At 40.2% G+C, this 144,179-nt stretch overlaps 7 protein-coding genes and 1 long non-coding RNA gene across 11 annotated transcripts in view; 4 read left to right on the top strand and 4 right to left on the bottom strand.

Annotated features, from left to right (window-relative positions):
* The first annotated feature begins 1,452 nt into the window (after nucleotides 1–1,452).
* On the top strand, nucleotides 1,453–43,378 carry LOC116049084 (potassium voltage-gated channel subfamily H member 7). The gene is made up of 15 exons (XM_031298484.2): nucleotides 1,453–1,937; nucleotides 2,334–2,564; nucleotides 18,509–18,664; nucleotides 22,975–23,406; nucleotides 24,937–25,148; nucleotides 26,589–27,014; nucleotides 30,278–30,677; nucleotides 31,154–31,354; nucleotides 32,785–33,039; nucleotides 35,378–35,583; nucleotides 35,785–35,872; nucleotides 36,033–36,194; nucleotides 37,577–37,730; nucleotides 39,918–40,098; nucleotides 40,760–43,378. Exons 1-15 carry the CDS (start codon nucleotides 1,862–1,864, stop codon nucleotides 41,063–41,065), a joined length of 3,486 nt encoding a protein of 1,161 aa, XP_031154344.2. The 5' UTR covers nucleotides 1,453–1,861; the 3' UTR covers nucleotides 41,066–43,378.
* A 633-nt stretch (nucleotides 43,379–44,011) lies between these two features.
* Nucleotides 44,012–55,353, top strand: ifih1 (interferon induced with helicase C domain 1). 2 transcript variants are annotated; one of them, XM_031298497.2, is made up of 16 exons: nucleotides 44,012–44,546; nucleotides 44,867–45,038; nucleotides 45,176–45,292; nucleotides 45,879–45,944; nucleotides 47,835–48,046; nucleotides 48,681–48,891; nucleotides 50,049–50,266; nucleotides 51,644–51,745; nucleotides 51,846–51,969; nucleotides 52,075–52,290; nucleotides 52,958–53,214; nucleotides 53,319–53,468; nucleotides 53,621–53,782; nucleotides 53,870–54,060; nucleotides 54,181–54,274; nucleotides 54,429–55,353. In XM_031298497.2, the coding sequence occupies exons 1-16, from the start codon at nucleotides 44,112–44,114 to the stop codon at nucleotides 54,624–54,626; spliced, it is 2,925 nt and encodes a 974-aa protein (XP_031154357.1). In that variant the 5' UTR covers nucleotides 44,012–44,111; the 3' UTR covers nucleotides 54,627–55,353. The 2 variants fall into 2 exon arrangements, with proteins under 2 accessions (XP_031154357.1, XP_031154365.1); XM_031298505.2 differs by having other exon boundaries at nucleotides 47,838–48,046.
* Nucleotides 55,354–55,458: 105 nt separating this feature from the next.
* Nucleotides 55,459–64,149, top strand: LOC116049114 (fibroblast activation protein, alpha). Its single transcript, XM_031298511.2, has 26 exons — nucleotides 55,459–55,789; nucleotides 56,004–56,085; nucleotides 56,908–56,997; nucleotides 57,114–57,208; nucleotides 57,318–57,392; nucleotides 57,535–57,587; nucleotides 57,710–57,782; nucleotides 58,013–58,133; nucleotides 58,221–58,375; nucleotides 58,490–58,587; nucleotides 58,704–58,833; nucleotides 58,940–58,978; nucleotides 59,065–59,163; nucleotides 59,258–59,328; nucleotides 59,429–59,482; nucleotides 59,646–59,770; nucleotides 59,950–60,000; nucleotides 60,183–60,281; nucleotides 61,001–61,070; nucleotides 61,170–61,364; nucleotides 61,584–61,638; nucleotides 61,727–61,826; nucleotides 63,001–63,059; nucleotides 63,173–63,245; nucleotides 63,408–63,481; nucleotides 63,698–64,149. The coding sequence occupies exons 1-26, from the start codon at nucleotides 55,787–55,789 to the stop codon at nucleotides 63,797–63,799; spliced, it is 2,241 nt and encodes a 746-aa protein (XP_031154371.1). The 5' UTR covers nucleotides 55,459–55,786; the 3' UTR covers nucleotides 63,800–64,149.
* Nucleotides 64,150–64,615: 466 nt separating this feature from the next.
* gcgb (glucagon b) lies at nucleotides 64,616–66,868 on the top strand. Its single transcript, XM_031322615.2, has 4 exons — nucleotides 64,616–64,842; nucleotides 64,957–65,062; nucleotides 65,990–66,145; nucleotides 66,373–66,868. The coding sequence occupies exons 2-4, from the start codon at nucleotides 64,968–64,970 to the stop codon at nucleotides 66,491–66,493; spliced, it is 372 nt and encodes a 123-aa protein (XP_031178475.1). The 5' UTR covers nucleotides 64,616–64,842; nucleotides 64,957–64,967; the 3' UTR covers nucleotides 66,494–66,868.
* Nucleotides 66,869–69,402: 2,534 nt separating this feature from the next.
* Nucleotides 69,403–110,924, bottom strand: slc4a10b (solute carrier family 4 member 10b). 2 transcript variants are annotated; one of them, XM_031298520.2, is made up of 26 exons: nucleotides 110,626–110,688; nucleotides 109,595–109,636; nucleotides 100,720–100,801; nucleotides 99,014–99,166; nucleotides 98,731–98,869; nucleotides 98,116–98,276; nucleotides 97,705–97,890; nucleotides 96,413–96,501; nucleotides 94,022–94,179; nucleotides 93,673–93,760; nucleotides 92,241–92,387; nucleotides 92,035–92,138; nucleotides 90,939–91,113; nucleotides 90,646–90,779; nucleotides 90,062–90,307; nucleotides 89,838–89,943; nucleotides 89,259–89,420; nucleotides 88,897–89,010; nucleotides 88,618–88,779; nucleotides 88,199–88,450; nucleotides 87,928–87,996; nucleotides 85,395–85,568; nucleotides 85,174–85,293; nucleotides 84,986–85,050; nucleotides 84,743–84,862; nucleotides 69,403–69,770 (listed from the first exon to the last, which is right to left on the bottom strand). In XM_031298520.2, the coding sequence occupies exons 1-25, from the start codon at nucleotides 110,671–110,673 to the stop codon at nucleotides 84,787–84,789; spliced, it is 3,252 nt and encodes a 1,083-aa protein (XP_031154380.1). In that variant the 5' UTR covers nucleotides 110,674–110,688; the 3' UTR covers nucleotides 69,403–69,770; nucleotides 84,743–84,786. The 2 variants fall into 2 exon arrangements, with proteins under 2 accessions (XP_031154380.1, XP_031154385.1); XM_031298525.2 differs by lacking the exon at nucleotides 109,595–109,636 and having other exon boundaries at nucleotides 110,626–110,924.
* A 2,246-nt stretch (nucleotides 110,925–113,170) lies between these two features.
* tbr1b (T-box brain transcription factor 1b) lies at nucleotides 113,171–117,708 on the bottom strand. Its single transcript, XM_031298539.2, has 6 exons — nucleotides 116,917–117,708; nucleotides 116,498–116,652; nucleotides 116,192–116,313; nucleotides 115,729–115,887; nucleotides 115,381–115,442; nucleotides 113,171–114,653 (listed from the first exon to the last, which is right to left on the bottom strand). Exons 1-6 carry the CDS (start codon nucleotides 117,606–117,608, stop codon nucleotides 113,810–113,812), a joined length of 2,034 nt encoding a protein of 677 aa, XP_031154399.1. The 5' UTR covers nucleotides 117,609–117,708; the 3' UTR covers nucleotides 113,171–113,809.
* Nucleotides 117,709–131,900: 14,192 nt separating this feature from the next.
* Nucleotides 131,901–137,298, bottom strand: tank (TRAF family member-associated NFKB activator). Of its 2 annotated transcripts, none has more exons than XM_031298555.2 (8): nucleotides 137,102–137,298; nucleotides 136,070–136,211; nucleotides 135,677–135,785; nucleotides 135,447–135,517; nucleotides 134,625–134,677; nucleotides 134,401–134,519; nucleotides 133,468–133,862; nucleotides 131,901–132,796 (listed from the first exon to the last, which is right to left on the bottom strand). In XM_031298555.2, exons 2-8 carry the CDS (start codon nucleotides 136,166–136,168, stop codon nucleotides 132,626–132,628), a joined length of 1,017 nt encoding a protein of 338 aa, XP_031154415.1. In that variant the 5' UTR covers nucleotides 136,169–136,211; nucleotides 137,102–137,298; the 3' UTR covers nucleotides 131,901–132,625. The 2 variants fall into 2 exon arrangements, with proteins under 2 accessions (XP_031154415.1, XP_031154423.1); XM_031298563.2 differs by having other exon boundaries at nucleotides 136,851–137,102.
* Nucleotides 137,299–140,845: 3,547 nt separating this feature from the next.
* Nucleotides 140,846–144,179, bottom strand: part of LOC118495559 — a 9,134-nt gene continuing 5,800 nt past the window's right edge. Inside the window, exon 3 of the long non-coding RNA XR_004898012.1 lies at nucleotides 140,846–142,163. This is a non-coding gene — a long non-coding RNA (uncharacterized LOC118495559). The remainder of the gene's footprint in view (nucleotides 142,164–144,179) is intronic.

Genomic DNA, 144,179 nt, shown 5'->3' on the forward strand with positions numbered 1-144,179 from the left:
TTGCTGACTCCATGGCTGTACTACAGCTGTAGCACACTGGGTTTGCGTTTTTACAGACCATCTGGCAACCCAGCCCGGCTGTCAGAATGGGCAGTTGATACCAACACACAGGCCAAAACACAAACAGACATTCCGTCACGGAACGGAAATTTCAAAGGAGAAAATACTGGCATTAACATTGGTGTCAGAAAACACAGTATTTCAGCTTAGCATGTTACCTTAAAGGAACACGCTGACTTATTGGGACTTTAGCTTATTCACCGTAACCCCCAGAGTTACATAAGTCCATACATACCCTTCTCATCTCCGTGCGTGTTGTAACTCTGTCCGACGGTTCCACCGGTAGCTTAGCCTAGCACAGATCCTGGAGGTAATCGGTTCCAACTAGCCTACTGCTCCGAATAAGTGACAACATAACGCCAACATGTTCCTATTTACATGTTGTGATTTGTATAGTCACAGCGTGTACAAATAACAAGGTCACATGAGACACAGCCATCTTCTAACTGTATATAAACTGGGAACTATATTCTCAGAAAGGCGAAGCATTGCTGATCTGCTCGGGGCTTCTCAGGTGCTGCAAAGCATATCACTCCGCCCAAGTAGCAGAAGTAGCACTGCTTTGCTTTTCTGAGAATATAGTTTATTTGTACACGCTGTGACTATACAAATCCCAACATGTAAATAGGAACATGTTGGCGTTATTTTGTCACTTATTCGGAGCAGTAGGCTAGTTGGAACCGATTACCTTCAGGATCTGTGCTAGGCTAAGCTATCGGTGGAACTGTCGGACAGAGTTATAATTCGCACGGAGATGAGAAGGGTATGTATGGACTTATCTAACTCTGGGGGTTATGGTGAATAAGCTAAAGTCCCAATAAGTCAGCGTATTCCTTTAATATCTGATGACATATTGTGGTCATTTTTGGATTTAATACAGTAAATATATTACATATTGCACCTTTAAAGCAGTGACAAACAAAAGTAACTACAATAGATGTCACTGTGCATGGCAAATAGTCTAGCACATAACCACAGAAAACTTTTACTCACTTGTGGTTTTTGTAATTAGATACTTTGATTAGTGAGCTGGGCAAGAAAGCAAATAAGTGTAATCCACAAATTTTGCACTATTCCTTTAATAATTATTATTAACGCATTGTTTACTAATTTAGGCTCAAGACATTTACCAGTGTACTTAGACACATACTCCAAGAAAAATAGAACTAACGCCCAAGTTACAGAATACTACTCTTCAGTAATGTAGTATGGTAGGCTACTATGTAAACTATTGTGTGAACATAACTGTAGATTAAAAGTACATATGCATTTATGATTTTGTCTTTGTTTTAAAGCGTGTGTAGAAATATAAAATTGTAAGAAATTCAATAGAGTACAGGTTAAGCAGTGCTTCCACAGTATGCTGTGAAACCACATATTGCTCAGTCTCGGTGCACGAGGCTGGGATTTATCCTTACCCGAGGTGGAGAGGAAACTAAGTCCCATGGGAGCAACGTCACTCCCCTCGGCATATCCACCACTGTCCGCTACATGCGCCCAACACAGAGGACGTCAAGATCGCTTCCATCCTCAACGCGAAATGCTTTGCGGACTGAATCTAACTCGAGCATTCCTCCCCGATTCCGTGCGTTTCGGCGAGGAGGCATTCGCATGCTCAGGCATACAAGCGGGCTAAACAAGTCCTCGGCGAAGTAGGAAGGTCATTTTAAGTGGAGTGAGGGCTCGCGTCGAGTATGGTCTGTGGTAAAGGGAACATCAGAAAGAGCCAACATCTGTAACTTCGGGATTAACTTGTAAAGGCGCGTTTTACTGGAGACTGTGGGGTATTCAGTGTTTAAACATGCCTGTAAGAAGAGGTCACGTTGCGCCACAAAACACATTCCTTGGAATGATTATTCGGAAATTCGAGGGACAGAGTGAGTATCTTCTTGATTTACAATTCCTGCTACCTGTTAGAGAATACTGCAAGGTAAATGTTTTGACAAATTAACATTTAGGCAAAAATGATGAATGCATTTAAGTTTATCTTGTGATACAAGTGTTCCTTCCCATCAAATACATTTTCATGGGAATTTTTTTTTTATGGCAATACTCTTATTCATAAGAAGACAAACAAAAGACCTTGGCTGATTTTTATATGAGGTTTGCTGAACAAAATAATTAGTAGGTTGCTTATTTTTCTATGCAGTGAACTTAATCAACTTGATTGCTGATTGATTTTATTTATGAGCTGACACCATGATGTGCACTGAGGTTAGATGTAGTCTACCACAACAGGTATTACACAATGCATACTTTTTCTGTCCATGCAGACCGGAAATTTTTGATAGCCAACGCAAGGGTGGAGAACTGTGCAATCATATACTGCAATGACGGCTTCTGTGAGATGACAGGCTTCTCAAGACCGGACATCATGCAGAAGCCATGCACCTGCGACTTCCTCCACGGCAACTTGACCGATAAAGAGGCCATCAGCCAGGTGGCACAGGCTGTGTTTGGGTCAGAGGAGCGCAAGGTGGAGATCACCTACTACCGCAAGGATGGTGAGTCAGTGACCTGGCACGATAGTGTGGCTGTCGCAGCATGCCCGTAAGCTGAGAGGGGTCTGTTGTTACGTGTTGCTCCTGAGAAAGCACCCACTGCAGCTCCTCACTATGTCCACTCTGTGATGTGGCCTGTCAGCCTGTTACCAACCTGTCAGAGTCAGTTACAAGATGTGTTTCAGATTCATACATTACCCCTGATAGAGAAGAACATTCAGGGCTGTCAGCTCTAAATAACTTGTGAAAATGTATGCCTGATGTATTCTGGTGAATATATATATATATATATATATAAATAAATTTGATCCTCCTCATACATTGGCAGGGTTTTTCACAGCATCATGTGCTTGGATGACACAAAACAAGTCTGACTGCCGAAATGATGGTGTGCCCGTCTTCTTCTGAGTTGTGGATTGAACACAGAAATAGGATGAAGCAGTAGGTGCAATGTCAGGTGATAACATGATCCACAGTTTTTGTGCTTTGATGGACCGAGTGAAAGATGGTGGTGGAGAGACAGAGCTCGCCTGTTCTCCTGTAATGTTCATGATGTTTTCTGACTTTACCAAAAATAACATCTGCTTTCCACTTTTCAAATAAAATACAATCACTGTGTATTTGAATGTCCATGATGCAGTAAGCCATGATGTTGTGGTTTGCAGCAAAGGTGTACAGAAGCTTAAGTAGACAGAGGATCAATCCACTAATCTGTAAAATTGCTGATAGGCTACAGCACTGCCAGCTTTGCGTAAAACATGCTTCCCTCTTAATGCTAGACTGGTGTTTGTCATTCATTTTTTTGACCAACACTAGTCCGGGTATGAATGGTGCACTGCAGAGACAACAATCCAGAGTCAGAGAGAATTAATACGATGTAATCGCTCAGTGGCATAAATCCCAGGATTGACCACCTCCTTCCATGCTCTCACATGAGCTTTTTATGGTCAGCATGACATAGCTTTACAGACTCAATACGAAAGTACTCCTCCTATAGAGCAGCACAACAAGAACATGTTTTTTTCTTGTTATTTTGTACCAATGTTTGCACCAACAGAAGCCAACATTTCTGTGTGTGAGCGTGATATTGTTAACTCACATTACTCTGTGTACGTCCAAGAAATGTACAAACAGCAGAGGAGTCTAAGCTGGAAAATAAAAGATGTAATATTTTATTTAATCATAAGGAGCCAGGGCTTTAATTTTTAATTGTGAGTTTGATGAGATTCTAGGCCATGGGTACATGTTTAATCTACCATCATCCGCAGCCATCGGCCTGTAGCCTACTATTATTATTTTTTGCTAATCAGGAAGAAACCAAGAGCCAGCTGCTACACTGCTAAAATAGATTTCAGAAACCTACAAGACTATTACACAAAACACTTCAAGGTCTGTTTGTGAAAGCATGAACAGTTTGGTTTTGACAAGTCGGATTTTAAAGAAACTTCATTTAGTCTCCCATCTTACATACAAATGCTGTACTCCATCGAAACATCATGCATGTAAAGTGTGGCGGATGAGAGCTACAGAAACATTCTGACATAATCTTTGCTCTCTGTCTCTTCATAATCCTCCCCGGTGTGCATCATGGCTTCAAGACACAACTCTTAATACTCCTCAGAGGAATTTACACTGTAAATTCTTGTATGCTCATGAATAAAGATGTCAGGGATGACAGTGCAGTGACTGGGTATGAGCAGCTTACAGGGTAAATGCATTACACTCAAATGCAGGGGCACAATCCACCCGCTCCCACTGCTATAGGGGAATGAAAGATGCATGGCATCCTTGAGAGGGATGGCTTTACAAATTGAAGCTGAAGGGTGGAAAGTGGATTTATTCCATGTCTCCTCTCCTAACTGTATTTCTAGTTATCAGTCCTCATGCAAATCACTTAATCCTTTGTATTAAACCCCCTCTATTTTCCATGCACCTACTGTACGCCACAAATCACACAGGCGTGTTAAAAAAAGAACATAAAATTAACCAGCTCAGATATATTAACCAGTATTCCCTCTTTCTATTTCTCCCTGTTTTTTCACACATAAGATGCAGGATGAACAGGTTACATTATGATCTACGGACATGATAGTGTTTTGAGGAATAGCAATGTTACTTGGTGTAGTTTGTTTTTTTCTTCTCCCATCAATAACTACAGTAGGAAGAAAAAACATTAAGGTCAGGATTTGATGAAGCCGTGTGTTTGGCTTTTTTCACTGAAAAGGCAAAAAGTTAAGCTCCTCCTGCGTATACTTAGAAATCAAAAGTAGTGGAACAATGGGGACCTTGGGAGCACTGCAAAGGCCTTAAAGGTACAATATGTAACTTTTCTGCATTAAAATGTCAAAAAACGACCATACCTATGTTATATATTTTTTTGAGTTATGTAGTTACACTATCCCAAATGTTTCCATCAAATGGCAAACCCAGAGAAATCTGTTATTTTATTTTCAGACACGTCAACGTTTCATTTAGTCGCCCGTTAGTGGCGTCATATAACCTTTCACCATCTAGTTACTCATTACTTCTGGCAAAACACGGGCACCCAGATGCTACGTTCTAGAGTAATTGTAAATCATACAATGTCACAGAAAAAAATACTGGTAACACTGCTTTTTCTGCCAAAATGCATAATTTTGTGATTAATTACATGCCACTTTGCAACACCGTAATACAGCAGAAACCTTATTTATTGATACATATCAATATTAATCCAGCCTAATGTTACTACAGTGTATGTGCTGGTTGACAAGTAGCTAACATTCATGCTAGCTAATGCTTGGTGGATAACATCATAGGGTTACAACATCGTTCATCATGCTCATAAAGTTATTAGTAGTATGATTGTTTTGACCATGGATAAAAGCAGCACTGCGCTAACCCACGAATAAGTTCCCTAGTAATGTTAACGTTAGCTGTATAGCTAGATAGACGACTAATTTAGCCAGCTAGCACACTCCGGTCTGCCTGCCTCACTCCCCCAGCACAAAGAGACATCATTCGGGATGATAGCTGACAACACAGCCGGGATATGTAGCAATAGCTAGTTACCATTAGCCCCAGCCGGTGCCGGGTGCCTTCGACGCTAACGGCAGTTTTATGAAGCGTCGGGAAACAGAGAATATCAGACCCAGGCATCACCTTAACCACTCAGCCACCTCGTCTGCTAGCCCAGGCATCCTAGTCACAACATCGGCCATCCATAATGTTAGCTAGCTAGCTACGTCTCCGAAAACGCTAACGGTGTTTGTTCCAAAAATCTCCTCCCTGCCGAATTTCTCCCCCCTTCGCGTTTAGCTGTCTTTACAGTTAGCTAGCTAAATTAACCCAACAACAGGTGGGTTAAGCACCAAAACGAATAGTTAAGATAACAGAAAAGTGAAGGGGGAGATCGGGCAGCTGGGAGATGTTCTGCTGCTGCACAACAGGCATCGAACATCATCGCGGAGATTCCCCCTGCAATCCCCTCCCACACCCGTCTCTCAGCCTCGTTGAGTAGCTAGCTAGCTTTACAACAAACCCCGTCCGCCCGGTAAAATTCAAAAGGTGACATTGGCATGTGAAATATACTGTGATAGTGTGGTAAAACCTGCTAACGTTAGCCGCTAATGTTAGCTTCCTGGCTCACTAGCTAACTGGTCAGCCAGCTACCAATACAGATTGAATCAAGAAAAACGTAATTATGTTGGGGAAACTGCAGCTATTTTATTAGCATGACATGAATAAACGTTACTAAACGTAACGAAAAAACTTGACTGGGTAAACTCGTCCGTGAACAGATGCATTCTAATCGATAGTTACGTTATTGTAACTCCAGATTCTATGAGTATAGGCGTAGCCCTCTAACCGTGGATTTCCACAGGATGCGGAACGTCTGCGGACCGGCTCCACTGCGGAACGGTTGCGTGCTCCGCCGTCCGTCAATACCCACCAGGTCCGGATTTGTTGTGTAACGGCTGTGGCCAGCCGACCATGAGATCTCGCGAATTCATGTATGTTCGCGCGATATAACAGGATGAAGTTTCTATAAACAGAACCACAAAACCAACAACAGTTTGTTTCCATCCAGAGGAGTAGAGGGGAAACAACTCTGTGCTGTGTTTTCAAGGTGTAGTGCAGGGAAATATGACCTGCCGTGAGCACAGTGTATTTTATTTTGAAAAGTAATCGGATGTTTTATTTTGTTTCTGTGCTCGACTTCCTGTCCCGCACAATCTGAATTGTGCTGAATTGCTGCGGAGCTCTCCGTCGTCCATCAAAAATAGAAGCTCTGCGTATCTGCTCCGGAGGGCTGCGGACTGACGGAACTGGGACGGAGTAGGGACGCAGACGTTCTGCAGTCAGTGGAAATACACACATTGACTTTAATGGAAACCTAATGACTCCATCGACGTTCCGGAGACGTTCCGGAGACGTTCCGCAGACGTTCCGCAGACGTTCCACATCCAGTGAAAATTGGTTGGAAAACAGGTGGCCCGAATCTTAGAGGGCTACGCCTATACTCATAGAATCTGGAGTTACAATAACGTAACTATCGTTCTATTTCGTATAGGCTTCGCCCTCTAAGCCACGCTATTGGGTTAGGGCGAAGCTGATGTAGTCAATGCCACCTGCGACCCAGAGCCCACAAGTGGAACATAGACTAAACTTTTTTTCCCTTCTCTGTCTCTCTCTCTCTCTCATGCACTGACAGGAGACTGTATCAGATAAGTCGTTATCTTGATAACGGAGCCTGCCATGGTAATGACTTGGCCTAGCTGGCTGTAAAGCCCAAGCCGTGAGTGCAGGCATGCATGATTGGTGAGGGTAGTACATGATTGACAATTCTGGGACGCCCGTGTTCCTCCCAGCCACCCAGAGTGTGGGGGGGGAGGGCCCCAGGCAGTACACATGCAGCGGCACATATCATGATTGTAGGCGTGCATGGCAGAGAATGTATCTGGATCGGTAATAACAAGGACACCGCGTTACACCCAGCACTCAATGCAGGTGGGGTGAGGAAGCAGGAAAACACACAGGCGCATAATCCGTACATCGACATGTCTCCCTGCTACCACCGTGCTGAAGTGTTTTAGAACTTTCAGCACCGTGGTCAGCTCCAGGCAGTTTATGTGTGGGAGAGGGGGGGGGTGGCCATTCTCCTCCCACCACCTGTGATTCGCACATTCCTCCCCAGCCAGTAAGCGACGCGTCTGTGTACACCGTCACATATGACGTCACCTTGCCCAGGGGAACCCCGGTAGACAGGGTGCGGGGGTTCCCCCAATATGACAGGTCTGACTGCAGAGAAGGAGGGATGGTCAGCATTCGCCACTTGTGGCGTATGGGGTCGACGCGCTGGCAGAGGAACCACCTCTGGATTTTTCTCATGTGGAGAAGACCCAGAGGGGCCACTATGTAGCCCGCGAACATCATGCCCAGAAGGCGCATTACGGACAGCGCTGACACCTTCGCGCGTGGCGTGCGACAGGAGAGAGATCAGCGCATCTTGCCTTGGCGCTGACAGCCTGGCTCTCATGACAATCGAGTTTATGTCCACACCCAGATAAACTATCGATTGTGTGGGAACCAGTGAGCTTTTCTGCCAGTTTATGGCGAAGCCCAGCGTCTGCAGGTGCCGCAGAACTGCCACAGTGTGCAGCGCCGCCTTTTCCCGAGATGGAGCCAGAATAAGCAAATCGTCCAGATAAAACAGGACTCTGGCGCCTCATTTTTTCCGCAACGGCTGAAGTGCCGTCTCCATGCACTTGGAAAATGTGCAGGGGGGCCAGTGAGTACCCGAACAGAAGCCGGTTGTACTGGAATGGGCCCCTTGGAAAAAGAAGCGCAGGTATCTCCTGTGTTTGGGAATGATTTGGATGTGAAAGTATGCGTCTTTCAGATCCACAGATGTAAACCATTCTTGGTGGCGCACGCATTCTAACACATGTCTGATAGTCAGCATGTGGATTGGGCGCTCCGTGATGCACAGGTTGAACTGGGACAGGTTGAGGATGGGGCGTAACCCACCTGACTTTTTTTGGAGTGAGAAGTAGCGGGATTAAAATCCCTCATTCTCTTCCCCCGGAGGAATGCGGGAAATTGCCCCTTTAAAAGTAGCTCCCCTAGCTCTGTTATCATGGCATCTGATTCTGCCTGGGATGACACAGTTGTCTCCAATATGCCCGTGAAGCGATGCGGGGGGGAGGTGAACTGAAGTGTGTAGCCCGGTGTTACCAGCTTTGACATCCATGAGTCCATGTGTGTCAGCCTGACCCATGCTGCGCTGTGCTCTGAGAGAGGGCGCGTGCATGTCTGTGTGTTGTTTGCAGACATAGTCAGCAAGGAGCGCAGAGCCCATTCCGCCGCTGGGCGAGACGTGAGATTGTGACGCCCAGCCCATGGAGGGCTCTGTCGAAAGGGCCGATCACTGCCGTGAGAGGCGGGAGCGGTCACCGGGTCATTGTCTTCCTCGTCCCGCTGGCATGGCCGGGGGGAGAGAGATGACTGAGCGGCACCATTCATAGTGAATGAGCGTTCGCTCCCACTGTCTGCATAGTGAGAGAGCGGTGGAGCTCCGCGTGCAGCGATGGGCTGGTGTGCGCTTGTGTGGGGAACGACTGTCATGTTGTCAGCGCACTGTTCAGTGGGAACAGGGGCTGCTTGGCTGAGGGGAAACTGCTCAAAAGGGCCGTTGTGTTTCCAGCTCTCAACCATTTGGGGACAGACGTTCCCCGCGCCCCGACGCCGCTGTTTTTTGGGTGGCTCGGGGGGTGGGTTAGACCTCATGGGCCTCCGGCTCCGTGAAGCCTGCCGGTCATGTGGAGCCGGCAGTCGCTGCGGAGGGGGGGGGCGGGCAGAGGAGCGGAGCTCAAAGCCTGGGAAAACGCAGCCGCAGCAGAGGCTGTGGCACGCTTCCGTTCATGGCGGTTGTCATGGCGACGGCGCTGCTGTGGAGGAGCCGCCTTCTAAGAGCCGAGCATTCGAAATCTTTCCGCTTGGTGCAAATGGGACGTGGCTGTCTGTAGGCGAGGCCCAAATAGTCCATCAGGAGCTATGGGACCGTACAGAAGCTCGCGTCTGATGTCAGTGGGTAGCTGTGTCATGTGGGGCCAGATGTTTCGCTGGGCCACAGTCTGCCACGCCATGACTCTGGACAACGCCACCATGGACACCGTGGTCAGGGTGATGATCGCGGTCATAGCTTTGCCAATCTCCGTGGCTAGCTCCGGAGGAAGAGCTCCCGGAGTAATGGCCATGGCGGAGACGGCGGAGGCTAGCAAAGCTATATTGTTCCGTGCCGCAAGACCCTGGGCCGCACACTGGTGTGACCGGTCAGTGACCTGAGCACATACCTGATCCTGGGGCAAAGGAGGCGTAGGCTTCCGGTGGCCGAAAAAAGTGGCCTTCGGAAGCAGGATGGACGCCAGGCTCTGCTCCAGGGGGGGGACTGAAGGGAAGCCCGCTTCTGTGTCACCTTGAACACGGGTAAACGGGGCGTAGCGAAAGACGGGAGCCTTCAGTTTCCCGGGCTAGGAGAGCGCCTCTTCCACAAACGGCCGAAGCTCCGTGAAGCGCGGCCAGAGTGGGGCCCGTGAGGAGGGCGGCTACTGAGCGTAAACATCCCCGCTCAAGAGGCCACGAGCGGGGGCTGGAAGCTCAGCCGGGAGCGCTATGCCTCCCCGTCTCGAGGTCCAGTTCTCCCAGGGGGGAGGAGGGACAGCCGGTGACGGAGGCGTTATCCGAGGGAATCGAGCCATCGGGCTTGTGCTCATCGGCAAAGCCTTCCTCCTGTTGATGGATTGCCGTCTGTCTGCCCAGCTGCCATCCCCTTCCCCGCTAGCCTGACACTCCAGAAAAGCTTCCAGTAAAACCCACCGGTTAAGCTCTTTAGATGGCAGGCGGATGCAGAACTGGCAGGAGGCATTGGGGGTGAGAGCCTGACACTCCAGAAAAGCTTCCGCCCGCCGGTTAAGCTCTTTAGATGGCAGGCGGATGCAGAACTGGAGGAGGCGTAAGCGGCGCCAAGGCAGGTCTCACAGCGGGGATGGAGGTCCGGCGGCAGGATGTAGCCGGTCCGGCAGGTGGGGCAGAGCTTGTCTTCATACTGCTAGCTTGAAGAAAAAGTGGGAGCAGAGCAATGGGTCCGCTCTGTTTATATACTGTATTTGCGGACGTAGTTGAGGCCCGAGCGGTACGCAAGGGCGGGAAAGAAAATCTTCACGACTGCGCATGCGCGAATGGATAAACCCAATAGCGTGGCTTAGAGGGCGAAGCCTATACGAAATAGAACAACGAGTGTTTAGCAATGAAAACTCCCATAATTCCACGCAACTTCCCTATGTCATCAAACGTCTGTGTTTACAATCCATTGTTTTGTTTTGGTGAGAGACCCCTAGCGGCAGAAAGTTACATATTGTACGTTTAAGCATGAGGGCATTTTTATTTTCCCCTCTGTTTGAACAACCAAGACTGGTTTTGAGAGAAGATAACACAGGCACAGTCTTCCTGCAGAGATGATACATAATCAATGAGATAAATGCTTTCCCTTGATGGCTTTGTAGAGATATCCTATTCCATGGGGTGTACTAATACTTTGTACCTGAATGAGTTTTGACAAAAGGAAGCTGACACCGTGCAGAGACAAGTTAAATGGACATAACATAACAGTGGCCACTTAGCTAATCACGTTGAATGATATGGGACATGTGGTATGCGTGGGTGCAGGGTTTCATAGGTCACTCTCCACCGAGGGGACTGAAGTACCCCTGCCGAGGTGTGCTGGAGGACACTTGCGTGACCACGCTCCGAAAGAGCACATCCATTTTTCATCGCACTAAGCCCTCTTTAGTGTCTCGCAGTATGAGGTGAAACACATACAGAGCTTTCCTCATCAGGTTTCATTTGTTAGATTGGAATCAGCTTGTCCAGGTAGATGTAACAAATTAAACAGCCCAATGGGGCTTTGTGCAGTGGAAAGTGTGGATAACATGCTTAGTTCATTTCAAAGAGAAGACATAGATATCAGCTTCATTATAGAGACATTTGCATATTAATTTAATGGACGGTTTTCTGCCATTGCTGCGCTTAATAACATTGTAATTGGTAGTGCGGAGGAGCAGATCTAGAGCTTTGAACACCATACCAGTACCAGGTCTAACTTTGCATTGTACAGGAATGTTCATCCACAGGCTATTTTTGTCTCATGGGATGCTTGTACTGGAGGTGGTAATCTAATATTCCTCTCCATACCATCTGTGTTTTTCTCTCTTAATCAGTCACTGTAATCTAGCTGTATTTTTTTTACCATCCATTGATTTTAACCATTGATGAGCAAAATATCATGAATTGATAAATGTAAACACAAATGAAATGTAGTTTAAGCCGGAGCTGCTAGTTATTCCTTATGGCTCTGGAGACACTGATTGAAGATGAAATTAGGCCGGGCTGTGAAGCTTACAGCACTCTCACTGAGGCGAGATGTTGCCACAAGGCCCGAGGACTCTAAACAAAGGGTTAGCTTGCATGGGTTCTCCCTAGATGCCCTAGTCCCGATTGGCTATGCCCCAGTAACATTGCGTATTGGCTTAAGCAGAATAGCCCTAAACAAGAAACATGTCAGATTTCATTTTACAAGACTTTCTACCAGGCAGTAGTCTGGGGCTGTACTGTTTAAAAGCTCCAGTTGTGGATATTACATCTGTAGAAAGATACAAAAACAAAAATCAGCGCTCAACAATATTACTCGTGTTTCTCCCTAAAGCAGATTAATATGAAGCCTCAATACATTGATCGAATAGCAGGGCCCAAATAAGAAATAGCTTTTCTTTTTGAAAAAAAAAAAATATATAGTGCTACTTGTACTACTACATAAATATAACAAATACTACTGTATATATGTATGTATCTGTAAGACATCTTACAGTTTAACCACAACTCTGTTTGACCTGTGAGTCATTATTGTAAGAGTTTCTAAAGGATCACTTGCTTAAGCAGCAATGTTTTAATAATTGATGATGGAAATAGAATCTACAGTAATGAAATTTCCATCATGAAAAGGGAGCTAGTCTTAATACACTGTCCATTCATTCAAACAGGTGTGAATAACATTTCTTGGCTCGCAGGGAAACACTCTACGCAAAGGTCAGGTAATTAATGGACACTCACTGGTAAAAACTTCTCTACTGTCAATGATGTTAACCATGTATAGCAGCTATGGCCATGTTAAGATGGTATTATGTTGTGCTGAGTTGAGTGTTGCAGAAGAATGGGAAGGTCGGATAGCCCAAAACCCAAATGGTCAGCTGTTTTCAGTAGCTCATGTACTGTACACTACAGCTTATTTGTATTTATATTTACCAGTGTCAGAAGTTCAGTTGTAAATGTATAGGAGAGAGGAATGCTATGGTACAGTGGAGAGAGAGTTAAAAGCTCTGCAGCTTAAGACAACACATGGACAAAACACAAGAAACACATCACACGTCTCTTAATGACACCTATGTTTTGTTTACTTATTTCCTAAAAGAGCCCCAATATAATCAATAATCAATATGCATTGTCAAAGTGAAGAAGTTTTTTTGAAGAAAATATACAGTGATGATGAAACAGTAAGTGTATTCCCTGTTGATAGTTTATATCTCCAGTACATTTTGTTGTTATACAGTATGAACAGCTTATTTTACAATTGGAATGTCAGAATGCATTATCTACTATTATTCAACTGCATTTTCAACTGTTATTCAGTATTGTTTTTGTTTTTTCAGGAAACTTATTTTCCTGAGGCTTTCCCATATGTGCGACAAATAGAGATGCACCGATTATAACTTTCTAGGCCGATTCCGATTTCCGATTTTTCATTGAGTTTGACTGCCGATACCGATTTTGGCCGATTCCGATTTCATATTTTCTAACCACCTTACAGCACACACAAATACTTATTTTCTATCTTTTCTTTAATAGAACATTTTACATTTTGCATAGAACATAAAACATTTTTTGAACAGATAATCTATCGCTATAAAATAGAACTATATAAATTACTCCTGGTGTGGGATATTCACTGCATTTCGCTGTCTTTGTACTCTGCACAATGACAATAAAGTTGAATCTAATCTAAAAAACAAACCTCGGAACAATACAGCAAATAGACGGTACTCTAGAGTTCTGTTACCTGAAACAGATGATTTAACGTCACAACTCATTTTACACACAGTTTAGCAACAAAACTAAACGCTGAGGGAAGATTACTACGTTTTTAATGTTGGTTTGGAGCGGTATGCACCCCCACTAAGCTGGAAAGCGTTTTAAAACAGTAACGTTAATACAGCGTGTTGGAGGAATACACAGTCTCCTGCAGCGGGGCATCAGAGACAGGGACCGTCACCGCAGCGTTTGCCAAAGTTAGCTTCTTGTCTCATCTGGGGTCTGATAAACAGTAAATTCATCAAAGTCAATGTACCCAACGCTATTTTCCGATAAACTGTAGCTGTGAGTGCAGTTTTCTGGTTCCAGTTGTTCAGCCTCAGAGGGGAGAGAGAGAGAGAAAGCGGCTGACCGTTTGCCTGAGATCAGTATAGCAAACGGCTCTGCAGAGCCGTGTATAATTACGACTTTATGATATTTCATAAACAGCTGATGGAGCGCCGGTGCATGTGCACGTGCGATGCTGATGTTGCGCGATGTTTATCATGCGGTGCCCGAGTGCATTTGACCGGCATAAAATTGGCATATGTCAGACTGACCTGCCGGTCTCCGGTCATGGCCGGTCACGTGAAAATCGGCCAATTCCGGTCACCGGTCGGTCAATCGGTGCATCTCTAGCGACAAAGTGTTGTGCACATTAATATCCCAACAACTTGTAAATAGGTCAAATTACAAATCCAATATTATGTCCCAATGAATCTGAAAAAAGACCATAGCTTCTCATAAAGCTGTCTGACAGTTTGTTTATCATGCCGCTTCAGCTGAAAAATTATGTCTGCCAAGGCAATTAGTCAGTCAACAACAGGGTGTAGCATCACAGATCTAGAAAATTGGATTTTCCTATCTCTTTTAATCCACATATAGTATTCTATGGCTTGACTTGAAATGCAAAGTTTGGTTTATGGGTGGTTAGGTAATGACATTTGTTTTATGCTCTCTTTATAAACCTTAATATACATGTCAATAACACTATTTTGAACCCACACAAAAGTCATCATGGAATGCTGCGGATCTCAGTATTACTATTGGATAAACAGATTTAGTTAAATGAGCACAATCAAAAATAGGGAGAAAATTAAATCAAAGCTTTGGGTTCACATCATTTTCCCCACCATCATACCATCAGTAGGCTATTGGCCTTCGTTGGAAAAATCAAAAGATGAATAACACAGTTGTACCCAATCAATGACTGAGGCCGTCTTTCTTCAGGTCATGAGTGTCTCTGATGACGTAGCTTTCTGCCACTTATTTTAGCTGGAAGAAAGAAAAGCGCGTGTTTTATTCACATAAAGTTCCTCTTGTTTACCAGTATAATAGAACTGTCATCAAATACATGTACTTACTTTTACATAACCATAAATAATATAGTCATAAGAACATATTATCAGATCAAATTTAGAGCTGCCCAGTCTCTGCTGATTTAATATAGACATTCTAAAGAAGCTTTCCTTTGATCCATTTTTGGTAGAGGTGACATTCAGCAGGAGACCAGATGAGAGGGGACCCCCATGGCTTAGCCTTTAAGCATGACCATTGTTTTCCCATCTGGTAAGGTAAACTCCAGCCCAGAAATATTTCTGCTGAATTTACCATCTTGGCTGTGCACATAGCATAGTTCTATATAATGTGCACTAGCTCTCTGTTGTTAACTAACTAATAAATATTCACTATATTACTTTTCTTCTGTTTCAGATAATGCAGTGCATCACTCTACTGTTAGGTTGCTATAAGACCCACACAATCACGATGCTTACATTGTCTAAAATATTCTGTAAAGAAAAATGTATGTAAGCATGCAGCCTGTTAACAAAACACACTTTAATTGATAAGCTCACAGCTGCATTCAGTGAGCCTAAGCAGTTCATATTCAATGCACGGGTTATTGCTCTAATAAGAAAAGTTTAGTAAACCCCTGACAGAGAGCGAAATTAAGATCAAGTGTTCTCGCATGCCTGAGCAATGGAGCGAAGGGGACATCTGCATCTGTTTCCCCACATAATGAGGAGAAATGTTGAAATCTCATTCTCATTTTTCATTTCTACATGTAAACAACTCACCTCTGCCTTGCTCTATACTGAAGCTTATGCAATATATGATGCCTCAGAAGTGTCATGTCTTGTTGTCTTACCTAGAATCCACAAGGCTAAACACTTCATGATTTTTTATAACATGGCATTTGAAAATTTACAATACCATATACTATGACATATATATTTTTTTTTTTCCTTATCTTGAGTGGCTCAGTAGAAAGGTCTCAATGTACTTTGACATACCTTTCTGAATATATTAACAACAACAAGTTGTTGGGGAAAATGTGCACATTTTGGTTGAAAAACCAGATTATGTGGTTAGAATAGAATCATCTTTATTGTCATTGTACATGTACAACAAATTTTGTAGTCTATTATCAGTTTCTTGGTTTTGGTGGTGTTAAGGACCAGGTTGTTGTCCGTGCACCACATAGACAGCCACTCTACCTCGTCCCGATAAGCGGACTCATCTCTCCTAAAGATGCGCCCCTCTACGGTGATGTCATCCGCAAATGTAATGATGCTGTTACTGGAGTGGGCAGGGGTGCAGTCATGTACAGGGTGTAAATTAGGGGGCTCAGCACACAGCACCTGTGTAGAAATCTGACATCAGAAAATATGGTGAATATGTCATGCTGTTAGTGATAGAACTGTGCTCCAAAGTAATCTCAATTCCAACCAGGGACCTTTGTTGCATGTCATTCCCTCCTCTCTTCCCCTCATTTCCTTTCACCTCTCAAGTGTCCAATTTTGAATAAAGGAAAAATGCCCCAAAAATAAAAAAGTTTAATTCCTGCAAGGTTTATCAGATAATTCAAGCTCAATACTGAATAACTCACTCACTCTGAAAAATGAGTATAATGTTCAATCAAACAGATCAAAGTCGAAACCAAAAATGCTCCCTATCGAAAGGACAATGTAGAATTAGATGAAGGATTTCTGGGAAATGCAGGAAAGTGTTTTTTATGAAAAGGGGATTTTCTGGGGATAGACTCTCAGCTCTCTAAGCACTGCTCATCTACTTCACAACATAATCAGGCACCCATGACACCAGACAAGATGAGTGTGGAGTGCACATCGCTGGTCTTATTATCCATATGTATATTCCCATGATACTGTTGAAACATTGATTTTTACCTGTATTCTCAAATGCTGTCCATTTTTGACATTTTCCATTGTCTTAAATCCACATTATCATATTGTCAGTGGTGACAGTGTAGCATCACTTTTGGGAATTTGGATGCAGAAATCCTTCCAACAGAACTCTGGCATGTTAAGGCAGAGTGAGCTTGTTATATTTAGTCAGACAGCCAGTCTACTGCTAATGAATGCTGTGGGCAGGGTGTCTGTGAGCCCTGCAGAGATTACAGTGAACACTTGTAGTATGTGTCCTCTGACTGGGAATCGTAGCAACACAACAAGCCAGACAGAAAGACAGAAGGACCGACATAGAGAGGCAAAGGGACAGTATTAGACATTTTGATTGTGTAGGCCAGATGAAAAATACCACTTAATATAGTTTCTAAAAAAATGAAACTCTTTAAATATATGTAATGTGTTTTTTTTACTTATGTGTCATTTCAAGATAGCTTTCTGCCATACCAGAGATGGTCACTGTGATATTGAACGTCACCCTGGCTGTATAGGAGCTATTGTGTTGCTGTTCAGGGTCCAGTGAGTAGAAAGTTTCATTGCTGGGCAGTGGTGCCCTTAGGCATCAAAAGCTTCCACCAACACAGCTATAACCAGTTCAGCAGAGAAATTGGGATATTCTGGGCTCAAGACCAAGTTTAGATCATGGATTGTTTTTTGCTCCACTGCCTCACACGATGCTCAGTTCTAGTGATTGTTCCAATGAGCACACTGCAATCCTCTAAATTGGCTGTAATCTGTGCTGCCTCTTTGATCTATTCTACTAAACCCTGTTGTCTGCACCATACTGTGGCTCTTGCATCATATGTGTCCAACTCCTGCTAAGCTTAGTCATTGTCATATATGTATTCTATATTAAAGCTTTAGTGTGTACCTTTTTTATAATAATGAACATCTGTTACATTCAAGCCATTGCGACATGAGTTACTACAAAGCTAATTACGACCATCAGCTCCACACAACTCTCTCTGTATTTCTCAGTATGGCTATGTTCAGAAGATTGTGTCGTCCGGCGCGCAGAAACTCAAGTGAAGATAATTACCTCTTCTGAATAGTCCATCATGGTTTTTTAATCCTCCGTGTCCTCCTTGGCTACTAGCAACTGCGTGGGGGAGGGGTGGGGGCAGTGCGTGATCACGGAAGGCTTGTATCATGTGGACGCGCCGACAGTTTTGTTATCATTACTTACAATGCCTTATGGGGGCGACAGAAACTACGTACTATAGCTTCAAAAACTTGGATATAGGGCATGCAGCACACATGAACACACACATGCACATACACTTTGTTTACCCCTGGGCTGACATATTTCCGTACTCTACTATTTAATTTGCTCTGACATGCAGGCATTGACCTTTAAATCAGATCAACTTCTCCTCGGTTTTCCCAACATTCATGTGAAACCAGCCTCTACAATGACTTGCATGATTGTGATAGTAGATCAATTTCCCTTAAGCATATTTTTTTCTATAGTTTTAGGTCGAATAAAGACATCTTGGAACATACTAACCCTTTTAGAGATGCCAGGCAGAAGAATAATGTATGATTTAGCTTTTTGGCACTGACATTTTGTTTCTCTTTCAGGGTCTGACTTTCAGTGTAACATTCACGTAATCCCTGTGAAAAATGAGGAGGGTTTGGTGATGATGTTTATCTTAAATTTTGATTACGTCGTGGATGAGGAAAGTGACAACTCCACAGAGAAGATAAGCCCAACGTCCCCTACAAAGTCAGATCACAGTGAGTATTTGACATACCATTCCCTCCTTGCTATGATATAAACATACCTGAAAAAGCATTGCTACGGAGTTGTTGTTGTTGTGGTATTTTTATTAATTGAAATTCCTTTTTTAGCCACACCAGTATTTTCTAAGTAACAATGTCTTTCATGACTAAAGCTAAAAAATTCTGCATGGCATTGCATCTGTCATGCATTATCCACGTCTTTTTTTTCTCCAGATTTAACCTGTGCACATTTTGTAAGATGGCACCATTCCTAAAAAAACATTTCCTCACTTCTTTAAAAAAGTGGTGCTGCATAAGTTGATGGCTGTAATTGAAATAATTCATAAAAATAGCCCTTTACATCTGTTAGACACTAATTAAGCACTAGAGATTTTATGCAGTTCCCTGAGATGCTCAGTGTAACCTCCAAACATGTTGCCAGCTTCTATTACAGTATTCGAAAAAAAAACGTATGCATTATTTAGTTTTGTAGTACAATGCAGTTTACATGTACAATGCTGAAATGCACTGTGTGCATGCAGGGAGTGAGCGCTCTGCTTACTTAACCTTATCTTGTTGAAAAAATTGTAATCCTTAATTGTTTTATCTTTGTTATGTCTCATGGGAGTGCAGCATATACTGCACCCTCATTTTTTATTTGGATGTGTGTCAGTAGGTGTAAATGTCATTGAGTCCAGCTCGTCTATGATTGGAGGCACTCAGCATCTCTTCTCTGACTGGAGCGTAGCTATCCACTTCACTCAGCATGAATTCCTCCAGGGCACTGGCATTCGGCTTGTGCTCTACTGTGTGTATGCGTGTATGTAAGTGTGTGTGCGTGCATGCATGTGTGTGTATGCCTATGTGTGAGTGAGTGCCTGTGCCCGTTGCTAACATTGCTAATCAGAGTTGATTGCTTGTGACCGCTCTACAGCAAGGTCACCTGTGGGTAGATGGGGCAGATAAACATACAATGTGATTTTTGATTAGAAAGAGTCTTGACTACATGCACACATCACACCTAAAGTATGACCTTATTATGTTAATCCTATTGTCTTTGAGAAGCCTTTAGATAACACCAGGGCATAAAAGTGTAATTTTATGCTACACTGGGTTTGACTTAAATGGGGTTTTAAATACTGATGCTAATAATTTTGTAATGAAGCTGCATGGTATCAGACTACAGTATATCATGTGCACACATTGTCTTTTTTATTTCCACACCACATATTCAGGATTTCTTCAGATGTGTATGAAAAATATAACAGCATTCAGACCATATGGCGAAGAAAGTCCTTTCATGTTGTCAGGCCTTTTTAGCACAATGGCAGGACCTATTCATGGTAATACTGTTTTTTTTTACCTGCAATGATCAGGAAGAACATCCCCATCAGCCTATCAAAGGTGATTTTTGGACATTGGGGAGCTAATTATGATCTGCTGTTGACAGAAGGCAATAAGCCTGCAGGTGTCAACTAGCCCAATATTGAGCCTAGAAGAGAGTAATCCCTCTTTCCCTGAGCTGCCATCTAGAACACACCATTCAGCAACTTCAACATGTCTTCAAGGCCCAAAGCCAGAGACAATACTTACAAATTACTCAGCAGAAAGATTCACTATTAGGTGCACAGAGACGTATTTCTTTTGTTCAATCAACAACATTAGAATTTATGAACTTTCAAAATAGTGGCTGAGCCAGTTTCTTTCAATATAAGGCCAGTCCTCCAGGGCACTGGCATTCGGCTTGTGCTCTACTGTGTGTATGCGTGTATGTAAGTGTGTGTGCGTGAATGCATGTGTGTGTATGCCTATGTGTGTCTTGAATAATGCCCACAGCTCATGTGCATAGCTGAGGGCTGGAACATAAATCACCTGATAAATCATGATCTTCGCCTTCAGGCTCAGTTCAGGTTTTCACCACAAAAGACCATCACTGCTAATGTCGCATCGATCGTCCTGTTAATCTTACGCTCCATAAGATAAGATAAGATAGACTTTATTATTCCCACACTGGGGACATTCCTTAGGCTCCATTTTTCCCTCACTTGTGAACAAGACATCAAGCTACTTCAACTCCTTCATTTGAAGCTTTAAACTCGCTCAAAGGGCACCATTCCCTGTTTTCCAGAAAAGTGTAATGGACTTGGAGATGCTTATTCACATCCTTCACACTCAGCTGCAAACTGTCCCAGTTACAAAAAATAAACATACATTTAGGGAAGGACAGGTTGACATATCTCTTTCAGTATTAGGAGAAATCAGCCCCCCCTTGTGAGACATTCTCAGTCATCCAGGTAATAGGGTATTTAGAAGTACTAAATCACAGGCAAGTTGCAGTCTTATTTTTTAAAACATTTTGTCACTGAACCAAGAGATTAAATTAGTCTACTCACTAGTGGGAAGTCCCAATTAGGTAAACCTCTTTGGATGATTCACATTTAAGAGTCACATAAGATCGCACAGCAGTAATGTGTGAGTCATCATAGTCCCATGAATTTATGTGTGAATTAGTTTGAAACCACCTCAGAGGAGATGTCATGACAGCACTGTAAGCTGCTAATAAGCTTTTTCAGGAAAGCTTTAAAAGGCGTTTGTCATATAGCAGCAAGATGTAGTAAAAACTGCAGAGCAACACGCAAAGAAGAGAAGCAGAGCAGTCATTTTATACATAGTAGATGGAGTGTCCAGTTAACACAGCATCCTTATGTTTTTCAACGTTTTATATATATGACACCAATGTGAATATTTTTTTGCAGGTAACTGTTGACAGATTTCACTCAAAAACACAAATATGTCAACCTCATGGTGACGCTAGAGCAAAAGTCAGGGGACCCTCAAAGTCAGTAGGCTTCATTCTTTGGGGAACATCAACACATGCACAAAATTTAAAGACAATCCTTTCAGAAGTATATGGTACGGAGATATCTTACTGTACTATCTGACACACCAACAGACCGCCATTGCCATCCCTAGAGCCACGCCCCTAGTGTGCCTAAAAATAAACCTTTGCTCTTAGTCGTTCTCCAATAATACTGTGTATGTGCTGGTGATGATGTCATTATAGAAGGGCTCGGTTGTGATCATTGGTACTACAGTGATTTACATTGCATAACAAGGAAGATTTACTTAAGCCACTTACAACAACAAACTGCATCATATGGGATTGATATGAGCTAGACTTTATTGTACTTTATAGTAAAATGTGTTAACACTCAAGTGCATTAATGACAGTCTCCCTGCAGAGAAGAGACAGGAAGGTTGTGCATATCTCCTGCAAGCTCAGGATGTGATTAAGTTCCTCTCCAGGAATCTTGTTGAGTCTCATATCTCTATTGTAAGCTGCTATAGTTGTAACATCAGCACATTTGGCCAGGGAATGGAAACAGATTGCAATGACATTGTGTAAGGAGGCTGCTGAGGGATGGGTGCCTCACGTGTGAGGCAGGGTTCACTTTCACCCTCTCTGTTGTTAATGAGCCAAAACTTTCCCAAGAGGTTATTAAGATTTGCTACTGTGTCCCTTCTGAAAATTCTGTAGCTTTCACATATGAGGCATACTAAATAAATTGTGCAATCTGCGCCTTCCCATGCTCATTGGGCACTGAAAGGAGATGTGTTGCAAAATGGCAAAACCAAATGTCTTGATTTGTCTAAAATTTCATAGTTTAGTGCACTGATCTTCTAACACTGCAAATGTTTAACACTAAAATATAGAACTTTCTGCTAAACATTGTTTTGTTAATTAAAAGATGTGAAGCTTCAGTTATAGAAAGTCATTCAGAAATTACAGAAATTCTATCCCCTGTTTGTCTGGGGACATATACAGTATGGACATCTTATAAAAGATTGATTTGAAAAAAGTACATGGAGGCCTGCACACTTAAGAAAACAGGCCAAAATTTGTTCATTTCATTATTTATAGGCAAAAATGTTTTGGCACCTGCTATTCTCGACGTTGGGCCTTCATGTACTTTTTTCGTATTACTGTTGTCGATGATAGGGGAAGCTGACAAACCAAAAGACCTTTAAATTATATATATGTAATAATAGATTATCATATAGTCAGGGAAAGGAGTGTGGTTCTCTGGTTCCACTGTCATGAGCTTTGCAAATGCTGAAAATGGGTCTGTGATTTACTATAGTCTATGATAGATACTATAGTATTTTATTAGTTCTGACTTGCATGTCTTTTTATTTCAGTTTCCATTTTTCCTAATATGTTTTCGGCAGAATAAACCTCTTATCCAGTCATCACTTTCATTGTTCATTATGTGTTGAAGTGCTGAACACTAAAAACTTTCTAATATTTCTTTTTCACTTTTTAGGGAGCAGTAGATTCTTTCGCTTCCGCCAGGCCGCTTTGAGCCTAATGAATACCAAGCAATCTCTTCCGCAAGAGGACCCAGATGCTGTGATGGTGGACCCGCCCAAAGAGAATGAGGTGGCCCTGCAGAACTTACCGTCACCCACCAAGAGCATTTGCAGTCCCATTGAGACCAATGACACGCATGGCCTTATAGGCTCCAACCACCACTCTCCTCAGGCTAATGTCGGCTCTGAACCACTTGACCATTCATCCCCTAAACTCCTCTGGGAGAACCTATACCAGACAGAGCCCCACCAGTCCTCCTCTGCTCTGTCAAACACCTTCCCCAGAGGCAGCGTCAACAGCATGAGGCGAGCCTCATCTGTCCATGAAATTGAGGCCTACAGCTCCAATTCCAAAAGCATATTCAGATATGGTCAAACCAGTGAAGGTATGTACTACAGTATGTAAGTAAAGCTTACAGCTCCAATCTGTTTATTAGTGTACAGCGCACCGATTACAGAATTGGTTTTCAAAAGTGATATTTAAGAGACACAAGAGATTTTTTTTGTTTAATTAACTTTACCTATATCATCTTTTCTTAAATGTATATACTATAGGTTTATTAAAATGTGTCTTTTTTATTTGTTCTGTCAACAAAATGCTTTAGAAAATGTCTGAGGTAATCATGTATTTCTGCCCATGATGTCATTGCTCAGTGCTGTATTGGTTCAAGCAAGGCAATCAGCATAAATGCTCTTCACAGATCCACTTTTGCGTTGAGTGGACTGACTGCACTTAATTATGTGAAATGATTCAGCGGTCTATAAAATAATATAATGTTATCATATAAACCTCACATCCGCTCTCATCATGTGCCAATCAAAGCAGTGGTTTAAGATTAGTATGCATTAGTGTATGCTTGTCTTACTTGACATTGTAGTAGCTCTGCTGACTAGCTATTGTTCCAAGCTGCGCAAGCCATAAGGCATACAGTATCTGTGGGAAAAAGCCTAAACAATTGCATAGCTGGCCATGTACCAACATTGTGTTATATTACAGAAACACTCTGTATTCAACAGCTCTCTGTTGCCACATATGAAATTACCTGTGAAATGATTTTTAGAGAGGCGCTTTCTCGAGTCCACCATAACTGTTAACACATGTGCATTGATGTATGTGTAACCTGTGATGAAAGCAGAAGCACAGTTTGTTAACTTTGCTTTTCAGAATATGTTAAACTTAAAAGCTTTTATTTCTTAATGAAACACCAGTTCCTCTAAATATGTAACTGGCTTTAATTCACAGCCAAGGATAGTTCTTGGTACCAACCTTATTCTTACATTTCTTGCATTTCCCTTTTGCAGAGAAGGTAGCTAAACATTCCCTGTAGCCCCTCCACTATCCACTGATGCCAGAATAGATTAGTCTAGACGCTCCTCAACTTGATCCATCATTGTTTTTACGAAACAAACAACTCCGGGCAAAACAATGGCGTTATAGAGGGACGGGAAAACCGGAAAAGCTACACACCGGAAATGATGTATTAACTGACCAATCACAGTCCTTGCGGTCTGCGTCGCCTTGACGTGTAGTTAAATTTTTCGAGAGGTGCGCGTCAGGCTACGGCGTAGGGTCCAGCGTAGGTTTGTGTCTTCACGTACCTACGTGCGTAGCAACGGCATAGATTTGACGCAGAAGTATAAAAAGGCCTAAAGGTACTGTGTAAATATGGTAGGCTGCTACTGTACATCTGGAAAACCAAAAACTGATATCCTTATTTCACTAAAGTATTACTTGTAATTGCTTAAGCTCTGTTCACTAAATCAAGTGAGCATACTTACTTTAATTTTCAAAGCCATCAGTGCGTAACAACTTGGGTTGTTACTGAAACATTTCAACTCTTATCAATGTACAAATTTGAAATATATGTTTGCCAAGGTTATTAATGTGACTGTTGTGATTTGTTCTAAACCACCAGGTCCTTTTAATCACGTGAAGTCCAGCCTGCTTTGCTCTACCTCTGATTCTAACATCAACAAGTATAGCACCATCAGCAGGATCCCTCTGATTGCACTCACCTTCTCTGAGGGGACTGATAAGAAGACTCATTCTCCGCCAACATCCGAGACGACCATCATAGCACCAAAAGTCAAAGACAGAACTCACAATGTCACAGAAAAAGTCACACAGGTGAGTCAGGAAGCTCCACTTTCTTTGACATTGCATTATCTTCTCAACCATAGGCAACATTTTCAGCCACCATCATAAGACCTGAGACCTGGGGTTTAATTCTCAATAATCATTGATTCTGTATTTTAAAGAACACAACTGGTGGTGTTTGTGGGTGGGAAACTGGCAAAGTGTTTATGTATGTGTAACTGCACTGACTGTAGTCATTGGTTGGGGGACCTCCAAGGTGGGTTGTGGGATAGCGTGGTATGGTACACAGCACATGTTACAGCCTGCCAGTGAGATTTCTTGCTGGCAGGTGAAAATAAAAAGTAGCTGGTGATCCCATGGTTCACCGAGGTAACAAATGACCTATCAATACCCCATACCAAAATACATAGGCCTATACAGTACTTTTTGCATGACTTAACTTTGTTCATTCTGACCTATTATTTTGTATTAGTAGCAATGGAAACAGTGTGTAGGTCACACTACAACAGAAAAGCAATACTGCTTATACTTCCTTAGCAACGGCCAAGCACAAGACAGGCCCAGAAACCTTATATTGAAACATCTTTCAACAGCTTACTCATTCATAAATGAAGACAAACCATCAGCAGGATTAAACGCTCTTCCTGCCTGCTGACTTTAGTTTGGAGTTTGGAGACACCGCTAAGATCTGAACATTGCATCTACATCCTTACTGCTAGCATGGGGAATTCTATAATTCATGTGTAGAAGATAGGGGAGTGTGTGCTGTAATGAATAGAGAGACCCGCCACCCTCATCCTCACTATTTTCTGCCATAAAAGGGCATTGTCTGTCACTGCTTATTAAGCCAAAAACACGGGAGGGTTTGGGCACACTGCATAATTTATCATCGAGTCAGAGTTCATTCTCATGAGGAAATTAAAACAAATGTTTGTTTACCAAAATAGATGTATAAAAATAGCTATCAGCACAAATTTATGTACAGGTTTTTTCCACTTTATCGACTTTACAGTAAAGTAGTTACAGTTTTTACCAAGAGTACTCATGTGGAACAAGTCAGTGGCAGTCACATTATTCATGGTGCCAGGACATAGGCAATCTACCTGTCATACTAGAGTGGCTGCCTTTACCTAATACTGTTTGACTGCAGAGCACTTACGTTTGCGTGTCACAGTTGCTGTCAAATCAGTCCTTGGAAGTCTGTGAGTTGGCTCAATTACCTGCTGAGCTTCAGCAATAATTATCATAAGAATGAAATACCTGAAGGTGTCTTTGATCAAATTGTCAGATGGATAATCAACGAAGAGAAACACTATCAACATCAATTTAGACAGGTGACAGAAAATTAGGTTTTCAGGGATCCTATTCAACTAAGATGTTGATCCACGTTGAAATTAAGTGACATTTTCTGACTTAAAATCAAAGTGGAGGTGTAATCAGGTGGTTTGCCTTACTTTCTTACTCCTCCAGGTCCTGTCACTCGGAGCTGATGTGCTACCAGAGTACAAACTCCAGACAGCGCGCATTGACAAGTTCACCATTCTCCACTACAGCCCATTCAAAGCTGTGTGGGACTGGCTGATCCTGCTGCTGGTCATCTACACTGCAATCCTCACTCCCTACTCTGCTGCTTTTCTTCTCAATGACACAGAGGAGCAGAAGAGGCGTGAATGCGGATACTCCTGCAGCCCTCTTAATGTAGTGGATTTAATGGTGGACATCATGTTCATCATTGACATCCTCATAAACTTCAGGACCACTTACGTAAACCTGAACGAGGAGGTGGTCAGCGATCCAGCTAAGATTGCAATCCATTACTTTAAAGGCTGGTTCCTTATAGACATGGTGGCGGCAATCCCCTTTGACCTTCTTATCTTTGGCTCAGGCTCAGATGAGGTATGTTCTCTCTAATGCATATATTTTTTTACCTGTTTTTTTTTTTGTTGCTTCCAGAGAGCTTTGCTGCACATCAACCATGCAATGGCCATGCTTGCACTGTTATCCATTTACTAAGTCCAGACTTGTGCCCCTGGGCCCCTACTTAAAGCCTGAATCTTTCTGTCTCGGCTCTAAAAAGGATTACTTTAAATTGCATGTTTTTTCATACTTTTTTTTTCTCTCTTTTTTCCTCTTTTTTTGAATGGTCCTGATTCTAGAATCCATTTACACGGATTAATGGCTTACCAAATGGCAATCAATGATGCATTTATGTGAGGAGCAGGCCAACGGGGCTGTGTGCACAGCTTACATGCAGATGTGAGATGGCCATTGGTAGGCTGGCTGCCAGGCCTGCTGGCTTGTTATTTGGTAGGATATGTACCCTCAGGTTCTGGATCCACTTCATTGCTTTATCGTGCTTTGTAGGCACTCCATTACACCAGAAAAGCTCCTGATTATACACCATAATCATCTGTTCCGGCACTGCTGCTGAGTCAGTTCAGTGAATGACAACAAACCAAAAAGAAAATTGACGTTTGTAAATCACAAAACAGTCCTGGCAAATTTGTACAATAAGTTGCAAGTAAAACATGTAATATTTTGACCATAAATAATATATTATTTTATAATATATATTAATTATATAATATATTATATAGCAAACCATGACTTTTACACTAATAACTTGATTTTCATTTTAAAAAACAACTGAAGGGTAAAACGTTCAGGTCTGTAAATACTGTCATATACTGTGATAACATGCCGACACATTGTTTAAATGTATAGCTTACCAGCTTGGTGTTTCTAATATTCAGACACGCGAAGTCCTGCTTAGCTGCATTCTCATTCAGAAAATAAAAGCAACTGTAACAGTGGCAGATGGTTTTCACAAGGCTCATTTGATTTTGCAGCTTAACGAGAAGGTTTTAACCTACAAGAGCTTAAGTAAACCTTATGATCGGAGCAGAGAAAATATTTGAAATAGTCTTGTTGCTTTCAAAACAACTTAGTCTTGCCAGAAGATTGAACATACTGTGCGAGGCATAATCCAAAATTGGCACCATGCAGTGTTTTGTTAATAATAATAACTAGTAGAAACAGAAAAACAACAGATTTATTTCAAGCTGTTTCACTGTGAATACGGTGAAAAATAAGTTGAGTGCTTTGTCCCAACTTGAACCGCCTAAATGTTGTTCCCGTTAGAGAGGAACATGGAGAGAGAGAGAGAGAGAGAGAGAGAGAGAGAGAGAGAGAGAGAGGGAGAGAGAGAGAGAGAGAGAGAGAGAGAGAGAGAGAGAGAGAGAGAGAGAGAGAGAGAGAAGGAAGGGGGGTTGTAGTGCTGTGCAGCTGTGTTATGTAATTGCTTGTTCAGGTACTTAATTGAACTTTCATTCGATTGTAGAGTATACATGTAGTGTGCCTGTTGGTTTAACCCATAAGGGATTTTAAAGGCCAAATTGAATATTTTGTTTGTAATATTTCATGTTTAGGCTTTTTAATTAGTTTTTGTCTGGTGTTGTTAAATTGATAGAGTGATATTTTTGTTAACCCAGCAGTGAAACAGGCCTATATTATGATCAGTTAACTCTGCAATTATGTGTTCATGTACCGCCAATTTATGGCAGTGAGGGCCTTTAAATTTAAATTTAGGCCTAACATACCAACACACTGATGGGCATCTTAGAGTTTCCAATATGCAAATCCTACACAGGAAGGCTTTAGTCAAACAGTGGACTCAAACCTAAGACCTTTGTGTTTTAAAACAACCACCAGAGAAAACAGAGTAAATGTCCTTAGATGTCAAACATGTAACATTAGCAAAGAATACTGGTCAATTCTCGATTTTACATAATGTAGTATTTTTCAAACCCATTCAGCTCATAAAAGTTGTGCCGAAGTCAAAGCAATAGGAAGTTGTTAAGGTAGTCAGTTTACTTAAAATAGCCACCAGAGATGGCTACTACTTGCTGAGCTATAGCAACTTTACAGTACATTAGGTAAATTAGATCCATACATAACTGTACTGGGCATAACATCATTGTTTTGGGGTCAGACAGTAATGCTGCCAATCTGGCCATTCAAACCACTTGGGAAAGTTTGTGGTTATAGTTGAATGATAAAAATGTCAATGGGATTATACATACAAGATTGGATCCACACCTCTAATGTCAAATCTAAATGCTTAACTTAAGACAGGGGAGGTTGTCCCAAAACATGGCTTACACACAACAGGCAATAATTTAGGCCCTCAAAAAACATGATGAATCTCTTTTCAAAAGCAGAAAGCTTGCAGTATAGTCAGATATCCCATATGTTATACTGAAAAAGAGGTTGCAAATCATCAAATTCCTGCTTATTGCACAATTGTAACCAACAGATCAATAAAGCAGAACAAAAGTGGTTGCTGGCACATTTTTGAAAGATAATTTAAAGACAGCTGAATATGATATTTTGAAGGCCTACACAACTCTCCCACTTGACTTTAAATACAATATTACACTATATTAAATGCCAATGCTTAATAATGTCTAGATGCAAACATAGTGGAACTGTTGTTTAAACAACTTTAACTTCATAATAAATAAACAGAATGAGGAAAATGTTAGATAGATTTTGTTCTTCATTTGTCTTAAGAAAATAAAGATTTAATGCGATATCAACTGAGTGGTTAGGAAGGAGAGTGTTCAGACATTAACTTCATTTAAAGGTCATTCAGTAATTGTCAGGTAAATAAATCACCTTGCCAATGGGAATGATGGTTAGTGTTGCTAAAATCTTTCTTGGTGACACGAAAGCAGCAACAAACTCCCAGGAAGCCACTGAATGAGTGTTACTGCCTGTTCGGTGTTGAATAAATGAGGATTTATTTGTGGGCTGCAGGTGTCTTCACGTCTGTGTTCATTTGCCTTTGACCAAAGAGCTGTAGGGAGTTGCCACAATGGAGTCTTTGTCTTTTTTCACTGTTGTGGAAACTTGTTACCACAGTTTGTGAATTAACTCTGGATTTGTCACCGCTTTAGATTTTAAAGAGAACACGTCAGAGTACACAGCTGTGGAAGATGTGCAACAAATAAGATTGTTTCTTGATGAGAGAATTGCATGATAAATGAAATGTCCTATACTGAAATAAGATACATGCTATTGTATTATAATACTGCAAAAGTATTCTACTACTCAAACTACTATTACTAATGAAATACCCTACTGTACATTTTGTTTAGACCACCACTCTGATTGGCCTGTTGAAGACAGCTAGGCTCCTGCGATTGGTGCGTGTAGCCAGGAAGCTGGACCGCTACTCTGAGTATGGTGCTGCAGTCCTCATGCTGCTCATGTGCATCTTTGCCCTCATTGCCCACTGGCTAGCCTGTATATGGTATGCCATTGGCAATGTGGAGAAACCCTACTTGGAGCACAAGATTGGCTGGCTAGACAATCTGGGCGTGTCCATAGGAAAGAGATACAACTACAGCGACCCAAGCTCTGGTCCCTCTATCAAGGACAAGTATGTGACAGCACTTTACTTCACCTTCAGCAGTCTGACCAGCGTGGGCTTTGGAAATGTTTCCCCAAACACCAACTCAGAGAAGATCTTTTCCATCTGTGTCATGTTGATCGGCTGTGAGTATGTTTTGTTTTGTTTTATTTTTATTTTAGCAAAATTTAATTCTGCATTTATCTAGTGCAGCACCTGAAGTGGATTAAGACATACACTTATTTTGATCAGATCCTAGACTATCTATTGCATGTCTGTCTGTCTGTCTGTCCTGGGAGAGGGATCCCTCCTCTCTTGCTCATCCTGAGGTTTCTTCCAATTTTTCAGGGGGAGTTTAGGGGAGTTTTTCTTTACCAGAATCCAGAGAGGGTGTTTTATGCTGTACAGATTGTGAAGCCCCCTGAGGCAAATTAGGGATTTGTGAAATTGAGCTATATAAATAAAAATTGACTTGATTTGACTTGTTGATTGTCTGTGTTCATGTCAGCAATTGTTCACCTTCAATCAAGTTAACAGTGTGTCTCTCTGTGGGCAAATGCAATAAACATGCAAAACAGTCTGTAGAATGCAACTCACCTCTTCATCATTGTTTGTATTTCAGCCCTCATGTATGCCAGTATTTTTGGAAACGTCTCTGCCATCATCCAGAGGTTGTACTCGAGTACGGCCCGATATCATGCTCAAATGTTACGGGTCAAGGAGTTCATACGCTTTCACCAGATTCCCAACCCGTTGAGGCAGAGGCTGGAAGAGTACTTCCAACACTCCTGGGCCTACACCAACGGCATTGATATGAACACGGTAAATAAAAAAGGATCACCACATCTACCTGATATCATACCCATAGCATAAATTAACTGTTATAAATGAATGTCATTGCATGATCGTAGAAATGCTGTGTATGCAAGATTCTAAAAAGAGCTTTCTTTCTCTTGTCTGCTTTTCATCTGGATTAACATCTCTACATTGATAAGAGCAGGAGGTACATGTTTTTATTTCTTGTCATTTTGATAGCACTGTTTAAAATAGCAACCCCATTATTCTGATAGTGTCAATATTAGACATTTCCATCACTTATGCATGATTTGTGTGAATTCATCTAAGTATTACAGCATAGTTTCATATCTCAAAGCAAATACATCTTATTTTAGAGCAAAATATGTGAGTGTAATGTGTAGTAGCATGTGCTGAAAATGGCATCTTGTCTCGTTTCAATTCCATTCGAAATTTTTATTTGCAATACTTTAATCAGTAACATCCTTTTGCAGTCAACAAACCTACTCCTCACCAGAAATGTGTTAATGTTCTGCTTATTTATTACTTTTATGTTCAAGTAGATACGGTATATTTTAATCGTCCTAAATTTGATATTGTGTGCAAGCTTTTTATTCCCAGGTAATTGTATGGATTTTGATAGAAACTCCCTCTCAATTTCCTATCAATTCAAGAAATAAAGGTTTAGGTATTTAAGCCAATAACTCAAGATTAAGTGCGTACTTACTAATTAAAGCTTTACATTCACATACATTAGCTCCTCATCCATCATATATGTTATACACCCTTTAAAGGTGTAGGATAAAGCATAAACGTTGTGATTATTAAATATGGTTACTGGTCAGGGAAGTCTGTTTTTTACTTTAACAAGCAAATAAAAATGCATGCAGCCAGTTCTTTTCTTTAAAGTGGATGCATACATCAAAAGTCTGGATTTAATCCATGGCTCCTACAAATGAGTGGATTTCGGGTAAATAATTGGTGGCCTCTTTGTTAATCACACAATACACGTTCTCCCCACTCCAATATTATATAAAAAGAAAGAGACAAAGCCAAAACTGAGAAGGCATTGTGTGTTTAGCTCAGGGGGCGGTTACATAAATCCAGGTGGCAGTTATTTTTACATTTGCTATAAAAAAAATCCCACAAAATCAGGAAAAGTTACAGCTTGATATAATTTATATGAATGTGTCTTGATTAAAATACACCATAGTATCATATTACATTTGACTTTTTTTCTTCAGATACGCTAAAGATGTGATGTATCTGAATACAATGATAAGTCTATGACTGTCCTCATCTCTGTGCTATTGTCAAGCTTAAGTACAACTTCTCTGAGTATATTCATTTTAACACATTTGCTGCTCACAGCTTTCCACCGGCTCGCAGAAACGATCTCTTTGAGTATATCAAACTCAATATTCTGTGAATTTTTCTCACGGATTTTCTCTGCATCACAGGTGTTAAAAGGTTTTCCTGAGTGCCTGCAGGCAGATATATGCCTTCATCTCAACAAGAGTCTTCTTCAAAACTGCAAAGCATTCCAAGGAGCCTCCAAAGGCTGCCTGAGGGCCTTGGCCATGCACTTCAAAACCACTCATGCCCCACCTGGAGACACTCTGGTCCACAGTGGTGATGTGCTTACCGCTCTCTACTTTCTGTCCCGCGGCTCTATTGAGGTCCTTAAAGATGACATTGTGGTAGCCATCCTTGGTAAATACAATCCCTTGTTGATTAGGTGAAGTATGATAATGAGCAACACTGGGTAGTGTCTACTAAATTAATACGAGATTGTTATGTATGTCTGGGATTTATTTATCTCCTTTGAGCCTAGATAGATTGTTTTTTGTTTGACCTTTTGCCAGTGCCCATCATCAGTATCATGAAAGTAGTGGCAGTCTCTGTTGTTCTCAAAATCCACATCCACGTCCACATATCACCGAGAGGTGTGAATAACTGTAAAAGTCACCTCCCTGTTGTATTGAAGATCTGCCAGCTGACAGTGTGTTGAATGTCAGCATCAAACCTGTTGAGACAAATACAAAAAAACTATTCTGCAGCTTTTGAAAAAGGAAATGGTGGTCCTATTATTCTGACCTCAGTTTGCCTACGTAAATCTAATGTCAGTGCTATCAGTATGCTAAGATTTAGCTTTTTGTTTACAGTCAAAGAGCTCTACTTACAAAAATATCACGCTAATACCCATGTGTGAATATATTCATATGGTTGTATTGAACAGATTGGGGATATAAAATGTCTGTGTTCACATTTTGCATTAAATAATGCAAAGTATGCTTTTCAGGATTTCAGAAAATTGCTAGAAAATGCACTGTGAAGGGTATTAATTATGTAGTTTGTTCTGATTGATTGAAATATTTGAATTATTGATTGAGCTAACCTCCTACTCTGCCCAGGATGCTTTTTTCAAATATGTGGAGATGCTGCTGTCATAAGCTCAGGAAAGGATAGACAGTGCAGTTTCCCACTGGACATACACTATTTTAACGGAGTAATATTTATGAGGAGGCTCAGCCTGACTTGTGTGCACATCGAAGAATTAACTGTTATAATTGTGAGTCCTTTAAACGTGGATAATTGTAAGAGAAGACAAGAATGGCAAGGTGTGCCTGCTGTCCCCTATTTCTGTCCTCCAGGCAATAAGGCTGTTCATGTGACAGGTTTGAGTCTCTGTGGCATTTCTATTAAGTGGCTCCATGAAAGGTTGTTTGGCAATTTCAAAGAACATGGGGAAATAGCTGCCACTTTTTTTGACAGCACAGGGAAATGATTTGAAGTTGCAAAATAGGGATTATATAAAAGGGTAGTAAAAGACTAAACTGACTAAAACAATTGCCAGCTATAAATGTGAAATAATATTTTGCCTCAGTTATATAGCCTAGTGATACTGAATACTCATTACTCTTATTAGAATAATGATTATTTATCTTCTCTCTCTAACAAGCAGGTGCTACAGGCCACGTCTAGATTAAATGTGGCATTATTCATGAGATGAATGCTCTCCAAAGCTGCACCCGACAGAATAGGGTTTAAGTTTAGCAAAAACTGCTGAATCACACAAAAACCCATTATTAACAAACATACTGTACTGTTGTATTTGATACAAACATAATGCTCCATCAGCACCATTTTGCTCTAATTTGTTTGTGAAAACCAAACTGCCCCAGCCTCTAACAAGGTAGCGGTCAGCTGATAGCGCTAAAGAATTTTTCCTCTTGTAATGATACCGAGACTGACAAGGTTACTTTCTTTGTTGCACAGGTGAGGAAATAGTGTCTTACATTGCAATCCAGGCTAATGATGAACTAAATCCTTGTACTGAGAGCTGCATGTTGGGGAGAGATTCAGCACTCTGTGCAAGGCTATCCTCTGTGGTAGAAAGGTGTCCGGTGCATGCTGTGAAAGGCACACTGGCAGCCAACATATCATATCTTTCTTCTGAACCCCTGCTTACAGTGTTGGCATTTAGTGAACCCCGGGACCAACAAAGGGATTTTTCATCAAGGCCTTTAAACTAGACCTGCAGTACTTTGCTAAGTGGACCCTTACTTCAGCATAGAAAACTTTGATGGTAGCCGTCATGACTTCCTAGAAATATGCTTAAGAATAGGCTTCATTATGCGATAGCCATTATCAACACAAATTTTTCGCTTTGAAGTACACGTGTGTCAATCACAATTAAACCCTCCGTTTTCCCTCCACATCAAAGCTGCTTTGAGTTATCAGTTAATCCTTAGCATAAATACTGGATCAAAGATAGGAAGACAACTGATGCACAGACCTTGGGAGACCATCTACACAGAGAGGAAAGGCTGTTTGATTTTTATTATCCACAAAAACAAACATGTCTGTGCCCTTTTAGTGAGAGCCTGAGGAATAGCGAGACAAGTCCCTGTAGAAAACAAGACACAAATTATTTTCTATAATGCAAATGGCTCCTTGCAGAATTCAATGCAGGTAACACTGATATGTTTTCCCCCATACCAGTGAGCCTTTCGAGAAGATTAATTGTCTCTGTGTGTGTTGATACCAGGAATAAATGACATATTTGGAGAAATGATCCATCTATTTGCCAAGCCTGGGAAGTCCAACGCTGATGTGCGAGCTCTGAGTTACTGTGACCTGAGCACCATTCAGAGGGAAGATCTGCTTGAGGTGATAGACATGTACCCAGAGTTTGCCGACTACTTCTTCAACAACCTGGAGCTTACCTTCAACCTCAGAGATGAGTCTCCAAAGGTAGATGATATTGCACTGGTGTTATGGGAGCTACATGTTCAGTTGATGCTATTCACATTGTCATGACTATGGACATTCACAGTTATACTTAAAGTTATATTTATATTGCAAGATTTAATTAATCTTTTAACAACTCAAAATGTATCATTTTTTACCACTAATTGTATTAATTAATAGATATTAATGCTCCCATTGTTGCAGCCATCAGGCTCCCAAGGCGGGGATTCAGGCGGCGAGGCCAGTAAGAGCATTAAAAGAAGGATCTCTTTTACACCAGATGTATCTAAAGGTAAGTGGAAATTAATCTGCACAGGTCCAGTACAGCCTCTTGTAGTTGCAAATGTGTTCTCTGTTATTGATTACTAAGTGGAGCTCCCTGGGAGCAGCTATTCCATAAGGAATACAGTACATTGTTATTCCACTGACTCCTGTTGATTGCCCTTCTACAGGGGGAAACAAGGAAGTTGTTAAACCCTTGGGGAGGGGGAGGGAGTCTAACTCGTGCCTGAAGATAAGTTCAGAATTCCTGGGTCCTTCTCCACCCAATGCCCCAATCCTGGACTCCAATCTTATTGTCAGAGACAACAAAAAGAGAAGACCATCTTTTGAAGGTAATATGTTTTTGTTTTACTGAAAAGTATTATGTGAACATAATCTTGAGAACGTATTAAGAAGTGTTGCTAGGGGTTCCTGGGTGGTGCAGGGCAAACACATAATTGACGACGATGGGCGGGCAGTGCAGGATTATGTCCTTGTTGTTGCAATAGCAACTCCTATTTGATGGTTGGAGCAAATGTGTGGAGGTGGATGATATCTTTCCAGGCTTCCAAAGCTGGGTTGACTAATAGATCCATGAGTTTAAAGGCTTATAGTACACAAAAAGACTGCACAGCGATTTCTAACACTATTAGACAGGATTATCCAAATTAGGGGAAAAAATTAGGAACAATGCAATGGTTAAATTGAATCACAGCAAAAGCTTAATCTAATCATCATCCAATTATTGTACACAATAAAAGCCAAACATTACAAGCTTCACACAGGCAGTTTTATTGCATGGTTATTGCAATGCATGACATCATATTTTACTGCTGTTCATGTTTTGTACATATCAGCAACAGCCAATCCAATGCCCTATTTTTATACAATAGACAGGACCGGACTATGACACAGGCATACTATACATGTAAGAAAGATGTGATTTAACTCTTGCAATTTCTGAGGTCTTTGTTGTGGTAACTTCAGGTGTCCCAATAGTCACATCTGTAAAAGGGGGCCAAGCTTTAAAGACATACATTTGCAATAATGAATAGTATATCTTATTAAACCAGTGTGCTTGAAAAAATAGTCTTTTCTCGGAGGAGTCTGGCTCAGAGATCTAAAATACGCTAACTGACTATAAACTGATATAGAAATCACAGAATTCTGTATGAGCAAAGCACATCCCACTGACAAGACTGGCAAGCCAAGTAGTTAGAGACAGACATTTGTTGATATGAAGAAAACAAAGAACTGAGTGACAGTCTGAAGCTATTAATCTCTACTGCTGGAAGGATACACAGTATAAGGTCACATAAGGGCAAAGTGCCATCCATGGTAAAGGCACACACAACATCCAACAAGGGTCACCATATCTATACAGCTCATCATGATAATGCAAAGCCAACTGCACAGACTGCTGCACCAGATAGGGTAATCACAGTATTCTGTGTTTAAAATCACAAAAGAGGCTCAACACATATCAGTGGACAGCAAGCTGGCTACTACCAGGTGCCCAGCAGAGATAACAACAGGGTTAGTTTGCTACTGGAAAACATTGCATCAATTCTCCCAGTACAAGGGCTCAATAGATTTCAACAAGGAACCTACACACAGGTCTCCTGTAGAGATTAATTACATTCTATTTTAGTTTTTTAGTTTTTTTATTTAGTGATGACGTTGTCCTGACCCACATGTGATGATGTAAAGCATGTGTGTTGGTTTGGCTCTCCAGATCTGTGCTGTGATAAATGGGCCTGTAAGAAGCCTACGGACTACCTGGATGAGTCAGCACAGTTGCAGGACCTGAGAGACGATAATTCTGCCAGCGAGATCACGTATGGAGAGTTGGAACACCGCTTAGGTCAGCTTCAAGAGCACTTAAACAGGTACACATTTTCAGAGTCAGCATATAGATGGTTGATACTCATTTAACAATCATAAACTATGAATTACACCAGAATTTGAACATTACCAGTTTAAAAACTAGTGTATAATATACAGAAAGTGTTTGTTTCTTCTTTATACTGTTCTAAGTCTCAATGGTTTCTTTGTGTCAACAGCACAGAAAGTGTTTTACTTTTTTTCTTGATCATAACTTTATTATTTGAGTCTGATACCTCATTCACTCTCTCAGTCACCCTGGATACTGCATACATGTGATTTTAAGTGTAGCATTTACAGTATTTTTGCATTATTGTGTATGTCTTATTAACGCCATTAACTGAAACAGAAAGAGCCAGGAGGCACCGTTGACTCTATAACACTCGGAGTAATGCCCCTTTACTGTAGCCTGTTGTGCTTTGACACAGTTCAGTTTGCTATTGGTTTGAATGTTGGAAAGTTGTATACACTGTCTGAGTCTCTATGTTGTTTGTTGCTCAAACATTGATGTTTATTTCAAATTGTTGGGGAGGTCTAACACTGTCTTACCTCCCGCACACTGTCTTACTTGCAAATGATATAAAGTTTTAATAATAGGCAACAGTCCAGTACCGAAACGTTGCCTATTATTGAAGGTGCGTAGGAGGTGGACAAGTAGGTCAAGAGTTTTTCTTTGCAACTCTTGACCTACTTGTCCACGTCCTACTCACCTGTCTCGCGTTGTAGATGTGCAGTATTTTTCTGTACTGAGGTCTCAAAGATACCAAAAGAAAAGTAGGTGAGGGTGTGGCATTTGTTAATAGTTTTGGTCATATTCTGAAGAAATAACACAATTAAATTTGTGATTATTCTTATTACTTATCCTAACATTAGATTTTCAGTTAGTGCCTAATGATTATGGAGTGCTTTATTTTTTAAAGTTGTCACCTCCCACACTGGTAAAAGTAAGCCACACTTCCTCTGCAATCACTGGCAACGTTTAGTTCAATTGCCAATGTTCATGAGTAGGTGGAGGAAGGCAAGTAGCTGGCAGGAACTGTTGTCGGACTCCGAGTGGGCGGCTGGATCTATTGGAAGCCGGATGTACCGCTGCAGAACCAGATCATATTAAATGTTGAGAATGGATTAGTACAACATTTTGCAGAGTATGTAGTAGCTACACAGAATGTAAAACTGATGATTGGGAACAAAGTATGTCTGAAATATCTTGCAACTCTCTAGCTAAACTAACTGTAATTTAAACGTTAGATATGCAAGTAAGCTCTCCAGAGCTAATACCATACGTTGCATTTTAGTCTCATTATTTTCTGAAGTGGAGAACCACATTGGCCAATAGTTTAACCACACACCTGCAGCCAGCAGGCCATCTGAAATAGACACACAAATGAACAGCAGGTGGTATTTTTAGCTTAGATTATCACAGAGATCGAGAGACTACATCAGGGTGCTGGGAATACCGGGCTGGCTGATTTTATTTAGCACAAATGAGACATTTTATCCACTGCACTCTACCTGACCATGTTTTTTTCCCTAATGCTAGCTGGCTGCATGATGAGCAGAAATTCTCTCTCATTTTGTGTTTTTGTGGCTTTGACTAGTCTGAAAGGATATGACAGGGAAATAAATGCTGGTGTATTCTTCTTTGTTCTATTCAACAAATTCATATAAATAGCCAAGAAAAAATCAGTTTGCTGCACCTGTAATGAATGTCTGCTTTTACTTAATTCCTCATCAGTCATGACCTAGTAAACAATGCTGCCTTGTACAGTAGAGCAGCACAGTAAACCAGGGACATAACACAATGTATATGTATATTAGAAGGAATACAGGTAATTAAAAGGTTATTCAGCATTACCCACTTTAGCCTGAGGCCCTAAAAATAATGCTTGGATGAAATCTGCTCATAATTAGATTCACCGAAATGAGTGTGATACAGTCATTTCCACAGTAAATGCTGAATTCACACCTCCCACAGAAAGCTCATCACTCCTAGTATGAGCAGCGTATTTAGTCTACTACCTTGGCAGAATGTATATCCACTGAGGAGCACAAGCTCCATCTAGTGCTCAGTGAAGTACAACTGGCTGTGTTTTCAGGCATTACATGATCAGACTTGTCAGAATTATGCATTAATCTTGTCTTGTCTGTGATTATCTGTCTTTTTTACTCTGTTTTTTTCTGTTCTTTTTGAGGCTGGAGTCTCAGCTGATGACAGATATTCAGACCATCCTGCAGCTGCTGCAAAGACAACCGACACTGGGACCTCCAGCCTATAGCACTGTGACTGCCAGTCCAGACTATCACAGACCTGCTGTGAAGGTCCAGCCAGTTGCTCTGACTGCAAGAGATTTTTTCAGCCATACAGGAACTCAAGTAAGGAGGTTTTAGGAGGTAGAGACAGTTTTCATCCCACACAATAAGTTATTTTTGCACATATGTTCATGAAACATTGCTTTTTTTCTGGCAAAGCACAGAAAAAAAGCTGGCATTTACAATCACTAGTCACATTCTCACCAAGTCATCAGTGGTGTTTAAGGAGGCAATGAGGCCATTTCTATAAACTGACATGTTTTATATTGCTTTACTCCTACCTGTTTTGATTGATTGGTTTGTCTACCACAGTGTTTGCCAGAAAGTCTGGACAATCTCAGGAACCAATCTGAGCCACTGTCTGACACCATCTGAATTGTCTGGATGACATTAGCCTCGCCCATATGAGAGTCTAAAAAGGCTAAAAAAAGTAATAAGGTTTACTATATGTGGAGATGTTTTGCCTTAACTTCACTTTTCTATACAGTAAAACTTTTTTTTAATATCACAATAATTGCTTTTTTCTGGAATTTATGACTTCACATTTGAAAATTCACCTCCACTTCTAAACCTTTTTAACTAACAATAGGTTACCAAGTTGAAACTAAATATTGAATGAAAACCACGTTGCATAATAAAATCGCATTCCGTTTTAGAGTAAATACAGGTCCGTTAACTCCTAAGCCGGCAACTAAGTTGCATATTCTGCCACTCTTCTTCTTAGGGCCCCAGCGTCCAACTGGAGAAGGCCATTCAGGAATCCAAAGACTCTCTGTCGAGCTTGGCCAACTTGAATGCGCCCATTGAGGGCAGCCTTACATCATTACTTGTACAAAGACATACAGAGCCACAACAGCAACGACAGCAGCAACAACAGCAACCGATCCCAGGGCATCAACAGTCTGCACTGATCCTTCTTCCAACTGAAACCTCTTCCACCTCCTCATCCTCCCAAGCCCCTTCTGACTCCAACCTGAACATCCCTGGACTCCATACACCTGTCTCAGACCAAGAGTTTCCAAGGCCATAAACCTTCCAGCAGCACAGTGTTCATATATCTGGGTTGTACTTTAAGTAGCATCATTTGAGCAGCATGCTGGCACAGACATCTGTGTTGTCCATTTGCTATGGCTTGATAATAGCAGTAAGATGTGTTTTTTTTCATTGTGCATGTGGATAAAAAACTGTTCGCTGCAGTTAACAGTATGTCAAATTGTTTTCTGCAGTTATCAGTGTAATAACAATGGTTACATATTGTGACATTCATTTTATCAACACAGTAGCCCTCTGATGGACCCTTTAAGCATCATCCCACACACACTCAAAATGTACATGTAGATGTCCAACCAATCAGGATGAACCTAGTCAACCACACAGAAAGTGGCCCTATACAGCACTTCCCCATATACTAAGTCTACAGCTTCCTAACTAAGTTCAACTTAATGGGCAGGGATGCTGGTTAAAGGGCGCCATCTGGTTGTGATAGAACTAAAACTACAACACTTAATCAACTTTCTGTTTCACCCAGGCTTTGTACTCTAATGGGCTCTAATGGATTATGTACCACTCCTTGTGCCACAACATTTCATGTCCCAAAACACAATTGGTCATGCTGGGCTGAGTGGGCCACAAGGCTAGAGTCAGCCATAATGAACACCTCACCTAGTGTTTGCAAATGGGTTTCAAGCACCAGTGCACCAGTCCAACTACATTCACAACTTTATTCGTGGACCCCAGGAAACAGATCTGACAACCTTGACCATCAGAGAGATGTGTCCCTCCCTCCATCATTACTTGCTAAGCAAGAGGAGCTGACTGACCTACCTCACACTAGACAGGTCGCAATGTCTAGCAACACCCATCACCCAGGCCGTAGCCACTATAGCTCACCTGTGCAGCAGATGGCGGACGGCCCAAAAAAACTGCAAGTGCATACACAGCATGACTCAAGCCAACTGCTCCACAACATCCTGAGGTAAGGTACCTTTAGGTGCTGAGCATGCTTGGAAAGATCCAGGGAGAGACCAGAAGCACAGACTTATGGCAAAGACCAAAGACTCAAAAACTCAAAAACCACTCAAAGTCGTTCCTGGTCCGTGGAAGACTAGGACCAGGACTAAAGATCGTATGTGCTGGCTGGAGGAGACCCATCTCTGTCACCAGGTTGTCCAGGCAGTTTACAACCTGAGACTTAGAAGCAAGAATGAAAGCCAAAGCTAGAGCCCTGCATGACTTTGTGTCCTCATTGCCATCATGCATGTACTGTATTAGTACCCAAAGCATGAGGATGTAACATTTTCACTACAGGAATATAATGACACAGACATTCTTCCTCCATTTGCTGAAACATTTGCATGGCAACTGACTCTTAGGCACTGACAAGGCCATAGGTTGAAACACATATGGTGAAGTTCCACTGCTGGGATAAACCTGGTAAGTCCTGTTAGAGCCTGTTAAGAGTCTAAACCTTGTGCAAATACAGACTCTGCCACTCAGAGAGCCTGCATATGAACAGACTATACAAACTATTTTCTGCAGCTATTAGTGTAATACAACATTATTACAAAGGTGTGAGAACAGTTTTCTTATCCTTAGTAGTAGTCTTATCCTTCTTTGAAGTGTGACTCAGGGTTTATGGAAAATTGCACTGCAATATACAGTACAGTATCAAGTATACTGTAGTTTTCTTTTTTAAACGATGTGCATTATTACTGCAGTCGCTGACGTGCACCTACTGTACGACGTTAAGCCAACAGAACACACCATACATGCTTGTCTGGGCAGATATCATAACATGCAGATTTACAAATACTCTGTCTGTAAATAATGCTGTTATCCCAGAGCTATAGGCCTCTGACAAACAAGTATGGTGTAGATATTTCTACATGGCAGTGCATGTGTTTTATATTTATATATTTACTGTTTTGCACTGTTTATGAGCCCAAAGTAGCACATTTCAACATAAAATGATGTCAGCATATTTGTCTCTTTTTAGGATGTATTTAGAGGGTGTGTTGGGAGAGAGGGGGACACATTGAACGTGCATAAGCAGGCCTCAGAGAGGGTCTTGTGCCTATACAACCAATCTAAATGCTAAGTCAGCATCATCTTCATGTATAACTAACCATGACATTGACAAAGCATATCGTTTCCCTGAACTGTTTTTATTGGCAATGTACAATAAAGTTAAAATGCTATTAGATAATTGTTAGAAAGTAAATACATTACATGCAAGATGTAAAAAAAAAGAAGTAAATTATATGAGAAACTATTTAGCACAACAGTAAGTACATATGTTTGTTTTGAAGATGTGGGAGTAATAAATGAAAACACTTTTAGTTTTGTCATATAATGATACTGTCATTACTCAACACATCATTTTTCACGAGTTTCTTAGTTTGTATTAATTATGCATTAATCTGCAAAGTTAGTGTAAGTGTAAGAGTAAAAAAATGTCCCTTTCTGTGGAATATTTCTACTCCTGTAAAGTTGCACAAAATAAGAATATGGTGGGAATTACATCAGGTCACAAAGTCAATGGTACATTGGTAAAGCTGTCCCACTTTTGTAGGTGCAAAATGAGCGTGAGGGAGAAGTCAAACGGTTTTAATCCGTCACAATTAAACAACTATGTGAGTGGACAATGGGTTTGTGCAGAATTGTATAATACTATATTGATAAATGTAAGTAGGCTATACATAACACGCACCTATTAACAGTTGAGTCCTAATAGGTCACTGTTAGAATATTAGAAACATTTGTCTTTGGTGTTTAACAACAGAAATAGTTGTTTTCTGTTGACTGAGGCATGCACAGTTGATGTGTGTACAGTAGGTCTTGGTGTACGTGCAAAGACCAACCTATAATGGTCTAATACTGACACCCAGTGGCCAGTTTAATTCTTGAGAGTGTGGGAGAAATGAAACTGAAAGAGTTTAATTTCCTCGCTACAGCAAGTATATCTCGCTGCAGTGAGTCATCGTATTTTTTTTAGCTGCCAGTAGTTTTTAACTACGCCGGAGCCAGCCTGTAGCCTATACTGCGATCAGCCTTATCGAACGGTTAGTGGAGTCGTAATGGCTTCCGATGACGACGATGTCAATGAGCGTCTCATTGAAGTCTACTGGCAGAGGTTGCGAGAGCTTATTGTTGTGGATCGGGTTCTGGATCATTTAGAGTTCATCGAATACGACCAAAAGGAGCAGATCAGACAAAAAGCGAGGACCGACGGTGACATAGCGGCTACGAATCTCCTTATTTCCGCAGTCATAAAGAAGCCACACACCCTTGGCTGGTTCACGGCATTTGTTGACGCTTTGAAACATTCAGGTTGTTATGCTGCTGCGGAATACATGCAGGTCAATCCCCCCAGACCTGAAGTGGAGGCAGAGAATGATACCTGTGTCAAGCTTATTCAGTTGCTCTCTCCCAGTCTTGTGGAAATGCAGACTAAAGAGGTGTGCCTCCACTGTTTCTCTAAAGGCCTACTCACCCAGGAGGACTCGGACGTTGTAAGAACACTTTTTAGTGATCCACTGCTGATCATTTCTTCATTCATTTTGATTTGATTAGCACTTAGCAATAAACAGCTCACAATAACATTCACAGTAAATGTATAGTAGACCTACTGTCAACACATGTAGCCTAGTTTGAATACAATTTCAGTGTTTGTAGTTTTTTTTTTTTTCTCAGTTCACCTTAAATACCCAGTAGATGTCTTTGCAGTGATTGACCACAAGATGGCAGACACATGCACTTATCTGTTTTGCAGAGCACTGCACTTCATTCTGATTGCATTTGGTGTACTCCAGTTATTATGCTCATTTTGTAGATTGAAACTATAACAACAAACGAAGGACCCTGGAGTGGAGCCCGTAAACTTCTGAGATGTATCGTGAGAGGTCCACCAGGATGGTTTTCTACATTTCTCGATATTCTGCGTAAAACTGGCCACAAGGACCTGTATGAGCTAACAGGAGGGCCATCAGACTTTGACAACAAAGGTAACTAGCACACCCATCACAGGGATTGTCATTATAGTCATTAGATCTTGTGGATTAGAAAAACAAATATTTGGTAGAGATTATTAATTATTTAATTTACATTATACATTAAGTGTGATTTATTTATTTCTCATTAGGCTCAGATGAGAAACCTTCACTGATGGATGAATCTACAGCAAGTGCAGCAGCAGCAGCTGAAAGCTGTGATAGCTCACAGTTAATGGACATCAGCATATCCGAGGAGCCTGAAGCAGGTCTTACAGAACACCTCTGCTCATTGATCAATTGAACAAATATATCTTTACATGTGATAACAGCTGACAGTAGTCTTGATTATCTACATATTGAACAAGTCAAGGAACTGGATTTGTACATTCATACAGTCCAGTAGGCAGTGTATGGTTCAGTTCACCCAAATCACAAAACCTATGTTTATGTGCAAAGGTTTTATAGGGACACATTTATCAAAATGGTTTCTTAAGTAGAGGACACACTCAAAAGAGTCACATATGTCACTCCCAAACTGTCCATAAGGATTACCATGAGTAACCGGGACATTGCTTGTTGAAAAGGTTTTTCAAATGTAATTTATTTATGCTTTAAGGATCACACAGACCATTCAATTCAGCTCTCTTTTAGTGGAGAGGCAGCAGGAATGTCTATCTGCAACTATCTGCTTAGATACCACCAGAGATGAGAGGTGAAATTTGCCCTTTTGTCATTTGGGTGAAGTGACCCTATAGCAGCTGGTAGGCTACTCCCAACACAGTAAACAAGGCTAACATTTATGTCCTGCCTTTCTTGACTGTGATTTTTATACCTTGGTGGATATCTTTTCAGACCTATACGAAGCAGTGAGCACAGAACCCAGACAACTACCACACAGCTTGGAGCCCCCACAACCAGGTGTGACTGACCCACCCCTATAAATACTCTTAATGTTGTTCAGGTATTCAAAGTATTGTAGTAATCCAAAAAGCCTGTTCTGGGTCCTAGTAGAGCACACGCGAAAGCCAAACTCATAGCGAGAAAAAACGTAGGCTGGATGTGTAGATTTACTATCAACTCAGAATGAGTGTTTGGAACGAGTTGCAAATGGAACCTTTCTGCCTGCTCGTCACACAAAGAATATGTTCCATGTGTTGTACTATGATGAACCGCATAGAGGTCAAAGAGGACAGAGCATAGCCAGAGCTTCAAATGAAAACCACATGCTGACTCTATGTCAGCGCATTGTAAAGTAATGTAAAGGAAAGGTTTAATTCAAGTCACTGTGGAGTGGGGCCTTCTTCTACACCTCTAGGCCTAATGAGGCAGTGGAAATAATTATATGATATAAATAAATGAAGGAAGTGTCTTTTATGTTCTTAATATGAGGCTAGAGTACATGTTGTCTCATTAATGTGAGTAATGTCATAAACCTGACTGGTTGGCCAGAGTGCACCGTTAAAACAGAAAGGATTACATGTAAGATTGATCCACCAGACTGTAAAAAACGAGTTATATGTGCATAATTATTTGTGGCTCTTTTCAAATTAATTTCACTGCACTAAATCAAACTGAAAAACAAGCCTGTGGATTTTCTGTTCTTATTGGAACAGTACTAAACATAGCTGATTGTTGACTTTCCAGTTGTAATAAGTTTAGCGTCTGGGAACTGCTGGTAAAAATGCAGGGGGCCTCACAGGCCACTGTTTACTTCTTATTGTTGTTAAAATTCTTTCGCCATTGGCACAGACGTGTATTTACTTCTATGTAGTTGCTCGAACAGCACTTTAACCTCTGGCATACCAAGTCTGAGAGAGAAAATTAAAAGCTGTCTGCACTGAGAAAAGAAAAGAAACCTTCTGGGGGTTTGAACTCATAACTAGGGTGAAACGTGGAACCTTGAGTTGGAGGTAGCAGAGAGCGGGATACATACACATTGATGTTGGTGCCTCAGTCATATTTTATCCCCAGCCTAGACAGAGCAAATGAGTCGTGGCCTGCCAGCAACTTAAAGTCTGACTTACTAAGTGAATCATAGTAAGTCTACTGTCCTTGCAAACAGGAAAATAAGACACAATGCTGCCACAATATACATCAAGACCAGGGAAAACATTAGTGAAATGACGTGATGAAATTATACACTTCAAGCAGCTTGAGAAAATTAAATAATTGATAAATGCACGCAGATGTTAGCTTGTGCCTGTTTGATTATTTTTGGAAAATTTGAGCCAGTTAAATTGGCTCGTATCCCTCTTTAAATGTGACTTCAAGTTGTGGACGTGTAATGATGTTGTAAAAGGCCAGATTACATATATTTATTTGTACTTGAATAATATCTGCTGGCCTGCTTTTGACACAGTTCTTTAAATCTTTGAACTTGTTTGGACTAAGCAATTACAGTACAATAGTGCCTCTTACCAACATGATTTGTAGTGTACAGCGTTCATATCTTTACCACCTAAGACATGGTTTCATAGGTGCTCCACTCAGTGCTTGTGTATGTGTTATAAAGTGTTCAGTGTGGACTCTGCAGTGTTATTTGTGGTTTAAAATCAGTAACAATGAAAGTCTGAGTGCTTAGTGTTTATGTTTTAAATGTAGAGCATATTCCATGAATTTAGTTCATATGCATACAGTTTGTTTTGCATTTTTAACAGCAGCTGTAAGAAAACATTCCAACACAGGACCAAAACCACAAACAATGACAAGCACAGTCGTTTCCTGCTGGTAATGCCTGTAATTGTGGGTTGCTGACATAGACAAGAAAGTTTTGTCTGTCTGAACCTCTGCTCTGCATTACTTATCCAGAAGCAGCGGCCGGAGGCCCAGAAAAAGCTGATATTGTTCTTCGAGATTATCAGAAGGATGTCGCTAGACCTGCCTTGGAGGGGGAAAACATCATCATATGCCTCCCGACAGGAAGTGGTAAAACCAGAGTTGCAGTTTATATTACCAAAAAACATCTGGACCGCAGGAGGGCAGAGGGTTGTTCAGGGAAAGTGGTTGTCCTGGTGAACAAGGTACAATAACCCAAGTCTGGCATACCTGATGAATGGCTTTGCACTGTATGTTGACCTACTTATGTCCTTTTCAAATCCAAAGAAAACATTCTGTCTTTCAGTCCATTTGCACATATGTGGATCAGCTCACGACAAACTACAGGCTATGAGGTTTAGATATTCCCCTGCTCTTTAGTACTATTTGGCATGCATGTCATCTGCTCTGCACTGGAAAAGACCACTACTTAATCCATTTTGGATTAAAGGTTTTCCAGCTATAAAACAATTTAGTTGAGTTGTAAAACAGCTTGAGAAATAGTGATTGTATGTGACTGAAACTGATCATAGTGGTTCATTCTTCAACACTAGAAAGAACAGAATTATAACTTGCCTAGCAGTGTCCCTGCAAAAAAAAGGGAGCGTCTCACCCTGATCTTTAAACAATGAACTAAAATCTTCTAAATCATGACAAAGTCCTAGCAGCATTTATTGTGATCATAAACAAACACACCCTCACATCATCAGGAGCTTTGTAGGAATATAAACAATGCAGCTATTTCTTTATTTCTCTTATTGAGAGTTATTTCTATTTGTGAAATGTTTTGACTTTGTTGCATCGACAGCTTAAACCTGAATGTGCTCTGGTGTCCTGCAGGTTCCTCTTGTTGAGCAGCATTATTCTGCCGAGTTCTTGCCGTTTTTGAAGCCTTCATATAAAGTGGAGAGAGTCAGCGGAGACTGCCAGCTCAAAATCTCTTTCACAGAGATCGTGAAGAACAACGACGTCATAATTTGCACAGCCCAGATCCTTGAGAATTTCTTGGAGAGGTCTAACAACGGGGAGGACGAAGGGGTGAAATTAAGCGGTATGATTTTACAATATGATTTTACAAAAGTAAATAACTTTTAGTAATTTCCTTTGGTTTTAGTAAACTTGATCACCACTTAAAAACAAACCAGTGTTCAAAATTGAAATAAGGTAGTGTGACCTTATTTCAATATAATTTTCAATATTTTTTTTATTAAAAAAAAAAAAAAAATATATATATATATATATATATATATATATATATATATATATATATATATCCATCCATCCATCCATCCATCCATCCATCCATCCAAAAACCTTCCTAAAAAGCTAAAAAGCTTCCTAAAACCTTTAGTTAAAATCTGTCTAGGCTTAAACCACAGACATTGACAGATTTTGGAATAGAAAGCCACCCGGAGGACTCATAACAACTCCCCTGATGATACCTGACAGGATGTTGTCAAAGTCTTCCGGCTCTGCTGTTCACTCTTGTTGGCACTCACCAGTCCAAGGTGGAATAGCCACATCAGTGGAACATATGCTGTTTGTTGAAACGCCTGAGAGCGTGTCCTTTTTCTTTTTCCTTTTTTTCCTATCTTCTGCCTTCCAGGCCACACGTCTGTTCAAGCCATCAGTGTGTGGCTGATCAAATTCACATGAGAGCTTCTATCACCCACAGTACATCAAGCTGCCACTTTTCCATACTATTTTTCCTCCAGGGACACATTTGTATCACTCTGGTTAAACTTGTATGTGTGAATGATTATTATAATTCACCTCACTCACTCGCACTTTTGTAAAATACAAAAATAAGAAATGAGTTGAAGCTATTTTTGAAGTTTTCCAGCACATGTTATTGTGTGGCTGAAACTGCCGCGTCAGGTTCTTAGAAAAGTGCTGGTTTGTGTGGGAGAATCTCTCTTACAGAAAGATGTTATAATCTGCGAGTGACAGTCACCTCTATTTATTCAAGAAACGCAAATAAATGACATATATAAATAGCATTGCTTAGCTGAGAAAATTGTAGTCCCTGGACGGTAATGTAACAGTGAGAGATGCAGAAATGTAAATGTTATTGTTTCAACAAAGCAAGCAAGAATCTTGCTCAACAATATTCTTACCAGATCTCTGAATCTTACAATCGCTGAAAAATACTGTACTGTACAATACATTCATTTAAATGTTTGGTTGTCATGTCTTCTCTTCATGTAGATCTGACACTGATTGTAATAGATGAGTGTCACCACACTCAGAAGGGAGAAGTCTACAACCACATAATGATGCGCTACCTGATGCAGAAGCACAAGAACAGAAGGCTGAAGAAGGAGCAGAAGAAGCCTGTGCCACTCCCTCAGATCCTGGGCCTGACTGCCTCACCGGGGGTCGGGGCAGCCACGATAATGAAAAAAGCTGAGGACCACATACTGCGCGTAACTACTTTTCTTAGCTTTCTGTTCACACCTACAGTATGTAGACAAAAGCACAGAGCACATATTGGCCTATGTGTACAAAATATAAGCTACATCTTACAATGTAATGCAATCAACTATAATATAATAGCATATAATATGTTATATAATAATAACAGCAGAGACTGTAAGGCTGTTTTCACCTGGTTTTAAAATCGTCCTGAGAGATCCGATCACAATTGAACAGCTCTGAGTATTGCACCTGGCAGTAGAATGTGTCTCCAAATGTGTCTTGATTGACCACTTGTGATCAGATCTCGCTTTCCTGGTCTATATGCAAAGATGTCTGTTTGCATATAGGCTGGTTGTGTTTGTATACATTTCAGTTGTTACTCTCAAATAAATCATACATTAGAAGCGTGTGATGACTGCCTACAGTCTGTCTGTGCCGAAAGGACCTAACTTTTTTCTGCGTGACGTTTTTTTGCTGCTTCACAATAAAAGCTTTTAAATAACTAGGACTTTTGATAGGAAAGGAAACGTGTTGTCCACCCTTTGACAGCCGCTCCAGCTTCTAAATAGCAACAGCAGACGTTGCAGCGTAGGAGCAGGAATGTATGGCATGGGTCAATTTTTTTAAACTAAAAATAAGGTTATTGTATACCGGCAGTCCCTGGCGACCTTCATGCCACCCACAGCGGGGCACAGATCTCCAGAGAGCCAGGAATATAAGAGCAGGCAGCACTGGAACAAAAACACAGACAGTATGATAATAACATCCAAAACACATTTCTGTGACATGAGAAATACTTTGGATGAGTACGTAGTTCTGATCACATTTGAGTAGGCAGTTCTTTATGTGGCCAATGTGGACACATTTGCGTACACACTGCTATAAGTATGTGGTCATGTGGTCTGAGTGATCAGATCTCAATGCGTCCTCAGTGCTTCCTGGGTGCATTCACACCTGTACTTAGAGCTGTCCACTTGTGATCGGATTTTAAAACCAGGTGTAAACGTGATTTATAGCCTATAAAATCACTGAAGAGATTTTTTTGGATTGGAGTACATTTTACAGCTGTGGCTCTAATAGTGTCCACACCTAGTATATACACTTCACAAACTTCATTGTTTGTTTTCATCTAAATCCTGCTCCGGTCTGCCTTAGTCATCGAGAATCCTGTTCATCCAGTCAAGCGGTTTCAAATGTTCCATATTCCCTCGGTACATACACCAGCCATAAAGTTTCCTACAGCCACAAAAGTCAACAATTTAAAACAGCCCTTTGGCTTCAACTCTGTGTCTGGCATGCAGAGTAGAAATAGTGTGTATTACTGCGATGGAGATGTCTGATTTTGATTAATTCAAACAATGTAAATCTGTTCGTCTCCTTCATAGATTTGTGCAAACTTGGACGCTTCCAAAATCATGACAAGGAGCCTTGGGGAACACAAAAGGGAACCAAGAAAAGTCGTTCAAACTGTTGAAGACAGAAAAGAGGTACATTTGTTCATCAGGAAATGACATGGTGGTAGCTTTTTGGTACAGTTTCTCTCTAAAGAACAACATTGGAAGTGTTATATCTTTGTATCCTTTTCAGGATCCCTTTGGCGATGTAATCAAGAACATCATGAATGCCATTCATACCCACGCAGAGCTGAGCCCCACCTCTGACCTTGGCTCTCAGAATTATGAACAGTGGGTTGTTCAAAAAGAGCGAATAGGTGAGAAGATTTTAAGATTCAGGGATACTGACCCTTTGTCCATCTTTTGATAACAAACTACCTAGCTTCTTCTTGGATCTGAAAAATTGTCTCTATCCATTTTAGCTGCAACAGAGGAAAATCAGAAAGTGCGGGTTTGTGCAGAGCACCTTAGACAGTACAGCGAGGGCCTGAATCTCAGCAACACCATTCGCATGCGTGATGCCTTCAGTTTCCTGAACAAATACTACGACGAGGAGATTAAGAAAAAAGCCACACCAGATGATGAGCAGGACATACAAATCACAGATACTGAGAGATTCCTCTTCAATTTGTTTAAAGGTATGTGGTGGTTGGCAAAAGCCCAAGTGACTTGTTGTTATCAATACTGTTATGTGTCGTAGCATTTTAACCCAATAGTTAGACATTTCAGGAAAGAAGCTTATTTGCTTTGTTGCTGAGAGTTAGATGAAAAGCTCTATACCAAATTCATATCTGTGAATATAGGGCCTGTGCTAGTTAGCTTATCTTAGCATAAAGACTAGAAACATAGGGAAACAGCTAGCCTGGTTCTGTCCAAAGGTAACAGAATCTACTATGCAGCACCAATTTCACTAACACGTTATATCTTGATTGTCTAATCCGTACAAAAACCGAAGTGCAAAACTAGCACGTTGTGGTTTCATGGGTAACTTCCTGGTCTTGGCTGGTTGCCTGGTAACCCGACAGCTATAACAAGATTTATAGTTTTTCGGTTTTTGTACAGATTAAACAAACAAGATATAACTTGCTAATTAATGAGCTTTAGATGTGCTGGCAGATTTAGTTAGCTTATCCCCCTTTCTTCCAGTCTTAATCTACTGTAACTGGCTACTGGCTGTAGATATAAGATGAAAGTTCTATCAATCTTCTCATAAAACTCTCAACAAGGAACAAGGAAGTATATGAACCCAATTCCTTAAACCTCTAAAATGATACAAAGACTTTCTTTGAATTTTATTTCTTGCAGAGAAAAAGGAAGAGCTGCAAAAGCTTGCAGATAATCCACAGTATGAAAATGACAGCCTGACGAAACTAAGAAGTAAAGTTCTGCATGAGTTCAGCAGCAGGGAGGCGGCCAGGGGGATAATTTTCACCAAAACACGGCGCAGCGCCATTGCTCTAAGTCAGTGGATACAGGAAAACCCCAAGTTTGCTGACATTGGAGTCAAAGCCTCACATATGATCGGAGGAGGAGACCAGAGTGTTGTTAAGCCAATGACCGCGGTGAGTGCACATTACACAAACTGCAGCACATTTGCTTCTAGCATTCGACACACTTCAAATCCAATTCACACTTACCCTCCTCTATATAAATGTGTGTTGATTAGGCCGAGCAAAGGGACGTGTTGACCAAATTCCGCGATGGTGATGTCAACTTGCTGATTGCTACCACCGTGGCAGAGGAAGGTTTGGACATAGCAGCGTGCAATTTTGTTATTCGATACGGCCTCGTGACCAATGAGATTGCTATGATTCAGGTCAGTGATGTCAGTCATCAAATGAGGAATTACATGTAATGCCTGTTAATGATTATCACTTCTATGTCCAGTAATAAAGACACCATTATACAATGTTACAATGAAATGTTAAAGTGGTTGCTTAATACTGACTCTATCATTACCTTTTGCAGGCACAAGGTAGAGGAAGAGCTGAGGACAGCAGTTACACTCTGGTCGAGGTGAAGAACTCTGGGGTGGCTGAGAAGGAATGTGTTAATGAGTACCGCATTAACATGATGAACAAAGCCATTGACAAAATCAGAGCTTTAGATCAAGCAGACTACGACAAACGGGTACGTTCGCTTCAAACTTAAAAAAGAAAACTGAAACCCACATTCCTGTGTAAGACTGTTCTCTGTGATGTTTTTTCCTTTCATTAGATCTTCGAGTTTCAAATTCAGGCTATAATGGAGGAGAAGGTGAGAATGATAAAGAAGAAGCAGAAACACATGCAGTACGAGAAGTGTGAAGTGAAGTTTAGCTGCCGAAGCTGCAGCAGACACGTTTGCACTGGCGAGGACATCCAGATCATCGAAAACATGCACAGAGTTAATGTTACACCAGAGTTCAGGTACAAGTCGACTTTTACATTGTTCAGTGATGTATGCCACAACTTATTATGATGAATTATATGCATGCTTATCATATTTGTTCAAAATCAAATCAAATACTGAATTGTTTTCTTTTGCAGTCAACTTTTTATTCAGAGAGAAAACACGACTCTTCAAGAGCGACTTCTAGATTATGAAACCAATTACTTCATAGCATGCAAAGACTGTGGCCAGGTAAGTTTTTTTTTGTGTGGACATTTTGGGAAATACACTTATTTGCTTTCTTTAGTAATTGAACAAGCCTTTGCTTACTCAATGTAAATAACCTAAATCAACCACCATTTTATGGTTTAACGTCGACGATTGATTTCAACGATTTCTGTTGCAGAGATGGGGTTCCATGATGCTCTACAAAGGAATCGATTGTCCCTGCCTCCACGTGAAAAACTTTGTGGTGACATTCAACGGAAAGAAGATCAGCAAATGCACCAAGTGGAGTGAGCTTGCCATCAAGTTTCCCGCCTTTGACTACGCTGAACATGCGAGCCGTTTGGCAGATAACTCAGATGACGAAGACACTGACTGAATCACAACTGCGTTGACTCACTAATACTCACAATAACATTGACTTCTGTTGAATTATTATGTTTGGCTTGCACAGCATGAGTTACTGCACCTATGACACTGGTACATGTAATGCTTCCTTTGAGTGCTACAATGTGCATGCAATGATAACTGGAGTATGTGATGTTGGTGGATTTAAGAACGTACAATAGTTTTCATCATTTTATTGGGAAAAGGCTTATTTCAAAAATATGTAAGATTGTCAACATATAATTTTGCAATGGTGTTGGTATATCAGAAACTATATGTTGAATTTACTGCATACACTCTTTTAACAGTCATAAAATGTACGTATTGTGTGCATCACTGATACAAAAAGCAGGAAAAATTATTTTCCTCTCAAACCCCTGTGGTCTCATGAGATTGGAGCCACTGAGCCTGTGATAGCCCATCAGAGCCCACCTGTCAACACACATGCAAACAAACAGGTGCTGGTGAGTTTCCATTACAATAAATCTAACTGTTGAGCCATCACAGCTGCTATTTTTAGAACTATTTTTTAAAGAATTGTTTCCGCAATTGCAAATAGAAACCTGTGTGATCTGATTGCACAAACAAGTTGTATGGATCCTTGAGTAATAGAAGTGTGTCTACTATCTGGCTTAAGTAATATTTTTTTTATTTCTTTTTAAATTGCATTTATGTTCTTAATAATTAATCCACATTCTAATAAAAACTTTCCCAACTAATCACTTGCCCAACACTATTATTGTGGTTATTTTCACAACTGGAAAATATGTCTAGCTCTAGCTGCTTTCTCACATTTGTTGAGGGAATGACTTGCGCCCTCGGTGAAAAAGCCACTTCCTAAATACTAGCAAGTTGTGAGCTCTTGGAAAGTTGTGCAGGCTGAAGACTTCAGGGAGGCATCTCTGTCTGCTGTCGGACTCCTCAGGAATGCAGCGGGAAGTGTGAGAAGCCTTGCTTCAACTAAAAGTAGGACGTAGCTCAGTTTACTCATGTTGCCATATTTAGTTTAAAGCCATTGTTACGAGATTTTTTGCTGTAAGAGTATGTTAACCAGGCTGCTTGTCCAAGAAGTCACTTTAAACTTCACATCATCGACCTTCAAGGATTATTAATATTGAAGACTGAGAGCTTCACGGCGACTTCTTCTGCATCATGGTCAGTAATCGATGTATCAGTTTAAATAGTGAGAAAATTATGTAGCCTACAATACAAATACAACTAAACATTAGTAAATGTAAATGACTTACTGTGGACAGTGTGCAGCTCACTGTTTGGGATACATTTACTACAAAACGAGAACCTGCAGCGTCAGCTAGTGTGTGACTTCAAGAAAAGGATGTTTTTGCAACTTTTGTGTCACCTTTCACAGGGCTGCAGCAAGGTGCTGTGGGGGGTGATAGGGGCGGCTGTCGTCATCACGTTAATAACGATCCCAGCTGTTTATTTCAGCAGTAAGTTCAAGCTCAGGCCTGTCTGTGCTTTTTATTTCTGTGTGTGTATTTGTTTGCGCTTGATTCATTCATTTTTTAAAAGTTTTTTTGCTGTCTGAATATGTGTATTTCCTATTTATCCGATTGTCTTGTTTCACTAACAAACATGTAAACAAACAGATATTGATGATATGATTTATAAGTGGCTCTTATGTGGGTTATCAGTGTAACAGCATGTTGCTGGAAGTTAGAGCGCCACCTTGTGACGAACAGATGGAGGAATGTTTTCATTTCTCATTATAGGCTGAATTTAGATACATTTATTAAAACACTATGCTTGTAGGCTTCAATTTTGCCATGCTTGTACTTAAGTATTTCTATTCTATGCTACGTAAAGCTATCCAGCAGTATATAAAGCAATTCAAATTAGCCCACCTTTACCAGCTGCAACATTAAGTTGATGCACACATTAATGCATCACAAATTATCCAATGATTCCCAGTGATATTATGATTCTGAAAAGGGCCATTGTGCATTAAGAGACATTTTACTTATGGTATTTTGATGCTAATACTTTTGAATGCAAGACTTTTACTTGTAACAGATTATTTATATATTTTTACACTGCGGTATTGATACTTTTACTTAAGTAGAAGGTCTGAATAATAATAATATTTCATCAGACTTATATAACACTTTTCAAAGTCCTCAAAGCCGCTTTACATACTGTAGGATACATATTAAAAAAATCAAGCAGTAATCATTTTGAATACTTCTTCCTCCACTTGATTTCTCATATTGTTATAGGCAACAAGCACTAATGCAGCATGTTCATAATTTCAGAATCTGATCGTGCCAAAAGGCCTTTTACCCTTGAAAATTACTTCAACGACACCATTAGGTGGAAATCCTACAATTTGTATTGGATATCAGGTACCACCTCTGGTCAAATCACCTATATTATACAGCTTGTTCTTCTGGGCAAGATAATATGTGGATGTTGTGTACAAATCTCTCACAAGCATATTTATTGTGTTTTATATCTGCAGACAAGGAGTATCTGCATAAAACAAGAGATGGGAATGTCTTCCTCCACAATGCTGAAACAAATGAGGAGTCACTATATTTGAGCAATTCAACCTTTGTAATATACATATACATTTCAAATTTAAACATTTTGTAACAATAAACAATGTTATTACTAAATAATAACTTATGTTATATTAATTTTTCCATAATCGTTTTCATTGTAGGCTCAAGTGGATGCCACAGATTACATGTTGTCAGGTGATTATAAATACATTGCTTTTGAAAGCAATTTCACAAAGGTGAGAAACTGCAACTCCCAGTGAATGTTTACCATTTACAATAGTTCAACTTTATAAGATGTTTGCTGTAAATGTCACCTTAAATTTGATCATAAAAAAACCTGATAACAAAAGTCTGAAAACAAGTTTTGTGCTCCGACAGAAATGGAGACATTCATTCACAGCCTCTTACTCCATCTATGACAGGGACCGTTCGTAAGTTGCTGTGTTTTATGATGATACAATACATAATTTATCATTATATGGACAAACCCATCAGACCAATAGACAGTGATTTACTTGGTGTCACCCTAAATTATTTTCATACTTCTTTCCAGAACATTTCTTATGCCTGTGAACTTTCCAACCGTTGTGCAGTACTTTGCCTTTGCCCCAAAAGGAAACAAATATGTAAGTTGACTCCATGTTGTCATGTAGCCTTGTCTTCACATTCAGTTGAAATGAACAATATCACCGGCTTTAAAATAAGCTGCCTTATATGCTGCCTTGGTATGTGAGGCAACATGGGACACCAAAATAAATATCAGCTCCTGCGAGACTGTTGTAGAAAGTGCACTAAAACTTCTACTAAATCTGTAATGATCTAATGCTACCACCACTAACTACCTTTTCTTTTGCAGGCTTACGTTTCAGACTTTAACGTTTTCTTCAAGTCCAACGTCACTGCTGAAGCTGTACAAGTGACCCACAATGGTAAAAAGAATGAGATCCTTAATGGTGTCCCTGACTGGGTATATGAGGGTATGTAACGTTTACTTATTTCAGATATATGTGTCTCTATATGGAAGATGGTTACAGATTTTTTTTTAATTCTCCCAACAATTTCAGAGGAAGTGTTTGCATCAAACGGGGCAATATGGTGGTCATCAACTGGAAAATTCTTGGCTTATGCAGAGTTTAATGATACAGATGTTCACAAAGTGGAGTTCTCATGGTATGGAACCGAGCAGTATCCTCAAACAGTGGCTGTTCCATACCCAAAGGTGGGATTTTCATTAAAAATTCTGCCCTGATTTTCAATATATATTTTAATAGCACACATTATATACACTCTCATTATTTATCAAGAATGTTACATTTGATTGTATTTGGTGCAGGCTGGATCTCCCCTTACCAAGGTGAAACTGTTTGTGGTTGATACCACAGATCCATCGCGCCCCACACAGGTGGTCGCCCCCGCTTCTGTTGCTTCTGGGTCTGTATATTCTTCAGTTCATAGCATCACTTAAATCAAACTGCATTGAAAACAGAGGCAAATGCAATACCCTCATGGTCTGCCTCACCTTGTCACTTTCTGTTGCCTTTGCTCAGCGATCACATGTTGTGCTCAGTGACCTGGGTTACAGACGAACGCGTCGCTGTGCAGTGGGTCACAAGGAAACAGAATTACGTGGTTGTACAGATCTATGACTTTGATGGAAGCAGCTGGCAAGAAATACAGGTAGCTGTCAGCGTCTCTGCTTCTCTCGATTACGACCAATGTGTTGACTTCATGGTCATGCAAGAAAATGCTAATTAACTGCAATAAATGCCTCTGCTCTCTATAGAAATTTGAGCAAACAAGCAAGACGGGATGGGTCGGCCATGTAAGTTTCCAAAAAGTCTGCCACCATTGATTGTTAATTATTTGTTTGATTTGGTGTATGACTATAAAACATCACCTTTTTTTTAGTACGTGCCCTTACCTCTTTTCTTTGCTGATGATAAACTCAGTTTCTACAAAGTGATGAGTGACACTCAGGGCTACAAACATATTCATTATGTGAAAGATGTAAGTATTCTTTCAATTATATCTATGCAAAATGTACTGCACAGTTAGCTTCCATCATGTCTTTGATGTTGAGTGTTTCACTTATTTTGTGAAGGGCAAAGCAACACCTATTACCTCTGGGAAGTGGGAAGTCATTTACATATCCAAATTAACAAAAGATGCCATGTGAGTGATGATGACATACATCTCTGGCAAAACCACATAATAACGAATGTTAGAAAGTAAATGTGTGTAAACATGACTTGTGTATAACTCTTTTCTACAGATATTTTGTGAGTAATGAGTACCAAGGAATACCCGGGAAGAGAGATCTTTACAAGTAAGGAATTCTTTTTATTCTGTGCGTTGGATTCTTGGAGCCCAGGAAGACTAGCAGACACATTAGCCAAAGATAATTGGGATTAATAAGCAAGAACACACTAAATTAGGATGAACTGGCATGAACTGAATGACATAACTAACCTAAGTTGTTTATTTATCAGGGTTCTGATTGGAAGCAGCCCTTCTGCTCCTCAGTGTCTCACCTGTGGCTTGCGTAAGGACCGGTGTCAGTACAACTCCGCTTACTTCAGCTTTGACGCCTCTTACTACCGAATGGATTGCTACGGTTAGTTACCCACTCACATTTTCTCTTAAGCAATAACTCATTCAGGGTTGATGTGTTGGGGGTTATATGTGGTGGGGAGCATCTGTGAACAATAATGTGAGCTAAGCCTTCTAAAGTAATACAGAAGACTTGATGTATAATCCAATTTTTTGTGCATTTTCTATTTATTTTTTTTCCAGGACCTGGGTTGCCCCACTACACACTCATTGACAACAGGGGATCAGGTGCAGGTCTGTATACTTACTAACCCCAAGCCCATTGTTGAATTATTTATTGCAATTTTTCTTTTGCAGTTAATTATAGGGTGTTTGAAAGTAGAAATATTTTTGATATTTGCTTTTATATCAGGTTTTTGTGCACATCAGTCATTTCCAGTATGACAATTGTTGTTATTACATTATCTTTTTTTCAGAGCTCGCTGTTCTTGAAGATAACAAGGAACTGGAAAATATTCTGTCAGAATTCCAAATGCCAACAATGCAGTATGGCACACTTAAGGTTGCAGGATATGGTGAGACAACACAGTACATGACATGTTTAAGATCCCTTACAGTATGTTTGAAGATACACAAGATAATACCCTTGAATAATAATCTGTGTCTGATATGATTTTTTTTGACACACTCATTAAAATCTTTTTTTTTAAATTGATGAATATACAAATACAGTATGTTTAATTTCAAATGTTACTACTGGGCACAAGATGTCTTCTAATTAACTGTGAAGTCCATTCGCAGTGTATGTGCACTGGAGGTTTCAAGCTTCCACACCACGCTCGTGTAAGTTTCATATTGGACCACGATTGGCTTCTAAACCATGTGTGATGTCACAAAATCCTGCTCGTACAAACACATCTTTAACTCAGACGAACACAAAAAAACTTTCCCCCTTCAGCAGATGAATGTGAAAGCAGTCTTCTAGGGTCTCTGCACACACATCATTCTGCACAGTGAAGGTCACACATCAAGTGAAGGAACAATATGTAAAACACATTTCTGAGTGGAGGGGACTTTAAATTTAGATACATTTCATCATGTCGGGAGCTTCCAATGAGGTTTTACTTTTGTAAAAGGACTAACTGGTGGATTAGTATTGAAGTATTTAGTTATCTTACTGTAGGACATCTTAGAACAGAACAATACTATTTATCAGATAGTTGATGGGTAGAAACCTTTACATTTGAAACATACATTTGTATTTTGTTTAACTTCCTAACTTATTTGCCAACAGATCTTTGGTATCAAATGATGTTACCACCAAATTTCAAGAAGTCTAAAAAATATCCTCTTCTTATTAATGTGTAAGTAAACTGCACTGCTTAGCGCTCCATTCCAATATAATTCAGTGAGCATTCCTTACTGTGACATTTTGTGATAAGTGCTGTTGCTGACCTGTGCAGGTATGGCGGCCCCTGTAGTCAGCAGGTGGACTATCGTTTCAAGCTGAACTGGGGCACATACCTCTCCAGTTCACACGGGATCATCATCGCTAGCTTTGACGGAAGGGGGAGCGGTTACCAGGGAGATGAAATAATGCACGCAATCTACAGGCGCCTTGGAACGTTTGAAGTGGAGGATCAGATAACAGCTGTGAGGTGAAGTGTATCTGAACATTCAACTACCTCATGTTATATCACATGCACTGTGAAGTGATCTCATTTGTTGGCTTCACCCCTCTGTGACAAGCAAAGTTATGTCATAATATTCATAATTATAATAATAATGATATTATAATAAAAATTTGTAATACATGTCTGGCTTAGTGGATATCCAAATATGTTTTTGTCAGTTAATAAATGATTTGTGTGTTGTAGGAAATTCATCGACATGGGTTTTATCGACAAAGACAAAATAGCAATTTGGGGCTGGGTAAGTTGCAGTCTTGTTGCTCTCTGTATTTCTCATTAACTTATGTTGTTATTCAATGTGTTTGCATTCACTAAATTCTAACCTTCAGTCATATGGTGGCTACGTCACCTCAATGGCCTTGGGTGCTGGAACTGGACTCTTCAAGTGTGGAATAGCAGTTGCCCCAGTGGCCAAGTGGGAATATTATGGTTGGTGTACATACATATATTTAGTATATATTTCTACAGTCTATTCTGAGAGCACTATATATCTCCTTTGACGTAATTGTTCACAGTGTACTTAAAAGAGTACTCCACCGATTTAGCATTGGGCTTCTATAACGTCGTCAGGCTCACGATAGATGCTTGAAAAAAGGGTCAAAGTCGTTGCAGTAGCACCAGAGATATAATTTTTTTTATTCCTTGCATTCTTCCTCCTTGCCAAAACCTTCCACCTATGTTACCCACAATGCAACCCAACCACCGACAGTTCAGTTGGAGAGTCCAGTGTGTTTTGCTAGTGCTGGCTCATGTGCCACTTGCCACAAGCAGAGATGAGAAGTGGGTTACAGAGGTGTTAGTCTGGCTTTGCCCGACGATCCTCCACACGCTGCGGAGGAGCGTCTGGCTAGTCCACAAAGCATTCCGGGATGGGAGAAAAACATGCACTGGTTTATTGGCATTTCTTTAAACCAATCACAATCGTCATGGGCGGCGCTAAGCTCTGCATGGAGCCACTGCAAAATAGCCTCGGGAAGGAACTTGTTTTGGTGGAACATGTATGTTCAAAAATTGTTTTAGTCGTGCGAAAGAAAACTCAGATTGGACAGTAGTCTAGCTATAGCTGTCTCGATTTACCCTGCAGAGATCTGAGGAGCAGTTAAACATATTCCTCATAAATCCACCGGAGTTTAAAATTCCAACACAAAGAAAGCAGCAGGAAACAGACGTTGGCGAAAAGACATGCATCTGGCGGAATTTCCTGCGGCAACAGAGCAATCTCAGAAGTGGAATGTTGAGGATATAGACTACAGAGGTGTGGTACTTCTTTCGAACTCCACAATCCTAGTCAACCCTCAAACTTGTAGTTTTCAGCCCCAGCCGACACAGACGACACATTTAGACGCAGTTTATCAGAATTCACAGAGCTCCCTCTGTATTCACAAAATTTTTCATACAACTTTTTTCACATATTCAGCAGTACTCCTTAAGACCTGTAAACAGACTTTGATGTGTAAAATTGGTGGAGTTCCCCTTTAAGAATTCAAATTTGTATTTCAATCTTGTCAACTCTCTAAAAAACCTCTTTCCTTCTGTTGAATAAGAGTAATTTGTATAGTATGTACTGTACAACTGTGAGATTAAATGAGTTTTTTTGTTGCAGATGCAGTGTACACTGAACGTTACATGGGCAAACCCACAGAGAATTCAGACTCTTACAATGTAAATATTACACAAGTCAGCTATTTCGCAATAACCTTTTCAAACTACAGCACAATTCTGACTTGAGACATACGGTACGTTATTAACGGTGGCATTTCTATTATATTTAACAGAATTCCACAGTGACGGCCAGGGCAAAGAACTTCAAAACAGTAGACTATCTATTGGTTCATGGCACAGCAGATGGTACGTTTTATCCAATTACTCTTCTTTTCAGTTTCTGAGCATGTGGTAGCCTTATTTCTCAACAGTGTACCAGGTAACACAGTAAAGCCTTGTACAAATGGACCCTATTTGCCTTGAGCTTTGATGTTCAGTCACGTAGTGAAAGCACTGTCTTTCCTGTAGACAATGTCCATTTCCAGCAGGCAGCACAGATCTCCAAAGCTCTGGTGAACGAGCAAGTGGACTTTGAGTCGATGGTAAATATTGGCTCAGGGAAGTGGGACTAATATTAGCCTTGATTGTGTTGATTTAATACAAGTTTCAAATGGAAAAAACTGTCATGTGTTATTATACACAAATGTCTAAAACATATACGATTTAAAATGCGTATAATTTGATGTGTATAATGTGTATTATTTGATAATGTTTTATAATTTGATAGTATATACACTAATGCTTGCCATTCATTTCAGTGGTACACTGACAGGGACCACAGTCTCAGAGGATCAGCTTTCCATCATACATACACCCTCATGAGCCACTTCCTGCAAAAATGCCTCCTTAATCCCAAATAGATGTGAAGAATGTAACAGCGTTTATAGTGAACATTACCACAGTTTTTTTTTTTTATTATTTGTGTATTTTTCTTACTGATATTCAGAATTTTATTCTGAATAAAAAAATGTTATGCAGCAATTGATGTTCTATTGCTTGTACAAATGAGCATTTGTATTTTATGTGGATTTAGGGAACCTTTGTCAGGATATCTGACATTTAATTATATAAAATACTAAAAGCCATTGCATGCATTTATGGTTGAATATGATGTCATACAATAGATCAATTGCACTGCACTGATTTGTTGTATGAGTGTTGTAATTTGTGTTGCAGTCATGTTCTAAAGAATAAACATTGTTTTGAAATATAACAGTTTCATTATTTGTACAGTATTTTTTTTTGTCCAAATGATTTTTCCACACATCCTTACTGTATAAACATAGATTACAATTAAAACAAATTAAGCTGTGCATGTTTTGTGTTTCTCAATAAACACCCAGCATGTTTTAGTTTGATCTTATGAATTGTCATAGTGAACTTTATAAAATATAACTTAACATTTTCCTCAGTTTTAAAGCTCACTTCATGTGTAACTAATGTGGAGAAAATATTGGACAGGTTTATTAAAGGTAAAGCTTTGTTATCTGTACGTGATTAAAATGAACATAATTTGAACATAACAGTTTTTGTTTCATGACACTGAGAGACAGTATATTGAACACGTAGGTGCCTGTATTTGTCAGTATTTATTTGTCAGGGTCGAGGTCATGTTTGATTTTAACACCTAAAGTAGCCGCTTTTACCACCTATATTGCTTTTTTTTTCAACAAAGTCAAACATTCAGTGGACTGAGACGGAAGCTGACTAATGGGTTGAGAGTAACAGAGGATATGGTGAGGTTTTAGTGACGGGGGAGTCACCTGGGAGAATGCTCCTGAGCTCCGCTATATAAGACTGAGCAGATCAAGAAGGGACCATGAAACAGCTTCAGAGAGAAGAAGGGCACCAATCAACGCACTTTACAATCCTTCTCTTGGACCCTCGACAGAAAGGAGCACAGGTGAGCATTTTTGTTCCTTCCTCCTTTCAGACATCCAGAATTTCTACATGTGATTAAATCCTCATATGCTTTATTGAAATATTCTCGCACTGTCTTTCACTCCTGATCTTTCAGAAGCTCAAACTATGAAAAGCGCTCACTCTTTGGCTGGAGTCCTGCTCCTCATCATGATCCAAAGCAGCTGGCAGATGCCTGACCAGGACACAGACCAAAACCCCATGTAAGATCAGCTTTCAGCTTTGTCTCATTCACATTGGCCTGAAAAACCTCCCCTAGCAAAGATCAGGATTAGAAAGGTGTCACTATGGGAGTACTTGGGGACCCCATCCTGAGCTGCAAAAAAAATGGAGCAAATCTTTTGAAGCAAACAGCCAGGTTTTATTATAATGTAATGGCTGTTTTTGGTTGAGAGGGCTCCAGTTGGCCAAATATTTATGAAGTAAGTCAGGCAAAGAATATGTGCTGGCAGACTGCTTTGCCATTGACAGTTCCGTGTGTTGCACTCAGAGAATCAGCTGTTAATATTAGAGGAAAAGGATCTCCAGTGCAAAAAGACCAAATGTCATTTATCATTATGTCAATTGTAATTCTTAATGAGAAAACCCATAGGGAAAGTTAATTTTAATTTGCATTTTAGGGGAGTTATGTGAGATGATGTGTTTTTTATTTCATGTATTGTAATGCTTTCCTTGTAGTGTTATTTATACTGTACATATTGGCATTTTAATATTTATATGTTTTAGTTATGTTGTGTCTCCTGTAGCACATGCTGATGCAAAGCTCTATTTACTTGAATACTTACTTTTCTTATTTAATTGAATCTTTTGAACATTCATTTTTACAAGCAATGATCACAGCATCATCGAGATCCAAATTTTCAGAAATAATTACTTATTCCAAAATGTATGAGTAGTTATTGGCGGATGAGAATGATGCAGCAGGTTTACAGAGTTGTGTCGCGAGGACTCCAGCAAGTAGAACGCCCCTATGGGGACCATACAAGAGAGAGAAAGGACAGAGATATAAAGGTTAGGGAGGTGAGGACATGTGAAATGGTAAGGATGTACAGACATGCAGTATGACAGGAAGGGGAGTGTTTGAGATGATAGTGTGTCAGCTTAAGCTTTATTATCCCCATCATTTCTAGTTTATTGGCGGAAAACTCCATGATGGCCGAACCCATTGAGCTCCCAAACATGAAGAGACATTCAGAGGGAACATTTTCCAACGACTACAGCAAATATCTGGAGACGAGAAGAGCACAAGACTTTGTCCAGTGGCTAAAGAACTCAAAAAGGAACGGGTGAGTGTGCCCTTTTATTACTGAATCACTTCAACTTGGTGTCATAGTATAAATTATATCATATAATTATATATAGGTCAAGTCTGTAATATATTGAGAAGACCACATATATGGCTTTAATTGTAGAATTAATACTGTAGATTGCTGTATGCCTCTGGTATTGGAGACAGACAACACAATTACATATACAGTTATTGTGACTGTATCATCTAAATGTCTGTCTACAGGAGCCTATTTAGACGCCATGCAGACGGCACCTACACCAGTGACGTGAGCTCCTACCTGCAGGACCTGGCAGCCAAGGAGTTTGTGTCCTGGCTGAAGACTGGCCGAGGCAGAAGAGAGTAAATTCAACCTGCAGCTCCCTAAATAATGCAACTATTCACACTGACCCTGTGCTATTATGCTTCACAATCTGTACTAGTCTTTTTCTTGGTCATGCTATTAAATTCCCCTCATAAGAAGCCCTGTCAGCCTTCAGTGGTTGAAGGAAATGTTTTCAAAATGAAAAAAAAAAAAAGTTACAGTATGTTTGAAGTGTGTCTCAATCATAAATGCTATGTGACTTTTTTTTATCAAGCATTCACATCATGATTCATTTTTCACATTTTGACATTTTTCATCTTTCTTCTCACATATCATTTGTAAGAATATGTTACAATCACATTATTGATCTGAATTGCAATTTTGATTATTACATCTGTAGATAGTCTCAATACCTTTTCTTATTATTCAGATAAAAGTCATATTTAGTTTTCAATAAAGAAATGTGTACAATCTACGAGTTCCCTCTTTAAAAAATTGAATCCATTTTGAAATATTGGTTTGACAAGGATCACTCTTGGCAAGGACCTACATCTCAGTGTGTATGTGTCCGTCTACACCTCAGAGAATACAAGATGGGGTTTTAGGCGCAGGAACTTCATGGTTATGTCCATGAAGAATAGAATTTTAAAACGTTCATTAATAGTCATTTCAAAGAGAACATTTTCTTCACAGACTTCATTGTTAAGACAAAATTTGACAGCATGCACCAACCATGCTCTATTAATCCTTCTGTTTATGGAGGCAGAACAAAAATCAATAAACACGTCACTCACTAGGGACACATGTGCTGTGGGATTTCTACAAGTTAACAAATGATGTGTGTCACCTGTCAGGTAGTCACTGAGGAAGGATCTCCCAGTGATGCTCTGACAGCACACCTAGGAGGGTTATGCTAAATGTAAGAACATTAAATCACTCAGACTCGGGAACAATGACTGGGTCGACACTCTTGAGTTCCTCCTGGCGCTGAGACAAAACAGGAATTCACATGAGCCAGAAGCTTGACATGCTTTGGGATGTGTCACCTCTCTAAGCTGTCATCCGTAGCACATCAAACCATCTGTTGATTGCAAGAACCTCTGCCCACTTCAGTCTATTTGTACGCCAAATCCCTGAAGGTTGGACATTTATGCTTAGCATCAATGATATTGGATGTTTCTATCATGGTATCCCCCATGCAGGTATTACATCAGTGCAGTGTGTGATCAAGCATGTGCACCTATACCTAATCATTTGACAGTTATGTCTGATATGTGATCTGAGCCAAATTAATGCTCTTTGAGTCTTAGGGATACAATGAAAAGTTTTTTTGTCGTTACGGATTAATATTAAACATCTTTCTGTAACTCTCTAACAAGGTTACAAAAACTTGCTTAACTAATGCATAACTAGAGTGGTAATGATGTAATGCATGAATTACTGCATCAGGATATATCATTAATGTCTGTTGCACATCTTCAAGCAATGATAAAGTCACTATGCGATTAGTATAATTAATTAATGGATTATTATTTACAGATTTTTAACTCTTTTTCTTCATACATTAATCTACAGTATCTGCCATCACATTAGCTGGACTCCAGATACACAGGAAAGACCATTAGAGACCCATGCATTTGATCAGCCTCTCTGAAACAGAACATTAACTGTTCTCAACATCTACATGCTGCACAACCCAACAGTCTTTATGTCACAAGCTAGAGGGTGTTGTTATTAAAAACAAGTGTTCATTATGTATCGTTAAATTATTACTTAATGCACATTCATGAGAAATGAGTATGAATAGCTACTGTTCTGCTTTCAGAGAGGCTTTTTTTTTTTTTTTTTTCAGAGAGGAATTAAGACTTTTAAAAAGTCTTAATTCTAATAATATAACTGAAGATACATTTAATGTGTCAATTAATGTATGAAGTAGCCTAAACTTTATTTAGTACATGACCTATTAACTAATCACATAAACTCAGTGAGTTGATCATTTCTAATGGAAGCAATTCATAATAGAGCCCGTATTAATGTATGAATTAAACCACGAGTCATGCATTATTTATGCAGTTTATTACTTATTTTGTACCGCACTGTATTTTGCATTAAATTACATTATTATTTGCACCCAGCTTTCCATTGTTGCTGTGCACACACATTTAGGATTAAGTCTATCTGTGACAATGACAAGACAAAGAGTGCTCATAGAAATTTATTAAATTAGAATAACATTGACAAGATATGCATAATAAAATTTCTGTTTTTTCATTTTTTTAAATAAGCCCATACCTAGTTCTTTTCAAACACTATTATTACACCTTCATTTGGCCCTCAGATGTATAACAGAATTGGGTTAAATGATGAAGCTTTTAAATTCATGATTCACTGAATTTTATACAAACATTAAAACAAATGAGATTATGCAAATTTACCTTTACAACATAAGCAATACATTGACACCAGGAGGCAAAATACTAAGTCTATGTTTGAATAAAATGTTATTTATTCATTCTATTTCACAAAATAAATATAGATGAATAATTTATCATACAAAGAGAGAATTGACATTCTGGCAGAAAGTGCTATTGCATTCGGTTCTTAATATATTGCCCTTTATCAATCACTTTAAAGCACTCATACCCATTGAAAATGGTCCCATCCCATTAACATATTATTTATATTACATATATTTTGCAGGCTTTTCATGTTAAAGGAATGTGTACACATGTATGTATGGATATGGTTATGGTCAAGAATGACCATAGGCTTTTAAAATATTACCTAGATCTTCGTATATAATTTCACATCAGATTCAATGCCTATAGAGAACTTAAATAATCATAGGGAATAAGTATATAAATGGATAAAGAATCTGATATGTAAATATGATATTTCAAAATGCAAAGTATATACTTAACAAAATAAATACAAATTGATCCAATAACAAAAAATTGAAAACTGTCTCTTAGCAAGACAAGACATTTTACATTTTCTTAGGTAACATTCAGTGTAGCAATACAGGATCTAGATTAAGAAAGTACAATTTGACAACACGAGAAAATAGTAAGTTTCACTAGTTCATGAAGAGGCAGAATATTTGTGACACGTCAGATAACAGTTATTCACTTACAGTACACACAGAGATTTACAAGACTAAACATGAACATTGATTAACTGCAGCATACAATACGGATTTGTTTACGAGCACACAGAAGGGATGGTGACAAAGACTCACAACACTGTCCTCCATCTTCTTCATCTTATATTTCTCATCATGGACACCAGTGTTGTGAAACACTGTGAGCGTTGTAAAGGACTGTGAGAATCAATAAAGAAAAGACAGATGTATAATTAGTAGATATATACTAAGCATATATTGTGTTTGTTACTAGCAGTGGTGGAACATGTACTCAAGATTCTTTACCTAAAGGTCCCATTTTTTAAAAAGTGAGATTTCCATGTTATTATAAAGCAAGTCAAAGGGCTATAAAAACACTGTGAAAGTATCAGTATACTTGAGTAAAAGTAAAGAAGTATTATCTGCAAAATGTACTTAAAGTGTCAAAAGTAAAAGAACTCATTATGCAGAATGGCCCTATCCAGAGTGTTATATTATTATATACTGAATATATTGTACAAATGATTAGATCAGATGTTATATATATAAGTATAATAACTACAGCTGTAAAAGGAGGTGCTGATAGGCAGATGTTTTTACCAAATTCCTATGAGTTGGTTCATGTAGCTTTTATATTATTTTATTTTTCCATTGTTAAAGCTTTAGCTTTTTGTTATGTCTAACAATATGACTAGGTTTCATTTTTCTAGTTGTCTGGACAATGACCAAAGTACGCCTGATTTTGAACAGAACATTGATCCAGAAAATAACTTTTATGTTAACATAAATAACAACTGTAGCTATTACACAGAGAAACAGTTCAATAATAATACTAAAATTGATTACGGCATATCTATCATTCATTTTATCAGCAGAAGTCTGTATTCAAACTTCCAGAATATAAAGGAATATTTAGGACAGTTCAAGAAACCCTTTAATATTACAGCCATATCAGAAACATGGATTAATGCCGATAGGGGCATGGATTTTGAGTTATAGGGATATTAATTTAACTATGTGAATAGAGTAAACAGTTGTGGAGGGGGGTGGCACTTTTTGTTGATAAAGGGCTAATTTACAAGGTTGTTGAAAACATGACAGTAGTCATGGATGATATAATGGAGTGTATCTCAATTGAATTATGTATGGAAAAAATAAAGAATGTCATATTAAGTTGTGTATATAGGAAATCAGGATCCAATGTTAAAATATTCACAGAAATAATGGAAAAAATGTTTAATAAAGTAAAGCATAAAGTCAACTATATATGTGGGGATTTCAACATTGACCTACTAAATCCCAACAAACACAAATCGATAGAAGAGTTTATTGAAACACTGTATAGTTTGAGTCTTTTTCCAACAATCACAAAACCTACCAGAATAACATGCAATGGTGCCACTCTGATAGATAATATTTTTACAAACAATATGGCACTAGATAAAAGACAAGAATAAATTTGACAGTGCAGTATAAGAAATTAACAATTATTTAAAGAAAGGCAACATCAAAAAGAAAGGTCTTCAGCCTTAATTTGAAAGAACTGAGAGTTGCGGAGGACCTGCAGTTTTCTGGGAGTTTGTTCCAGATATGTGGAGCATAAAAACTGAACGCTGCTTCCCCCTGTTTAGTTCTGACTCTGGGGAACCCAAGCAGACCTGTCCCAGATGACCTGAGAGGTCTGGGTGGTTCATAGTGTAGTAGCAGATCAGAAATGTATTTTGGCCCTAAACCGTTGAGTGATTTATAAACCAGCAAAAGTATTTTGAAATATATTCTCTGGGGCACTGGAAGCCAGTGTAAAGACTTCAGAACTGGAGTGATGTGATCCACTTTCTTGGTGTTAGTGAGTACTCGAGCAGCAGCGTTCTGAATCAGCTGCAACTGTCTGATTGATTTTTTAGGGAGACCTGTAAAGACACCATTACAGTAGTCAAGTCTACTGAAGATAAAAGCATGGACAAGTTTTTCCAAATCCTGCTGAGACATAAGTCCTTTAACCCTTGCTATAGTCTTAAGGTGATAATAGGCTGACTTTGTAATTGTCTTAATGTGGCTGTTAAAATTCAGGTCTGAGTCCATGACTACACCAAGATTTCTGGCTTTATCTGTTGTTTTTAACATTGCCGTTTGAAGCTGAGCGCTGACTTTTAATCGTTCCTCTTTTGCTCCAAAAACAACCACCTCAGTTTTGTTCAATGCACTTAGTTTTTGTATTGGACTATAGTCCCCTGGCGATAAGGTTATGTAAATTTGTGTGTCGTCCGCATAACTATGGTAACTTATTTTGTTGTTTTCCATTATCTGAGCCAATGGAAGCATGTAGATGTTAAACAGAAGAGGCCCCAGAACGGAGCCTTGGGGAACTCCACCCGTCATATATGTATGCTCAGATGCATAATTACCTATAGACACAAAGTAGTCCCTATTCCTTAAGTAGGATTCAAACCAGTTTAGTACTGAGCCAGAAATGCCAACCCAGTTTTCCAATCGGTCTAGTAATATGTCATGGTCAACTGTGTCAAATGCAGCATTGAGATCAAGTAATAATAAGACTGTAGTTTTGCCACTATCTGTGTTTAAGTGGATGTTATTAAAGACTTTAACAAGAGCCGTCTCAGTGCTACGGTGTGGTCGAAAACCCGACTGGAGGGCATCAAAACTGTTGTTTAGTGACAAGAAAAGGTTGAGTTTTTGAGAAACCGTTTTTTCAATGATTTACTTAAAAATGGAAGGTTTGATATTGGCCTATAGTTGCTCATTAGTGACGTGTCTAGATTGTTCTTTTTTAAGAGTGGCTTAATGACTGCAGTTTTCAGGGCCTGTGGGAATATACCTGAGAGAAGAGACTTGTTTACAATCTGTAGAAGATCTGTAGCCAAACAATTCAAAACATTTTTTAAAAGGCCCGTTGGTAGAATATCAAGGCAACAGGAGGAGGTTTTCAGATGTTGTATAATGTCCTCCAGGTTTGTATGGTTAATCGTATGGAATTGTGTCATATTGGAATTTGTTTTGCCTAGACACTGTGACAACACATACCCTGTACTCGATATGGAGGCACTGACTGTCTAATTTTCTGAATTTTGTCTTTGAAGAAGGTGGCAAAATCATTGCAGGCCTTGGTGGATAAAAGTTCAGATGCTACTGGTACTGGAGGGTTTGTTAACCTATCGATAGTAACAAACAAAGCACGTGAATTATTATTGTTTCTGGCAATAATGTCCGAGAAGAAGGACCGCCTTGCATTCCTTAGTTCCAAATTATAAATGCGAAGTCTCTCTTTATAGGTGTTATAATGGACCTGGAGACTAGTTTTTCGCCACCTACATTCTGCTTTTCGACACTCTCTTTTTTCTGTTCTTACCAGTATGACATTTCTCCATGGAGATCTTTTCTTACCAGAGACAGCTTTGACTTTAGTGGGAGCAATGGCATCAATAACATTTATAATTTTACAATTGAAATTGTCTACAAGCTCAGTGACTGAGACCCCCGAGAGGGCGGGTGTGGAGGAGAAAAGCTGAATGAATGTTTCACCGGTGTTTTCAGTGATATACCGTTTTCTTATTAACTTTGTTTGGACACTTTTGGACAGAGATAGTGTCATTAAAGAAAACACAGGAATGATCAGAAAGAGCAGCATCAGTCACCACAACCTTGGAAATGTTCAGGCCCTTTGAGATAATCAAGTCCAGAGTGTGCCCCTTGTTGTGTGTGGGCTCCGTCACATGCTGAGTCAGTCTATAGTTCTCAAAAATACAACACAGTTCTTTGGTCCCTCTATTACGGAGCCCCCCTGGTCCCACTTTGTAAAAAAAATTAATTATAACTATCTCGTGGCCTCAAGATAGTATCTCGTGGCCTCAAGATAGTAACTCGTGGCCTCAAGATAGTAACTCGTGGCCTCAAGATAGTAACTTCTGGCCTCAAGATACTATCTCGTGGCCTCAAGATAAGTGTATATAAAAGGAGAATGCACAATGGAGCAGCTTTTCTCCCCAAAAATGTGAAACACTTCAATAATTAATGAACCAGTCTGCACACTCCACTATAGGCTAACTTAAAATCAAAATCAGAAATACTTTATTGATCTTTATTGATGCTATCGATAACCCGGGGGACAATTCTTGTGTCACAGTTGATGTGCACATTAAGACATTTAAAGGAATATAAATAATAATAGAAGTTGGTAAATAAACAAGTATATACATGTAAAAAGTATAAATATAGGCTATAAAATATGAAGAAGAATTATAAAGGACTATGGATATGCAGCCTACAAGATTTCTTCTGGTGTCAAGGCGGGCGTGACCCGCTCCTGGGACAGTGGCAGGTGGGGAGTTTGACTGGGGCGGTACACCTGTCAAACGGTAACGCAGGTGTCCTAAGGCGAGCTCAGGGAGGACCTTCCCCAGTCCAAAAACTTGGAAGAAAATCCCACCGAAGCACCCTTCAATTTACCCCAGGGAAGGTGCACCATAAGCGGGCAGAGGTCTGCAGCTTCCCCCTACCCTTCTCCGGTCCAAAAACTTGGAAGAAAATCCCACCGAAGCACCCTTCGATTTACCCCAGGGAAGGTGCACCATAAGCGGGAAGAGGTCTGACACTTCCCCCTAGCTGGTTCCCTCCGAAGTTTCCCTCAGGATAGCTGGCGCTCAGTCTCGCAGTTTTATCTGGTAAAGCGAATGATTAGAGGTCTTGGGGCCGAAACGATCTCAACCTATTCTCAAACTTTAAATGGGTAAGAAGCCCGGCTCACTCTCCCAGCCACCTTCTGCATGATTTCGGAAACCCAGTTTTTGAAAACATAGGCCTCCAGAGAACTGCACCGAGGAGTCTCAGGGCAGTGAGACCGACCTCTGGAGACCACGGCCGGACACTTTTGACAGCTTTTACCGTAACGCAGCTGCGGTTCTCCAACACTTTCCACTGACCGATTTGCAAACGTGACCCGCCATCGGAAGGGCCCCTGCCGGCCAGCTTAATGCCAGTGTTCGGCGAGATAGTATCTTGAGGCCACGAGATACTATCTTGAGGCCACGAGATAGTATTTTGAGGCCACAAGATACTATCTTGAGGCCACAAGATAGTATCTTGAGGCCACGAGTTACTATCTTGAGGCCACGAGATAGTTATAATTCATTTTTTTGACAAAGTGGGACCAGGGGGGCTCCGTACTCTATCCTGGGGGTTGTCAACATGAATGTTGAAATCACCAGCAATAACTACACAGTCAAAGTTAATACAGATTATAGACAGCAGTTCAGTAAAGTCGTCAAAGAAGGATGCACAGTATTTAGGTGGCCTGTAGATATTTAAAAATATAGCTCGAGGAGAGGACCTCAGCTGAAGAGCCACATATTCAAAAGAAGCAAAGTTTCCATAAGATATTTGAGTACATTGGAATGAGTCATTAAACAAAATGGCGACTCCACCTCCTTTCTTATTCACTCTATTCTCATAAAACTGAAGTTAGGAGGAGCTGACTCAATGAGAACAGCAGCACTGTTATTATGGTCCAACCAGGTTTCAGTTAAAAACATAAAATCAAGATTGTGCTTAATAATAAAATCATTTCTTAAAAATTATTTTTATGCCAAAGACCTGACTTTAAGTAAGGCTAGTGTTAGTTTGTTAAAATAAATATCTGTCTTGTTTTTTGGGACAGACCTTGGCTGATGAGGAATGGATGCTAAATTTGCTAAGTTTGCAGTTTAGTGCTTCTTTTTCTTACTTAGCGGATTCACCATTCTTTTTCTATTACCTATCACAACATAGATTGAAGAAGAATTTAATACACAGGGCCCAGGCTTGTCCTGGAAAGAGTCATGAGTGCCATTAGGCGTGCAGCCTGGACCAAACACATTTAACAGTTAAAGCTTGTTGCATTTTGTACACAAGCATACTTATCAGTCTGGGGAGAAGGAGTTAGCTGCCGTCCTTGAGGAGGCAGAGGTGCCTGGCGTTTTACTTTCAGTGGTTGAGTCAAAACGGGGTCAGTTTGATGCTGGGGGCGAATGATGGGAGAAGGAAGTGGGGCAAACTTGATTCCAGCATCTACTAGCTGCTCCATCCGGTCAGTGAACACCAACATGTGGCAGGGGGAAAGAGGGGAAAGGGTGAGTGGGGAGAGCGATGGATCCTCAAAGGCGTCGGGGTTGGTAAGGGGGTTTGATGAGTGTTGGACGGGTGAAAAGGGGGGTTGAGATTTCTCGTCTCTGCTCTGTGGTCTCCCATGGTCAAATCTTTGCTCAGATGGGGGCTGTGGTGGATCACTGCTTTACTCCTGGCTTGCTAAGGAAAAGTCCATCTGCTTTAAAAAGATGTCTGCGGTCCCAGAAGATGTTAAAATTGTCAATGAACCGCAGAGAATGAACGGTACATGCAGATGAAAGCCATTTGTTCTATTTCGTATAGGCTTCGCTCTCTAAGCCACGCTATTGGGTTTATCCCTTCGCGCGTGCCGCTCGGGCTTCAACTACGTCCGCAAATACTGTATATAAACAGAGCGGACCCGTAGCTCTGCTCCCATTTTTTCTTCAGCAAGCAGTTATGAAGAAGGTTATGAAGACCTCCGGCTCCAGCGGCGTCCGCTCCTTCCCCTCCTGCGAGACCGGCAAGGCTCTCACCTCCGACGCCTCCTGCCCTTTTTGCGCCCGCCTGCCTTCTAAAGAGCTTCAACGGCGGGCGGACGCTTTTCTGGCTTTTGAGGTCGACGGAGAGGGGGAAGGCAGCTGGGCAGACCGACGTGACACCGTCGACGCCCTGGAACCGCTGGAAGAGGGAGTCTTCGACGGGCACGGGTCCGATGACTCGTCTCCCCCGAATGACGATTCCCTTCTCGGTTTTCCCTCCTCCCCGCTGGGAGAACTACGGCTCTCCCCGTCTCCAGAACGGCCAGGGGCACCGCCTCAGCGGTCGTCCCCTCTGCCACAGGCGGCTCCACCCTCCACCACCAAGGCTCTTTTTCTGGACCTGCCGGACATCATTAGAAAGGCAGCGGACCAGAGAGGCATAGCGCTCCCAGCGGAGCTTCCTGCCCCCACTCGCGGCCTCTTGAGCGGTGACGTCTACTCCCAGGAACCGCCGTCCAAACGGGCCCCACTCTGGCCGCGCTTCACGGAGCTTCGGCCATTCGTGGAAGAGGCTCTCGCTCAGCCCGGGAAACTGAGGGCTCCAGTCTCTCGCTATGCCCCGTTCACACGGGTTCATGGCGACACAGAGGCAGGCTTCCCTTCGGTCCCCCCCCTGGAGCAGAGCCTGGTATCAATCCTACTCCCGAAGGCTACTTTTTGGCCACCGGAAGCCGACCCCCCGTCCCCCCAAGATCAGGTTTGTGCCCAGGTTACTGACCGGTCACACCAATGTGCGGCCCAGGGCTTGGCGGCGCAAAACAACATTGCCTTGCTAGCCTCCGCCATCTCCGCCATGGCCACCAACCCGGAGGCTCTTCCTCCGGAGCTAGCCACGGAGATTGGCAAAGCGATGACCGCTATCCTCACCCTCACCACGGCGATCACGGTGGCGTTGTCGAGGATCCAGGCGTGGCAGACTGTGGCAAAGCGAAATATCTGGCTCCACATGTCACAGCTACCCACGGAGGTCAGATGTGAGCTTCTGTACGGCCCCATAGCTCCCGATGGTCTATTTGGGCCTCGCTTACAGACAGCCACGTCCCACCTCCACCAGGCGACCGAGGAAGCTGAGTGGCTACGGCGGCTTGGCTCCTGGAAAGCGGCTCCCCATCAGCAGTGCCACCGCTCCACCAACCGCCATAAGAGGAAATGCCCCACAGCCTCTGCTGTGGCTGCGCCTTCCCAGGCTTCGACCTCCGCTCCTCTGCCTGCCCCCCCACAGCGGCAGCCGGCCCCTGACCGGCAGGTTTCACGGGGCCGAAGGACCATGAAGGCGGCTCCCACCTGGTCAAACCCGCCCCCGGAGCCACCCAGCAAGCAGCGGCGACGGTGGCAATGACGGGGCGCGGGGAACGTCTGTCCCTCCACGGTTGGAAACCGGAAACACAACGGCCCTTTTAAGGGCCACTTCAGTCTTTCTAAAGAGCAGTTTCCATTCAACCGATTAGCCCTTGTTCCCACTGAACATTACGCTGATGTCATGACAGATGTTCCCCACACAAGCACACACCAGGTCACCGCTGCTCGCGGAGCTCCACCGCTCTCTCACTATGCAGACAGCGGGAGCATACGCCCACCCGCTACATTTAGCGCCGCTCAGTTATCCTCCTCCCCCCGGCTATGCCAGCGGGATGAGGACGACGATGACCCGCCACCCTTTCGACAGGCCCCTACCATGGGCTGGGCGACACGATCTACTCATGTCTCGCCTAGCTATGTCTGTAAACAACACACAGACATGCGCGCGCCCGCTCTCAGAGCACAGCGCGGCATGGATCAGGCTGACACACATGGACTCGTGGATGTCAAAACTGATATCACGGGGCTACACACTCCAGTTTGCCTCCCCCCTGCCTCGTTTTGCGGGCGTGTTGGAGACAACCGTGTCATCCCGGGCAGAATCAGAAGCCATGACGTCAGAACTACGGGAACTGCTGTCAAAAGGAGCAATTTCCCGCGTTCCTCCGGGGGAGGAGAACGAGGGATTTTATTCCCGCTACTTTCTCACTCCAAAAAAGTCAGGCGGGTTACGCCCCATCCTAGACCTGTCCCAGTTCAACCGGTGCGTCATGGAGCGTCCATTCCACATGTTGACTATCAGACATGTGTTGGAATGCCAAGAATGGTTTACATCTGTGGATCTGAAAGACGCATACTTTCACATCCAATCATTCCCAGACACAGGAAATTCCTGTGTTTCTTTTTCCGTGGGGCTCATTTCCAGTACAACTCTACCGTTCGGTTACTCACTGGCCCCCCGCACTTTTTCCAAGTGTATGGAGACGGCGCTTCAGCCGTTACGGAAAAAAGGCGTCAGAGTCCTGTTTTATCTGGACGATTTGCTCATCCTGGCTCCCTCTCGGGAAACGGCGGCGCTGCACACTGTGGCAGTTCTGCAGCACCTGCAGACACTGGGTTTCGCCATAAACTGGCAGAAAAGCTCATTGGTTCCCACACAATCGATAGTTTATCTGGGCGTAGTGCTAAACTCGATTGTTATGAGGGCCAGACTGTCAACACCAAGGCAAGACGCGCTGCTCTCTCTCCTGTCGCGCACCACGCCACGCGCAAAGATGTCAGCGCTGTCCGTCATGCGCCTTCTGGGCATGATGTCCGCGGGCTACATGGTGGTCCCCCTGGGGCTTCTCCACATGAGAAAAATCCAGAGGTGGTTCTTCCGTCAGCGTCTCGACCCCATACGTCACAAGTGGCGAATGCTGATCATTCCTCCTTCCCTACAGTCGGACCTGTCATATTGGGGGAACCCCCGGACCTTGTCAGCTGGGGTTCCCCTGGGCAAGGTGAAGTCATACGTGACAGTGTACACGGATGCGTCCCTCACTGGCTGGGGGGGAATGTGCGAATCACAGGTGGTGGAAGGAGAATGGCCACCCCCCCCCTCTCCCACACATAAACTGCCTGGAGTTGTCCACGGTGCTGAAGGTTATGAAACACTTTGCCCCGGTGGTAGCAGGGAGACATGTCGTCGTACAGACAGACAATGTTACTGCAGCAGCGTTCATAAATCGCCAGGGCGGCGTAGGTTCGGCCCAGCTATTGGAAATAGCCAGGAGCCTGCTGTCCCTCAAGGCTGTTTACATCCCCGGGATACTAAACCGGGCGTAAACCAGACCTAATGTCGGGGGGAGGGCCCTCTCACAACGAGTGGAAATTGAATCCCACTATTGTTCAGAAGCTGTGGAGCAGGTTCAGGAAAGCGGAGATGGATCTGTTCGCCTCATGAGAAAAAACACAGTGCGCTCTGTGGTTTTCCTTGAGCGCATGGGACAATCCCTCGGCGTGGACGCTTTCTCCCACCACCCCTGGCCCAGAACCCTCCTATACGCTTTTCCCCCGGTCCCTCTGATTCCTCGTCTCCTGGAACGCATCCAGGAGGAGAATCTGTCGGTCATCTTGGTGGTGCCGGAGCGCACGAGCGCATCCTGGTTCCCGACACTGGTTCAGCTGCTGGCGGGTCCCCCCTGGCAGTTGCCGTGGCGCGAGGACGCCCTGTCATAGCTGGACGGCGCGATATTCCACCCCCCGGTGATAACCCAGCGACTGTGGGGCTGACTGCTGAGCGGGAACGCTTGCAGAGGTTAGGCTTGCCTCCTGCCGTGGTGCGCACTATTCAGAGCGCGAGAGCCCCCTCCACAACAGCGTGTTAAGGCCGTTTCACATTGTACGCGGCATGCGCTGCGCTCGCCGTTAGGTTTTCCTATTCCCAACTATATTTGTTGTGCTTGCCGCTAGGCTCAGCGCAAATTTACGTCATACATGCGCCAATATTTGAATGCACGTCACGTCTGCGTCCGGTGTTTACATCAGACGTGCAGTAGGCTACATGCAACATTGTGTAGGATACACAGTAGTGATTTGGTGGAGATGATGTTTCTGTCTTTGAAACATAGGAAAGCCTTGTTCCGTTTGTGGATCCACGTGTGTTCGGTGTTTACTTTTTTTCTTTTTATTCAGACACATCACAGCGCAAAGTTGAACCATGTTGAACTTTGACCGCGGCATGCGCAAGAGCGGCCAGCTGCAAAATGCCGCTTGCGCTGCGCTTTGCTCAGCGCAGTGGCAGACCAGTTATTGCGCGCGCAAGCCATTGACAATAATGGGTTTCATAGCGCAGCGCTGCCGTTTGCGCGTACAATGTGAATGGCCCTTTACGCAGCGCGTTGGTCCGCTTTCCAGTGCTGGTGCACGGAGAGGGAAACAGATCCTATATCGTGTCCCCTGCCTCTCGTGTTGACTTATCTCCAAACATTGGTAGATAACGACCTGGCTCCGTCCACAGTCAAAGCCTACGCAGCGGCCATTTCATCCTGCCACGAAGGCTATGGAGAGAGAACGGTTTTTGCGCACCCCCTAGTAAAGCGTTTTTTGAAAGGGGTCAGACGACAAAAACCTGCCGTGCGCTCTCTCACTCCCCAATGGAATCTGGCCCTGGTGCTTCGAGCTCTGGGAAAGCCTCCTTTCGAGCCCTTGGCACAAGCCTCTCTCAGGTTGCTGTCCCTAAAAACTGAGCTTCTCCTTGCCCTGACGTCAGCCAAGCGAGTGAGCGACTTATGTGCGCTGTCAGTTTCACCGTCCTGTCTCTCCATTAGAGGGGACGGGAGCGCAGCCACCCTACAGCCTAACCCTTCTTTCACACCGAAAATTTTAACAAATTCCTTTCGGTCGAGGGTTTTTTCCCTCCAGGGTTTTTTCCCCCCGCCTCATAACAACGACGTGGAGGAGGTTTCCCACCGATTGTGCCCGTGCGTGCGTTATCACAATACGTTTTACGCACGGCAGACATAAGGCGGACACAACAGCTGTTTGTACACTATAGGGAACACTCCCAAGGAGCGGCCCTGTCAAAACAGCGTTTGTCTCACTGGCTGTGTGAGGCTATCACTCAGGCCTATAACACGGAGGGGGCGGAGCCCCCCCAGGGCATCCGGGCACATTCTACAAGGGCACTATCGGCATCAACAGCTCTGTTCAGAGGCATGTCAGTAGCCGACATCTGCGCGGCGGCCTCTTGGGCATCCCCATGCCCTTTCATCCGTTTCTATTTGCGGGATATGTCCGAGTCCTCTCTGACTCACTCGGTCCTATCCTCACTCAACAACGGATGATGCCCCGTCGTATGTGGGCCGGGTGCCGAGAGGAGAGCAGCATCCCACATATATGTGTAGCTTATGTATATATGTACATATGTATATATATTTGTCGCTATCACACATACTCTCTCACTGCCATGCACGCCTACAATCATGATATGTGCCACTGCATGTGTACTGCCTGGGGTCCTCCCCCCCCTACTCTGGATGGCTGGGAGGGACTCGGGCGTCCCATAATTATCAATCATGTACTACCCTCTAACGGATTATCTGATACAGTCCCCTGTCAGTGCATGAGAGAGAGAGACAGAAGGGAAAAAAAGTTTAGTCTATGTTCCACTGTGGGCTCTGGGTCGCAGGTGGCATTGACTACATCAGCTTCGCCCTAACCCAATAGCGTGGCTTAGAGGGCGAAGCCTATATGAAATAGAACGATAGTTACGTTATTGTAACTCCAGATTCTATGAGTATAGGCGTAGCCCTCTAAGATTCGGGCCACCTGCTCCAGTTACATTAGCTGAAGAAAAAGCTTATGTTGGGAGCAGAGCTACGGGTCCGCTCTGTTTATATACAGTATTTGCGGACGTAGTTGAAGCCCGAGCGGCACGCTAGGGCGGGAAAGAAAATCTTCACGAATGCGCATGCGCGAAGGGATAAACCCAATAGCGTGGCTTAGAGGGCTACGCCTATACTCATAGAATCTGGAGTTACAATAACGTAACTATCGTTCAGTGCCAACAGTCTGCTGAATCTCTCAGCTCCTCTTCTGGCTGGTGGTATAGGGCCACTGACAAACACCTCCACGTTTAGAGAGCTGACTGTGTTCAGCAGATCCATAAAGTCACGATTCAGCACTTCAGACTGTTACTTTACAACATCATGTGACCCTATATGCAGTATAATGTTTTTCACAGTTAGGTGTGCTGCCACGATATCCGGGATTCTTTGGGCCAAGTCAGACACCATGTCTTTGGAAAAACAGAGTATTTTGGTGTTTTTACTGCTTTTTACATCTTTTACAGCAGAGTCACCCACAACCAGAGTTTGAGGCCCGCTTTCCCTGTAGCTTTTTACTTTTTAAATTGCTCTCAGTCCTTACCCTGCTGTGTGACGATGAGACGCAATCCAGGGCTGCAGTGGAGCAAATCTGTTATCCACTTGCATACTCGGTTGTTGGGGAGGCATTTTGCTGCTAATTTCCCCTTTTGCAGCTGTCCGCGGCTGTGTCCTACTGAGAACAGGGGTTGAAGAGGCGCTCTGCCTGGATGATAATGCAGGCCAGCCGTTCATATCACAAATCTCAGGGCGCTGTGCCCTGCCCATTAGTCGTCCTTCCATTTCCCAGGAAAATGATTTACTCTTAGGCTTTGCACCAATAGTGTTCCAGGTAGGACTACCACTTGTTGATTTATTACCCGTTCCACAGCCTTCCTGTTTCTTTGTAGTCTTGTTGGTGCTAATTAGTCGTGTGTTAGCATACTTTTGTCTATTGTTTTGGGTCCATTTTAAAGTGGTGTCATTCCCACATGATCCGTTCACTTCCACGTTTACTTCTAACTGGTGAATTTTGGTTTCCAGAACTGCAATCTTCTGAAGGAGTTTGTAGTAGTCATCCATGGAGAAGGGAGGCATCTTGCTGCTAATTAGCTTTAGCTAAGTACCACGTTTCCAGACACTGTAGGACAGGCTTGAGCTATTGGTAGGCCACGCTCATGCAGAAAATGTTGAAATATGGCAATAGCATACTATGTCTACAAAAAATGTATAGTCCAGTGATTTATAAGTTTCCAAGAGCCGCTGCTCATAGTTTCTCTCAGAGGAAAAGCAAGATTATCAGCAGAAATATGCAAGCAGAGGCAGGAGCAAGCAGCAAAGCGTCTGCACTGTAAGAATACACTATTCGTCGCACTATAAATACAGATGTTAAAATAGTAATTGATAATGAAACAATTGAAAGAGTCTATGAAAATAAATTTCTGGTTGTTCTTGACCATAAACTCTGCTGGAAGCCACACATTAAATATCTGTGCATGAAGATGGCCAGGAGTATTGGTATATTGAGCAAAACTAGATACATCTTGAACAAAAATACATTACATACTCTGTACTGCACACTTATTGTACCATATATGTTATATTGTGTGGAAGTTTGGGGAAATACCTACAAAAGCAACTTACAAAAAATGTGCGCATTGCAAAAAAGAGCAATTAGGATAATAAATCACATCGGGTATTATGAGCACACCACTCATCTGTTTTTTAATTCACATTTGCTGAAATGTATGGGCATTGCTATATTCAAAACTGCACAATTTATGTTTAAAGTTAAAGAAAATAATTTACCTTGTAACATACGCGCAATGTTTAAAGTAAGAGACGGGGGATATCATCTAAGAGGTAATTTTATGTTCAAGCAACCTCTTGTGCGAACTACTGTTAAAAGCATGTGCGTTTCAGTTTGTGGGGTGACCTTATGGAATGGACTGAACAATGACATCAAACAGAGCCATAATATCATTCAGTTCAAAAATAGATTGAAGACATCATTACTTGACCAATACAGAAAAGAATAAACTGAAACATAGGATTGGAATTTGTAATTTAAAGATATTGTTGTATATTATTGTATTGTATGCTGTATTTGCATATCTATTTACTTTGTAATAATATGATTTTGTGAAATAAGGGGCAAGACCAAATAAGCTATTTGCTTCCGCCTGCTCCTTCTCGAACTAATCCTTTTTATATTTTTAATTTTGTTTTTGTTTGTTTTTTGTTGTTGTTGGTAAATTCTGATTGTTTGTGTTTTATTTAATTTTTTTTTTTGTCTTGCAACATTGTTGATTGTTCAAGATAAATAAATAAATGATTTATGATTTATGCTAAGCTAAGCTAACCGGCTTTTGGCTGTAGCTTCATATTAACAGTACAGATTTAAGAGTGTTATCAATCTTCTCGCCTAACTCTCGACAAGAACGTTAATAGGCATATTTCCCACAATGCCTAATTGTTCCTTAAATCTAAAATTCAAAAACCTAAACAACTAAATGATAGTTAATCTACAGTTTGTTGGACCTTTTTGGTGCAAAACATTTTGTTAGATGTGCCTGACTTTTATAAATACTCTCATAATGCTTTCTAGAAATATTGCTGTAAATTAAAACAGCCGCAGATATAAAAAACATTCCACAAAAACAAGAAGCCAAAGATTTAATGAGCAGCCAACCTTGTAGATAAAAACGACTGTAGTAGCATTTCCTTATTGGAATGTTTACCTAAGCTTATTAGTGCCCACGCCTAGTGTAGACATAATAATTAAAGAAGTTGGTTTTTTTAATGTATTTTTAATCTCTGTCAACACAAAACTAACGATAAGCTATGAGTGAGTATACTATATATTCAACCATGCAAAAAGTCTTACCATAATGTTTAGAGTTGAGATGTTTTGATTATTTCTCAAATGTCTTAGCTGTTCGCAATCCAAGTATTTCCAAAAGAACCTTTTGACATTTCATCTGTGATATTGATGATGGGTATTTCTCTGTGAAAAGAGGTGACAATTTACTTGCTCGTCTTTATGCAACAGATTAAAATGTGCTGTACATGAAATGGCATTCAGAAAAAAACTGGTGTGTAAATTACTTGTAAGTAAAATATAACTTACCTGCACCCTTCTAATGGCACTTGCACTACTCCTTCATCTTCTGCCAATATACTCTGCTCCTCCTCCTGAAGGTTAAATAAAATACAGCTTAAATGCATATCAATATTTATCAAGTTACTCTAAATGAAATTGACATGCATGTTGTAATAAAACTGTACATAGTTATTTGTTTATGATGGCAACAGCACCTCTTGAGCATCCTCAAGCTTCTTCTTCTTGCTCTCTGGCATGAGGTCATCCAGCCAGCTCAACTCCCTCTTGGTGAAGAAACAGTCCATTAGCTTCCTGATGAACACCAGAGCCAACACCTGCAGAATTGAAACACAGAAACCTCTGAGTCCACAGTAAACTAGAAGATTGCTGCCTATGTTATCGTCCTGCTGATGCTATAATTGAAATGTTTACGCACCATCATGGGAAATACAATGGCAGCCTTGGAGGTCTTGATGACCCAGAGCATAATCAAACAGCTGAGCTGGATGATGGTGAAGAGGTGCACTTTCCTCAGGGGTACATGTCGTAGATAGATAAAGTCTGGCTGGTGCTTAGCTGGCATGCCGAACAGTTTCAGACGGTCAAAGAACTGGAGAGGATAAATGATAAAACAATTCTTGAACCTCATTATTTTTTTGGCAAACTGGGAGGCAGTTGAAACAAGTTGTGACAATAACAATGATATATCATCCCCTTTAAAGCTGATATGGCAAACATGTTGGCAAAAAGTTGCTTATTTACACATCCAGCAGATACAGCGCAACATTATCATTAATTAGAGTCCACCTGCCCAATGTAAGTCCAATATTTACTCCTTTAGATCTGGTTTTGGCCTCTACCAACTCCTGAGTGAAATATCTGGCTCCCTAGTCAAGCTGTGTCCGTCTGCTGTTTGGTGGTGACCAGGTACAGTGGGTTTTCAGAAAACAGCTGCCTGTAGCAGCCAAAGATGACTGTATGAGAGTGATGACAGTGAACCAAAACAGTAAAGTCACAGGCCTGACAGCTAAGCAATTAGCTGAAACTCGTTATAAACCTCTGTAAAGCCAAGGGGAGCTGCAGATTCAGGTGATTATTCTCCGTAGTTTCATCACTGCTAGCGACCACATTCACATTTTTTTCACATTGTCAGTTGATACATTGTTATCATAAAATAGAATTACCACCATGCAGTTCAAGTTGCAGATAACTGTCTGTCCAGATTCATATAAAATAATATCTTTCACTCGACCATCCCACAGAGTCTTTTTTAGCAGTTTTGTCTCAAGTATGTAACTAAGGGATAAATACATCTAGGGATAAATACATCTAGTCCTACAAAACAGATCTGTAGTAAAGACTTGTGTAATAAAAGGTATTAAGTGTATTTCTTGGTAAAATGAAATTATCACTATATTGACTGGACTGATAGAGAGCTTCGTCAAATGGTGCAACGACAATATCCTGAAACTCAGTATCAGTGAAATATGATCACAATCCCCCCTTCTTTTTCTGAGTTATGGCGTTGAATAATGGCCATAAAAGCATTTTTACGGAACATTATGATATCACAGTGAAGTTGACCTTTTAGATATGAAATGTCATCACTTCATCATTTTATCCTATTCAACATTTATATTTATTTTTTAAGATTATCTTTTGGGCATTTTCAGCCTTTATTTTGAGAGCACAGCAGAAGACATGAAAGGGGAGGGAGAGAGGGAATGACATGCAGCAAAGGCCCACGGATCGGAGTCGAACCAGGGCCTGCTGCGTTGAGGAGTAAACTCTATATATGGGCGCCCGCTCTACCAACTGAGCTATCCAGGCGCCCATTTATGTGAAAAGTGTTTTATGAGGTGACCTTGACTTTTGACCACCAAAATCTAATCCGTTCATCATTAAGTCCAAGTGGACGTTCGTGCCAAATTTAAAGAAATTCCCTCCAGGCGTTCCTGAGATATGGCGTTCACAAGAATGGGACGGACAACTTGAAAACCTAATGCGCATTAAAATACTGATTAGAGCCACTTTAAGTTATCTCATCTATCTTAACCATTTGAAAGGTGTTACAACAACCACAGGTACATATTACATGCACATGTGATGTAAAAGGTTCCTAAAACCCAGAGAGAATACAGTTCTGCAGCAATTTTATGATCTTTAAGGTCTTCATTTTGGCAGCCTTTTTTAACAAAACAGCTCTTACAAACCGACAATGCATTGCCTCCTCAGCATCAAACAGCAGACAGACACACACTGTTAATGACTAGCTGGGGGACAGTCCAACATCTATCGAGCTAAAAGTTGCTCTGTGTCTGCCGGATGTGTAAGTACAACAAGCTGGATCCCATTGAAAAAAAGCATAGGACTCCTGAGCAATAAAGATCTTTATTCCAAAAAGTGTTTGTCTAAATATAGTTTTCAAAACCAATAATAGAAAGTACTTTTAAGTGAAGAAAATAAGAAGTAAACTGTGCAATTAAAGAACAGCCAGGTGTTCTCTAAATGTTGGGAACACACTAGAGGCCAATTAACACATTTTATCTGGGCAGCCAGACAATATAGAGATGATCCCCTATCATGGCTCGCTGAGAATTAACTGTCTACACAGATTATCCGGTAGGAGCGTCTACAAATTAAAATGTAACCACACTGGCCAACTGTCTGTCAAATCTTAGCCATGCAGATAATCTCAAAACATTTTCATATTTACAACCGAAATTCTGCACAGGTCTGTCACAGGAAGTGTGTGATAATCACATTAGGAACTAAACAAATAAAAGCTGATAAAACATATTTGTTGTTATGTGCGAGATGCTATTAACTTGCAACATCAGTTAGATTTGGTCCACTAAAACCAGTCAGTCATATCAAATGTTATAAGGCAAGGTGTTATCATTGTGTTTCCTCATCTATTGATACATTATACTGTGAGATAAAAAGATGCATTAAATAGAGTATTTTACCTGAATGCCTCTGAGAGAAGATGCTCCCATGTAAAGGAATACTCCATACAACACAGGCATAGGAATAAACTGAGGAACAATAAAAGGGTTGTGTCAGTAACACAATTATATATGCCAGGAACTGCTTTATTTTAGCAGGAATACTAAATGATGAAGCCCTGAGAAATGTATAGAACAATTACAGAGGGATTTTTTTCAATCACACTAGATACATACAAGAATAACTGCACATGGATGAAAATGCCCAAATAATAAAAAGACAGTGCCTGACCTTCAGCACAGATGTCATGAAGACAGAGCAGCCCATGAGCGTGAAGATCATGAGGCCGGTAAAGCGTTGCTCTCTGATGCCAAGGAACTTGGGCACTTCCCCAGGAGCTGAGCACTCCGACTCCAGCTTCAGGCTGTTGACGTGGCTGATGGAGAGGACGGTGGCTGCCACGAACCAGGGCAAGCCCATCAAAGAGCACACACCGAGCATCACCCCCACTATGAACAGATCCAGGTGGTACCCACAGCCTTTCTGAAGGGGGAAAGCACTACTAAATAAAGTTGAAGTTGAGCAAATTTTGAAGCACCTTCAGACATCCTGAATTCAAATCAGCATGTCTACAAGATGCTATACAGTACACTAAGTAATCTTAGTATTGCAGTCTGCAACCAGGGTTCCAAGCTGGGATGCTAAAGTACCTTGAGTTTGTGTTCCTTCCTGTTGATGATGACAGCTGTGATCTGCTGGTCCATGAAGATGAGGATGGTACAAAGCAAAGCCGGGACCACTGTAATGACTGTGGTCCACCAGGGGTTAGGCCCCAGCGGGTTGATGAACCAACCTCGATCATCTCTGGTTGGCTGATAAAAATAAATTTAAAAAAGGTTTGTTGTTGGTTAGACATAATTAGCAGCTTGTTGAAAAATTATGTTACTCCGCAATTTGTTGATAAAATCTTCTTTTGCGGACTACCTCACCTTAAACACACTGGGAACCTGTAGTTTTGGAGAAGGGATACCTAAGGCATAGTCGATTAATACCATGGTAAGGATGGTAAGGAAAACAGAAAAGTCACTGATGATGGATCTCACCTGATAGAAATGAAAACATATAAAAATGATTCAGTTTCATCTATTTTACCCAAAGTAAATGCAAACAAAAGGGCTAAAGGAAATGGAGCTCCTCATTTTTCAAATGTCCTTGTTTCTATTATGCAGTATCTATATTTGACCACTAGAGTGTACCACTGCACTAATCCACTATGCAGCTGTGGTAGCTCTGTCTTCACGCTTGGATCATAATGCACTCTCAAGTAATGATAATGTGTGAAGAATTGTACCTTTGTGGGAAAGTAATTGCTGAACTTGAACTCCTTGAGGAAGGCGGACATGAGGACGGTGGAAAAGAAAAGAATGACACACCAGAAGAGGACATCAGGGACGTAGGGTCCATGAGGACCGCAGGCGCTGCCCACAAACTCCCCTCGCTTTTCAATACAGTCCTGCAACAACAGATAGAGGAGGCCAGAGCTACTTATACTCATCATAAAATGAGCAATACACAAGAATCAGCAGACTCTAGGTTACAACAAATATGTTTTATTATGAGCATCAATGTCCACAGAAAACTTAACTGAGTACAAACAAAATGTGCTTTTATAGTGATTTGCAATGAGTAATCCACTATAATCCAGACCACATGCCCTTAATCTCCTCCGTTCAGTTTCCTACATCTGGGAGGGCATATGCCACTTTAAGGTGGAAAACCTAAATGCACAGTACTCCTTTCAGTCTGTCTTTGTGTAACTCAATAATTCCTGCCCTGGTGTGCGTATAAAAAAGCGTTTTGTTTTTTGTTTTTTATTCTTGACTTTTTTCCTACTTTTTTCTTTAAAAAACCAAGTTGTCGGAGGTAGTACCTTGGTCTCCAGTGCTTCCCAGTAGATTTCTGAGGCAGTGACGTTGGTGGTCTCCCAATATTTCAGGGTGCCATTGGTGGGGTCAGAAGGCTCAACACATGAACATCTGTGGAGGAACATGAACATCTGGGTGACTGAATAATCCCTCATCTGTCAGGGATTTACAGTACCTCCAAGAAATGTATTTAGTACAGGATATTGTGTGAGAATTAGTGTTCACATACGAGTACATGGTGAGTTTGTCCAGGTTGTTGTTCTTGTTAAAAGGATAGTGGTCTCCCAGGTGGATAAGTTTCTCCAAGGCCTCATAGATGAAGATGATGCAGATGAGTGAGGCGAAGGCTTCCTCTGTAAAACGTGTGATGTAACAAACGAGCGAACTGGCATCCGTAGCCACCAGCACGATACAGAGGAAAGCTGTCCACAGACCAATACAGGTTCTCAGAGACAGATAGGACAAGCCATACTCCCTATGTGGAGATTAAAGAGGAAAAGTCACAATGGGATAGATTTGAGATCAAACTACATCATATATTGATTATTTACTGTCTGTAATGTGGTGGATTGGAGGAAGTCATTATCACAGTGAAATGAAATGGTCTTTTGTCCATACAATCAGAACATTTAATGGTCTATAGGGAGGCCAGATGTTTGCCAGATGGTTCATTCATGTCCACACAAGTTATCCCACAGCAAGCCGATAAACTTTAGACAATGTAATCACAAAATGATGCAATGTTTAGATTAAATGAATAGTAGATTTAAATGAGATGATTTATGTGTACAGTCACATAAAAAGAAAACATACTTGCAAAATTTGAACAATATTTTTTCAAATACAAGCACTGGCCCCGTGCTGCCCAGGATGGTCAGGGGCTGCCCCGCAAACAGGGAATAGGCTATTCCAGTCAGTGAGGCTCCAAACAGCGACTCAATTGCACTCTGGGGAATGGGAAAGGACAGAGAGATTATTGATGGATAGTTACCTTAAAAATATTCACCATATTGAACTACAACTGTCGTCTGGTTTAATGTACAGCAGTGTACAGCTAGTCTTGGCAGAACACTGTGAACATTTAGAGGAAAAGGCATGTGATTTACTATGCGTCCTTCTGTTGCCTCGCCCAATAGTCCTCCAAAGGTGATGACAGGGGACATGCAGGCACAGTAGAGGAATAGGAAAGAGGCCACACACTGTAAACTGAAAGCATCAGTGTAGTCGGACAGGTAGTGGGGTGCCTTGCGCTTGATGTCTAGAAAGAGACCACCAAACCACCTGGAAACATAAAAAGGAAATTTGTCACACATGAAATTTATATTTTAAAAAGCCTACTGTAACAGATACCCTGATTTTTTAAAACAGCAATATGAATTTATTTTCACTTTATTCTTAAAAAATGTGCTAAAATAATAATTTTTCTCTTTTTCCTTTACTTGCTTTCCCTCCATTGCCGTCTTCCCAACGTGTGGCTTAGTGTGATAGGCCCCTACCATAGAAAAGTGTAGCTGCAAATAGAAATCTCCAGGCAGGATGTTTCTATGGAAACCACGTTATGACTACAACCACAGTACAGACCAAGTTTACCCAGAAATGGCCAATCAGCATTAGGTGTACAGTTAGTAGAAAAGTGATATTTTTTCCCGTTTACTGGCTTGATTTTGAAAAGTTCTGTGTACATTTTAGACAGCATATAATAAGGAAAGACTGATGTCAAATTACCCCAAGAACAATGTATTATCTCAAATAATACGTATTTTATATTTTAATTTACATACAATTATTCAACATGCCAAGCATTATGTAGTGCCCTATATCAGCATTTGTATACGTTCAATTAGATACATTCTTTTTCTCTAAGCACTGATTTTTTCATAACCCAATTGAAAAAGCAGGCTTTTAAAATCCCTTATCGTATTTAACTGCAGGCACAGTTACAAAACATAACAAAATAAATGTTGTGCTGTGTGAAGCTGTGCAATTGTAGATAGATTATCTTCAACAACGTAGTGAGCAAATGAGTGGGCTGCATGCTGTACTGCCACAGCACTGCATTTCCAGAGTTTAGTATGAGGCAGTTATTTATTTAAAATAATATTTCTTCACTTCTGTAAAAAAAGACTTCATTCTATTCAACTGGTGATCAGAATTCACTTTAAACAAAAACACTGCCCGTTCTTTCCCTTTGTGATTCCACACCTTCCAGTTCGCTGCAGTTCTGGACCCCCGTGGCCACCTTCCTCCTCTTCCTCTTCGCCCTCTACTAATCCGTTAGGTAAAATGTTACTTTTCTTCCTCTTCTCCTGTTTAACAAACAATCCACAGCAAGTTGGGTTCTTTTTCAGGTACAAAATCTTAACAAATGAAATCTGAAAGAGAAAACCAGCTAAACAATTCCTACAAACCTGAGAAGGTACATTTTTTGGTGGCTCTATCCGTATGGATGGGTCCCACTCTCCTGGAGGCAGGACTGTCACTTGATCGAGAAATTCATCAATTCCAGCAATCAGATCATTGCGGTCTTTCGCTTTATAGGCAACATCATGGAAAACCTAGAGACAGAAAAATAGGGAAGGTTAATTAAGGCTACACTCCTGACTCAAACCTTGACTGAATGCAGTGCAAGCAGGGCTGCCCATGAGGGGGTAAAAAGAGGAATGCTTTCTGGGGCTCAGCCGCTAGGTGGGGGGACATGGAGGCCTGCAATAATCATGTTCATCCTAAATATAAGCAATGAAAATCAAATTTTATTTTGAACCAACATATATATATATATTCACCATTAAAACAAAAGTGAACATTGCATGTAGTGTTGCTTTAATAAAGTGTAGCCTGTTTCTCAATGAAAACCCCCTCTCCTGGAAATGGTATGAGTCTTTTTTGTGCGCCACCAAAAAACACGGTCGGCCGATTTGGAAAAACAAATGTTCCCTCTGAAAAGGATATACTGTACAGTGATCATGAACACTAATGGAGTTGCTAAACAGGATTTATGACATGAAGCTTGAGCGCATTTATAATGACATTTGCATTGCACTGGGGCTATTTAGCACTATACCAGTAACTATGGCAGGAGGAGAGAGATCATTCAGTAAACTGAAAATAATAAAGAATAACTTGCACTCCACAGTGAGCCAGGGGAGGCTTAATGACCTGGCAACACTTGCCATTGAGTCTGAACTGCAACAGATGGACATTAAAAACATTATATAAGACTTTGCATCCTGGAAAACAACAAGTAAGATGACTGCATTAGAGGCAAAGATGAAGCCATAAGGTAAGAAATTGCATTTTCTACTAGGAAATGTTTGCCAACCTTAACTATCGAACAGACAGACACATTCACACTTGTATCTTTGGACTTACTTAACCCCATTTGCAGAACATACTACACACACTTAGGACCTGCTCACTATGAAACAACAGTGTTAATCACTGACTCACAATTATCCACTATAAAATATCCAGTATCATCAAATCTACAAATTCCACAGAGTGTATAACAAAGTTGGACTTTGTCAAAACCCATCTTTTCCTTCTCAGTGATGATGGATGGCAGCCTAAATCCCAGACAAAAAGGAGGACATGAGGGCTGACTAATCGCCAAAAGCATTCGATAAAAGCTCTGAGCTGTGTTTCATGCTGAGAAATGTTCCACCACTTCAGGAATTTGTTCAGTTCTGCTGGACTGTGAATTTATGTAAAGTGCCTGCAGAATATCTGAGTGTGACATCTGGTTGACATTCAAAACAATCCACACTCTTCAAAACATTAATGAATAAATAAACCCTGCAGGATGCTAACATGGTAATGAGGTGTTCTTTAGTGAATTCTTACCTCATCTGTCATGAGTGTTGCAATGGACCTTCCAATCTCATGATACTGAAGCGCTCTACCCAATGGCCCTAAAAGAATAAACAGAAACCTAAAGGCAAAAACAGAAAAAAAAAAAAAAAAAATATATATATATATATATATATATATATATATATATATATATATATATTTTTTTTTATTTTTATTTTTTATTTTTATTTTTTTTTAAATAAATTAACAAATTAAATCTCAATCAGAACCAACTAAGTCTAACTAACTAAATCTACTAAATGTCAAACAGGGTTCAGCTGAGTAAATAAAATATATTTTTGGCTTATTGAACTGGTTAGTTGAATTAGCCCACAGCAACCTTGTGGCGATGGGGACTTCAGCCAGCCCACTGAGCATGACTGCCGGTGAAAGGCGGACAAATGCCACCACCGGCTTGTTCAGAAATTCCAGCTCTCCCACTAACACGTTACACGCCTCGGCCCCTGCCGGGATCTTCTTCATGAAATGAAGGTCTTTCTGAAAGAGGGAGTATAGTGTTTAGAATATCATATAAAAAGGTTTAACCTTTTCCAGTGGTTAGCTTAGTAGTAAAAAAAGGTCAATAATGCATTCTATAAATAAGTCATTAATTATGTTTATCCTCACATTAAGCCCCAAATGAAATGGTTTGACTGGATTGTGGAGTCTAAATACAGTCCAGCTGTCCAGGCTTTGTGCAGGATGTGAGTCACAGATGTGTTAAAATAAAATATTACAAAGGATTATTAAAATATAGATGTTAGTTTGACCTGTTGCCTAATATTTTATACGGATGGCAGTATCTTTCATTTCCCAGAAGTATGATGTTTATAAGCGTATAAAAGCTGACCCCGACTATGAAACTGATCCTCTTACAGTAGCTATATATGCTTTACACTCTTTTATGAAGTGGAACTGCATTGTACAGAACATTTTGGAATATTAAAAGTGTTGCTTTTTCAGCAATAATTATGTGGAGTTGACAAGTGTTGTCTGACGAGTTGTTTGTTCCTTCATAGAGTTCATGTAGCCCCAGTGCGGCTGTTTAGAACCAACCAAAAGAATATTTGGGATGTATTGATGAGCCATGTCTTCCATAAATACTGTTATGGTGCTGATTTTTGAAATCCCACAGTTAATAGTGATTATTTTGCCGTGTGCATCAAGTAAATAATAATATGCAGAACAATATGCAGCTGCTGCAAAGGGGGGATTTTAATTGCAGCTGTGTTCATAAATATATAAGGTGCAATATGGATGATTAGGTACATTCAATTCAACAACTCTAAAAAACACACTCCATATAAGCACAGCACATTTCATTAATGTTTAGGAGAACAGGACAAAGCACATGAAACAGTTATTAACAATATTGGACATTGGACAAAAGATTAAACCCCTATACATTATGCAAAAGGTATTGTTTGCTGCATGTGGTTGTCTAATGGCTGTAATACTTAGCATGGTTATAATCCTAATCCTTTACTAGATGACCTTTCCATTTAAAATACCAACAAGGACCTCCTGTTCTATGTTCGAAACACATAATTAATATATCATATTCGCCAAATATGATTATTTAGTAAGAATTACATTTGGGCTACTGTTACAGATACAAAACTATACAGTATCTTGACAGTTCCACAATACAATACCCACTCTGACAAAAGTGCAATCAGTCCCTTCTGACGTTAAAGTTCTCATATTATGCTCATTTTCAGGTTCATAATTGTATTTAGAGGTTATATCAGAATAGGTTTACATGCAAAAAACACCATATTTTTGTTGTACTGCACATTGCTGCAGCTCCTCTTTTCACCCTGTGTGTTGAGCTCTCCGTTCTAGCTGCCGAGTGAGGCATCACACTTCTGTACCATCTTTGTTAGGAGTCACACATGCACAGTACCTAGGTCAGAAACTACAAGCCAGTCAGAAGCAGAGTATGAGGGCGCGCCACGCTAGCAGCTAGGCGAGCATTATAACGTGTGTAACAAAGTGACGCACGTTCGTCACGGAAGTAAAGGCTGAACTACAATAGAGCTGCTTGTGAACAGTGTTGTCTGTTGGAGATGGTAAGTGCCTTTGGGATGGACTTTGGGCTTTTTCACTTTGTAAACCTATAACATGCACAAAAAAAGATATATAACACAATAAAGGAAAGGGAAAAAGCCAAAAAGCTAAATATGAGCACTTTAATGCACAATCTTTTACATAAGTAAAAGTATCAATACATATAAAGATACTTAATTACAAGTATTAATACCAGCATTCACAATGTTACCTAAGAAAAGTATTTTATTATTCCTAACATTATGCAAATTATGCTTAAAGTATCAAAATATCTCATTATGCAGAAAAAATGGCCCCTGTGACAATTATATATTATAATACTATATTATTATTGCTGATGCATTAATGCGTAGGCAGCATTCTTTTGTGTTGCAGGTGGTAGGTGGCGCTAATTCTTATAACTTTACATATTGTTAGGTATTTTATCTATAACAATGTATAATATTTTATAAGATGATGATATGTTTTGCATATAAAATCTTACTTTACAAATTAACTAGTAACTATGGCTGTCAAATGTATCTCTCTGACATGTGAAGTAGAAGTCTAAAGTAGAATGAAATGGAAATACTTAAGAAAAGTTTTCGGACATTATGCCCATAACTTGAGAAACACAGTACTGTATATATTAAAGGGATTCTGTACAGTGTGTGTACTCTACCTTGCTGAAATCCACAGAACTGTTCTCTTTACTGACGTCCCCTTTCCCGTCTGGACCCGCTAACTGAGACTGGGAGGCCGTCATCTGACCTGGATAATCCATAAAGGAGAATTATGAATAAATTCCAAAATGTCTCAACATTTCAGCAACTGATGATTTCACTAAACGTTATGAAATTGACCAAGTATACATAATATCTCTAGAATATCTCTGTGTGAGGATCACACACAGATCCCAGAGGACAACGTCTACCGGTGCTATTGTGGATAAATCCACAAAGATTTCACTGTTGCTGTCTCAAAAAACCCAGGCTCATGTTCATATGATTACTGCCAAGCTGCCTGGAAAGGTCTGGCCTAATTTCTGTATTCATTACACATCAGGGTCAAAAATGAACACTAATTATAGTGTTTAATACACTCAACTACAAACATGCCGTGGAGCTTATCAGAGATTGTTCCTTTGAAATAAGCTTATAAATGCCACACCAGTGAAATTAAAATACTAATGATGTCCCACCAAGATGTCTAGTAAACTAGAAAATTATTTAAAAAACGGTTTGGTTTGTTCTGCGTAACTAATTTTGTCATGTGGAATTCTGGCAAACCTGAAGCTTAAAAACGTAGTTGGCAATGCTATAGGCATGTAATGCTTCCAACTACAAGCATGTCCTGAACTAAATTTAACCCAGAATTCAACCAAATATTTCTTGTGCTGTGAAGATCAACCGCCAACAACTTTGCATATTTATAGAATGTACTTTTGCACATTGCTTTTTAATCTCCTTTTTAATTCAACCACTTCAACCCAACAAAAACAACCTATTTTAAGTTGCCAGTATTAACATGAATCATGAGAATATTCCCCTCTACAATATGTTTTTTTAAGTATAAGCTGGTAAAGGGGCAAGAGCATATTGTATAAACCAGCACCTGTTGACTTCAGTGGGGCTGTGGCAGGTGGGTGGGCAGATGGTGGGTGGTGAATAGAATCAGGAATGAAGAGAAGATGGAACATGCGCAAGTTAAGACCATATGCATATAAGACACATACACATATTGCACATTTACAAAGCATCTACACTTAAACACCACTGACCACATTCATTACAGAATCCAGTAAAGCAGTGATCCCCAACCTTTTTGATTTGTGACCCCTTTAAAACAAAGTTCTACTTTGGACTCCTTCTCACAGTTTGCATACAGTATTTTAACATGTTGTGGCCAGTTCAACCAAAGACTGATTCTTCCTTCTCAGAATGCTTCATTCATTAAATATTTTTTTTTCCTCACCATTCTTGTCCAGGTGGATCTCCGATGTCCGTCGACCCATGTCAGCAAGGGAGCGTACAATTGGCAGGCGATTAGCCAGCTTCTTTTGGTTTTGGTGATGGTGCTGCTTCAGCAGTGTTTCACGCACTCTCTTTCTGAGCTCATCTCCCAGTGGTGAATATAACTCCTGGTGGTCCAAGACCATGTCTAAGGTAGACAATGACAAGGTATTTGGATACATGTTTCACAGTTCTAGTTGAGTGCAACTTGAAATCAATGCATCAATTTATTCCTAGATTTCGCAGTGCATCGTTAAGAAAAAGGAGCCTTACAAAATGTAATAGTCACTAAGACAACTTTATCTGAGTTCTTAAGTTGACAAAAACAGCAACTTTGTCACTTGCTACAAGTGTGTCTCATTACAATGGTTACCTGCAATCTCTTCAATGGTATTAGCCCTCATGTCGAGCAGCACAGTGCTGTTGATAATGCAGCTTCGCAGCTCAAACAGGCTGTGCAGAGACAGAGTGGCTACGTAGGGTTTACTCCATCGCTCTCCTCCATCCTCCACATCCTCCTCGAACTTCAGCCACCTGTAATAGGAGTTTGAGTACCAGTCAGGAGAGAGGCTAGCCGATGGCAAACTGGCCGGCCATCTGTTCTAGCTGCAACAACAACACTCATTCATTGTGGGTCCCTCTCTCCTCACATTAGGCTCATTTACCTTTTTTTACTCATTGTCTCGCATCATTTTAGCAGAAGACCATAATTCATATGATAAATAAATTCTACATCTTGATTAACATTGACAATTATCAAAGAAAGAAAGTAACAACAAGTTAATTCCCCAAGCAATTACAACAATGAATTGTGATTACTTAATGTAATGAAAACACAAACATTAGACACACAGACACACAGCTACATCTCTCATCAGTATAAGTGGGATCGTGGGCATGACTTGTCCATTCAATCAGAGCTTTTAGTAAGGACATGTAGGTCAGGTCTTTGTGTAAATGCTGCGATGACATGGCAGTCTAACAGTACCTGGCACTTTCCCTCCACTCCGAATCCTCTCCATCCCTTACACAGATTTCATCCATCTCTGTGAAGAGGTCATGAGGAATATGCTCCTCATCATCATCCTCAGTACCCAGCAGGAACTGCACTCTCTGGGAGGGAGTGTCTGGGAACACAAGAAATTGCACTGAGTGGTTTAAACTGAAATGGTCACACTAAGTATTTTAAGATAGTAAGAGATAATGAACAAAAGTAGAAATATTTTTTTTCTATGATATAATGTGTGCAAGTTCATTACTGTAGTTAATACCATAAACAGGAGACTCTCTACCCTCCAACAAGGTGGGGGCCCGGTCCATGCTCCTTTTCTTGTGTTTGTTTCCATGGTGATGGTGTCTGCGATGGCTGCGGTGCCTGGTACTGCCCAAAGGGACGTGGACCCCGATGTAGAGAGTCCTGTGGCCTGGGGACACATCACACCACAGTTAGAGGACTGCAACGTGCCTGTCTATGTGTCTGTTTGCATGCTTGTGATAACCATTATGATTTCACTGATCATGATAAAGCACTGCTTCTTTGTTACACCATCAAGCTTTATAGTATTTATCATGGGTTTCCTCCATCCTGAGTGTTTTTTACTGTGATGAAGTGCATTGCTCAAATATGTAATAAAATGTTTATTGCTGCTATATAATGTACCATGCCACATTAAGCAGCAAGTTAATACCACCTATTATGGCTGTACAATGAAATATTATCAGAAGAAGCCCTCTTTAATAGTCTACATCATGATAAATCACCTTGTCCCCAATTATGTGTAAAATAATATAGGACATATGGTGGACTCTTTTGGGTCCATGCAAATAAAAGTTCAGACTATAATATTGTGTGTCGACTTCATACTTGCTATATAAAAACAGAGGTTAAATTAGTGATCTTTTACCGACAAACAATTAATATTGAATAAAATTGAATAACTGTGTTCAAATGAGCTCTGAACTAAACCGGTTGTGTAGAAAAAAACATGTCTAAATACTTATTTTGGTCAGCAGGGGCATATAATGTTAATGATGAATGAAACGCAGGAAAAAGTAATGATACACAAATATTGTTGAATTCTTCAATTTGTATGGCATGAAATTACAATGTGATAAAGTGAGGTTATAGTATATAGTATGGTATAGTATCTATTTACAGTATCCTTTTCATGTAGGCAATACATGACAGCATTCTGCATGAAGTGAGTGCATATGGCTTTGACAATTTTAATTTTTTTATTTTATTTTTTTACTTTTCTTTTGCAGTTTGGTGGGTTGTTTTGTGCTATTGAACTCTGGAAAGAAACTGCAAAGAGGAGCCTAACAAAGAGCCTTTTACTGACCTAACGATACGTTTTTAGTTTGGGTGCAAAGTTCAGTTCAGTTGAGTGTCATCTAATATGGAAAGTTGTTTCCAAACCTACTTAAGTGATGTGATTAGTGCACACACACACACACACACACACACACACACATACAACAGCCACGCATGAGGAGCACAGTACCCACACTTACAGTGTCATATTATATATAAAGGCTACCTGTATTATTTGATAAATTACTGTAGTGGCTTGTGTTTCCCTTAAAGATAAAGGTATCAAAAAATGTTGACAAATTCATACTTAAAAGGCTGAATCCTTTTAATTTCACTTAAAAGCTAAAACTGAAAAGCTTTGTTATCTGTGTCTATAGATACAGATGGGGAAAGCTGCTGGCCTTTAGTTAGCCAATGTTACAAAATCATACTGTTTGTAGCTTGTTTTGATTGTCCATGTTTTTCAGTGATTATGAAATTGCTGATACAAACTCAGCTCACCCACAGTTTCTACCTCCCACTCTGCTCTTGTATTTTAACTTGAAAATAGCTGTCAAGAGGAAAGCAGCCGTTTTATGGAGAGAGTGGGCAGACTCAGCTACAGCTGCCGTTTACTGCTTGAAGCTTGTTGTATTCCAGATGCAGTTAGTGCAGTCCAGGTACCTTCAAGATCCTCCTGCTCGAAGTTGGTTCCCTGTTGGGACCGTGTTCCTCCTCGGTCCACCACAGCCTCATCATCATTCCTCTGTTGGACACATAGCGGCAAACACAGAAAAACACATATTCAATATTATAGACATTATAAAGAGCACAAGTCATACAATATCTTCATACAATATCTTATCTTAGCTGAACTGGAATATGAAACAACATATCTTCCAGTATGTATCCTGAACTTTGCATGAAACAAATTTTATGTTGACTTGGTGCTGCCTCACAGTCAAGGGAATTATGAATAAACACATTATCCAATCGAATGGCGCGTTGCCACGGACACAAATTACATGTCTCATTTTAAAGAGGAAAGAGTATCATCTTCGTCCAAACAAAAAGCTTTTTATAACGGGAACAATAAATGACCCACCTACAATTATACTTCTGTTTAAGGTGCTTCCTTTGCAGTGACCTGTATGACTGGTAATGGGACCCGAGCGCAAAAGGTGAATCACTGCTTGAATTGAATTACAAAGTTAGGTGAAGCAAGTTTGTACTCTCCTTAACTGGCTGTTTTTTTCTTTTCAATTTTATCACTGATTTATCCATCATCTTCTTTTACCACCCACACTTATCCAGTTACAACTATACATTACACTTGTTCTTAATTAGAGGAGAGAGAAATAACAATAAAAAACTTAGGCTGCATTCCAAATAAACGAAACCGTTTTAGGAGTATCAGCTTTGATATTATGTTACTAACTCATTGCAACAGGCAAGCAAGTTATACGACACTGGTCCACCTGGAGGTTATCCAAGTCATGGTTTATTTAACAGTCCACACATACATTCATATATGAGAGCATCAGAAAACAAGCATTGTTAAAAGAACATCATCTTTAGCTCAGAGCTTTTGTCAGATTACAAGACAGAATACTGAATGACCGCTGGTTGAGTACAAGAGATTTTCCATGGACCGTCCTGTCCTACAGAACCACCAGACTGATACCCCTCAGAAGTACTGGACACCCGTCCCACATGTGACAAATGTTATTAAACCGTTCCATCTACCACACGCTGCAGAGCGGAGGAGGGTCTGGCTTGTCCACATAGCATTCCGGGATGGGAGAAAAACGTGCTCCGGTTTATTGGCATTTCTTTAAACCAATCACAATCGTCTTGGGCGCCGCTAAGCTCCACACAGAGCCACAGTGCCGCTGCAAAATCGCCTTTGGAAGGAAGTTGTTTCGAAACTTACATCGGTGAAAAGACATGCATCCGGCGGAATTTCCTGAGGCACCGGAGAAATCCCGGAAGTGGAACATCGAGGATATAGACGCTCGATGGTGTTTTTTGCCCCCAACTGCTCCTTCCAGGCAGCGCTGCGACCGCTGCCTTCAAGGCACCTAACCCTAACCTTAACCTTAACCCTAACTAATCATAACCAGTGCCTAATCCTAGTGCCTAGGCAGCGCTGCCTGGAAGGAGCCATTGGGGGCAAAAAACACTGATAAACAATATAGACTTATAAACCATTAACCACAACCAGTTACATTTTTTGACAGCTAAACAAGAGATAGCTTAGAGCAGATGGACCTACTTTAGATCTACTTGATTAGAGTCAGATCACTGAGAGAACCAGCATTATGTGGTGTAAATATCGGCCTGCTTATGTAATACTCATTGAAGAAGATGAGGGGGAGTAGGCGGTAAGAGGGAATCTGTAAAACCAACAGAAATCATTTAACAGTGCATGCAAGGATAAAAAAAACTCAACCCCTGCTTTCACCTGTTTTATAAAAAAAAAAAATATGTGATTCATTAAAGTTTTGGAGCTTTTCAACATTACACAGATGAATCTTGAATCTGAACATACAAACACACACACACACACACATACACACATGTATTTATGGCCACCCACATGAGAATCATTTCTTAAACCATGGGAGGCTAAACTTCATAACAGGCTTTATGGAAGGCACATAATGTACCTCTGACATACAGTATTAACACACCTAAGCTAACTGTTAGCTGGAATGATTTTAGCTAACATCTTGGCATCCAGTTACCTACATTTGCACAGCCAGCAGATGCGGTGCAGCAGTAGCTCTGTTTTGGTCTTCACCAATATCTGGCTCAAAGTCTTTTCTCTTGTAAAACCGAAAGATACCATTTGAAAACACTTAAGATAAAACACAAATATTACCTTTGCTTCGCCAATTGGCACTGGACGGTTGGTGAAGAACCACATTTGTATTTCTCCAAATAGCAACAAGGGGTAACAACAACAAAAGTCCATACCACACTCCAAAACGAACTTCGACAAGCGGCACAAAGGTGAGATCATCAACAGTATTTTTTGGTTGTTTTTTTTACTAGATTAAAGACTTCATGAATGTGAACTAACGTTAACTGGTTGGTTTGGTAAGTGAACAGCGCACAGCCACTAACATTATAGCATGATGCTAACAGGTTACCATACTAATGCTAGCAAGCTAAAAGGAATTCAGTTATGTTGTGGACAAAGAGTTTATAATAATTATATAATATAATTAGGGCTGTCAATCGATTCAAAAAATTAATCTAATTAATTACATACTCTGTAATAATAATTACTACTATAATTGCATTTTACACTCTGCAACAATAAATGCATACATAACAAATACAGAAAGCCACCATTACTACTGCAAACATTCATCAAACAACTAACCTTTTTGCTGAACAATATGTGAAATGTGTGACAAATAAACACTCCTGGTGTTGATTAGTACACCAATGGTATGGACTTTTAAGAGTAAAACTCATTTGACACTGTCATTTATTTTAAATCCATGCAGCAACAGCTGGGATTGAGAATGCAAAACAAACATACAACAAGAGAGCTCTGCAGAATCAACCCTGTCTCCTGGAAAGCACTTTTTACAGTAGGTATTTTTTATCCTTAAAAGCTTGCTTGATATCATCTTTTCCTGGAGCCATCTTGACCACCATTTGACCATCAAGGCATTATGATAATGAAGGGCACTGCAGTTCACAGCTGCAGTGCCACATGTGCTGGCCAGGCCACAAGGCTGATGTTGATAATCTGTCTACAGATACACAGGGCATGGATCAACATCCCTTCTCAGATTAAACCGACAGTATTTGTTACTAAAACACCAGACGCATTAGCCCATATTAAATCTGCACCATGCTCACAAACCTGTATGTGAAATAAACTGTAAACACCTGTGTGTAACATTACTGTAAATTGGACTACAGTTGGTTACATTCTGCTACATCTAAAAATAAATTAAATTGCATTAACTTCTAATGGTCCATGTAGGTCTGTGTCCAGTCATTCAATTATTCAATTTAATTATTCAATTTAATTCAGAAAAAAGATATGTTGAGTGAAAGTGATTCAGAGATAATAACCAGGTTCATCAGTGACAACAGACGGACTGTGGCCTACCTTATATGTATGTACAGTAGGAGTGAATTGACATTTGTTTCCTGCATTTTAAAAGTCATTTGTCAGTAGGGTTGGGCATCGTTTGGATTTTAACAATTCTGATTCCAATTCCGATTCTTCCTTTCGATTCCAGTTGTTATCGATTCTCGATTCCGATTCTTTGAGGGGTGGAGTGGAAATGGGTCACATGCCTATTTTCACAAATAAGAGGAAAGTTTTATTTTGTTTCAATGGTGGTTTAAAGTTTTACCAAGCTTTTTCAATGTAAAATAAAGCCACACTAGAGCGCTGCTTACTGTGCTCCATGGCTACAACACAACAAGCACCTGGCCGCTACAGAAACCCAAACTTGCGCATATTAAATTGGGAAGCGATGATCAAATTTGAAACCAAATCCTCTAAACGATTCCAAGCGATTCCAATAAAGAAACGATTCTACTGGAATCGTAATTTTTGAAACGATTCCAAGTAGGAATTGGTTCTCGATGCCCAATCCTGTTTGTCAGTGACATTTTTTCTGTCCTCCTCACCGATATGTTTTAAAACATGAGTTTAGACGGTGAACCGGAGGGTCGCTGGCTCAAGTCCCCATACGGACATACGGAAAGTATGGTGGTGGAATGGTATCTGGAGAAGTGCCAGTTCACCTCCTGGGCACTGCCATGGTGCTCTTGACCTGCTCTTGACTTGCACCAAACTCCCACCTGCTTGGGGCGCCTTTCCATGGGCAGCCCCCTCACTCTGACATCTCTCCATTAGTGCATGTATAGGTACTGAGCATGTGTGTGTAATTCAGGCCTGTGTGTAATGTGTATAATAATAACAACAGAGTGAAAACATTGTAATTTCCCTTACAGGATTAATAAAGTATAAATTGTAAAATTGTAAATTCTATTGTATTGTTATACTGAACACTATTTTTTATATTCTTACCGTCATCTCTGTTTTTATTCTTAATATGTTAAGTGTTGTACTTTGAGAGCAAAGAGTCAAATTCCTTGTTTGTCTATGCAAACCTGGTCAATAAAGCTGATTCTGATTATTATTATTAATTATTATTATTCACTATGAATAGTATAGACCAAATCACTGTGACGTCGTACTAACACAAAACATCCCTTCTGGGTAGACAAATGGCAGTTGATTTAATCGTGGAGATATGTAAAATCAGCAAAGTTGTTTATTCCTGTTGTCATTTTCAGCTGTAAGTTTAACGTTTAAAGATATATAGTTAAACACGGTGGTCTGACCTATCTGATGTTTCTGTTGTCATTTTTTGCACTCTGTTGCTTTGCTAGCATCTTTTATAAACCAAATCTAACGTTACAAACATATCACCGCCGGTCGGACTGACTGCTGATTTTGGGTGGTGTCATTTTCTTTATTCTGTGGCCCAACAGGTAAATTAGATATTCAACTTAATTAAACACACAGTCATTTTCCTTTTTTCAAGCCTAGAAAAACCTGAAATAACTTGAAAAAACAGATTGAATGGAAGCATTGAATGATCGGATGATACACGGACCCATGTATCCTCCGTCCAAATGCATTATTTTGTTTTTTTTTTGTTTTTCGTGTGAATAAAAAAAAAAAAATCCACATCCTTTTCTTGTTTTCGTCTTCAAATCAGCAATTTGAATAGAAGTTAAAGGGAAATTTCAGTATTTTTCAACCTTGACCCTATTTTCCCATGTTTTTGTTGTCTGCAGTGACTAATGGGAACAACATTCCACTGACAGGCTAAGATTGTTACAAATGTCTGACATTATGGGAAGATGGAGAAGTTGCTGTTACCCTGCCATTCTTTTGTGTGTACTAAAGCGTACAGCCACTTCCCTCCTGTGGCTGTAAAATGCAGAATTTAACTGCACAACAGCTGCTAGCAACTACAACAGGCTCATCAACACTGTAATTCAAGTTGAATTAACCGGTAGTCAAGGCTGATTTAATTTGTTTTTTCTTCTGGAAAATTGTCACATGATAGGGGCATGACAAATCAGGGAAGGACACATCGGGACTGATAAGACCTAATAAGAAAGCGAACATGGGTGTCAGCATCATTGTTTTTAAAAGTCTCTGTTTCCGCCCGTCCAGACCAAAACGCAATCCTGGCGTTTTCAAACTATTTTCAAAAGTCTCTATTTTAGAGGTTAAAAAACACCGGAGTAGTGTGGACGCTAGACCTAAGCATAGCAAAAGTTATGTGTTTTAGGACGGAAATGTATTCGTGTGGATGTAGCCTCCCTTCCTCCAACCCACAGAGGAATTCTTTTCCTCATGGAGGTTGAACGTTTATGATTCTTTCCCAGCTGTATTATAAGAGAGGACAGAAGGTGTGATGTGGACGAGAACTTGTGGCCAAACGAGAAGTCAACCCTACCTTCAACCCTGTCTTCTATTATAGCGCTGTTGTATTCCTATTAGGGCTGTGACGATAACCGCATCACCACAATACCCGCGGTGATGTGACCCCTACGCGGAGATGAAATCACCGTCATCAACGCATTTTTAATTTATTTATTTTATAAAACAATTTTGGTGGTGAAAGTTACAAGAGTGCATATGTCATGTGAACACAATAATCATTGTTTAGTTATCCTCATCAACTGTCTTGTATCCTATATTCAAGAGATTATGGAGAAAAAAAACTTAAGTTGCTCGTCACTTGTATTTCTATGAAGTTAAACGTATTCTATTGTATTTTCTTCTTTTATGCCCTCTTAAACATATAAGATGTCCTTGTGTATCTAGAAAGGCGTCCGCCAAATAAAATGTATTATTATTATTATTATTATTATTAAGGGGATGGGCAGTACATTAAATATATGGGGGATTTATTTTGTGTGTCCGATTATTATGAGAAGGCAAAGACTTTTCTCCATTTAATGTGTTTAAGTGTTTAATTCTCAGCTGAGGTGGACGCATTAACGTTACCGCTGCAGTGTTTTACCATTGCACTTTAGCCTAGCAGCTAGTGGACTTTCCTTCTGCTTATACCTTATTCCGACAAAACACCAAGTTTTGTAGCCTAAAACATAGCAGCTTATATTGGTAGAGAGCTCTCTGTCTGCTCAGCTGCTAGACCGCTGCGCTGCGAAGCGTCTGCCCTTGGCATTGTCGGCAAATCAATTTTTTTTTTTACTTAATATTAACAAAAGACCTTTCTGAACTGTCTGTGAAATAGATCAAAGGAGAGGAGAGAAAGCAGCACGACAGTAAATGACAGCAAAACGCAGTAAAGACTCTCACATTGAGCGAAAATAGAAACCCTGCTGCAATATATGTTGTAAGGTTCAAGCCGATGCTTTTTCGGGGGTAATGCCCTTCACTTTACCAGCGGTATTGACAACCGAAGCAACTGGGTCTTGAGAAACTCAAGCTTGTCTCAAGCCCTGCCATTCTCGTAATGGGGGAGGTGCGGTTAACCGCCATATCGCGGTGATAAGTTGCTTCTTCACCGCGGTAAGAAAAAATCTATACCGTCACAGCCCTAATTCCTACATCTGTAGCTGTCCTATACAAGTATAGTGAATATTTATAGTTTTGTATTGCATTACTGGAATAACTTTAGTTTTAGATGCCCTTAGGAATTACTGTGCAAAAATGGTACAATAAAGTGCCCATTGAAGCATATTGCAGCGTATCTGATTCATTTCTGTGACATATACTGTAGGGTAGCACAATCCATGCAATATAGAAGTGACCTTGTTGTTGTAATGGGATCTGGGTTTGCTAAATAAATAGATAAATAAAATATATGTCAAAAGCCAATATTTATACATATTGTAGTGCTACCTGTTAGTGTTTTTCAGGTCAGTGTGTAATGAGTGACGAGTGTTACTGTTAGGAGACAAACGTCGGTGTTCAAGTACAAGAGTTCATCCTTAGTTATGTATAAATTGTTTTGGTTACATTAGTGCATGTTGGATGTTGGATTAAGTGTTAAAGGGGTTGATTGGACAAAGAGATGCTTGGATGTTAACACATAACCATGACAGATTGATCTACTAATTTAGACATGGTGATCACAACAAGAAGATCAGATAAACTCTGTTCTCAAGGCAAAGTAGGTTCTGAATAAACACAGGAATCCAGGGTGCCCGGATAGCTCTGTTTGTAGAGCAGTCGCCCATATATAGAGGTTTACTCCTCAAACCAGTGGACCCAGGTTCGACTCCGACCTGCGGCCCTTTGCTGCATGTCATTCCCCCTCTCTCTCCCTAAAAGCTAATCTAAAAAAATAACATGAATCCAAAGAAGAGTTTAAGTATAGAGGCCTGTAGATGCTTTTTAGACTAATCATCTATACACCAGCGAAATTATTTTAAAGGGCTGGCAAACCACACGGCTGAAGTGATATCACAGGATGTGGCACATACTTGGATCTGATCCCTACAGATGGCTGTGGCAATTTTGGAACCATCAGTGGCAGCAATAACAGCATTAACTGCACAGGCTTTCATGTGGCATAAAATACACGGTAATCCTTAAATGTTTTTGCTATAAACATCAACATTCTGTAAAAGGACACATTAGTATTGAATTTTGTTTTTTCAGAGATGCAATTTAAGTTGTTTTACAGCTTTGAGCCCCCACTCCGGCAGACTTAGTGTCTGCATCTATCTCCAAGCTGCAAGATGGAACAGTAATGGTCAGCAGAAGAAAGTTGTTTTCCACTTTTGTATTTTCGCCAGGATTTTACGCTCATTTTGGAGATTCAGAGAGAGGGGTCCCTTCCTACAAATTGTCCCAAATGTCTGTCCTGTGAAACACGCATTGCCCTCTGTTAACCACATAACAATCTGAATATTTACTTAATCAAAGAGGTGCTTGTCCTACCTGATTTTTGAAGAGCCAAGGAGCCTCCAAGTTTCCAGAATGCATGAGCTCTCCCTCTGTGTCCTCTGCTATATAATCAGTTGAGTCAGAGTGCAACACGGTCTAAAAGCTGAGCTCTGCAGTACAAACTCCTGCTGCCCTGCTTCACACCATGCCTAGACACTGATGCCCTTCTGTTGTGCCAAAGAACAGGGTTTGTGATTGAGCATCTATCGACAGCCACCAGTCTATCATCACGAGATTACAGCTGTGACATCATCGCTGCTGCCCAGCAGCATCTCATCAAAGACAGAGCTTGATTCCCACCATCCCTCCTCTCTTCCCTCTTTATACAGTATGTATGTAAAGTAGAGCTATAAACTTGTCATGTAGCTTAAAATCAACTTGGTCACTCCAATGAATGTTTCTGCAATGCCACCTGTGAGTCTCTCTTCTACTTGCACTCTTTATGATTTGATCTAAGAAAAGTAAAAAATGACCTCAATGCAACAAAAAAAGTGCATTTTATATGCTTGTTTTTATCTTTATTTTAACCTTTATCTAATACTGGTAATAGAAGCCATAAATCCAGGGAAAGTAACTCACCAAACTTCTGTGCCCAACTGATGTGCAAAAGGAAGAATTGACCTGAAAGATAATAAATCATCACTTTTGTAGAAGAGTTCATTCGGCCACTTAAAACACTTCACATTCAGACATTTTTTTAGATTTTTAAATGTTCAGTGAGTTATAAGCCCAGGTTGCGACCTCATATTTTTGAACCAAAGCCACATGGGTCTAAAAGTCCTGCGAGAGCAAAGACACTCTCAGCCCAAAGCCTGTCAGTCTAAAACCTTCAGCTAAATGGAAACATCTGTCTTGATGTAAAAAGCATATAAATAATGACAACAAATCTCCAACGTGACAAGCAGAGACCAATGGGGATGGTCCCACACGTTTCTGAGAACATCCCCTGAGAAACTTCTTTTACATCCATAGGATTTACCATGTCCTCCACAGATAATAGTTTGTTTTTGTACCATCATAAATTTGCTGCTGTACATAAACCTTAATCCATGTCACAATATTTAAACATTAACATAAAAAAGGTCACTTCTGCCTGAATTTATTATATTAATCAGACATCTGCCCCAACAGGGATTTGGCTTATTTAAAACGATATATAGAACAAAGTAATGAGACATCACCTAATCACTCTTACATCCTACATGTTATACTGTAAAACAGCATCATAACACTTAAAGCCTACTAGTATAGTGCCTGTTTCAATTCAGAAAGTAACTTTTACAACATGCCAACATAAAGTCATATTTTGGCTCACTAAAAAAATAGATTGAATAAAATGTTGCTTTGTCTGTAAGTGTGTGGAGCTCTGCAGGTGAGCTACACCTGCTCAAAGCTCTACAGGTAGCGACTTTTTCACCTGTGGAAACACATTGACTTAAATACTTTGCATCTGCTTCCTGAAGAAATTGTTGCATTTTAATACTATCACTTAAATGTTATCATTAGTCTTCTGGCAGTATACAGCACATAGATTAAGTTTGACAGTCTGGATAAAAAGGCGTCCTGAAATATTAAGTGAATATTTGTCCCAAGACATCAGGTTTCTTTACCGTTGGTAGCAGTGGCTCTATCTGAGCACCTCGGTCCGCGGTGTCCATCTTCCCCTCTCAGCCGTATCACCGTGTCAGCGAGATGAAGCACAGACCTCCGCTGTGTATAATCCGGGCAGGTGTAGCAGAACTGAGCGACCACACAGCGGTCACATGTTAATACCAGCGTCGGTCAGCAGCTCGGTGGTGATTTGCGCCTCCCGTGCTGTCCGCCTCGTTCATAGAAACATGCGCATCTCTGCCAGCTGACGTGGACGCGTCACTCTTAAATGTTTAGCCTTCGTCGCGGACGCAGATGTGAGGAGAGAGCCCGTGCTTTCTGGGTAAAATGTCCTGTGCCGAGTGTGTGCAAGTTAAATAACAAGTTATGTATGGTTTAGTATCGGACTGTCTCAGAGTCAGTGGGCATAAGCTTACTCATGAGGACTATTTGAGCAAATGCTGCACTCCAACTATCTGCTCTGCAATCTATGTTTATGATTCCCCCCACATTTTCAATAGCCTACAATATCTCACTCGTACTTCATTGGAATTAAAATTAGTAGCCTATATTGGCATAAAATCATATGCCTATGTCAGAAAATTGCATATTTTTTAATGCTAAAACCTTCTGGAGATAATGACTTTGTAAAGATAAAATTTTGACTGCAGCTGCTTTTTCTGTCTTCTGAGGCGTCCTGTAACCTTTAAGCGAACTTAAAGTCTTAGCAGATGTATTACCGCTTAATAATACAGTACCCCACTGTGGATAGACAGGAAAAAACTATCAAATTCTCAGATAAGAAGTGATTCAATTCTTATTTGTTTAGTATTTTGGGAGGTTATGGTGGAGCAGTAACAACATGCATATGATTTACAATAACAGGAGCATGAGGCATAGACCTACTAAAAATTGCTCTGCCCCCCTTCTAGATGATGCGGGTGCCCTCCAACTCTAGGCCTCTGAAATTATCCCCACTTGCAAAGGCAGTGGTGACTGTGTTGTTGGCACCCACCGATGAGCACCGATGAGCAAGACAGTGAACACACAGTGCGAGTGTTTACTTCCCTCTTTGATTTGTTCATCAGAGCTTGTTGGTAGCAGCTGAAAGCATTTTTAGCACTGCAGTTCTGATTCTTTTCAACAGCAGGGATTCCTTTAGCTGATATAATAATAGTAAAGCATCGCCATCTGGTGTAGATCACAAACCATGTGTAGCTGAATCCAGAGGCAAACCACTACAGCCTTTAATTGAGACATACATAGAGGTTTGCTTATTTTAAAAAAAATGTAGTTGTCCCTGTCCCCACATATTAAAAAAAAGCTGTATGATTACAGGACCTGCATTCAGTTATCGCCATCTACTGTTTATCCCAGGAAAGGCCTGTCGCTGACTGATAGAGTGAGCAACACACAATTTAAGACTTATTGACAGCTGTGAGCATGTCCTTCACACCAAAATTCCAATTGAGTGCACATTGGGTTCATTATGCATCAATTTTAATTATTTCTCCTAACTTAATTCATTTGATATCAGTGTTTAACATCTTTTTCAAATGAAGCCATTAACAATCTAATGATAAATGCAGAGAATAAATATGGGTTGACTCATTCAATCCTTAATTAACCAACCAATCAATATGCAATCAGTTATAGTAATAGTACAAAACACCAGATATTTTATAAACTGTTTCATGTGAGGTTCATCCTAACCCCCGTCTTGTTCTGTTCCTCTTTCACACAGGCAAGACTTTCTTTTGATGTGTCACTTCCTTTGGCTGCCGAACAGAAAACTTGTCAACTTCACAGTTTTTTGTTTGTTTGTTTTTTCATTCTAGCTAACTATTAAGTTTTTACCATCTTAGATTGGTAAAGTCATTCCAACCAAATGTTGTTGCAGCAATGCTTATTGCTGAGTCAGATAAAAAATCTGGAACTTTTCATAAGCGTTACAGCAAACACCACCTGGATACCTTTGAATTGTGACCGATATTTAAAAAAAAAAAATACACATTGAAACAGAATAATGTAATTATTATAATTATAATTATAATTATTATAATTATTATTATTTTTGAACAACAATAATGTGAGACACTAATAATGTGAATTGAGCTACCTCCATTCACATTATTAGCGTCTCACATTATTTTTGTGCTTTCTTTAATTGAACTTTTCTTTTCTGGTTGCCGTTTTTGCCACGTGTAAGTCTCATTAGTAAACGGATCTTTGAATCCGCGATTTTTTGTTCATATACTGGACCAATCAGTAGACACACAAAAGGGCAGGGACTCCAATTTTAACGAAAAAAAGAAAGCATGTTGAGACACGAGATTTTCTCACATAAGCATTTTCTAATTGGGATCATTTCTAATTGATCATAGTCAGATTAAAATATTCCTTCACAGTGTCCTTTGAAATGATGATGCGTCCATGAAGAATTTCCAAATGCAGTATACTTGTCTGTTTTAAGACTGTTTAAATGCAAATAATTTAAAATGCTAATTATTTTTAAAGTAGCATCCTAATAAAAAAAAAAAAACATGATTTACTTGTCCTGATGATGACACCATTTATTATGTTTCAATCACATTACAGCAGATACAGATATGTTCACAACAGCATAGCATAGGCCTACAGGCTATGAAAAATAACCGGCTGAAATAAAAAAGAAATAAAAGACTCTAAACGTCTACATTACCAACATTTATCACTTCTGTGCCACAGGTATCTTAGCAGTGGTCGTCATAAACTGTTGGAAGCCTACAGCTTGGATGAAGTACAAAATACATTTTTTTTTTTCACTGACAGGGATTAATATGCCAGCATATGCTACACAAGAACATTTCATTTACAAGATTCTCGATATCTTTCTTTACTAACAGTTTAGGCTACTCAACAGAAGAGCTTTTTAAAACACTAGGCTATTTATGAATCAGATTTAATCTATTCTGTGTACATCCAATCACTATCACCAAATGTTCAATATTATGTACATTATATTCACAATTACAGTGTTTTCTGGAAACAAGGCGCCCAAGCCATGGAAGAATTTACACTTTGGCCATTAACTGTGAAGAAGTCCTTTTCATCTTTATTCATTTGTATAAATAGATAGATAGATAGATAGATAGATAGATAGATAGATAGATAGATAGATAGATAGATAGATAGATAGATAGATAGATTAACATGTTGTTGTTTTTAACTGTGAGGATAGAAACTGTAATAACCAATGTCCTTTGTGCAGTTTTTCTCACACTCTCTCGGTGCCAGCAGCTCAGATTTTAACGGGGACACTGTCTCTGAAACCGGCGTGGCAGAAGGTGAGATTCTTCTCCTTTTGGCCTGTTCAAAGATACCAGAGTCGCTCGAATCAATGGACTTAATGGAGGACGGCGTCTCTATCCAGCTCGACTCAGATGTCATGTCTTTGGGTTTGGTCTCCTCCGAGCCGCCGATCGGTGACCTCTCTGTCGGGATGGAGTCTCCCTCCTCAGCCAGGTAGTTGGTGCCCGCTCTGCCCCCGATAGAGTTAGCGTGCCAGCAGGAAAAGACCGAGCTGGATTTGCTGTTTACGCCACAGTATTGCGGCGGTGTGCGTCCTCCCCAGCCTGACGGGTCGGCGTAATAGCCAAGAGCCCGGTTGGAGCAGCCTGCAGTCGGCAGGGGAAGAGCCTTCACTCCGGCCGCTGCGTAGGACAGCAAGGTGGCCGCGTTACCGGCGAAATCAGCGGCGTCGTATGCCGAGGCAGCAAAGTCCAGTCGGTTGTTGGCAGGGGTGACAAACCATCGCTGCGGGGGGGTGGCAACAGTGGGCTCGTCGGTTTGCTGCGGGGACAGCAAGCTGTTGCCGAGTGGGACGCTGCGCTCCGTGCCAGGACCAGTCCCCACGCCAGGGTGAAAGCGAGATTTGGCATAAGTGCTGACAAATTGGTCCTGCAGGAAAGAGCTAGGCATGGCATATCTCGCACCCGGCACGATCTGTGAACGCGGAGAGTCACCCGGTGATGGAGTTAGGCGGTCGATGTCGCAGCCTGTGTAGACACTGAAAAGATGGAGAGAAAAACATTGAAACAATTCAGTGACTACACTGTGCGCTATAGAAATCAACGAAATGTAGATCAATATCCCTTTCGCCAATTTCTTTATTTAGCATTCTCACATATCATAGGCTATATGTGAAAAGTGTTTTTAGAGAGAATTGCATGATTTTAAGAATGACATCAAATCTAATCTTTGCGCAAGTGGTTTCTAAATAGGCCTATACTGTTTTATACAAAGATCGGCTACATGCAACGTTTCATTGCCAAAAAGTTATCGCTTTGTTCAGTTGTTTTACATCTGAATTTTACGGGTCAATATTACAATCGCTATGCACTTATTTTGAGAGCAAGACAAGCCGAACTCACATGAACGAGGAATGTTCTCATCAATAGACAATAACGGAACAATTTAAACCAATATTTTGATAGGCCTATTCATGTTTCTTTTTGACAAATATGTCCTCGCTTCAGCTGTAGTCAGTTCAAAAGTACAACACTTTTTTTGTATTCGATTCCTTTTTCAAATGTTATGAGCCCCATCTAATTTGGATATCAATTGACAAAATATTCAGAAGTGCATTTAAGCTTTTAAATGAGAAGTAACCTGGTTGTTGAGTAAGAGTTGTATGGATTTATATTACAGCAGCCTAACAGAACACAGAGGATACACTCAAAAGCTTACAATCGAATGAATGTTCAAAAATCCTGAAAAACAAAAATAAATCTTACGTGTCATAGTTGTCCCGAAATCCTTTAGCAAACGGATTGTGGTCGATTTTCAGTTGCGTAATCTGTGGGAAAAGAACGCATTGATTAGAAAATCAGCGTGTGTTTGGAGATCAGCGGACTGCAGAGTCAATCTCAGAAATAATATTTCTTATTTATTTTCTTGATTCATATTCAAATCCGGATCGTTACAAAATAAATAAGTAAAATAACTATTAAACTAAATATAGAACATTGTGTGTATATATATATATATATATATATTTTTTTAAAATCTGTTTTGTTTAAGTGAATGGTTGACTTGTTTGGGTCGACATTTGTAGTGTTGTGTGACATATGAAGTGGTCGTACATCGGTATTCTGGTAAGCTGTGACGGCGATGAATTGCGTTTCTGTGAAGGTGAAAGTCTGGACTCTTCCTGGTTGGCTGGTGTCCTCTGTCCCATCCTCGTTTACTTCAACCACATGGAGCCTGGGCTGGTACTTGTGGAGAGACTGGAGAACCACCATCTGGAGATTTAATTAAAGACGCACGTCAAAAACTCAGCTTCAAACTTTGGATAGATGACTAAAGCAGAATGCTACACGGATTTAGCTCGGTGTTATCTTTATTTTATGATTACTGTAATAACGCTGCACTACTGTTGTCGCGCTCTAAAGATAGTGAACCACTAAACAGATGCATACTTATAATTAGGCTATGCAATAAACAAGAAAGGGGGAAAAGTCACTGCATTTTTCCAACAGTTATTACATAGGCCTAAATAATCCAAAAATGTATTTGTAATTGAAGCATTGGATGCTGTTGCATTACCTGCCCCGTGTTGTTGGAGGCACCTTTGTTGTTTGTAAGCTTTAGCTTTCCAAATGATATTTCTTGACGCATCCAGTGCGCTCCGGTATTTGGTGAGTCCGGGTGCATATAAACCCTATTTCCTGTAAAAGAATACGCAAAAATACAGAGTTAAAACACACGGTATATGGTTTATTATCAAAAAGAATGCAAGAATAAAATAGGACTGTTTAACCACATACAGTGTTCAAAATGTATTAAAACAAAAACAGGTTTTACTGTGGAATTAAAAATGTTAATTGTGCAATAGGACGAAATGAATTATACCTATTACATTTGTGTCTGCTTTTCCACATGGCACCCACTTGCCTCCTTGAAATCGCCAGTGATTTGGATCAGCAAGTATTACATCCACAAATATATTGTAGTGAGCAGTTGGGTCAAGGCCAGAAATGTTGAAGCTTAAAAATGGGAACATTCGTCTGTTGAAAATAAAGGAAGACAGATTTAGAAAACGCCTCTCACAACGAAAAAAGGCACACAATCCGGATCGGATAGATTGCCCGTTTTCTTTTCTTTTTTCTTTTCTTTTTTGGACTTGATTCCGTTATGCTTTTAATTTGGGGAAACAGTGATTCGATGTTAGTTGCACATAAATGTAACATTTTGGAAATAAAAGCTTTACAGTGATGTAGCCAAAACATTCTGCAGGTGTATAACAGATGAGCCAAAATGCGCGCACTTACCGTCCTTGCTTTGTGATGATCATCTCTGTTTGGTGTCTGTGAAACTTCAGCCACAGGGCCCTGTTGCACAGATACACCTGCGCTTTCCCCGGAACGAGTCCTGCTTGCGACGTGGAGAACTGGTAAAAAGCCCCTCCGTTGTACGTGTGTCCATACTGTTGCGCGTAAGGGTAGCCTGCTGCCGGGTAGCCTTGAGGAGAAGTGTTGGTCAGAAGGCTGTTGTAAGCTCCATTAGTTATGACCGGGTGATGGGCCATATAACGGCTGGGACTGCCTATGGAAAAAGCCGGATGCGCTGGTCCATGCTGGGTCGGGTAAGGAAACATGGCACTGGTCGCTGCTGAGACTGACTGTGGCTGGGTAGATGGAGAAAAGATGCACCTTTCTCCTGCAGATCCATCGAAATTATGACGGATGTCAGAGACTCCGTGAAGACCAGGAGAGAGTTTGCCCCTCTGGACGTCCCCTGATGCGTCCTTGGAGTTGGGAAAATTGTCTGCCTCTGACTGATTCGTCATCTCCCTAGAGCTTTTTTTCAGAGGTGAACTTCTCTCCAGGTTGTCACTTGCAGATATAATAGTATGGTCCTGCAATGAAAGCTCTGATCCATCGGAGCTCGAAAAGCCACTGCCCACATTCATAAATTTCTTGGAGAGATCACTCGCTTGCGAGATGCAATTCTCGACTTGCATAGCTCAATAAGAAGCCACTATCAGCTCAACCTATATCACAAGCTTTTGCACGCGCCTTCCCGAATCTAACACGATGAAAACGCCTTGCTGTGACTTGTGCTACCGAAGGCAGCAAATTAGCCAATTGACACCATCGTACAATCAGGAAAGATTTACTTCCCATCATTCTCCCCGCTTTGCTAATGAAACAAGTATTGCGATTGGTTAACTCAAGGCTGTAATTTAATTAGACACCTCTTAATTAGGACAACCTGAGGAGCGCTGTGAGCAAAGTTTGATTTGGGCCTATATTTGATTAAAATATATGGATCCGACTATTCCTGTTATTGTATATAAATGCGAATAACAAAAAAATAAAGATAACGTTTAACGTTATAAAGATTGTTTTCTACTGTCAGCTGGAACGCTAGCTGCGTTATTTACCTATTTATCCGCGTTATTTACCTATTTATGCGCCATGAGTGCCAAAGTATGTCTGCCGAAGAACCCAAGATATATTATTAACACACCAAAAATGACAGTCCATGACAGGCAGTGCATCTGATGCCTTAAAATGTTTGTGGTATAGCGTGAAATCATGGCGTCCCACTGAAGATGTGTTTATGAGTCCCAGTGCTAATAAATATTTGATGCCCTAAAGTTATGAACCAGTGGACTGATAACAGGGCTGCTGTGGCAAATACATCTCACAGAAAGTAAAGGAAGATCTTAAATATGTTATCTTATTTTTGATATCATTTAATCAAAATCTTTTTTTTTTGTCTTTTGGAGAAGTTATTGTAAGAGTTAGAGGCTATTAACTTATACTAAATGTGACGTATATATGAAATCTGCCTATAAAGCATTTTCCCCAAAATTATATTAAAATAAAGATATTTGGTGTCAACAGGATACAGGTCTGATGAGCTGAGATCATTTGTTTAAAGTTATGTTTAAGTAGGCCTACATAAAATTAAAATAGAAAAAAGCATGTAAAAACAGCCCCCAAAAAATCAATTTTTTTCCATCAGACCTTTATCTTACCTAGCATCCCTGAAGTCCTCACTGCAGTGTAATGAAACTTTGTCAGGAATATGGTGATGATGCTGTCAGAAGATGCAATAAAATATTAGAATGGCTAGAATGGAGTATAAACACCTTCCTGCAGTGACAAGGTTATTACCAAGTTAACACAAACTGCTTTTCAATGGGAGTGCTTTGTCTATTCTATGGTTGAAAGGCCTTTTTAAATTGTACTGATTATATATTTTTGGTTCATTGGGTACACCTGAACAATAATGTAACTCAGTGCAACCTTTACGAAGCATACTGTGTCAGGAAGGTGTTCATACAACATTATGGTCAGTTTATGAAGATTTATTCAATTGCATTATATCAAAATGTGTTTCTATCTGTCCTCCTCGTGTATGTAAATGGGGGTAGACAAAATATTAGAAACACCTTTCAATGCAAAGCAGTGCAGTACAACATCACAGACTACGGTGTCAAAAACTGATAATTTCCACTTCACTGAATAACTTATGGTTTAGTTCTCTTGCAGTGTCTTTAACCTGCAGGTGTGTGCCATGCATTCTGAACCAGATAAGGTTAAGAGAAGACCAATCAAGGCCTATTTCACTGGTACATCCATGCGGTTGTATCTCTAAGGAGCAGCCATGAATCTCTGAAGCTAACAAGAGGGGTCATTACAGTATAGCGCTACTGGGTCCAGCAATCTATTCCTGTGAAACATGCAAGCACAGGCTTGTCTGTGCCCAAGCAATAGGGGCCACTCTCTGCTCTCCTCATTACAGGATTATGGTTAACTTCCATCACTGATCTTTAACAAGCAAAATGGGCTTTTTTTCTCCCCCTGAACAAACCAATTGTTGAATCACACGTGCAGCAACCCAGTTTGTTTCCCCAGGTGCTCTGGTGCCTATTTATCAGACTAAGTCCTTTCTTTCTATTGGCTTAGCCAGCTAGTGGACATAACCAAAGAGGAGGGGGGGGGGGTTTGTTATGCCTGTGGCCAACCTTGCCCCTCTGGGAGATAGCTAGAGCAGATTAAGATCTCCTGCCTGGTTCAAACCCTGAGTATAATGCACTGAGTCCCTATGAAGAGTATGCCATTACTACTCCAAAATCAAAATACATTAACTTTAATTCTAGTAAGTGCATGTCTACATCTACTATTTGTCAATGCAAGCAAATAGACACCTAACTCAATTGCAACAAACCTATTTGAAAGATCTCCATTAGAAATATCCCTCAATATTCTGTAAAACACAAACAAACTAAAATTATAAAAATAAAAAATAAAAACATTTTTCATAAAACCAGTTCTGGTTAACAATGTTCAGTTGAGTTGTGCTTGTTCTTTTTTTCAAGCCGCTGTATCACCATTTATTATTGTTGTGCCAAAGGAACCTGCTTGCCACCTGGGTCTAATCTAATCAATGTGAATGACAAGGAGAGAAAAAGCCTGAAAGTGAGCACCGGCTTAGGGACTTTACCTAATGCCCAGCACTGTCACTTCAATGATATGATCACAGCACACAAAATGACAACAAAATTATAGCCAGCAAGGATATGGGGACATAGTGTGCTACTCCAGTCAGGTGAAATTGCTTTTTCCGACTATGAAATGGCTTGTCTCTTGTCGGATGGGTAAACATTTCCTTGTCAGGCCAGTAATAAGGAATGAGGCACACTGGGCTGAACTAAGAGGATAGAGCCAAGGTTATTTGGGATTCATGACAGGTAGTGGCTTATATTACAGCGGCACTAAAAATTTCATGGGAATGCATTTAAGATGGCCTTTTAGTTATTTATATGTTGTTTGCCAGACGTCACATTGCAGTTTCCATCAATAAATCAAAGTGAAGTATTTCTTCCTTTCTTCATGGCTCTTTGATTTAAAAAAAAAACAAACAAAAAAACTGTATTTATCTTAAGTCTTTAATTAACTAGCATTACTAATCATGATCAAGTGTGCTGGTTCTTTGTGCTTTGCTAACATAACTATTCCCCCCTGTGGTTTCCTGCCATCAGTGATCTGCTCTGTCAGAGGGAATCAGGGTGCTCTCTGACAGGGAAGACAGCTGGAGCCCTGCTAAGGGGCGGAGTGGACAGTTGTGGCTTTTAAACCCTTATTAGTCGTCCTCCCTGGACGCACCAAGACACGCGTCTACGCAGAAGTGCACTCCTACACCTGCTCATTATTGATGTTCTAACCCAAACATGGTTCTTTACCACAAAGCTCAAATTATCCTCAGGACAGGTGATCGTGATGTTCAGTGGAAATACAAGTGACATGGCACCTGTGCTAATACCATACCTGAGCCTACACTCCAGAGATCATTCACCCAAAAACAAATATTTATACATGTCCTTCTTTATCTGGAGCTGAGAACAATAAAAGAAAACCAATTATATTTTATTAAAAAAGTCAACAATTTATCTCTCTATTCCTGCAACCACTAAATTCATCCTCCAATTACTTTCTTATCAGGTGAACAAAGTCACATGCAATTTAGCTTTTATCACAGTTTGCAGAAATTTAAATGACAGAATATAGATTTTTGAAAACTAATATTTGAATTATGTGAACCCAGTTTATTCACGGGTATTACGATGTCACCACATACCACTCAAATTTGATTTATTACATAGTTTGTATTAATATTCAGTTCTGTGTGAAAGATCATCAATATGCCCTTTAATATTCCTGTGCCACATTTGTTTATCTCTTGAATAAGACAGAGGGTAAAGCAGATGTTGTTAGTTATTTTTATTTTCCGTCTTGCTATCCCTGTCAGTTGTTTCTACATCACAGGACAGTGACAGTGTGGTAATTACCACACTCCTATGGAAATAATAGTATTATTCTGTGGTAGAATGCACTAAGCTGTCACATTTAAAAAATAAAAATAGAATAACATTAATACAGATGACGGTATATAAAAAAATGAATGCATAATTATAAATGTGTGAATTTTGTCTAGTACCAATTCTGTAGCAAAGTAACACTTGTGAAATATTGTTACCCTCTGGGTACTACACACCCTTAGAGAGTAATGCCTACAACTGCCTCATGCTCTCTGATGTGTATTATTTGGCTTAACAAATGGTGAGGATATAATGTCAAGAATAACAAAGTTAGTGGAAGGGCTAATGTCCTTACGAAAACTTCTTTTATCACCTGCTACTGACCCGTTATCAACTGTTTGGTTTGTTGCTAGTCTCTTTAAATTTTAAAGAGGCTGTGTGACCCGGGGAGTGCAGTTGGGGTTTGTGACCATTTTGTTATTTCTGCTGCCATGCACTGTCAGATGTCTGCAAGTGAAGAACATGGCCACTGTCCCCAGTAAGCCCATGGCATAAAAAATTCAGACTAACTCTACTTTTTGAGCCATTTCTGATGAAAAGCACACAGAAATGAAACTGACTTATGCCAAATGAATATCATTGAATCGCTGTGATTGTGAGGCTGATGTTTGTAACTTTGAAATTATTTATAAAAAAACATCAGTTCCATTTTAAGAGTAGCCATGCCATGAAGTGTGCACTTATTCCTTTGAGAATCCTCTGAGGTTTCCCCGAGCACTATCAGCCTAAAGCTGAACAATAGAAAACAGAAGGCTCCAATCCAGTAACTGAAGCCTTGCCTTTTTTGATGCGTTGCCTGCATTTCTTAGACAGGATGAAAATAAGTACTAATTACGCAGTCACAGCTGTGTCTGCCAGCGTATTGTTTAATCGATAGCTAGGTTGACATGATGATGAATGTGTGATCTACATACAACAACTTAGAAACCTGTTACCTGGTTAATCATCATCCACAATTTGGTACCTAAATGTCTTTAATTATATCGGTGATTAACTAGTGATTAACCTGCAACAGAAATTCAAATAAAACAGGAATGCTGCACAGATCCCTCGAAAGAACAAATAATTCTCAGTTTGAAGAGAAAATATTTTGGGGGAGTATAGGAGCAAACAGGCGACTGTCGTGTTACAAGAATAATCTTCATTAAAATCACAGGCAACAACACCAGGCCAACACACAGCTCATTGGGAATGCAGTGTGAAAAGAGAGGCCCACAGATTATCACTCTACGTAACTCATGTTTAATTTATCCAGGAGCAATATTGTCAAGAGCCCTACCATTCCAAAGAACTACAGGCTGATAAAAGCTGAAATACGACTTAGGGAAGCCCAAAAATAACACAGGCTTCGAGAAAAAATGTCACAAAATGGAGAGAACACACTTGAGAGTGGAGGCATTAGTGGTATCTTCGATATGGTTAGCACAGCTTCACAGCAGTGTAATATAGCTGCTTTAAGATTGTTAATATTTCAAAAGATGACTTTAAAATGGGCCGGACGATAAAGTGTTTACACAACAACCAGACATGATACACCGGTACTTGACCTTTGCTCTGATTTGGGACTGTTCTACACAAACCTGCACCTTCACAACAGACATCGCATAATGCTGGCAGTACGAATGGAAAAGCAACATAGTCTTACATTCGACTGTAAGAAGTAACCTTAAACCAATTTCTATGCGCTCTATGGTGTGTTTTTTTCCTTTCTCCTCCTCCTCCTCCTCCTCCTCCTCATCCTCCTCCACCCCATGGCTGAGTGAAATGGAATTGCCTCTCACATTCAAAGACAGCTCTCGGAAGGTGATAATAGAGCTACTCCCTGCTGTCTGCAGGCAGGAAATAGGAAAGTGGCATATGGGGCCAGGAATCAAATAGAGAGGAAATGTGACCAGGCAAGGGAAGGAACTAAAAGAAAGGTTAATGATCAGTTCTGAATTCTACAGGGATGAGAACCATGTTCCAAGTTGAGAGAAAAAATAAATGTGACATGATTTATGTCTCCATCGCTCACATCTAGGCTGTCACAAACAAACACCATTATTTTTCTTGACAAACTTTACCAATGGTATTAAATGTAGTGATCCATTTGCTTTTTTTTGCCAATATGGATGTTCAATCCATACAGCTGCACACATGCTACAGGACATCTCATGTTTCAGAAATGGCATAGAGAAAAGAATATCTCACACAATGCCACCGTTTCACACCGATTAGAAAGATGAGAAATACAGACAGTACCGTATAAATAAGAATTAAGAATCCATCTCCACAGCCTCTCTATATGCTCCCAACAAGTGTGAACTGGCTGGTGTCCTACTGTTGCCCTTATAGCAGCCTGACACGCTCTCCGGCCTGCAGCATCTCAAAGAGCCTTTAGGAAGTGATCTGCTCCTTGACCAGGAAATGAAGCCGCTACACTGGCACTAAATTAAACATTGGACACTGATTTGTGTAATAGAAAAGAAGAAAAAAAGGAGAAGATAAATCATAGAATGACTAAAAACATTTGCAGCCAATGTGAGTGAAAACATGAAAATTAGTGCTGTGGTGTGTAATCATTAGGGGCAATGTGGGCTACATTAGCAGGGAGTAAATTTGCTTTCAAATTTTCACCCTGTTACCACACCTTGGTTGAAAGACTTTGTGCCCTTTCACCGCAAAGCTGGATTCCCAACCTTTAACTATCAGTTATCTGCAGTGAAGAAGGAATCAATTTTGAAGCAATTTACACTCGGTTTGAGCTTCTACTGAGCTTTTGATAACAATCATTGTAAGTTGTCTTTTTAATTACCTGAGGGAGTGGGTGACACCAAGGAAAGATGAAGATGAAAACTTACTGAAGCTGTGGGCTCATCTGAATCAACTGTAAACACACAATCACATGTAACATGTAGAATCATGAAGACATATCCAGATCATCAGATATGAGATTATTGATACATCCTAAGATATACAGAACACATGTCCAAACACTGGATTCAAATATCTTCCTGGGACAGACTGTTGTATCAACAGCTGGACATTAGAGACAAAGCAACATCACACAGGCCGGCTTTTTCCAGATCTGACAGCTAGATCATTTGAAGCTGACAAGATAACACTTAAATGCAAAGGTGACATGACAGTGTCTTCAGAGCCAGATGGATCGATACCCAGCTTGGCTCGTCAGGATCTGGGCAGTGGTTCTGCAGCAATGTTTTTATTTTTATTTTTTTAAGTTCTGAAAATAGACCATAACCGTCTAGCACAATGTCTGGTGCGTTATCAAAGAGCAGATTTCTTTTCTTATGTTGCAACTGAAATACTGATACATTCAATTTAACAAAACAGCCCAGGAGTCCAGAGGAGACTCAGAACCTTTTACTGATTTTTACATTTTTAGAAAAGCTTTAATAGCCCTATAGTTTCACCTAAGCTGCAATTTGAGCTCTTGAAATGTCAGAGTAGCAACTGGTACAGCCATAAAACAAGTGGACATCCAGGTGACTGAAAAGCTCTGTGTGAGGTTTTATCAAATTCTAAACTAATTGCTGGCCATAATTATAAGACTAAAACTATCAATGTCAACTCATAGTTGCAGTCAAAAGGCGCTCGAAGAAGCCCACTTTTCCAAAACGTCCCCCAAGTGAGACAGCCAAGAAGACCCGTAGATCAGTTTGAAAAACTCGGCAAGTTGCCTTGGTGACCATCCAGGCTGCACCGACTGGCACTATCTGTATGCCCCCCCCTCTCCCCTCCCCCCCCCCCCACACACACACACCATCTCCCAACTACATCTATACACTTAAATAAAAATCTAATTCTGTCTTTCAAATATTCAACAGTCCCTTTTCCCTGGGAGGAGAGGTAAGGAGTATTGCTGAATAATGCAGCCAGACAGGGATCTCCCAGAGCTGGTCTCCACAGGCATCACTGAACAGGTCTGATCCCACTTGAGTAGCATCTATCATGGTGACATCATCATTCACACAAGGAGATATGATAAGACAGTAGTACACTACTCTACTACTTGAGCCAACTCTAAAGCAGGCAGTGGTGTTATTTAAACCAATCTACTGGCCATCTGTTGATGCTAAAATCATGGTCTGACTGCCATTTCTAAATCAAACACCATCAGTATGCCTTTATTGCCTTTGATTGAACGCGACCATGTTTTCGAGAAAGAAAAAAAATTGGTAGCTTGTGAGACACTCGCATATTCTCTTTTACCTTGTGTGATTCTGGTGGGTGTATAAACGTAAAAAACCACAGGGACAAGCTGCTAAAGAAGAAGAAAACAACATCTACAGTACATGCAGCAGCAGCAGCAGGTCTCTACCTCACAGATTAGGGCACTGGGAGCACTTTGCAGGTTGTTGTCACAGGTATGAGGAGGGAGAATTGCGCTTGCTATCCCCAGGTTACAAAAGGTGTGAACAAAATCTGCAGCCAATTTGTTTTGTGCAGAATTAGAAGGGAAAAAACATTGCAGGAGCATGCTTTGGTTTGTATACCTATCTGCTTTCCTGTTTACTATATGTACTTTTCTTTCCTCCTGTTTTATCAGTGCCTTAACTATCTTTGACTGATTATAACAAATGTGCTTGGAGGTATATGTGAACACGTATGTTCTGGTTCAAATGGTTATTCTAACTGGGCCGCAAGTGACATCAAATCAACAATTAAACACCAGACACAGCATCAAAAAGAAAGCCATCCAATCCACGAAGCTCAATCGAATCACAAGGACAAAGAGAGAGTGTGAGCGTTGGCACAGGAATAACTGATCTGGGGGGAATTGGCAAGACCAACAGCAAGCAAGTGTATTACATATGGCGTGCCATTTTCACAGCTACCACAAAGAGAACACAAAAAGTGTTATATCTCACTATCTAAGAATAATAAACAACCACCCAGATATGCTGAATCTGTTTAATACTGTAACAAAGACTGAAGGTAAATGGAGTTCATGGAGGACTTTTCAGTTCATATCTATGGGCTTAAGAATACAGCGAGATGATAAGTTGTGTACTCTGGTAAATTAAGCCGTCCTCCCACTAATTCTATGAGGTGTCAGTCGGGAAACTGGCCTGCCAGGATGACTTTCAGCTCTAATCAAGCCAGATGGTTTCTTAACACTGAATAAATGAATTGATTTGTGTGGAGCATATCTAACAAGGTTCATATTCGTCTCCTCGTGACACAAAGGTGGTCAGTGTGAGAATACAAGAGCGATGATCTGCTAACCCAGAGGAGGTACATTGTGAATCTCTTCAGTCTTACTGCTGTGAATATGACTAACATCTTCACAGTGTTTGTATCTGTTATGTTGACAAAGTGTTAGGACAAGGCCTTTGTCGTCACAACTGTACACAGCTCACACCTCAAGTGTTAACTTCTTCGTCGTAACCCACTACACCACACTTTTGTCTTACTATGATTAGATGGATCACTGCACTTTCCATGTGGTGTGAACTGCTATCAATTATGCAGCTATCTTTCAATTATTGTATATTCTTAAAGTACCTGCTAATGAATTGTGAAACTACTGTGTTATGGTGTGATTGTACTGGGCAATAACCAGCTACTGTACACTTTGGCAGCATTTCAATTAGATCCGGGTGGCGGTTTTTCAGTCATTAAGCACATTTGGTGTAAGGATGTCCACCTTACACTTAGCCAAAGGTGTTTCTGTAGTTGCTGTTAGCCAGCAGCATCTCAGCCCCGATGCAAAGCCACTGCTGCATGTAGGACTCCGAGGACAACACACAAGTACCCACTGTGATTTTCACTGGGGATTTTGATATTCACACCTGTACTAGGTGTTGTTTCGGAGTCTGATAAGCATGTGTGAAACTAGAGGGGTGACTAGAATGGGGAACCTTATTTGAGGGGACAGATCTTTTCAGATATATCTATTGAGGACATATCTATTGTTTTGTATTTTCATGTCTAACAATAAGAAAGGACAAAGCCAATCAAGTGCGGTGTATCTACTAGCCATGTGTCTAATTGAAGCTGCACATGGCCATATGGGCATGTGCGAAAAATAGAATGTCCAACAACTACATAAGGATTCAAGCAGCACGTGGAAAAATAAAATATTTCCAACATCATTGCCAATCAGTGACTAAACAGCTCATGAAGGGAGGATTTATCTCAAAGCCATTGCAACAATTCATGTGAAATTGTACTATGAGAGAAAATGTACCAAGCAGATCCAATCAATACCAATCAAAAATGATTTCCAGTGTATGAAGAAATCATAGACCTCATCATTACAGGATCAGAGGCTGAAAAACAAAGTGCATGAGAGTTTCTCCTCCTCTCTCTACATTGGTGATGTTCAGAGGCAGCCTGTTATTGGAGGTGTTAATTGGCAAATTCAGTACAAGTCAAGAGCATGTTCCCTGTCATTCCCGCTCCCAGCAAGGCTAGGTCATTAAACCGAGAATGGATTCTTTCATGCTGCCTTAACCCTTGAATTGCAAGTTACCATTCCACAAACATCGCCATGCTCTATCCCACCCCCATGTGTCAAGAAGAAAAAACAACCTACACTGATTTAACAGCGACAATAAGATAACAGGAGGATGACATCTTGAGGGCCAGACTATTTCAAGTTATTTCAAATTGGCAGTCAAGTGTCTTCAAAAAGTTCAGAAGTTTACAAATGTCCAACACTCCCACCCTCCACAAGTAAAAAATAAATATAAAAGTAGTCTTTGAACAATGAGATCGTCAAAACAATGGCATCATCTTCACTGATCAGTGCTTTTGTGTTCTATGTATTGAACGAGCCTCCCATCCGCCTGAAATGTGAGCCTCCTTTGGGGTTCTGGGTGCGATCTCACCACTGCCTCTGTCATCACTTGCTGTGACTGCCAAATCTCTGCTCCAGAAACCAGGGCTCTCAGACCAGCACTGAAACAAACACAATGGAGAGGGGAGGCTGTTCTGAGACTTTGCACAGGCAGCGATGGCTTCAACACATTTAATCGAACACAAAGTCAGCTCCACCACTGCTGCACAGAGAGCACAAGGAGCCCAACGCATGGCAAGACAACTGTGAGGTGATACTCTCAGCTCGCAACGCCATGAGAGTTGGCAGTCTCTCATGCCAACGGTGACCAGTGCACACAGTTGAATATGCTTCCCTCCAAAGTTGTTAATTATCGAAATGACATTGATGTGAAGAGGGCATTCTAGTCAGGTGACCTTAATCCACTTGCTATCTCTCTGTTTTGTTTTACGATTTGATTAAACCCTTTAACAATCTTATTTTTTCCCCCTTTTTGGCAATGGCACGATCTGAAAACCATTGTTTCAATATTTAGAAGAGTAATTGTTGAAAATAATGACTTAGTGGAATGGTGCTTCGTGTGTCTATTGTCTGCCATTATAATCCTATTACTGGCCAATAAAGATCTATTTATTTTGTTAAGTTGAGATATTCAAAATATTATTGTTGTTTAACTATTATATTTTGATGTGATGTCTACAATGCAGGAGCTATTGAAGGTCATTGTGAAGGAAAACCTACTGTGTGTATATTGTATACAGTTTTAAAACTAGGTGTAGAGAGCAAAACAGGAAAAAAGAATAGGTACTGGTGAAAAGCTTTTACTACCAAAAAAAAATTATTTAAAGGAAAAATACATGATTTTAAGGATATTAAATTCCAGTAGATTTACACTTATAATTGAAGTTTGAGTTTAAAAAATATGAAAATAATCATTTTCACTATTTTAAACTATCATAAGCATCAGAAACAATAGTAGTTGCCCAGTGTAAGTAAAAAAGGCCTGTCAAGCAGTTTGGTAGTAATAACAGGTTCCAATTTTTGATTTATGGGGCTACCTTTGTGTGCACAAGTGGAATATGAATTGCACATTTAATGCATTTTGTTAATCAACACTGGATATTGCAACTTTACCAATAGACAAAACTAATGTTTTAGACGGTGGTTATTAAAATGTGTTATTACTTCACAGAATGAGTGTACATTTTCAATGCAGAAAATACATCTGCTGCATCATCCATCTTTAAACATTTATTGTAGCAGCCCCACTTGTAGCCATATATTACATACAGCTGAATATAACTAATAAAGCAATTGACGCCCTAAGAGATGTGCTGCATGCATGCAAACTAGCTTTGGTATATTATTATTGGTAAATTATTATATTAGTATATTATTTCATGAAATGATAATGCTGCAGTTCTGACAATAAACTATATCTTTTAAAAATGTATTTAAAAACAAAAAATGTAAATCCCTAAAATAGTGTTATTTCTTTCTCCTTTTTCTGTTTATATAGCATGTTCATGTTCCTTTTATTATGCTTGCTTACTCTTCTCTGTCATTGTTTATTTTCATCATTTTAAATTCAACTTGCATTTATTAAGTGTCACAGACATTTATGTTTATACCGTAGTATGCATTTAAATGACATTGTCATTGTCTAAGATCTCAACACTTATACTAATATGTATTTCCATTTTTTGATGACATTACCACATAGTATATACTGTATTACACCCTGGTGACCTATTATTCCACTCAATCCACTTGAAAACACTCCAGTACCATCAGCTCATCTTGCAAGTACAAGTTGATAATGCAGGCCACAGAGATCAGGCTCTGCAAAGTATAACCTACTAGCTCAATAAGTGCCAACAGCTTTACTGGGCGTTAGTTTCCTCCCTCTCTCGTCTGCTTGAAAATGACTGTGGTCCCCTGAAGCCGGTGACTTCCCCGTCTCCCCGAACTCTCTGCAGCACCGACTGGTGGTGCAGAAGCACTGCTGATTAGCATGCAGTAATGATGGTGAGCTGGGCTCCATTGTTCTAACACCTCCCCTCTCCTCCGCACCAATCTGTCACCATTCAGTGGGCTAGAGCTGCCTCAAATGCTTCTCTCCACAAATGAGATGGATAATTAGTTGCCCCTCACGAATGCTGCACTCTTCTCACCCCTGATTGCTTTCACCTTCTTGCTCCTGGCAATTTTGACACCTTGTAATCAGCCTGTTACTTCTCCATCTCAATCCATATCCTTCTCATTTTTTTATGTCCTTTTTCTTTTATTTTTTACAGCTCCTAAGTCTATTTCAAATCTACTGCCTCTGGCAGCAAATGTCCCAATGAGAAATATGGCAGATATATCTCATATTCTACTGGAAATTATGGCAATAACAATGCATTAGAGCTTAGTGGACCTTTCTCAAACAGTTCACACTACTGTATACACAAGCATGTAAATATATAGTGCACAAAAGTACACAAAAAACATCCTAGCTGTCAGTACGAGTTTCCTCTTCCAAATAACAATGAATGACAACATAATTATGAGCAAGCAGCTGTTCATGATCCCAGAGAGAAAAGCATGCAGGCTGCACAATGTTCAACTCTTCACAGATTAACCAGAGAGGATCATTAGGGATATGTATTTGCCAAAAAAAAAAAAAAAAAAAAAAAAAAACTATGAATAGATTCTCCCCTCAGTGTGGGTGATGTGGACACTGATGTGTTTTAGCAGTGCTCTATTATCTTAGGCTAATGACTCACTAGTTTGGAATAGTTGATAGCATTACTATAGCACATATTTTACACCCTTTCTGAGCTATTTATGAAACACAGTGAAATGTGCAGAGAAAAATATCAGTTAAGGTTGATATGACAGGTCAATCAGTCTATTAAGCAGTATTTGATTTTGGAAAGTTATAATACCGAACAGATGCAAAGAGAGAAATAGGGTTGTTTTCAGTCTTCACACCAGCTCATCTACCCAGCCCAAGTGTTACCAGCCCATAGCTGAAGGGCTGTAAGATGTTCCAACACACACTGTGTCCAAAAACATCATCACGCTGAATGGTGAAAATCACTGCAATTGTTTACAAAGGTGTGAATAAATACTAACCAAGTCAAAAGCTGATGCTGCTGTTTAGAAAAGACTTGGGTTTAGTCATATGATAGGTAGTGTACATTATATCAGTGACTGAAACATAATGCGTTCTATTTCCAAATTACAATATGTAACCTGTATTTCACTTTTTAGTCTCTATACAATTTTGTAAAACTGTCATATTTTCCCATAACTACTAATTACTTATATATAATTTCTATCTATAATTTCATTTGAAACCGGCACATCTGGAATGTCCCATTTTATCACTTTGTATAGCATTATTGGAGTGAAAACGTCATATAATGTTCATTTGTCTATTAAAATAAATGTGCCTACATAAATACTATACAGTGTAATACTGCCTGAGGTAAAACCATTACTATACAAATAGCAAGGTAATTGGGCTTCTGATTTAACAATAAGCTTATGCATCATGTCACGTGTGTTGCCATCTGTCATCACTTTTAATGAATACATGGCATACGAGCTTTTAAAATGATTTAAAAGTTGGACATTCTTCCAACTCTGCACCAAGAATGACACAAAGCTGCTTTAAATTATCCTGGTTGGAGGATATAACATGAAAAAACAAAGGGAATGTAATGCTAGTGAAAACAGTGCTAATCAGCATGTCAACCGTTCTGAAAAAAGATTAACGTTTCAGTGATTTGATGGATGCATTTATAATACGTGACGTTGTTGTGCGAGATATAAAATCTTGCTGCTAACTTAAAAAGGAGGCACATGCGTCTTACTTCAACAGAAAGGATTGCAAATTTACAAAGCAAATCTTATTTCTTCTAATAGGAAACTGTTATTAATGCACCTTATGTTTAAAAATAGGAATGTATAAACATGTTGCAGAACGTTAATACACATCTTGTCCACAATATGACTTTATGTATGGATACACTTAAAAGTACCCCAACCTGTTTTATATTTGCATGTTGAAAACAATTTCAATGATAAAAATGTAAAGAGTAAATGTCGGCTTTATTTGCTCATATATACCATATTATGCATCATCGTCACTTAGTACTAGAGTAAAATCTCAGCGTGATATTAGAAAAATATAATGACCAAGAAAGTGTACCATTCAATTCTTCACTATTAAATAAAGGGATTCAAGTCTTATTGCAGTGTCATTTCAAATCCTTTACAGCGCATGTTCTTCATGGCAGGCAGGACTAGACCATGAATACAGTAAGTCTTGGAGTAGTTGTGACCAGGGGCCTGTCAGTCTCTGCTTTCACTGTCAATTGTTGGCTTCATTCTTAGGAGAGAAATGCGAGTAGAGGTGGCTGTTCATTCGGTCCTGAGGAACCACAGCGTGGCAGAAAGCACATTTATCGGGACTGCTGCTCTGAGGCGTCGCTAGCTCTGTCCCCACGTCAACTGCATCACACAGCTCAGGGCTCCAGAGAGGCTGCAGAGCAGGATGAACCAAAGAAAACAATATATTATTCATGCTCCTAACAATCCTTACACTCACTCTATTGAAGCATGCTGGACCACTTGGCCTTCAAGTTGAAGTATCTGTTGCTTTAAGGAATACAAGTACATGTCAACCCAATAGTCTGCACAAATACTCAGCAACAGTAAAGGCAAAAAGGCTATTCTCAAGTGTTTAATTATCTTCCTATTTATGTGTTCAACCCCACCATCAAACCAGCCTTGCCTATTATAAATGCCTGTGTTGATATAATATTATATATTCCAGGGAAAGAATCATACTATAAAAAAACTGGACCAACTTTTAGATCTTACTGCATGTTATTCACAGTTTTTTTTAATTATTAGGCATTTATACACATCAGCAAAATCCTACAAAACCATCGTACTTGTTTCATTAGATTCAGACACTGTAATGTGCTTCCATCTGGCTCACATTTTCCAGCAAAGATGCCAAATATAACCAGAGCATCCATGCTTAAGTAAAAAAAAGAATCAGCACACATTACACGGTAATACGTTTCAAGTTAAGCCAAGGGGATTTTTTTATGGACTTCACACTGTTTCACTCCTCCATTAGCAAAGACCAATCAGAGACTGATAATTTGCTACTAGTTTTCTCAGACCTTCTCCTGTGATTCTCACCTGCTGGGGTCCCCGTACGCTCTCCTGGGAGAGCGAAGATGATGTTGAGTGGGAGGGGGATGAAGGGTAGACAAAAGGCATGGGTTCAACGGGCTCCTCTTCTGTTAATGTGGAGGGGACACTACTGAGAGGCAGCTTCGTGGGCATGGTCAGACCAATGTGTCTCTCTGGAGTACTGTTCAGGAAGTCATATTCACTGTCCGCAGAGGGCGGGAATTTGACACTGAGTTTGGTGAGAGAGTCTACTAAGTCCCTGTCCTCAGGGCTGGCACCGCGGGATGCCAGAGACGTAGGCGGGAGTGGGATATCCACTGCTGACCTTAGCGCTGAGGAAAAGGGTGTCTCTGCCTCTGCTGTACGGTCTGTGCACTGGATGGGCATGGAGAACCGCTGATCTGTCAGACGACAGAAAAACATGAGATTTTACACAGAGTTTCTGTCTCAGTCGACATGTTAACGTATTCCGGCGCTGGCTTTAATGACATTTGAGCTTGGCAACGATTTCAGAAGTTGCATACATTAAGATATAATCCTGGACCCCTTTCATATATATATATATATATATATATATATACACATACATTAAGATATAATCCTGGACCCCTTTCATATATATATATATATATATATATATATATATATATATATATATATATGAATAATGATGTTACATTATTAATTATGCAGCTAGTATCTAGAACCAACACAATGCATTTGTTATTTTAAAATATGTGTTTATCAACCCTTTTTTAAACAGAGGTGGTCAGCCACGGTTTGAAAAGGTAATGAGGCATTTGTGTAGTCCTAGCTAAGGTCTTGCTATCACAAAGAACAAAGCAAACTCATAGATTGTTATGACATATAAAATTCCATTTCAATTCAGCACATTTTCTTTTATAAAATAAAAAACAGGTAATATTTGGTAAATGTTACCGTTTGATGCATCAATTCCTCCATGGAATCTTTTTAGGTGATCTTTTTGTCTTCTGGTAAGAGAGCGAATCTGCCGGAACTTCCCTTCAATTGCTTCAAATGCATCCAGCATGTTCTGACTGACAAACAAATAAATACAGAGTGAGAAAAAAAATCTATTCTTTAACTGTAATGTCCATGATATTTATTTGTTTTAAAGTCTTTGTGGAAGGAGAGACACATACTAGTCAACGCTGACTTGCTTATTAGGAGCCACAGCAACAGTGACCATATTCTCCTGTAAAAAAGACATTACTATTTATAGTGATCATTATCAACAATTATCCAAAGGCATATTGTTAATGCATCTGCAGTTTGATTTACACATCACAACTTTTTAACATTTACTAGTGGAAAATGTTTCCTGGCCTGTTAAATAATGAACAATAAAGCTCAAGCTGCTGACTGTGCAAGCGATATTATCCTCTAGCACCATCTGGTGAAGTGAAAGTGGATACACCTTGTGTGGAGGGAAATAGAGGGTTTGATAGTATTACAGCAGCAATGTAAAATTAGGTTTTCTTGATTGCTTGAATCTTTGAAAAACAAATGAATTTAAACATAATAAAACTATGAAAGTATATGGACATTCCCTTCTGATTAGAAATAATTACTAAACAAGGATAGAATGTATCTTAACTGCAACCTGTCATCTAAAGCAGCTTTAGAGCTTTGTAAACAAGGGTCAGAAACACTTTAAAAATGAAATATTTGCAGACTGACTAAAGGATGATGCTGAGATCTTACAGTCACAACAGCACTGCTCAAAAGTTGTCAGATAGTATGAATCCCATATGGATCAACCATATTTTAAGCCTCATAGTTGCTGCTATATTAATTTCCCATTGGTATTATGTGTTTTCTTAACATCCTTGTTGACACAAGTAGAAGTACTATCAATGTGTTTGTATGTGACAGGAAGCTGTATGTATTCTCATGCGTGATTTCAAGCATGAGAATGAAGAAAAAAGACATAGAAAGAGCACACTTTAGCACAGCAAACATACCGGGTACTGTATTTTCTTAAAAGCACTGGCCCCATCAAGGAGATGATTGGCAGGCTCACATTTCATCTCTCCTTGGAATCCAAAACAGTAAAAATTAACAGTTTAAACATGAACAGATTCAGTAAAAATGTATGACAATCCAATATCAATACCCAGAATGCAATGCAATAGAAGAGTAGATTATCATGTTGGCATATAAACAGAGAGATCACCTGGCACGTCTCACTAACCTGATGGTTGCCTTGTTGCTGATAACTTAGCTTCAAGTTTTGAAATCAACTGCTGCTGGTCCTCTATCTGCTTTTGAAGTTTTTGAGTATATCGCTCATAAAATTCACTCTGTAAAAATGCATTTTTTGTTATTTTTTTAGCACAAATGTCTGCAATCTGGTCTATGCCTATACATCACGTGTGTGTGTGTGTGTGTGTGTGTGTGTGTGTGTGTCACATTTTCATATACATATATTATTAATAATCATGTTCAAAGCAGATTTAATACTATTTGACTGTCAACAACAATAAAACGAGTAAACCCACTGTGTGAGTTATTATTTTTGCTATATTGGTAATGTTTGGATTATTTCACACAAAGTTAGAACAGGTTTTTCTGCTCACGTCGTTACCATTTGTTGCAGCTCCTTTTTAGCATTGTCCTTTTCAATGGAGACCTGGCGATAAGCTTCAAAAGCTTTATTGAGCTGGTCTCCGATGTTCCTTTCCATGCCGTGTGCTCCACAGTCATCCCTGACATAGCAGACATGAGCCCTGTGAGTGAAATCACATGTTTTAAAACATAGCCTACCTACAACAATACACACTCCCAAAGACAGCACTTGTTTTAGTTAGTGACCCTTTTTGCTAGTTTTATAATGTTTCCACTGTACACACAACGGTCAATGTGTCTCTGCACGCTTTAAAAATGATAAAAAGAAGTCAATAACTCCTTAAAGTGATATCAAGTTACTTGGTTGATTTATGTAAGCTACTGTTGCAGTGACTAAACTAACATACTTCCTTATCGCTGTTTATTAGCAAAGATTATTGACAGTTCCATTGGAATATCAGTTTACATGCAACAGCAAAATGATATTGACATTTCAACAATCGATGCCTTCTAGTTCTAGTTCTGTAAGAAATGATGTTGATGAGCAACTGAGTCGTTGAAAAGTAATCAATGTCTCAAAGAGTCAATGTCTTGCACTCTTATATTTCCACTGACCTAAACAATCCTTACATTTGTGTCTGTTCTTGTCCATTGTTAGTACAGACTTTCAAACAACTTTTGAGCAGGTGCAGCACCATACAAGTTAACATGGACGTATTGAGTGCAAAACAAGAAAGAGGCTGCTCATCAATTATTGATCAATCTTCATTATACATGTCATAGCAACACACTAACGTTACCTGTCACACCAACGGCTGCTGGATGAAGCCACGGGAATTGCACTTTATTAACACTAACTTTGGAGCCCACCGAGGCAAAGCATGTAAGCACTTTAAAGTGTCATTCAAACCCTAATCCACACAGTTCCGTATTCCTTAAACCGTAACTGGCCGGTTAGCCATAGCTCATTCAACCGGTTGCGGATAAAGCGACCGAGCAACGACTCCACAGATCAGTTCCCCGCGCTGCCAGTGAGTGAGAGTCCTCTTACCTTCATTCGTGTAACTGTTAAAGTTGAATTTATTATTTGACACCACCGCAGCGTCGTCGCCTAATCTTCAGATGCAAAGTTACGAAGCGCCTGAGAGGATATGGCAATGGATGTTTTACATAGCCTAGTTGAGTTGGGAACTTCCCTCGGGGAATCCCCCTTGCTTGTAGACTTCCGCCTTTACTCGACCCTGGCCAATCAGCGCGGAGCTCAGAGGAGAGCTTGGTGGTTAGCTGGTTGAGGGTTCTTCCAGCCTACGCGTCTGCAAACAGACTTTTGTGCATGTGAAAACTGTCCCCAAACTAGAGTTACGCTGTGCTCATTTTACTCTCCAACAGTCTTACATTATTGCATGTTCAATAAGTTCTGTAGAAAGTATTGAACCTGCCTTATTGTAAGTAGGCTACAGCTGTAATGGCCAGATTAACCTTTTAGGGGGGCCACAGGCAAAACATGAACTGTTGGTAATTCTATTTTACACCACTCTATTTAGGAATATGTACCATGTGAGCACAAAATAATAACAATAATAATAGCTAGGCTAATATAATGCAATAATGCATAGTGAAATTAATTAAATTACCAAAAAAAAATTGCCCTGCAGTGAGTTTGGGGCTTTAAGGGTCTGGGAAGTTGCCCACTTAGCTTAGTTGGTAACAGACAATTCAAGTCTATTTGTATAGCACCTTTCAAGAACAAGGCCATTCAAAATGCTTTACATAAAACATAAACCAAATGAAGAGAAGATATACAAGAAACACAAAGCAATATAAAAAAACACATATAACCTGGATTACAATCAGGGCAAATTGGGCAACTGCCACATAGGCACCAGTCAGACTTCCAGAGGCCTCAGAAGGCCCTGGTTCACTGTGTGTGAAATAGATTTCTCAATTTATTCTGAAATGTGCACGACTAAAGTAGAATATCAACTGTGTCCTGCATTATTACGTAATATTGTGGCCCTGTCTTGTGCTCTATCGTGAATAACCCTAAAAAAATTATGTTTCATCAAATTACCACTAACTAACACTGAAAAAAATTGGGCAGGTGATATTTTGGGTCTCTGTAAAATACAATTAAACTGCCATTTGTAGTGTGCTGTACACTGTACTTAATGGCTTGGAGGAAACAGGAGCCTAACAACAAACGTTTTAATCCTGTTAGTCTTCTTTGCCCCTAAACTTTGGAAGAGTTATCACTTATTTTTAAATCATCCAACTGAAATTAAAAAAAATAAAAATAAAATAAAAACTTTTTATAGTTTTTATATACTTTAGAATACTTCCTCACTTTTAATACTTGGTGTTTTCTCTACTTTATGTTTTTATTTTGGAAATATCTAGGCAGTGAAACATCTTTATGTTGAGTCATAATAGCTGAGGCCTTTTTCACAGAAGACATGTTGACTTGTCATAGAGAAAAGCCCAGGTGTAAATAATAAAATTAATGATGGCTGAATTTAATTTAAAAAAAAGTGGAGCCATCTTTAATGTCATCAGTAACACCTGTGCTTTCCTACTTTTGTATTACATCTTTATTTAGCACAAGAAAAATAAACATTAGAAGACAGGGTAAAATATACCAGGATGAAAATCAATCTGCAATGGTGGAATTGATGCTACAACACCATTATACTGAACATTAAGATGTACAAGGTTATTTTATAAAACAAAACAAACAACAAAAAAGAAAAGAGAACTATTCAGGTAGAGAGACAAAGAGCACAAAGAGCAAGGAATGAAACATTCAGACAGATGCTTTTCCTACTACAAGTCAAAATGTCTGCTGTGAAAAAGGCCTATTCAACTGAATTTCTTTTAACTATTCATGACTCACTAATATCCCTTTGCTTTTTTGACTGATGTTTTTCTTCTTATTTCTTATCAATCATCTAAACAAAGATTTGTTTTTTACTGTGACCTCCCACGTGTTGCATAGTTTTAAGCACAAATAAGGAATTGTAAACACACACACACACACACACACACACACACATATACACACACATATATATATATTCTGTATTATGTGTGTGCACACATGACATAGCTGACCCCCTGTACAGGAACTGGGCTCAGTATGAACATTGTTGGGTTAACCACAGCCAACAAGGATGTCAGTGTGTACTGAATGTACTCTTCTACATCACAGCAGCAAAGTGAGAACTATAACCACTGGAGGTCAGCAAAAACAAGGTACTTTTTAATTAGTTGCAAATGAGACTTACAATGAGTGAGAGGACATGACTCACTCCCTTGCATATGCAGACTCCTACAGACTATATGCATATAAAAAACTCTATGGTTTCCCCACACTGTGGAAGCACAACAGTCTAGGTAACATTTGGTCATCTGCTCCATCTGCTCCACAATACTCCTTGAAACCCACCACATTACCAGTATCTAGAGGTGTGCTTTGCTGAACCCTCTGGTAATATTTAGTCATTTGTGGCCACAGTTTATACCACATGGGATCAGGTTCTTATGTTGTGGCTAAGACTCAGTAACGTAATGTAAAGGCCTTGTTATGCTCCCTCCGATCCACCTCTAAAATTCTGTTCTGAGCCAAACCTACGAAATCCCCAATGAGAAAGAATTGTGGAATGATGATGATAGAATATTTAGGTGTTTGGAAAAAAAAAAAAAAATTGGCTACAGTTACGGTACATGGTTGCACATTTTTTGCAGCACTATCATTTGGCACTGATATAGACTCTTAATCTTAGGTTTGCAAAGACAACTGTTTTCTATTTCACTGTTTAAACATTCATACATGAATACTGCAGTGGCTTAATTTTTGTTTATTCCTAATCTGGGACTGTTTTTGTATTTTTTTTGTTTTTTTCACTTCTTTTAAAGCCCAACATCTTAAAATAATGGTGAATGTCTCAATGTTTTCTTAACGCCTTGGAAATATATTAGTATATTAGTATTAGTATTCTTTTTCAGCATGAACCAACAGTAAGTGAGTTATGACGCAATACTCTGTCCTGATGACACACTGGTAATCCCCTTCCTGTTTCTACACATCTAATGCTTTTACATATCATCAAACCTCCATACAGAGGTATGACTGCACATGATTTAGGGTTGATAATTCTGACCCCATCTCCCCGACTGCATTTAGTGGCACAGTGAGAACTCTCGCCCCAGAGTAAATACTAGCATCACAGAAAGAATAACCAGTAGATGGCAGCTTAGAGTGACTTATTGAGATGCAGTGTCTTTTTAACTTCCTTTCAGTGATTTTATAACCTTAGGTTATTAAGGGTTCTCAGAGCAGAGGCAGAGTATAATGTATGACCCACTGAAGCTATGAAACCAAGTGAAACAGGTCATTTTTAATGTCAATCTCATTTGATCATGTTAAGCGTCAGGGTGGTAGCAGTGTAAAATCAAAAAGCAGACCCTGCTTGCACTGATATCCAACATTTTCCATGCAGTATTTTCCAAATGTACATATGTTGCTAGTTGGTATTGAAGGCGCTGTAAATGAGCTTTTTAAAATACTAGCATAATACACTGGTACTGATACCTTACATTACTTTTAGGCCCTTTAATATCTCGGGATATGGCAATGCCTTTTTCTGAGTAAGTCACAAGTCAATATTTTAATAATGTATTCATTTACTGAAGATAATAACAATTTATGAGTGAGATTTCCAAACATGGCTCAACTTGCTTTAGATTTTAATCTAACTTTCTCACACAGCTGTCTGTTACCGCCTCATGGCCGTTTGAAACTGCTAACTACTAAACAACTAATAATAATTGCTTAAATTAACATATATTTTCTTTTAGTTTTTACATAGTTGTACACAGGGAGGTACTGTATGTGTTAGGCTAAATGAGCCAACAAAGTTTTCTCAGTCTGACTTAATCCTGTCTACAAATAAAAAAGCTGAATAGGTAGATGAGCATTTCTTGTCTCCTTCATCAGTTTGAGTATAAATTAGTGCACAGCTTTGTGTGGCCGGTCTAGCACAGTGGGACTCCAGTGGCTTGGCTCCCAGGGGTCGTTTTCTGGAGTCCTGCCACAGAGGTTGTGTCGTCTGTGACCCTCACGGACATTCCAACCTCAACCTCTACTCCTCCTGAGAATGACTTACACTCCCAGATTGCCAGCAACAACCTCCAGTCATGTAAAAAACATAAGGAATTCCTTTAAGGAAGAGAACGGCTTAAGTATGTCACATATTTTTCATGGTTTCTTTGAACTCTTGTCATAATTCTTGTCTTGTGGTTGTGCTAAAGAAAAATGTAATTTTATATTGTGGTAAACTGATAAGCAATTATTTGATCATTGAACACTGGGTGAGGCATATGAGTCACTTCAATGACCACATAATCATTCACCTCAAGTACCATTTTCTCTTTCTGTTCAGTCCTCAATTCTCCCTTTGTTCATCTTTCCTCAGGAGGAAATTATATTACTCAGCTGGCTGCTCAGGATATTAATGTTACCCCAAAAAAAAGAAAATCAGGAATATTTCAGTACAGTCATTATCAACTTTATCTGCCATGCCTTGGTGAGAGTAAACAACACTAAAGATGGGAAAAGTGCAAACATGATGAGACAGATTCATGAATTCTCTGTTCCCTTTCATGTGGCAATCTGCTCTGTTTGATCGCTCTTTCTCTCTCACATAGGCTGAAAGGTAGTGTGTATAGTGTAGCATTTCTGACAACAATACCGGTATGTGCATTTCCTGCATTGCGAGACCACAGTGTATTAGTACTTCAATAACCTGAGGCGTTGAACAGAAGACAAGAAGAATACACTGGGTGTTGCCTTCATTATGAACCATTGTTGCCTTTAGAAATGTAATCAATCTCTGTTACATGCAGTCACTTAAAACAGATATATATATGCTCATTGTACACAATAAAGTGAGCAGAGAGGTGTTTTTCTTGAGATATGAGTCTCTCAAAGTGATTTTTGTCCAATACCATGACCTCACCACTTACAGGAGGACATTAGTAATGCAGAGAGGCCTCATAAATTTCACCAGAAGTGATCTCTGGGGAGACGGTGTCCTTCCGGCATCATCCAGCTTACCCTGGAGAAGACATTTGAAAGGGTCAGATGTGGGGGGGTTTAAATTTCATCAATTATAGGACATTGGTGTATGTGGTTTATTGAATGATCTGTGCCCTCAATATCTGCAATTAGTAGGATGAGTGGAGTATTTGTATGCACAATACCACGTATCAACTGATATTATCGTTGTAACGTTGTATTGCCCACAGGCCGACGAGCCCATTGTCCTTTGTGATATGTCACTGGTGAAAATGATACCAAGCTTGCTGTTATAGGGGCCCCTGTTTTAGATACACATCACACTGGAGCCTGGCTGGAGCTCAGCAGTAAATCTTGAGCCAATGTAAGGGTCCATCCATGTTTCCTCCGTGTCTAGCAAAATAAACAATCTGCTGTGGGTCTGCAGAAACGCGAGATCAGACAGAGGGCAGAAGTGAGGACTCTGACATGCTGGGGGAGGAGGAATGCAGGCGGGGGAAACACATAGATCAGATTTCAGGAGCCCCAGAGAGAGATGGAGGTGACTAAAGAGGAACCTTGCTGTCAAGAGACCAAGAAACTATGAATGAAAGAAAGACAAAAAAATGTCTTTGCCCCTTTGCACATTTTCTTCATAAAAATGTTTGCATATGGTTGTGGTATTTATTCATTACAATCTATCTCACTGTGAAGAGGTGCAATTGGTGTTTTTCTTCTGAAATATGTGAAAGTAGGTGTGTCAGAGCAGACCAGTGAGCCACTGTGGCTTCCATCAGAAGCTAAAGCTGCACACAATATTGTTTTGGTTGAGGCTCTGGCCTCGGGGGCTTCCTGCTATTTGAAGAGGATGGGGTGGGGATGAGTAATGTTGAGTAACGAGTAAAGATTCTGTAGTTCTAAGAATTGTACACTATTAGTCATTTATTCTAAATCTTTATGGGGAATTTTATGATCGTCAGCAATACTTGACTCTTATTTGCTCCTGTAGGCTAATTGATTTTTTTATATGGCAAATTCCAGTGAGAAGGAAAAACATGCAACTGTGAATATTTTGTGTTAAACTCCATCATGCTTATTTGTACCTCCACAGCGATCAATTAGATGGTGCTCCTAACTGTACTTTATGATGCAGAAATTCTGCAAAGTCTTTCCTGCAAGCTTATTGTATTTCCTGATTGATAGAGAAAGGAAGTTCTCTCCCTGTTCCTGTTACATAAGAGCTTAACCACAAACCTCTCATTGAACAAAATGTTGTTTATATGCAAGGTAAAGAGTATCAACCAAACTAATTCTAACATCCCTGAATAGCTCTTTAATAGTAATTTAAAGAGTAGATTTTTCACATATCCTGTTACTTCTCGTATTACTGAATCAATGTGATAAAAATAAGTTATGTGCCCTCTCTGTCAATAGATTTTAAGAGTTTTAAAAACAAACCCTTCACTTTTGATCAAATGTCATCATATTTTAGCTTATTTCACTTTACGCAAATACTCATTTTGCTTGATTGATGAACAGTTCAAAAGCCCCCAAAGTGAGCCAGTAGTATATTACTGGTTGTCCCCAAACGTGTGCATTGATTTTAATCTGTCAGAATAAGAAAAGGCATTTTGGACAGCCAAAATCAATAGTCATGTGGAAAGGGAGGGTCACAGCGATGTGTGGGTTTCCCACAGAGGGTGAGGTTCAACAGATATGGATGTGATGAGAATATACATAGCAGAATGCCACTGAACGCTTTTATTTCTGTCTTGATGTGTTGTGAAATGTTGGCATCAACAAATATTCCCTCGCTATTTCCCTAATACCTGCAAACCAAGGTACAGTATGTTGGGTTGCATATACTGTTTGTTCTGAAGGAATTGGGTGGACTTGATAAGGCATGTGGAATGTTCACAACTGGCTGACTGTATATAGATCTCATTTCTGTAAGCTGCACAAACAAAGTTGTTGCAGCTGTGATGTAGATGCTGTATTTGCTCTTCAGAACATGTCCTAACGCGAAAAACATAGAGCAAAAGTTTACATCTGTTGATTTTGCAAATGCTCTCAATTA

This window comes from Sander lucioperca, chromosome 8 (assembly GCF_008315115.2).
Source record: "Sander lucioperca isolate FBNREF2018 chromosome 8, SLUC_FBN_1.2, whole genome shotgun sequence".
NCBI lineage: Eukaryota > Metazoa > Chordata > Actinopteri > Perciformes > Percidae > Sander > Sander lucioperca.

Bases quoted from the DNA above. Each gene is read 5' to 3' on its own strand.
- gcgb (XM_031322615.2), top strand. From the start codon at position 64,968: ATGAAAAGCGCTCACTCTTTGGCTGGAGTCCTGCTCCTCATCATGATC. The intron at 65,063-65,989 runs GTAAGATCAGCT...CATCATTTCTAG, and splicing joins GACACAGACCAAAACCCCAT to TTTATTGGCGGAAAACTCCA. The intron at 66,146-66,372 runs GTGAGTGTGCCC...GTCTGTCTACAG, and splicing joins AAGAACTCAAAAAGGAACGG to GAGCCTATTTAGACGCCATG.
- ifih1 (XM_031298497.2), top strand. From the start codon at position 44,112: ATGGCTTCCGATGACGACGATGTCAATGAGCGTCTCATTGAAGTCTAC. The intron at 48,892-50,048 runs GTATGATTTTAC...CTCTTCATGTAG, and splicing joins CGAAGGGGTGAAATTAAGCG to ATCTGACACTGATTGTAATA. The intron at 53,783-53,869 runs GTACGTTCGCTT...TCCTTTCATTAG, and splicing joins AAGCAGACTACGACAAACGG to ATCTTCGAGTTTCAAATTCA.
- tbr1b (XM_031298539.2), bottom strand. From the start codon at position 117,608: ATGCAAGTCGAGAATTGCATCTCGCAAGCGAGTGATCTCTCCAAGAAA. The intron at 115,888-116,191 runs GTAATGCAACAG...TTAAATCTCCAG, and splicing joins CCTCCAACAACACGGGGCAG to ATGGTGGTTCTCCAGTCTCT. The intron at 114,654-115,380 runs GTAAGATTTATT...CCATCTTTTCAG, and splicing joins TTTCGGGACAACTATGACAC to TGTCTACACAGGCTGCGACA.
- slc4a10b (XM_031298520.2), bottom strand. From the start codon at position 110,673: ATGGACACCGCGGACCGAGGTGCTCAGATAGAGCCACTGCTACCAACG. The intron at 92,388-93,672 runs GTAAGAATTCAC...TTCTGTCTCTAG, and splicing joins CAACACTCATGACAGATGAG to GTTTTCCATGATGTTGCCTA. The intron at 89,944-90,061 runs GTATGTGAACAC...GTTCCTCCACAG, and splicing joins GACAAACTCACCATGTACTC to ATGTTCATGTGTTGAGCCTT.
- tank (XM_031298555.2), bottom strand. From the start codon at position 136,168: ATGGAAAGGAACATCGGAGACCAGCTCAATAAAGCTTTTGAAGCTTAT. The intron at 135,518-135,676 runs GTTAGTGAGACG...TTGGATTCCAAG, and splicing joins AGCAACAAGGCAACCATCAG to GAGAGATGAAATGTGAGCCT. The intron at 134,520-134,624 runs GTATGTGTCTCT...TTTGTTTGTCAG, and splicing joins AAGCAAGTCAGCGTTGACTA to TCAGAACATGCTGGATGCAT.
- LOC116049114 (XM_031298511.2), top strand. The intron at 56,998-57,113 runs GTACCACCTCTG...TTATATCTGCAG, and splicing joins CAATTTGTATTGGATATCAG to ACAAGGAGTATCTGCATAAA. The intron at 63,060-63,172 runs GTAAATATTACA...TATATTTAACAG, and splicing joins AGAATTCAGACTCTTACAAT to AATTCCACAGTGACGGCCAG.
- LOC116049084 (XM_031298484.2), top strand. From the start codon at position 1,862: ATGCCTGTAAGAAGAGGTCACGTTGCGCCACAAAACACATTCCTTGGA. The intron at 31,355-32,784 runs TAAATAAAAAAG...TCTCTGCATCAC, and splicing joins CGGCATTGATATGAACACGG to AGGTGTTAAAAGGTTTTCCT. The intron at 35,873-36,032 runs GTAAGTGGAAAT...GCCCTTCTACAG, and splicing joins TACACCAGATGTATCTAAAG to GGGGAAACAAGGAAGTTGTT.